Below are 144,179 nucleotides of genomic sequence, written 5' to 3'. Positions count from 1 at the left end.
ATTACATGCATTTATCAAAGTAATGCCTTGAATTACACATTACAATTGAAAATTTTATTAAGTGAATAGAAAAATTAATCATTTTGAAAAACAACTAGAAGTCACAAAAGATTCTAGCATTTGCAGTAACTGTTCCGTGAATTGAATATAAGTATACATGTAAAAAGTCTATTTAATACGATTGTTACAATTTTAATTATTTTAACTTAATGTTGACTTTACTTTTATAAATATACGTTTTGTTGTTTTTTTTAATCTTAGACAAAATATTTAATTACTGTGAATTACTTCCCTAATTATAAAATAAACATAGACCTTAATTAATGAACAATTGTCTAAATGGTGAAAGTATTGATTGTAAAACAAACTAATTAGTGTTTTATAACAAAGTTTAATTATCTTTTATTTAAGCAAGACAAGATATTCTTTGATCTTATGACAACAATACAGTTATGCTTTTTAAATATCAATCTTTTTATGCAGGGAAATGTATGAAATAAGATGAAATAAAGAATGTATTCTAATGATTTACATATTCTTAGTTAATCAAGAAATCTTAAATTTGGTTTAGTTAAAACTCCAACAATATGTTAAAGATGTAGTATGTGAAAAAAGTAATGACATGTAATGCCATGTAATGCATGAAATTACACAACTTTTTGCTAAAGTAATGCATTATATTACAATTACATGTAATGCACAAATTGCTGCATTACACATTACATGCCATTACTTGGAAAAATGTAATGCATTACCATGCATTACAATTACAAATTTGCATTACCCCATGCCTGCTCACGTCTCGAATTAAGCCGTGATACTAGAATTACGGAGAGACTTAGCAGGTGATAAAGACGAAGGGGAGGACGATAATCTACTAATTTTCGTTCCAGACTCCCTTATCATTTATTAAACCGTCACATACTCGTGTGCTTGTCCCAAATCAGGAACCTCGTCAGTAGTTGTCTTTTGTTTAATCTTTTAATCTTATTACTTTTGGTTCATTTTGGGAACTTGGTGGTAATGATTTATCTTTGAAACAGTCACTTAAACTTATTGACGATTTTCTAGACTCGTAGCTTGATGTTTGTTATTCTTATTAATCCTTGGAAATATCTTTATCAATAAAGGTCACATTATTCTGATCCGTAAATTACGACTCTGTCATTAAACTAAAACAAAAAACCATAAAGCAAGCAGTCAATAGGATAACATGGCATAGCGAAATATAAAACGAAGCAAACTTCCGAAAAAGCGGTAACGCTTCTCTGCTAAACTGTCAAATAAGTCAGCGTATCGTAGCAGAGAAAACTTAACAACTGTTCCGGAGTTTGGGGCAAAAGCCGCTCGCTACTACAGGAAGCTAGCTAGTGTAATTACAGCTGTTGGTTGGATACAGCCGCCCAAGCAAGAAAAACAGAAGCAACTAGTATTCTATCTATCATATATTTTTTTCTGAATTAGTGAGTTTATCGCTAATGTAGCACTTGATTGCTGCTAGTTCACTCGCGAGAAGCTATATATATGAAATCTATATATAATATATGTGATTTTAACTAGATTTACCGGGGAAAGTGGATTGACCACCGTTAATATATATATTTATCTGTGAATAAACAGAGATATCCGATAAACGTATATGAGACAGTTCGCCAAGAACGGAGATTGTATAAACCTTTTGAAGACAACTCTTTAAGACGTTGATTGAAAATATCTTAACTTGTTAGAGATTTTAAGAATTCAAATTGAGATAGGGATGTAGTACATGTTTGATTCATTAAAATCGTGTAAAACATAAAAATCAATAAATTCTGTTAAGATTGTGATTGAACAGCTGTAAAAAAAAAGTAAAAATGTTGGAGTAGCTTAAACTTGAGAAATTACAAATGTTCATCGATGATTGATAACTTCCAAAGAATTCAGATCACCTACATAACATAAACGAAAAGCCGCATTAAAGATTACTTCACAAGCTGTACTTAGGTATCGACAGAATCATAACACTTTAGTATACATTTCATTCAATTTTCAAGTTCTGAAATTATTCTTTTAAAAGGAAGCTTTTGACTTAGATTGTTTCTCATGAGAGATGCTATATATTTCAACTGAATCAGTAAATATTATAAACAATATTGACAAAAAGATCTTAATTTTCATTACATTTGACAAATTTCAGGTGTCCTATTTTCACAGATTCCATGATTAGAATATTAGTTTTGACTGAAAATAGTAATTTCTGGTATGGAAATTTTGTCAGTTTCCGTAAACAATCTTGTTTGTTATGTTTAAAATAGAGTTATATTTGACAAATCCGGATCCGGTTTTCTATTTTTGAGATTTTATGATAAAATTTATGTTGATGAAATTATACAGTCATGCTTGTGATATTTCAAATATGATAATATATAAAGATGTTGCTCCATCGATAACATTAATATTGAAATTTCCCAGTGTTCATTGATTTTTTTTTATTATTGAAAAAAAAACAAAAATGATTAAACACTCATCTATTTCCAACGATATCAACTTCGTATACTTTTAGTATATAAATTATGATGACATGGACACAAAAACTCTTAAGTAGTTTCTGTTGCATTTTTTTAAATGTTTAACCCCTTTTCTGACTATAAGCCTGGTATGTTTGAAGAGTCTCTATAAGCCACAAGCCACCGATTTGAAATAAATGATTTTCCAGGGATGAATATGAAAGCAAAATATTTCAACAATACACCTCACCTTTGTGGCATTTTGAAAGTATAATGCAAATGTTGAAATTAAAATTGCAATAATTTATCATGTAAACTATGCAAAACGATATTATTGACTTACCATTAGTGGCTAATCTTAAACTGACCTAATCACACACGTTTACATTTAAAGTAAGCATAAGTTTCAAAATCAATAGATTATGACTGAGGTGACAGGGCTAGATAATCTCCATGGCAGTGAAATGGGCAAATGATAAAACAAATGCATATCAAATATTATTGACTTACCATTTGTGGTTCCCTTAAACTGACCAAATCACAAATTTTAACAATCATACTTAAGACTCGTCTCAACTATTTCGTATAGGCGATACAAAAACAACTACTCGTTATTAGGTTTTGTAATTTAAAAGGATATCATAAGATATTATAGATTCTGTAGTCTCGATTGCTGCACCGTTGTACATATACCTGTGTGGTCTTCTTGATTTATTCGAATGCGGTCCGTTTTAACTTGATATAGAAAGACTTAAATTAGAAAGCATTCATCATAGTTACGGATAATTTGTGTGTTCCTGTTAAAACATTTAACACAACACACCCTATAGTCCTGCTATACTCATTGACTGCATGCCACTAATAAAACAATAACCCGACAGATTCCATATGTAACACAGGAACTGCTTCTTGTCCGAAGTACACCAGTTTGTTTATAAATTTAGATGTTTTTATTTCTCTATATATAAAGTTTCTGCATTATTTCTCCTTATCTTTGTTAATTTTTCTTAATATTCCACTTTTGAACCAGCTGGTTTTTTCCACCGGTTATTGGAACCTGCTTGCCTCCTTGATTTCATGTTTTACATTCTTTCTCTAAACAAGGAAAATGTTATTATGGTGCCAAATAAAAAAATTGTCAAATAAAACCCTCCAAGCCTTAATAAAAAATGAAAACACAACGTTATAAATTTCATACGTCAGAAGCACTTTCTGGATTTACCTTCATCAGGAACGCTCAAAACCGAATATTTGAAAGCCAAGGATGAATAAGAACCGAAACAGTTGAAGAGCTATATGATAAAAAAGGACGTAAAAAAATAGCCAATATAAAAAGAAGATGTGGCATGATTGCCAATGAGACAACTCTCCACAAGAGACCAAATGACACAGAAATTAACAACTATAGGTCACCGTACGGCCTTCAACAATGAGCAAAGCCCATACCGCATAGTCAGCTATAAAAGGCCGCGAAATAACAAATGTAAAACAATTCAAACGAGAAATCCATTGAAGATCAATTTTACCTGAGGGAGTTGAAACCTTAGTTTCCTTATAATTTCAAAATTAATTAACGGACAATTTTAGAAAGGTTTGTTATAAATCATGTCAGTATCGAGTACCGACTACTGAGCTGATGATACCCTCGGGGACTGATAGTCCACTAGCAGAGGTATCGACCAAGTGCTGTAAAAAATGAAAACAACACGTTATAAAGTTTATGCGTCAGAAGCACTTTTCTGGATTAACTTCACAAGGAACGCTCAAAGCCGAATATTTGAAAACCAAGGATGTATAAGCACCGAACCATTGTATAGCTCTATGATCGAAAAGGACCTAAAAAATAGCCAAAACCATCTAAGGTCAATTTTGCCTGAGGGAGTTGGAACCTTAGTTTCTTTATAATTTCAAAATTTATAAACGGACAATTTTAGAAAGGTTTGTTATAAATCATGTAAGTATCGGAGTACCGACTACTGAGCTGATGATACCCTCGGGGACTGATAATACACCAGCAGAGGTATCGACCACCCAAGGCCAACACTACGTGTGAAGATTGCATAAACGCACAGGTTTCGATCTTTTTGACGTGTATGCAGTTTCTTTTGATTCAACTCTCTTCTGTAATATAATTCCGTCCGTTCTCTAAATGCTATTCTACTTTAAGATTAAATTGAAGAGATTCCACGTTTCATGCGTATAAACGATTTGGCTAAGTCTATATCAAAAACTAATTAAAGTCAAATCAGTGAGAATTAGCATGTTCCACATGTTGGTGGTGTATTGATGTTCAGTTAATTGCCTATCACAACTTCCAGACAGGTGAGAAATAACTACAGCTAGTAATTAAAGTTCTTTTGTGGCATAAATTACTTTCATTAACATCTTAATTGACACAAGGAAGCATGTTTGCTTTTATATTGTCAGATGTAAGATACTATTGTTTGATTGAGTCACTTTACTGTAAGGTGAATTAAACAATACGTTATTATCCTAAGATAAATAGAACAAATACCTTATGAGAGAATAGGAAGATATCAATGACGTAATTTTTTAGAAAAAATACAAGGAAACGACCAAAAGAAAAAGGCAAAACAAACTAAATCTACTAAACATTTGAAACAGGAAACTCATAATTGAGTCACTTGAACCCTTAAAAAGGGGGGACTCGAAAAGTTAAGGAGCTCATCTCCACTGAAGAGATTTGTCCTCACAAGTTGAAATCTTATGAAAAGTAATATTCGAAGAAGAGTCTTACACTTGGAAAGTAGGATGTGATTAACCCGAATAATCCAGTCGTTATATTCCGCTCACTGCGATCCCCCCATTAACCTCGAGAAACGATGGTGGATACAAAGAACATAACTTAACAGCCAAAAACGTTAAAGTTTATGTGCCTGTCCCAAGTTAGATTAATTTTACTGACAACTTTTTAGACTTTTATTGAAATATATTATGTTGAACTCTATCTGTCATTTGATGTTTTGGTTCCTGTAATGAGAAAATATCATTGGGTTATATTTCAATGAAATCTGTCCCATATTTGTTTTTATTTACGCGGTCAGTATTGTTTAAGGGAGATGCTACCTTGGTTTTAGTACATATGTTCGGTGGAAGGTACATTTGACTACGAGTCAACCATCAGCGGTCGGTATCCAGTGATACCAAAATAAACTTACCAATTCTAGTGCAAAATATAGCATGTTTCTCGAACAACCTCCACAAAATACTTAAAACGTTTTTTTTTTCAGATTGAGACCATCGAGATCAGAGGAGTACATGTAGACATTCAGTTTGAAAATAAAAATGTTAGTGATTTAAGCTGTCTGGTTTTGTTCACATAATATATCATTGATATGTTCATTTTCTGTAAATTAACGTTTTAATAAATGTCGAATAATTCCAAGGTTTCTTTTTATTCCCAGATTGCCTTAGCTGTATTTGGCACAATTTTGAAAATATCAGGTTTTCACTGTTTTTTGACTTCGTACTTATTTGGCTTTCGAACTGTTTATCAGTTATAATCTGATGGGTCATTATTAAACATGTAATATGATTATTCCGAAGAAACTTATCATATAAATATTCTACTGATAGTCGTTCATGATTCAATAATCATTCATCAACCACGTTACATAAACGTATTCATGTTCCAAGCAAGGAACCTCGTCAGTAGTTGTCTTTTGTTCACTCTTTATTACTTTTAGACCATTTTGAGAACTTGGTGGTGATCATTCATTTCTGATACAGTCTCTCTTCAACTTATTGACGACTATTCTAGACTGGTAACTTGATGTATCGTTTTTCATATTAATACTTGCAAATACTTTTATGAATAACGGTCACAATATTCTGACTCTGTCGAAAAATTAAAACAAACAACCAAAATGCAGCAGCCAATAGGATTACATGTCACGGCGAAATATTAAACTCAGCAAACTCCGAAACAGCGGTGACGTTGCTTTGGTTAAATTTCCGATAAGTCAGCGTAGCATAGAAGAGAAGACGATACCACTGTTCCTTAGTTTGGCGCAAAAAGCGGTCGTCACTATAGGAAGCTAGCTAAGGTAGCTAGATCTTATGGTTGGATACAGGCTCTCTGGAAAACAACGAAGAAAAAAAACATAAGCAACTCTTCGATCATCACATGATTTTAATGAATTATTAAGCCTATCACGACAGTTACCAGTACATAGTAGGGGCAGGTACCAGTGATTTAGATTTGACACTGAAATCTTGAAGTTGTTTAGTTTCAACTAATGGGTTTTCTTTTGTGTCCTTTTCTGATAATTTTTTCATTACAGAAGTTTTAGAATATTGAATTTATTCCATAAGACATCGATGTTATACTTAAATCAAACATATAAAAAAAATATTAATATAATATAAAAGTGCTCTTAACTAGATTTACTAGGGGAAAGAGGACCATTTAAGGGGCATTAGCTACGAGATATTAAAAAAATCAAAATATGATTTTTATTTGGTTCAATCATTAACGAAAGTGTAATAGTGAAATATTAATTCGCTTTTCGCAGCCAGTTTGGTTCAATTTGTCAAAATAAGCTAAGAAACATCGTTGATGAATTATTCAATTGCAAGTGAATAATTCGATCTCATTGAATCCGTATTCATGTGACCTTCAATTTAACCCCTAAGCTGGAGATGGGTTACGCATGTATTCAGCTATTAAAAGGGAAATAATGTCAACATTGAAAGTGAAACAAGGATGAACCATTTGGTTATTAGATTCGATCCACAAAAAAAAATAATCCTTATACAGGTAAAAACGACGATAAACATACTTTTTACCTACAATGTGAAATCTAACTGACCTAGAAAAATCCATGCATTGTTAATTGTGTATTTTTATATGCGTTTTAGTATGTTATAAATCAAATATGAGAATTCGAGTCAAATCGGTGAACATGAATTTGACAGCTGATGCCTCTTTAACATAAATTTATCTGTGGATAAGCAGACACATGCGATAAACGTAAATGAGACATTTAGCCAAGAACGGAAATTGTATAAATCTTTTGTTCAGAATAGCAATTCGCTAATACGTTGATTGAAAATCTCTTGATTTGTTAGAGAACACAAGAATTCAAATTGAGATAGTGATGTAGTACAGGTTTGATTCATTATAATCGTGTAAAAACATAAAAATCAACAAATACTGCTAAGATTGTGATTGAACAGCTGTAACAAAAGTCAATGTTCATAGTATGAAATAGTGTAGTAGTTTAAACTTGAGAAATTACAAATGTTCATCGATGACTGATAACTTCCTAAGAATTCAGATCATCTACATAGCTCAATCGAAAGACCGCATCAAATATTACTTCTCAAATTGATGCTTGCTCATCGTTTGAAAAAAAACACCTCATCAATGATAAGAAGCTGATAAATTGATACGCTAGACGAGCGTTCTTTCTTCATAAGACTCATCCGTGGCACTAAAAACAGTTGGTCATTTTTTTGTATTCTTGTCTTTCATTTTTGCTTATGTGCTTTGTCTATAGAGTGTCTATATGCCATATTGCTTTTTTTTTGTTGACATAGTTGTCTGTTTTTACAATGATTAAGATTATAACACAATGTTGACTGCTCTACCCCAATTTTTTACATTTTTACCTATTATGTCTGTTTGTTTCGCTCACAAATTGTTGTCAATATAATGGAATTATATACGACTGTCATACAAGTGAGAGGTTTTGCTAGCTATTAAACCAGGTTTTATCCACCATTTTCTACATAAGGAAATACCTGTACCAAGTCAGGAATATGGCAGTTGTTTTCCATTCGTTTGATGTGTTTGGGCTTTTGATTTTGTCATTTGATAAGGGAGTTTCCGTTTTGAATTTTCTTTGGAGTTCGGTACTTTTATCATTTTACTTTTTGGAAAGCTTAATCAAATAGGAAATTAAAGAGCATCGAAATCCAAAAATTTCAAAAATATGGATCTATGCCTGGGGGTAGAAAAACCTTAAAGTTTCGAATATTAAGATACTGTTTGCTTCTATTATTATTATCACTGTGTTTTCTTGATTATACGAGTATGTAGAGTCAGCTAAGTATGAATTTTGCCGAAATCCCTTGTGCAACAGCTCTATTTGAGTCTTGTACTTATTAAATGTGCAAAACAATATGAAGAAACCTTACTTTAATATAACGTTCAATTTTCCTATCTTCCATGATGAAACGTACAACTGATTTTACGCATAAAGTTTATACTTGTTTGGCTTTATAACTATTTTGATCTGAGCGTCACTGATGAGTCTTATGTAGACGGAACGCGCGTCTGGCGTATTAAATTATAATCCTGGTACCTTTGATAACTAATTATACTGTTTTTTGTTTTTGTTTTTGTTTTTATTTTTTGCTTTTTTTTTCTTGTGGGTTCTTGCTTGTAGTTTTTGTTATTACGCTGATCGTGATAAAAAAAAGGGGGGAAGGATTTAGACAACCAACTTGTTGGACCGCCAAAAATAACAGTTTTAGAAAAATATCGAAACTGATAATTTTAACCAAACGGTACTCAATTTTCCAAATTTTAGCAGGTTTTTCAATGAACTCATATTTACATACAGCATAACTTGAAATCACAAAATTGACTATACAATTGAACACTGTTATGTCAGACGTTGACTATTATCTAGACGTTTTATATGTATAGTATAGACACATATTTCGGATCAACAAATGGCCTTCTTCACTGTATAGACTTATATATATATTTGTTTAAAAACACAAGTCACACAATGCGTAGGAAACACTCTTGTGACATTCCATACAAGTATGCCATAATGTTAAATTTCAATACCCTTAAATACTTAAATATGTTTTAATATTTTTAATAATAATCTTCTTTGAAATTATATGTATCCAATCAGTTCATTGTTTGGAACAAACACTTAAAATTTTAGGTTATTGTAATGTTCGTTAAATGTTATAACATAAAATATAAGTACATGTTTTAGAAGGTAGTTTATATCAGAGGCAACAATGGGCTACAGAGTGCTCAAATATCATTGATCCGTTAAGAAGATATAAATCAAGTTGAAAACAACAAAAAAACTGAGGAATCGCATGAACTCCAAAAGAAGCGAGAACGTAGCATCGACAAAGGAAATGTCCTAAGCCTGAAAAGCGCTTCTGACCAGTTTTATTGTCATTTGCTAAAATTCCCAATGTAAAATTATGCAATTATTAAGAAACCTAGTTTCCAACTCCCTCAGGTAATGTTGGCTATCCTTTTTAGTTACCTTTGATCTTTAACCTTTAAAATTTTTACGTATTTATAAATCCCTGGCTTTAAAATTTTTAGATTTGAACATTCCTGATGAAGGTAAATCCTGAGTTGAGCTTATAACGCACGAAATCCATCAGTGCTATTTCCATTCATCACCTGCCATATGAATCCACACAATTAAATCCTGATCCATCAGTAAACTTTTTCAAGATCAGAAAATATTTCTACTATATATGTCCATGTGAATCACGTGACACACCAGTCAGGAATAGTTTGCGACACCTGTAACATATAGATCTTTCGATAGCCAGACGCCATCTAAACAAGTTCACTCAACTCTACAGATAATCAAATACCAGAAACACATCATTTATAGATAATGTAAATTCTAAGTTCATCAAAATAAGTGGACTAATGAGTTTGACTATCCCTTTTATATTTCACCTCTCTTTGAAATCTATCTGCGTAATTTTGAAGTGTAATTATGTCATTTCCTAATCTTAATCAGGTAAATTTTGAATTCTAGCTGTGTATTTTAAAAGTCTAGTTGTTTTGGTTTTTTTTTTGCAATCTAGCTGTTTATTTATAAAATATAATTGCTATTGATTTGCAATATAGCTGTTTATTTTTAAACCTATGTTCCTATGGTTTTGCAATGTAGCAGTTTATTTTTATTGCAATCTTTGTATGTATTTTTTGTTTAGTGCTAATACAATATTAAAAAAAAAGCGACATGGCATAACATACATTAAAACAATAACCCGACAGATTATAATATGACACAGAAACTGCTTCGTGTCCAAAGTACACGAGTTTGTTTCGAATATCCATATTTTTTTCTATATTTCTAAGTTTCTACGTTATCTTTCCTAATCCTTGTTCATTTTTATTATTCTACTTTTGGACAATAAAATTGAGAATGGAAATGGGGAATATGTCAAAGAGACAACAACCCGACCAAAGAGCAGACAACAGCCGAAGGCCACCAATGGGTCTTCAACGCAGCGAGAAAAATCCCGCACCCGGAGGTGGTCCTCAGCTGGCCCCTAAATAAAATTGTGTTCTAGTTCAGTGAAAATGGACGTCATACTAACTCCAAAACATATAAAGGAAGCTGTTTTCTATCCTCCGGTTATTGGAACCTGCTTGCCACATTCAAGGATAAAGTTATTTCGGTACCAAACTAAAACATGTCAATGAAAAAACCCTCCAAACCTTTATCTCAACCAAGGCTGACACCACCTGTGAAGCTTGCATAGCAGGTGCTTACCCTGGAGACGCACCTGTTTAGATCTTTTGAACGTTTATGCAGTTTCATTTTATCTCTAGCTTTTTATACAGTACCTATTCAACTCTTTTCTGTAATATGATTAAGTTCCTTTTTTAAAGCTTCTGTACTTTCAAATGATATTAAAGATATCCCACGTTTCGTACGTATAAATGTTTTGGCCAAGTCTTGATCAAAAGCTAATTAAAGTCAAATTCGTAAGAATTAACATGTTACACATGTTGCCGGTATATTGATGTTCAGTAATTGCTTATCACAGCTTCCAGCCAGGTGATTAGAGAAAGAATTAATTACGGTTTATTGTTAAAGTGCTTTTATCGCATAAATTACTTTTATTAACATCTAAATTGACACAACAAAGCATGTTTGCTTTTGTATTGTCAGATGTAGGATAGTATTGTTGAGTACTTTAAGCCTGAAACCGGTATGATCGAGTCGGTTAACTGTAAGGTGCATCAAACGATACCTATTATGATCGGTTAGATATTCATTTCAACAAATACCAAAATAATCAGGATGCATTTAAGGTAAAATCAGAGGAAAAGGGACAGACATCACCACGACCAAAGGAAAATACGAAATCAAACTAAATCCACAAATCATATAAACAGGAAACTAAAGAAATATCAACATGAACCCTTCGAAACCGGGGTGAACTCGAGTGTTCCGGACAGATAAGCAATTCCTGATCCACTTATGGTACTTACTCCACAAGTAAATATCTTATGATAAGTCGTATTCGATGACGAGTCGTACACTTGGAAAGTGGGTTGTCATTGTGTGACATGAACTACGAAATGTGGCACCCGTCGTGTTGCTTATGTTATTACAAATCCGGTAAATAGTCTAATTCGGTAAGTCACGTTCGTGAAAAGGGAGGGTATTGTAGGGTATTGAAGTTACGACATAAGGAACATATCCGATATCATCTGTGAAACGGTTATTCCATAACGGTCAACCAACTCGTGATGGCGTCCGTAAAATTTACGAAGGGATGACTTCAACTTCACCATTTGGAACTCTTGGTTTAATAGCTTCCTTGTGAGCAGCAATCCTCTATCAAGGAAATCATGATAGGAAACACAAGCCCGGGAATATCGTACCAATTGGGAGATATATACTCCGTATGCAGACAAGGAGCACATATTGGTCATCGGTGACACAGGTTTTGGTACCAATTGATGATATCGCTTGCAAAACTGCTTGTAATGATTGCAACATTATCAAGATGGCTTATTTAGCGGCATTCCTGTAAACAGCAATTTTCTATGAAATAACTACTTTTAGAGATCAAAGGCTCTGGATAATAGTATCAACTGCATGGGAGATGGCGTTTCTTGAAAAGAAAGTTTCAACATGAATAAAAAAAATAGAATCATTTCGAGATTTTTTTGGCAATACTTTGTTTTCTATCTATCCTCACTATCGATGTAATGTGAAGTAGAGGTATGAAACATCCATAGCTTTCAGCAATCAATTATATCAATCGGAAATCTCAGCAACGATGAGGCATAACAATCATCGAGGAAGGTTCCTTTACACGAGAAAGAATTATTATAATTATAATAGTTGACCTCATTGATTCTATGGTTCAACCTATTTCCCATATAAAACCACATTTTCTTTATTCTGATCATTTGGTGTAAAATTATCATAAAAAGGGTTGAGATCAACAGAGTAACAATATGTATATAGGGGAAAATAAACTGTATTTAATTGAAAATGTTGGAAGAAACAGGTTCTAAAAAATAACGCTATATGAATAAAAACACATTTTTATCATTGAAACTATTCAGTTGTCAATTGAACCTTATTCGTTATGTGGATTATTTTTGTTTAAAAAACGTATGATACCAATTTCAGAACGCGTGGGCATTATAAAACAAGACCATAAAACAACAGCCAAAACCATCTTAGTTCACGTGCCTGTACCAAGTTAGGGACATCGCCAGTGGTCGTCTAGTCATATCATAGTGTGTACGGAATTTGATGTGACAGACCTTTGATAGATATAAGAAGATGTGGTATGAGTGCCAATGAGCACCTCTCCATCCAACTCACAATTTGTAAAAGTAAACCATCATAGGTCAAAGTACGGCATTCAACACGGAGCCTTGGCTCACATCGAACAGCAAGCTATAAAGGGCCCCCAAAAATGACTAGTGTAAAACCATTCAAACAGGAAAACCAACGGTCTAATCTATATAAAAAACGAGAAACTTTGATAGACTAAATCTAATTGGCAATGTTTTATACCTTTCTTGAAAACATTATGTTGAACACTATCTGTCTTTTAATGTTAAGTGTCCTGTAATAGGAAAATCTTCTGTAGCTGTGTCATTGAAATCTGCCCCACATATCATTATATTTATGAAGTCAGCTTTGTCTAAGGGGATGCTACCTTGGTTTAAGCACATATGTTATCTATTGGATGGAAGGTACATTCAGGGACAGACAGTACACCAGCAGCCATCGGTATCCAGTGGTACTAAAATAATCATACCAATTCCAGTGCGAAATATAACTATGTTTCATGAATATTCTTCACTAAGTATAATCAAGACCTAACGTATGGGAAGCGATTTCCACACAAATAAACATAAAACGTATTTCAGACTGAGACCAAGGAGATCACAGGAAGGCATGCAGCCATTCAATTTGTAAATACAAATGTTATGGATTTAAACTGTCTTGTCGATGCCACTACTGTGGACGTTTTTCCTCCGAGGGTATCACCAACTCAATTGTCAGAACTTTTTTGTTGATATGAAATATCATTTACATGTTCATTTTCTGTAAATTAACTATTTATTAAATGTCGTATAATTTCAAACACTTATAATTTTTTTATCTCCAGGAATAAATTGCCGTAGTTGTATTTGGCATAGTTTTCACACATATATAATGTTTAATGCTCTTCAATTTCGTATTTGATTTGGCCTTCCAACTACTTTAATTTGAGCGCCATTGATTTTATGTAGACGAAATGTGCGTCCTGTGTACACAAATTATGTCTGGTATCTTTGGTGAGTCTTTTTTACACTAAATGATTCTACATTTGCTGTTCGGATTATATCATTTAGAATTCCTCTGTCGACCAAGACATCGACTTATTTACATATACCAATTACTTTTACTCCTGATTACTAAAGAAACAAAATCCTATTACCTTTGTATGCACAAATGGATTTTTATTTGAACCAGTAATTGCAGTCGTGACAACAAAAATATGATTCATGATTTGTAAATATGTTTCCAGGAAGTTAGTTGTACAATATTTCAGTGGCAGACGTTTCACGGTGACAATTATGAATTACAGAGATGAAATATATTTTTCTTTCTTAGAACATAATTTTTGCAGAGATTGGAGATTAGAGGGTGAATCATTCAGAGGAAAACCATTTTCTTAACATATCCCCCGGGAAAAAGTTTTCAAACTAAATACAAACTATCAGCAAGAAATATACCGGTATCAAGTGAAAAGTAAAATAACAAAAAAACCGAACTCCAAAGAAAATTCAAAACGGAAAGTCCCTTATCAAATTTCAAAATCAAAAACACATCAAACGAAAGAAATGTCCTATTCCTGACTTGGTACAGGCATTTCCTTATGTAGAAAATGGTGGATAAAACCTGGTTTAATACCTAGCTAAACATCTCACTTGTATGACAGTCGCATATAATTCCATTATATTGAAAACAATTTGTGAGCGAAACAAACAGACATAATAGGTAAAAATAAACGAATGAAAATAACTGTCATATTCCTGACTTGGTACAGGCATTTCCTAATGTAGAAATTGGTGGATTAAACTTGGTTTTATAGCTAGCTAGGACTTCTTTTGAGCTTATATATACGCGACAAATAGATTTCAGTAGTAATACAGGGAAAGAAATTTCAAGGTATACTTTGTATAATGTATCTCCATAATGCATTGCTCTAATTCCTTGTCCGGGTTTGGCTTTAATATGGATCCTTTTTAAAACCAGGTTCAACCCACCATTTGTTCATAAAATGTCCTGTACCAAGTCAGGAATATGGCAGTTGTTATCAAATAGTTCGTTTCTATGTATGTTGGCGTTTGTTTTTATAACACTTCAGTGTTTCTGTTGTTCCGTTGTTTTCCTCTTATAGTTGATGTATTTCCCTCGGTTTAAGTTTGTAATCCGGATTTGTTTTCTCTCAATCGATTTATGACCTTTGAACAGCGGTATACTACTGTTGCCTTTATTTGGTTTATCAGCTCAGAAACGTTTGTATTAGGTTTCGGACTGTCAAATAGTTTGTTCTCAAAAGGGCACTGTCCGATCGGTAGTCAGTTTTCGACACTGTAATGATTGCCAAGTTAAATCATTAATTTTACAAGAACCATGGCTGTAATACTACCGGGCAAAGTTGAACTTAAACGATTGTGTTTATTCTTTTAGGTCCATTTTGTTTATATATATACCCGTGTATTTATGCATCTTGTGACTTCTTAACGTTTGTCACTGAGCATCAAGATAAATCAAAAAATCTAGATATACACATTCGAATGCAGCAAATTATGTAAGTTTGAAATGATTTACCACCATTGACAGAATACCATATACATTTTCGTAAATTATGTACAATTCATGAAAACGTAGGTTATAATATCGTCAGACTAAGTTTAACTTTCATAGTTTTTGTTGTGTTATATGTCTCTTTTGATTGAATATATCTCAATGTATTTACCCTTCTTTTTGGCTTCTTTTTCACACTTGGGGATCTGAATCTGTATCATGAGAGTAAACGAAAGTAAAAAGTCTATGACGTAACTTGGAATTTTGTTTGTGTCAAATTTATCTGATCAATGAAAGCTTTCAAGTCTTCAAAAACAAATCAGAGATTGAATACCGAGATTTTGTTTTGTATCTCTTCTGGAGAACACGTCTTTAACATTTTACTATATATTTTCGTATTTCTTTTATTCTTCCATTTAATCATGCTGTTACTGTTTGTATATTTCTTTTGTACATCGTGTTTTAGCTATCCTTCAATTAACATTTTTTTTATTTTCACAGTTTCTCATGGTACTTTCAACTCTTTCATTTTTTTTTTATTTCCCAATGCAAAGACGGTGTTTTATCGCCAAAAATGCTAACATAAAATCTTTCAAATAGGTAAGACGACCATCTTAGTTATTCAAAACACTGAGGTATTTATCTCCCGCAAACTTCATATAGCCTAAGCCAATTTTAGCACAACTTTGTGGAATTTTGATTTCAATTCTATATTTGTAGTTAAGTTTGTTGTCCACTTGTTTTAATTTAATTGCCACTGGTGAGACTTATGATTTGAGTACCCATCTGTAGCATCTGCGATCCCCCCATGGTGCGGTTCATGTTTGCTCAGTCTCAACATGGGGGGGGGGTCATGTTTTCTCAGTCTCGACATGGTGGGGTTCATGTTTGTTCAGTCTCAACATGGTGGGGTTCATGTTTTCTCAGTCTCAACATGGTGCGGTTCATGTTTGCTCAGTCTCAAGTTGTCTATGTAATGTTTTTCCCACTTTTTGTCTTTTCTACGTCTTTCGTTTTTCGCCAAGACATTGTCAGTTTGTCTTCGACAAATGAATTTTGAATGTCCCGCTGGTATCTTCCGCCTCTTCTTTATGTAAACGAAACACGTGTCTGGCGTATACTTAATAATAAGCTAGTATCTTTGATGAGTTTTTTTTAAACCAGCTTTTATTACAAAAGAACTAAAACCGAGATCCATTTAAGAGAGCCATTATTGGATTCCCTTTGTTGATTTACTTCCTAATCAGTAACATAAAAATGTCATTCTCGCAACTTATATGTGTTTTGCATCATACATTTAGTAAGCAAAAGTTAATAAAAAAAAAACTATATATACTTTTTATTTCGAGGAAGTGTTTGAGAATGATATGTTGCTTCTCAAGAAATAAGCGCCGGCCACTTCTGTCGTTGACTAAAGCAGTATATAAATAACGGAACTTAAATAGCAGAAAAAAATGAAAGGTCAGTTTCCATGTTTTTGTAATATAAGCAATTGAAAATTTGGCGGGAAATGATTCTCTCTAGATTTTCCATACATTTTACATTGTCACCTTTTTCATTTCAAAAACTATGAAAAAATAACAAGGATTTTATAAGATTTTCAAAAATGGCCATTTAATAATTTGTAATAAAGTTATGAAAAAAAAGTAGGGGTTTGCGTGCATTTTCTTTTTATTGGTTCTACATTGATAAAACTAGAGGATTCCAAATATCTGACAAAAAGTCTAAAACAAGAGTAGCGAACATTCTTAAAGCCTCTAGTTGCATCTAACTGAGTGTTTGTTTCAATCATATATATACTGGTGTATTTCATCGATAATCCTATTGTACTGGATTTTTTTATTGAATGAAATTAGTTAGTAAGATAATTGAGTCGCATGCCAATGTGACTGTATATGACAGTTGTTGTTCAATTCCGATGGTTGATATAGTCGAGCGTTTGGTTTTGTCATTTTGTACGAACTCCCCCTTTTTTAAATTTACCTTGGAGTTCGGTATTTATGTTTGACATTTTTTCCCCTGACTATTACTTAAATTCATGCGTCTGATGACGTAAGACGAGAAGAAATTGTTAACTTATCTTACTTACATCTTTTAGAACCCCGTACTGTTAACTGAAGATCTGGTGCATATATTGTCCTTTATGAACTATTATATGAATTACACTCTATTACTACTTTGAAATTTCGTTTTTATTTTCAACATCAAATTTAAGAAATAACACATTTCAAATAAATAAAACAACAGTAAAATCCTCAAGGGTGAATGAGGAAGCACATGTGTGTAAAATATTTGTTATCAATAACATTAACGATACAAGCACCAGATGCGCATTTCGACAATAAATGTCTTTTGAGTAACGTTCGAGGCCAAAATATTTGAAAATCCAAAACTTATTAAAAAAAATGAAGACCATATAAACCAAAAAAGACAAAAACAACAGCAAAAAAGACAGGCTAGGATGACAGAGATGTGTTCCTTAATTTAAAATAATTTCCAAAATTACTGTAACAGCAAATCTTAATAACACAATATCCGTATTTTCTTGTCAGTACCGAAGTACTGGCTACTGGACTGTTGATACCCTCGGGGACTAACAGTCCACCAGCACAGGTATCGACTCGGTGGTAATAACATTAACGGTACCAATTTTTCTGCACCAGATGCACATTTCTACAAAATTTATTTAAAGACCATCAATAATGAATTCAATAATTGCGGATTTTGTTTGTTTGTGCATAAAACTTTAGTATTTGAAGTTGTATGATAAATTTTTTAAATACTTTAAACCGACGTGAAATGAAACGCATGTAGTACAGTCAATTTAATAGCAACGAAAATGACAAGGTTCTATTCATTACATGTTCGATTATCAATATCTATTTACAAACTAGAGACCGTTAAATGTTTGTTTCATGGAAAAGTGAACTGCACCGTCTACTGTTAGCGGCTTTAGTTTATGCTTATTCTCCGATTATGCTGGTGTTTTACTTACAATTTAAACACAGGAAAAAATACAACTTGAAATGTCAAATTATGAAGAGCAAAACAATATCATAATTTTGGTATGAAGTGGAACAATCGATCACATTTTGTTAAATTAGAAAATTCAATGATAACATTTTCAAAATACATTAAATACATATAGCCTAATTCAATTTAGCTATAGTAACATATTTATACTTGAGATAAAGGATACAACAGAGACTCATATCTTGACTTACATCTAGAAATTGACAATGAGGTTGGTTGAAAACAAAACTTTACTACAAATAAAGGCAACAGTAGTATACCGCTGTTCGAAATTCATAAATCGATTGAGAAAAAACAAATCCGGGTTACAAACTAAAACTGAGGGAAACACATCAAATATAAGAGGAGAACAAAGACACAACAGAAACACTAAAATGCAACACACACAGAAACGAACTATAAGATAACAATAGCCATTTTCCTGACTTGGTGCAGGACATTTTTAGAAAAGATGGTGGGTTGAACCTGGTTTTGTGGCTAGCCAAACCTCCTGCTTTAATTGCAATGTTAAATATAACACTAAAATGACAACAATACATGACAGGACTTCAATACAAATAAATGGAAGAACATACTGGACAGAGAAACACACAAATAAACAATACAAAAGAGATGATAAAGTAGCTGTATAAACTGATAATATTAACACTGGAATTTATTGTGTATGCTGTTGTTTGCCTTGAACTTGTCTCAATGTTACTTTGTCGTTTCTTTTTTTTTTTATTGTCAACCTGATAAATGACGTGTGCTACTATTTACAAAACAATAGTTTACGCATATCAGCCATCGACATAATGAAATTGTAAACATCTGCACTATGTAGTTGACTTGAAGTACATGTGGTTATGTGGTTACTAAGCAAATCAGATTACATAATATTGAATTCAGTTAAATAAGACAAGTTCAATATTTATTCGTTTATGACATGGAACTGCACATGGAACAGACATGCTCCTTTACAACTATAGATTGAATACAATTATTAATATTGTACATGTAACATGGAGAGAACTGTTATAGGTTGTTCCTATTGCTCAATCCTATTCATATCCTAATGGATAAAATATGTTTGAAATCAAACCTCTATAGATTCTTTCTCTTTGGCTGCCCAAGCTTTTACATTTTGACTCAACAACCTGATTAAAATTGATTACAAAAAAAAAACAGAAATATACATTGGACCAGGAAAAAAACTTATGTTAAACTTTGATTGACTAAAATTCTGTCGATATCACAGCAGTAGGACTGAATCGTTCCCTAGTGTTTCATCCGCAGAGTGGTTAATATTTTAGCATAAAGCATGAATTTTTATGTACATTATTTTTTATATTCCCATCAAATATTTGTGTAAAGTTTTTAAAAGCTATGACTGTACGAAAAGTTTATATAAATGTCTTCCCAAACAGAACTTAAGAAGCTTATACCAAAAACCACATGGCGTGCACAATTTAATCTTAGTTGATAATTTTTGTAAATTTTACAAAAGATAGGCAAGCACATACATTTTATGTAATTTGTGTTCACAATTTTTGTCTGAAGTGTACCTGATGAAGTTTACATCAGAACCAAATGTTGTCCACACTGAAATTGTTTTCATATGCCTATTGTAAATTCAGAAATTAGTGCGTGCATTTATTAATGCGATTTTTAAGAATAGACAAAAATACCAGATTAATTATTGATATTTCAGAAAAATCTGCATACTTATATATGTATCAGACATCAGAATGCGAGTTCTTATTATTGCGATACTCACCCAATCATTCGCGTTTATAAAAACCTCGCAATAATTTCTGAATTTACAGTATTTGCTACAAATTGAACAGTAGCCATGTTAGTGGAATGCCATTGCCCAACAATACCGTTAACTAGTGCCATGTAAAATGTAAAACAGGAATAGTTTAAGTACAATTTTGAAATCTGTTTGGTCAAGTTGGCCTTTTCTGATCCATTTTTAATACTCAAGCGTTTTTATGGATTGGGCTTTCTGAAGCGAACTTGAAAAAAATTGAAAACAACTTCATAAATTTCTTGCGTCCGATGCGCTTTTATTCTAGAAACACATGTATTAAAAATTTAATCCTTTTTTGTGTGCATTTAGACGTGGACATGGATGTTAGACCACACTTCTCAGAGTGTTAGAAGATTGGCGTGAAGCTTTTTAAAAAAAACGGGTACATTGCAGCGGTATTAATGGATCTTTCTAAGGCTTTTGACTGCCTAACGCACAATATCTTGCTAGATAAATTATCAGCATATGGTGTATGCCCCCCATTCAGTTGCGTTTTTAAAGTCCTGTTGATCTAATCGTAAACAGCAGATAAAAGTCAACAATGTTCTGAGTGGTTGGGCTGACATCCATAAAGGCGTACCACAGGGTTCTATACTAGAACCATTGTTGGTTAATGTATTTATAAATGATATTTTTCTTTTTGTTAAAAATGTAGTTTATATAACTATTCAGATGCCAATACTCTGTTTTCTGTACTCCAGATTTTGATTTATTAATTTCAACTTTGGAATCTGAGTCAAAAATACTTATTGAGTGGTTCCGGGTGAATAAAATGCAAGCAAATCCCGACAAGTTTCAAGTTTTCGCTGTTGACAAAAAGACCTTTGAAAAAACCAAACTATACATATTCAAATTCGAACCTTATATGTGAAAAAAACAGTCAAATTATTAGGCATTGAAATTGACTATCAGTTAAATTTGGATGTTCATATCAGCTCAATCTACAGGAGAGCCTCACAGCAACTAAATGTTTGAAACGTTTGGGGTCTGTTTTGGATAGACTTAGTAGACTTACTATTTTTCATACTTTTATTCTTAGTTATTTTATCTTTGTCCTTTGTCATGGCATTTTTGCACTGACAGAAATTCCAAAAAACTAGAAAAGGTGCAGGAAAGAGCACTCCGTTTTGTATACGAGGATTTTAGCAGCCCCTACGAGGACCTCTTACATAAAGCTAAGGTGCCCTCCTTGCAGATCAGACGGATAAGAACAATGGCTCTAGAAAATTTCAAGATTATGAAAATTAAAGCTCCTGTGTGCTTACAAAATTTGGTGAGTGTCAAAAAATCTAAGTATTCTTTCAGGTATGTAAATATTCTGGATGTTCCACAGGTAAAGTCAATCCGTTACGGTAAAAAAAATCTTTCAAATTTGCTGACGCAACATTATCAGCCTTCCAAACCATTTCAGGACTGAAAATAATTTTTTCACATTTTAAAGGTCTTGTTCAGTCCTGGAACGGTTTGGAATGTCGCTGTTCTGCTTGCAGATAACTCTTGAGCTGTTTATTAGTATGTTGCTTTTTGTTGCTTTGGACTAGTATTGATGTAATTCTTCACGATTTTTTGTATATTTAAATTTAAATTTCTGACACATATTTCCAGAAATTGGGTAATCAATTCATGTTGAAAATATTCTGTTCTTTGAAATTTCTAGATCTGAAAGCATATATTATAGTTCTAAACTTGTTCATTTGATTTTTATAAGAGTAATCTATTCATTTAAATAGTTATCATATTTTTAATTTTAATTTTAAACTTTTATATAGGTAAACAATGTTTTACTTCATTCTAAATCTGTTGCTTAATTTTTATTGCATGCTATGTGTGTGAGAATCAACTTTGTATTAAAGGTTGTTTTATATCTTAGACTGTTTTATGTTATGTATATGTTTTTAATATTCGGTCAAAAGCTCCGTAGATATTTAACTTATGCCGAATCAAAATAAATTTTTCTTATCTTAGCCAAGTCATTATTACGTGTATTCATCAGAATCTTGACTTTATACGGATTTGAATATTTATCTTTGGTCTCTTTTTGATGTACTGCTCTTTATAATTCTAACCATTTTATCTGACTCAATTTTTAGTATTGGTTGTTCTTGATGAAGAATAATCCAAAAAGTAGCATTTGGCACAGCAAGAAAAAAAGACGCTTCATTCTGGCGTACAGGTATACTTCTATTAGATTACTCAAATTACTTCTTCTTTCTGTATTGTCATTTATGAGCATACAATTAGTATAGTAGTCTGTGACAAATATAAATCATAAACACTAATATAAACCAAGAAAACTAATTTGAATATATACAAGCAAAAGCAACTAAGAGTCACCTGTCCTCAGCTTGTTTGATAAGAAAAAAACTGTTCTTTTCACTTGCTACATATATGAATGATTTAGCAAGACCACTAGTTTTATCAGTATATCTAAGATTAGAAAATTTAGGACTATCTTTATCAATATCAATGAAAAGATTTATACGAAAGTTTTTGTAATTTTGACAGTATAGTGAACATGTTTTTCGTAATCTATGGTTTCAACGGTTATAAACATTCTTTGGCATCATGATAACCTAGATATTTTGACACTTTTCTATAAGTTAGTTATAATCACTTTAATACATGTATGTTGATTTTTATCCACAAAAAAATTATTTCAAAATTTGTTTTTCCTCGTTTGAATTTAATGCTTTTATAAAGATAAAGTTTGTTCATGTATTATTTTCATTTGAATTCTTGTTTTATTTTCCATTAATTCTGAAAAGAAGTTACTTAAAATATTTGTTTTTAATTGTGTTGAATCTGTGATAAATGAGAATCATGGTTAAATTCATTCGAGTACGGTTAAAGGGTTTATGTGGTCAGTATTTAATCTGCTAGATATAGGATTCCATGCTTTTATTTTTGATATATTTCTATGTATCCATGTATGGCATTTCTGTATTATATGTTAGAATTAGCTAAAAAAAAGTGGCTGAAAAATTGGTGAACCGCACTCTTTGCTTCCATTATTTTATATTAAGGTGTCAAAAAATAATAGTCTGTATCATTTAACATAACTGCCAATTGACAAATTATTACAGCTATTCTAGAAATCATATTTAATTTCAAGAAATACGGTAAGGTCATCGGCATACAAAAGACTTTTTTTCGATACCATAATTGGTTGTCCGTAGACATTTTCGGTGATCAGATTTCCATGATAAAGGCTTTCGACATTTTTTTACCTATAATTGATAACTTTTTATACATTGTGACTTGGATGGAGAGTTGTCTCATTGGCACTCATACCACATCTTCTTATTTATATTTACCGAACCAAGGATTTTTAATGATAAGTTATTTTTTTTAATTTTATAGACGCAATTTTGATTTAATTTCCCCTAATGGAATATTTGTGTCGCATATGATATCAGAGAGCAATTATGTTTGTTGCAACCATACTTATAACCTCGTTTACCGGCGAGGGCCACTGATGAGTCTTTTGTAGACGAGACGCTCGTCTGGCGTACAAAATTTCAATCCTGGTATCTATGCTGAGTTTATTATACAGTTTTACGTGTATTTATAACTTTTATAACTGTTAGCTCTGATTGTTTTTGGTGGAATTGCCGCCGCATATTCGGTACGTATCACTTTGATTGACTTCTAGGTCAAAGTTTATTTGTTTTATATAGTAAGCCGATTTATGCGTCGATTACGTAGTGATGACGGATACAAAACAGAAGTTGAAAAAAATAAATCCTACACATAAAACATCTGTCTTAAAGTACAGCATCCTTCAGCTAGATAATGAATGTCTTTACTTGATTAGTTCAATTGATAATTTTCTATATATACCGATCACCAATGTAGCTTATAAAGTATACTATATATTTAATGTTCTGTAAATATAAATAAGAAGATGTGGTATGAGTGCCAATGAGACAACTCTCCATCCAAGTCAAAATGTATAAAAAGTAACCATTATAGATCAAAGTACGGCTTTCAATACGGAGCCTTGGCTCACACCGAACAGCAAGTTATAAAGGGCCCCAAAATGACTAGTGTAAAACAATTCAAACAGGAAAACCAACGGTCTAATCTATATAAAAAACGAGAAACGAGGAACACTTATCACCCACACCAACAAACGATAACCACCGAACAAAGGGCTCCTGACTTAGGGCAGGTGCATACAAATGCAGCGGGTTTCAACGTTCTAACAGGCGCCAAATTGATTTATGCATTTTGCTTTTTTAGTGTAGCTATTTCAATTTTGATGTTGTGTGTTGTCAACTTGAATACGAATATATAGTGGCCCTTAATTGGAACAATAAATATACTAACTTGACAATGACCTGTGCTAATTTTTTATAAAACGATATATGTATACACCTTGAGGGCGTTTTAGCCTGAATGACTGTATCTAATTTACACTAAGATATTATTGTCAATGCAGAATGATAGTTTTCAATAATTTAGGAGGGGGTCTATCAGCGATTTTACCATATGTTATTGAAAGTCATGATAAATTCAGGGTATCTAATTTCATTTAACGACATCTTGGTGTAAATGGAATACTGTATGATATCTTGAACATCTACCATGTTGAGGGAACTACAAGTATCCGTGGATACAATCAAGTAATATTACATTGAATTCACTCAAATTAGAACGTTCATTCTTTTATCACATGATATTGCAAATTGAACAGGCAGATGTTTTTAATTAATAAATGCATTTCGAGCATATCTTCCAAATGTGTACTTTAATTGCATCTGGAATTTTGTTTTAACAAGTTACTGTTAATTTGGGACTGCTGAAATTACACGAACGCTCCCTTTCTATGTTTATTTGTTAAATAGTCCAAAGAATTACTTCAAAAACAAAAGAAGAAAAAGATTGCATCGCTAACATTTAAGTGGGTTTATAAATTATTGAAATCAGTTTTGGCTACGATACAAAATATTAATCCTGGTATCTATAATGATTATTTACAACCACTGGGTCGATGCCACTGGTGGTGGAAGTATCCTCCCCTAGGGTATCACCAGCTCAGTAGTCAGCACTTCTTTGTTGACATTAATAATCATTTATATGGTCAAAATTGTAAATTACCTATTCACAAAACTCTGAATTTGTCGAAATACCAAGGATTTTCCACCCAGGAATATATTACCTTAGCTGTATTTGGCATAACCTTTCTGAATTTCGGATCTGATATGCTCTTCGTCTGGCGTACAAAATTTTAAGGCTGGTATCTAAATGGTAGACTAAAGGAAATCAGAAGACAAATACATACATGATTTGTTAGAAATTTGAAACTTGTAGTTAAAAAAAATAACAGGGACAACCCTTCGAGGACAAAGACAAATCTGTGATAAAACAAATATTTGAACAAAATGCATGTCGGAGTTCTAATTTCTGTAAGGACCTTGCAGTTACCTTAAGGTTATTACGGAGCTTTCTGTATCACGCATGTAATTTATAAAGTGTTGTGTTCATTGTTTAATTTCAGGACATTCTCTGGTACTTTATTTGATATATGATCGTTACATCTACATTCCCCTTTCTAAGTCATATTACAGATTTCCATGTAAATGATTAGAATGTCTTACTACATGTTTTACAGTTTTTGTTATGTTTGAGTTTACATGATGATACTTATTACTTGACTTAATTAAAAAAAAATAGCATTATGTTTATATCTGATATAAACTCAATACAATTATCAGTTAACAGTACAATTATCAGGACAGAATGTTGTAGAGAACAGGAAAACGACTTTTTATAAATTATTTTTAAAATTTGATGCATAAATAATCAATATTATCAAAATGGAGGAGCTATCCACATTAAATGCGTATTGGATTATAGGTAAGTAATATGATATAACAGGGGTATCTATTGACATTTTCCTCCAAAAGATTAATTTCACTATGCTTTAACAATAGGCTTCGCCCTTTCAGAATACCATTTAGCAAAAACTGTTTTCAAGTTGCGTTTGAATTCATCCCTTCAAACTGATCAACCCGAGAAAAGAATAGCCCATTGCTAAAGTGAAAGGTTGTTAGTTTGAGGTAAATGCAGTGTAACAAAATTACTTACACCATCCAATTCCAGTGATTGACTTTATTTTTCAAAAGAAGGTTGGGGAAAAAATCCACTTGGTTATTTTGCGTGTAATTCTAAATGTCACAAAAAAAAAACGTCAGGAGTAGTAGAAGCCTAAAACTTCATTTGAATCGTTTGTTTATATCTTATTACCAGATTTGGCTACATAACAATCTAATTGTTCGCCTAATGTTTCCCTTCATGAAGAACCAAGTATGGAATATGGATATGTGTCAGGGGTAAGATTGTCAATAATAAAATCACCCACCAAAGACCAACAAACACTAAATTAAATGCAAAACTTATTTTCAAATCCTTTGCCAGCTGTTGTGTTTACATCCAACTTACATTTGAAGCTTCAGTAGTGCTTCGGTACTAGCATAATTTATAGCATATACTTATCTAACATTCACCGTCCATAAATTCAGAAATAAATCAGAAAATAAGGTACCAACTCTTTCAGCCAAAGTTGACCCGACATCCTTTTTGGTCACTTATCTCCCAACGATTCAGCGTATTTACGCATCCCTGGCTTTCAAATGTTTAGCTTTGAGCGTTCCTGATGACGGTTAACCAAGAACAGGGCTACGGACGAAAGAAATTTATAACGGAACTATAAACAAATGTTATACAAGTGGGGGGTTTAGCTAGCTATAACACCAGGTTTAATCCACCATTTTCTACATAAGGAAATATCTGCACCAAGTCAGGAATATGACAGCTGTTTTCCATTCTTTTGATGTGTTTGAGCTTTTGAGTTTGCCATTTGATAGGGGACTTTCCGTTTCGAATTTACTAGGGAGTTTTTTGTAATTTTTCTTTTTATTCCATTTTCTAGCACTGGGTCTATACCGCTCCTGGTGGACTGTTGATCCCCGGCGGTATCATCAGCCTAGTAGTCAGCGCTTCGGTATTGGCAAAATGTATAACATATATTTATTCAAAATTCACCGTTCATAAATTAAGAAACTATTCTACAATAAAGTTCCAACTTTCTCAGGCAAGGTTGATATTTGGCCATTCTGTTTAGGTCCTTTTTGGTGATATAGCAACTAACAATTTAGCGTTTTTACGCATGCCTGACTTTCAACTATTTAGGTTTGAGCGTTCCTGGTAAGGTAAATCCAGAAAACCTCTTCAGACGCACGAAAGTTATAAAGTGTTTATCTAATTCAACAAACTTCTCTAGTAAATATAATGGATAAAAGAATCAAGAATCTAAACACAATAAATAGCATTACTATATGAAATTATAACTCCATGAAAAATGTTTATCGTTTAAAACAAATAACAAGTTACGGCTTGGCGCTAATGCGATATTTTGACATACTAATTCAACGATATTTCTATAAGAACTTTAATATCAAATGGAGCAATTATAATAGAAGACATGTCATGTTGTCAACTCAAACTTGTATAATATCAATGATAAGCTCATCATAAATACCAAGAGTACAATTGTGTATGTCTACAAAAGAATTATCAGTGATGCTCGAATCTAAAAAGTTAAAAAGGCCAAATAAAGTACGAAGTTGAAGATCACTGTGCACCAAAAATTCCTCAAAATTTTGTCAAAGCTAAGGTAATCTTTTCCTGGGGTAGAAAATCCTTAGTTTTTCGAAAAATTCAAAGTTTTATAATCAGTTAATTTATAATTATGACCATATCAATGATAATTCATGTCAATACAGAAGTGCTGACTACCATAACACAGATGTTGTATACATTTAAGTTTCTTACAACACAAACGATAAAAATCAAAATCCTTGTATTAGATACACCTATGAGGGCGTTAGTTTAATTGAGGAGGGTATTCTTTCAGTGATTTGACCATATGTTATTGAAAAGCATGATAAATGCAGGGTATTCAATTTTATTTAACGACATCTTGGTGTAAGTCTGTAATTTCGTCTTCACATAATCTAATTAAAACGCAAATTTAAAAAAAACATACTCGTACAAATGTCATAAAGGAAACGCATTTAACTAAGGTTTCTTTTCGGAGGCATTTAAGTTAATATCCTGATTATTTCCTAAAATGATTTCGTATAAATTGATTGGAGAAAAACACCTATAATGGGCAACGTCGCGGTCAATTAAACCAGAGAGAGAATGTTCTTAAGGGCATACGATACAGTAGCAGGGGCAGATAATAACGTTTTCAAAACTTTTCGTGTTGTTTTCGCGACGTTGTTTATAAGAACGCTGTAATTTCGCGATATTTCTTATAAGAACGGTAACATTTCGCGACGTCGCTTTAGATGTAGTCACATTTGCGGAAAAATCACTGACGTCATAAATCCAGTTGTGCGAATTTCATACAAAGTACCTGCAATGAAAGCGACCATATCACGAGAGTTGTTACATTTATTCATTAATAAATAAGTCAACAGTATTATTTTGTAATATAAAAAAAAAATCAAATCAACATTTATAATTTTGTGGGTTTTTTTCAATTTCATATAGGAAATTAATAAAAAGATATGTAAATAATAATAAGTCAATGAGATAGATATACAACTAGAGAAAAAGGCCAATACGTAATTTAGATATCAACAGACTGTTTTCCTCAATATATAGTATCTATAACAGTTGGCCAACCCCTCAATCGTATGCAGAATTGTCATTGTTCGGATAAATCTAACAGAGACTACCAACAAAATAACAAAATAACATAATAAATAACGACAACGCCTCATACTGTTCCTGACTTTTAATAAGTGCAATAAAAAGTTGCGGAGTTTATAACGTTTTTTTTTTTTTTTTTTTTTTTAATTTAACCCAGTGGAATATATATATATGTGTATGAAGAAGAACTGTCAGTTAAAAAGACACAGTTATAATAAGCCCCATATGATATACCGAAACAAGAAAGCTCCCGTTGACGTGCTAAGAATATCTTCTCTTGTACATAATGAGAGAAAACAAATAGAAGTATCGGCACACAGGAATTATGAATATGACAGATGAGAAAAGTGTTCACACTATACAACTACAAATATGAAGTCATTTTGTAAGGTAGTTTCTGGGAAAAGTAACAAAAATATTTGTTGGACGACCGGACGGACTCCTAGAGTGGGGGCATAATACAGACAAGAAAGTTGATTATCATATGTACCGTAATAATAAATACCCGAAGACAATCTAAGTTAACTTATCTATTGATATAGAAATTATGCAATCTCATGCTCTAATACCGGCTGCTGTACTTCCTATGAAATGTTATACTACAACGTAATGGACTATTGAGACAAATATGACATGAATTTGCACGAAACAGCTCGAAATATTATCTTTTTAAAATTGTTCTGAGTAGTTTATAAGCTAACCCGAGAAAATATGGGTGTGGTTGCCAGTACATATTATGCCTACATGTATAGAGAAAAATTTACCATCCATGCTCTCACCTACTGATTGTTACCAGGAAAATTTGTCAACGAAATCGATATTTGTGTTGTTATTGTGCATATCTTTTATTTTGATAATTCTGCATTTAAAGTACAATGTAGTATGACTTTAAATTAATCGAAGGCTAGGAATTCAACATTATCGATTTCGTTGACTTCGTATGAAAAGGAAAACCATAGATTCGGGTTTACAACAAACTTATAACTCTGATAACATTTGAAAAAAAAGGCAGGACAGGAGTTTTGAGTTAAAAAAAAGACAGGATGAGCAACTTGGCAAAAAAAGGCAGAATGACAATTTATGTAAAAAAAGTCAGGATAAACTAATAAAAAAAAAAGGCAGGACCGAATAGAGTGAAAAATAAAAAGGCAGGACAGAGATTACAACTAAAATAAAATGCAGGACAAAATTTTTCATCCTAGCCCCCAATAAAAATCAAATGGTAGCTCCCTTACTTCATGTTTGTTTCATATTTTTCATGTCGGGGCCTTTTGAATCATTTAAACTATGCTCAAGCTGTATTGTCTACATGAAACAATTCAGGACAGAGATGCAAATTATTTCTTAGATTTATCTTTTTTGTTTCTGTACATTTCTCGAAGTTATTTACTAGAATACTTTTAAGATGCTATTTCTTGATTAAGAAGACGTTTCATGTCCAAATTTCGTACCATTTCATAAAGGTTTGGCAAATATTCTATGCTATTTAACGAGTTACCAGCTTTATAAATTTTGATGATTAATATCGTTTCTTTTGAAAAAAAACATTGGCTATACCACTGAACTTGACAGTGTTAATCGTGTACGGCGGGAATGATTGCACGACGTTGTTGCGATCGAACTTATTTCAACGTAATTTAGCGCCCTATTGTCAAACGGGACGATTGCCATTAAAAATATCAAGGTCTATGGCTTTTGTTGAAAAAACAAGCACATGGAGCAGTATTTTTTTTCTTTTGCAATCAATCAAGTACTGTTTCAAGAACGCTCCGCCAAAATTTTAAGAAAAAATCAACGATAGAATTTTTTCTGCACTTCTGTGTAGACGCAAAAATATTTTCAACTTCTTTATTTCACTAATAGTAATATAATTAAGGATATAATTATTAGTTTTAACCTTAAAATTGTTACATTGTGTTAATGTCATGGATCAAGGGAACATTTTACAAAAAACAACGAGGGATCTCTACTGTATTATATGCCCTTAATGTCCCTTTTGACGTCATTTGAATTTATAGTTAAGTTTTCTAATTTAAAAGGACTGTTGATTTCGGACTGCTGAAAACGCAACAAACGCTCCCTTTCTATGTTAATTTGTTAAATAGTTCAAATAGTTACTTCAAAAACAAAAGAAGAAAAAGATGTCATCGTTAACATTTAAGTGTGTTTTTTTTTTATTTGAACCAGTTTTTGGCAACGATAACAAAACGAAAATTTAACATAATCTGCTAATATATGGAAATATTAATAAAAAAAAAGGTTAATAGAATCAGCTTCTTAACTCAATCTCCCATTGTTTTTTTTTCAATATTAAATTTTGGTAGGGTATAACAAATGTTTGGATTTTTTTTATGCTGAAAGGTGAAAAGGAGACTAACAGACAAATTTTCAACTTTTTAAATACGTTTTTGTCTCCACCAGTAATTTTGAGATCTGACTTTCTATGGAGTTTACTGGAAAAAAGAGATCACTAGTCCGATCACTAAAAAGTACATTTTTAAAGGAGATTTGTTTTCCAAATTTAAGAACTGAATATCGCCTTACAGTGTACTACATTCTTATTTTCGATATATACATCTAGACAATATAGAAAAGTGATTTTAAACGGTTTCGTTAGATAAAGAATCCATACGTCAATGGAAATTTCTGGCGTACAAAATATTAATCCTGGTATCTATGATGATTATTTACAACCATTGGGTCGATGCTGGTGGAATTATCCTCCGAGAGGGTATCACCACCCCAGTAGTCAGCACTTCTGTGTTAACATGAATAATCATTTATATGGTCAAAATTGTAAATTACCTGTTTACAAAACTCTGAATTTGTCGAAATACCAAGGATTTTCCACCCAAGAATAAACTACCTTAGCTGTATTTGGCATAACCTTTCTGAATTTCGGGTCTGTTATGCTCTTCGTCTGGTTGGTATCTAAATGGTAGACTAAAGGAAATCAGAAGACAAATATATATATGATTTGTTAGAAATTGTAAACTTGTAGTAAAAAAATAACAGGGACAACACTTCGAGGACAAAGACAAAGCAGTGATAAAACAAATATTTGAACAAAATGCATGTTGGAGTTATATTTTCGGTGAGGACCTTGCAGTTACCTTAAGGCTATTAGGGAGCTTTTTGTATCACGTATGGGATTTATAAAGTGTTGTGTTTATTGTTTAATTTCAGGTTATTCCCTGATACTTTATTTGATATATGATCGTTACCTCTACATTCCCCTTTCTAAGTCAAACTATAGATTTCCATGTAAATAATTAGAATGACCTACTTCATTTTTTACAGTCTTTGTTATGGTTGAGTTTATTTGAAGATATTTAGTACTTGACTTAATTAAAAAAAAAATGTATAATGTTTGATATAAACTGTATCAGTTAACAATACATTTATCAGGAAAGACTGTTGTAGAGAGCAGGAAAACGACTTTTGATATAATTATGTTCAATAAGCCGTTTTCCTGTTTGGTGCATAAATAATTAATTTCAACAAAATGGAGGAGCTATCCACATTAAATGCGTATTGGATTGTAGGTAAGTAATATAAAATAACAGAGGTACTCCAAAAGATTAAGTTCACAGCTTCAACAATAGGCTTTGCCCTTCCAGAATACCATTTAGCCAAAACTGTTTTTCAAGTTGCGATTGAAGTCATCCCTTCAAACTGATCATTTGGAGAAAAGAATAGCTCATGACAAAAGTAAAAGGTTGTTAGTAAGAGGTAAATGCAGTGTAACAAAATTATTTTCACAATCCGATTCCAGTGATTGATTTTATTTTTCAAAAGAAGGTTGGGAAAAAAATCCACTTGGTCACTTTGCGTGTACTTCTAAATGTCACAGAAAAACGTCAAGAGTAGTAGCAGCCTAAAAATTCATTTGAATCATTTGTTTTCATCTTATTACCAGATGTGGCTACATAACAATCTGATTGTTGCCTACTGTTTTCCTTCCTGGAGAACCAAGTAAAGATATGTGTCAGGGGTAAGACTGTCAATAAAACAATCATCCACCAAATGTTTAACACAGAACAGTGCTTCGGACGAAAGAACTTTATAACGGAATTATAAACAAATATCATACAAGCGGGAGGTTTAGCTAGCTATAAAACCAGGTTTAATCCACCATTTTCTACATAAGGAAATGCATTTACCAAGCCAGGAATATGACAGTTGTTTTCCATTCTTTTGATGTGTTTGAGCTTTTGATTTTGCCCTTTGATAGGGGACTTTCAGTTTTGAATTTTCCTTGGAGTTCTGTATTGTTATTTTACTTTTTATTTCGTGTTTTACCTCTGGGTCTATACCGCTCCTGGTGGACTGTTGGTCCCCGGTGGTATCATCAGCCTAGTTGTAAGCACTTCGGTACTGACATAATGTATAACATATACGTATTTAAAATTCACCGTTCATAAATTAAGAAACTATTCTACAATAAAGTACCAACTTCCTCAGTCAAAGTTGATATATGGCCATTCTGTTTAGGTCCTTTTGGTGATATAGCAACTAACAATTTAGCGTTTTTACGCATCCCTGACTTTCAACTGATTAGGTTTGAGCGTTCCTGGTAAGGTAAATCCAGAAAACCACTTCGGACGCACGAAATTTATAAATTGTTTATCTAATTCAACAAACTTCTCTGATACTAGTAAATATAATGGATAAAAGAATCAAGAAACTAAACATAATTAAATAGCATTACTATATGAAATTATAACTGCATGAAAAATGTTTATCGTTTAAAACAAATAACAAGTAACAGCTAGGCGCTAATGCGATATTTTGACATACTAATTCATCTAGATGAACTTTAATATCAATTGGAGCAATTATAATAGAAGACATTTCATGATGTCACCTCAAACTTGTATAATATCAATGTTAAACTCATCATAGATACCAGGATTACAATTTTGTACGTCTACAAAAGGCTTATCAGTGATGCTCGAATATAAAAAGTTAAAAAGGCCAAATAAAGTACGAAGTTAAAGATCACTGTGCACCCCAAATTCCGAAAGGTTTTGTCAAATACAGCGAAGGTAATCTTTTTCTGGGGTAGAAAATCCTTAGTATTTCGAAAAATTTTAATTTTTATAATCAGTTAATTTATAATTATGACCATATCAATGATAATTCATGTCAATACAGAAGTGCTGACTACCATAACACAGATGTTGTATACATTTAAGTTCCTTACAACACAAACGATAAGAGTTAAAACACTTGTATAAGATACACCTATGAGGGCGTTAGTTTAATTGAGGAGGGGGTCTCTCAGTGATTTGACCATATGTTACTGAAAAGCATGATACATGCAGAGTATTCAATTTTATTTAACATCTTGGTGTACGTACAGATACATTTCAGAGCAGTAAGTCTGTAATTTCGTCTTCACATAATCTAATTAAAACGCAAATTTAAGAAAAACATACTCGTACAAATGTCATAAAGGAAAAGCATTTGACTAAAGTTTTTAGGAGGCATTTAAGGTAATATCCTGATTATTTCCCAAATTGATTTCGTTCAATTGATTGAAGAAAAACACCCATAATGGCCAACGTCGTGGTCAATAAAACCAGAGAGAGAATGTTCTCAATGTCCCTTTTGAAGTCATTTGTATTTATAGTTAAGTTTTTAATTTAAAAGGAGAAAATAAATTGTCATATGTTTTTTTTTTCATTTTTCTTCAATGGTTTTATGAATAAGTTTTATCAATGCTTGTATTCTGCTTCATACAAAAAAAAGATCTTAGACGGAAATTGCGAATAAAACAACTTTACTTGACAGTTTCACAAAAGTAGTACGTAATAAAATAACACAGAAAATTAAAGAAAAAAAGTTGCATAATTTTTTTACCAATGAGTTGAAGTTAATCGTTTTCTTATTGTTGTCTCTTTATTATTCAGTAAATTTGTTAATTTGCATAATTTCTTTTATGTTTCGTATTGACGGATATCGGTAAATTTGATCGTAATCTAAATCTCTGTTACATTTGTTGTATCTAATAATAACAATATAAGCAATATCAATTTAAAATGACACTTTGTGAAATTTAAAATTATGTCTTTTTGGTCAAATTTAGTAAACAAAAGCTATTAGTAATCACGTCAAATTGAACCATAATAGAATTCACACACATGTATATATAAATAACAGAATTTATAACGAATTCTTTCGATTGTCATTTTAATATAAATTGGCAAAATTCATATAAAGTATTCACATAAAATATTTGTCTTTAGGGTTTTGCAAGCACTCAAAATACAATTAAACAATATCCGTACTGATTTGGTAAGTTAGATTAAATACGCCATTCTCTCTTGACGCACAAATCCAGTGCAGCTTCTCTTAGTGAGAGAAATCAGTTTGGCCGAGTAGAATATATAAATACGTAGCCACGTCCGTACTAATTAGAAACATGTATGTGAATGTCACGTGCTCTCTTGACGGACAAAGCCATTGCGGCTTCTCTTAAGGTGGAATAAATCAGTATGGGCGAGTAGAATGTATAAATACGAAGTCTAGTCCGATTAGAAACATGTATGCGAATATGACATGCTCTCTTGACACACAAAGCCATTCCAGCTTATCTTAGTGAGAGACGTAGGTTTGGTTGTGTGGGATATATGCATATATATAAATACGCAGCCAATTTCAAATTGATCAGAAAAATGTATGAGGACATGCCATGATCTCTTGAAACATTGCAGCTTATCTTGGTGAGTGACGTCAGTTTTTGACGTAAAGATACGCGTCCGAAATAAATAGTTGAGTTACATTCAAATATGTAATTGAATATACCGGACTTTCTTGATGCACAAAGCCGTTGCAGCTTCTCTTGATGGGTGACAACAGTTTTGGAATTAAAAACACGCAATCACTTCCGAAATGAATATCTTAGTCACATTCAAACATGTATGTGAATATCCAGTATGCAAGACTCTCTTGGTGCACAAATCCCTTACAGCTTCTCTTGGGACATCAGTTTGGTTGTGTGGAATTTAGAAATACGCAGTCACCTGACGCAGTCATGACTATGAGATCCAATCGTCAGTTCTTCCCATGAGGATCGTTTGAAGGGATTGTTTCAAAACTAAGAAAACGCATAGAAGTTTTACATATATTATTTCCTATCCTTGTCACCCCTAGGCTGTAACTTTGTCCACTGTATTAATTTTTACATGCATTTCATTATCATCATTTACCTGTGTTTTAAATACGAACAGGTTTATAAAATCAATTTACATTGATGTTACTCTTTAAATTACCATTGTTTACACAAGCTAATAAGCTCATAAGAAGTACATTTAGTTGGAAGTTTATCTTTGTAAAATGGATCACAATTAACGCTGAAGTTAACCATCTGTTGCCTTTGTTGATAACTTACTCATCTGTGAAAAGGATGTGTGTGCCCTATAAAGTGACAAGTCCTTATAACGGATCCTGGACATTTTATTGTTTCTGTCGATGCAACAATGTTTCACTAGGAAAGCTGTTATGAATGAAGGCATGACTGAAAGTAAGTAAAAAAGTATAACATAAATACCGAACTCCAATATAAATTAAAAAAGGGGAAGTCATTAACATCTGGCAAAATCGAACGTTAAGGAACAATTGAAAGACAACTGTCATATTCCTGACTTGGTACAAGCATTTTCCGAAGAAAATAGTTGGTTAAACCTTGTTTTATAGCAAGCGAAATCCCTACTTGTATGACAGTTATTTATAATTCCGTTATATTGACAAACTTGACTTTAGTAACTTCGAACTACTAGTGGAGCAGTGTAGATTCAGGTTGGTCCGTTACATGAAATATTTCAATTTTAGAAAACTCCCAAATTTCGTGTGACACTCAGCTGTACAATGTGAATTAAACAAATAAATAGTACACTAACATCTCGCGGTTTGTTGATGACAAGTCCGTTGATCTCGTTTAAAGGCAGTTACAACTTTTTTTAGTCCGTTGATAGTTATATTATGAAGATTGTTAAAAAAGAAATAATGTTGTAAAAGAGAGACGAAAGATACCAAAGGGACATTCGAACTCATAAGTCGAAAATAAACTGACAACGCCATGGCGTACATATAAAAGTAAAGAGATGTGGTATTACGTGAATGCAAGCCACTAAAAGTCACCGTACAGCTTTACCAATTTAAACCCATACCATATAGTCAACTATAAAAGGCCCAGACATGAAAAAATGTGAAAAATATCAAACGAGAAAGCCAACAGCCTGATTTCTGTTAAAACATTAAAAGAACAAATCATAACAGACAGCAACGACAACCTCTGAATTATAGGCTCCTGACTGGGGCATGCACATAAAGAATGTGGCGGGATTTAACATTTTTGTAAGTGCTCAATCCTCTTCTTAACCTTGGACAGTGGTGTTACAACACAACATAAAAACAAACTGTAAAAATCCTCAGATTGGGGAGAAGCACAAAAACAAATAAAAAAAGACAAAAGACACAAAGTACCGACCTAAAAGTACTCGCAATTACCGACAGATAGTTCAAAGTCAATTACAACTAATATAGATAAATCTATATGTTCTCCTGGCAGACTAAAGCATGTATAACACAAACATTACCATATTGAATTGATGACCGGCATTAAAGCAAGAGGATGCCAATCTTGAATGCTTGTTTACTTTTTACTTTGAGTAAAAGTAGAACAAATATAATATCTTGGAATGTAATTACTCCATTTGATTTTGTAGAAAACCACAAATATAAAACTGGAATTCCTTTAATGCCTTAGATGTGTATTTAGTTATGATTTTTCGGGGCGACATATATTCAATTAATATATTTAACATTAATAAATGGCTAGACTAGAAATATGCTAGTAATAAACGATATTTATCTTTTAAAATCTGTTTTTCGATAAAAATGCTCTCTACGAAAATAACAATTTACTGAGTCAACGGACCAAACTCCCATGTGACCACATGTGTTTTACGTACGAACAGGTTTAAAAAATCGATTTACAGACTTCATATAGTGAATGAATGGTGTGATATAGGCAAAACTTGTGATAACAATCATTGAAGAGCTTTGCAAATGGTCACAATGTACATACAAATGACAGTGTTTGGAAGTTTTGAAATATTCAAATAAATCCAACACTCAAAGAAACTGCTTAAGTCGGGAAAAGAAAGCTGTTTGATCTACCCGATCGTGATCAATAATTTGAAGCACACAAAGAAATAAAGTTCTATTTTATACTTGACTATATTCAACGTTGTTTTTGTTTTCAAATGAAAGATCAAATATTTGTAGTTTGGATTAACAAATACATTACCTAACTGACGTGGAATGGGGTATTATAATTGAGATTTGATTATGTTAAATGTGAGAGATAAATAAACTGATTTGATAATTTAATACAAACACCCCCAATCCTACTGTCAATTTGTCAACTACACTTGTCAGATCTTCATGTCAAGATGTATTCCTCGTGTTTTTCTAAAGGAGTTTAACATCTAGAACAAGTTTTAACTAGAGATAGTACAATGCACCGGTCTTGTTCTTACTGCACCTATTAATAACGTAACAACCATGCGTACCTTATTGGCAGGTAAGTTTAATATATATATAGTTTTATTGCTTTTTTTGTTTCAAATCTAGTATTATTGTTTGGTTAACATGTGTTGTTGGTTTGCTGCCTCGCTCATATTTACCCCCACATCCCCTTGTATTTGTATTAATGAATTATTGTATTTCGGTGTTTTCTGGCACTTAAATCAAAGAAACCCTCTGTATTCGAGTGTTCGAGGAACCTAGTATAATATCATGTGTAGGCCAACCACTACGAATTGTAAAACAAATGTGGGATATACGTCACCGAAACAACAACGTCACTTAATTCAAAAGGAAATACAAAACAAAACAAAAACATCAAGAGTTCAACGTACGGTATACAACATATTATTAAGACAAAAATCTGTACAAAATGATAAGCTCTGAGTCATCCTTTGCCTAGAAAAAGTCGGGAATAAATTTAACAGAGCGAGACTATCAAAGGTTTTTCCCAAAATCAACATGGGCCGGGTTTTTTTTTCATCTCTATCCTTCCCATTTTGCATTAATCTCGTTTCATGCGATAACAGAAGACAAATAAATGTTATATAATTACTGTCTTTCGATGAGGTAAATATGCATGTGGTTTAATTAACTTTTGAAAAACTAATATTTACATGTGGCCAACGAAACAGAAGACAGTCATTGTTTAAATCCATATTACGACAGACAAATGACAATTATTTACCAAAACCAATCAGTGTACATCAAACATTTTACCACAATAATAGTACTTTTAAAAGCACGTCGATGTGAATATGCTCTTTTATTCAAAATTCAATTCATATAAAAAAAAAAAACTAAAATAATACCAACATGAAATTAAACAATTTAATATTCGTGTTTTGCCATGGCATTGTCAGTTTGTTTTCGACTCATGAGTTTGAATGTCTCTATGGTATTTTTCGCCTCTCTTTTTTGTGTTATTCGGGATCTTCACATGTGATTTGAGACCCGAATAACAATTATAGTATACTGGCGTGTTCGGATTTCAATCTTGATTACCATTTTGGTCTTCGGTTTTGTTTACATGGGATAAGGGAGATTCCTCTGAGATTTCCTGATGAGTACAAATTGGTTATGTATTTTGGGAAAATGTACATAGACTGTTGCCTTGCACTTTTTTGTTTAGCATTTTAATTCAGAATTGTTGTCTTTGTCTTTTTTTATACATAGAAATCGACATGTTCATCGCGGACCTCTTAGGGGACCCCAAAATGAACATTTTTCTGTACAAGTACACTAAATAAAAACATATGTGTATACCTGTTATTTGTACAATAATTGGCTGATTGTAGAAAAAGAACGTACATTACAAATCCGCATAGAAAAACGTACCTAGCCTCCTATGATATCGTGGTTGGCCCATTATCCAAACTTAATGGCTGATTGATTGATTGCTGTTAAACGCCACTTTCAGTCAGTTTTTATTCGTGGAGGAAGCCAGAGTACCCGGACAGAACGATCGACCTTCGGCAGGAAATATGACAATCCTTGTCAATTAAGATTGGAGTCGAGTGCTTCAAACTGTATATCATTATAACTGGACTAAACTTAAAATTGGTGCCTTGTAAATTTCGTCTGGGACTTGTACAGAAAAATGTGAGGGTGACATAAAACCAATTCAAATAAATAACGTCTTGGTTGTTTCGATATAAACGAGTTTCAAATTTCGATGATCATTCTATTTTTATCACAGAAATACGGGATTAATTGTGGTATTGAGATTCTACGCGCAGGAGTTTAATTTTTAAATCAAAGTACTGAAGTACTGAACATCGGATGACCGCAAGTTATTGTGGATGTCACAAGCACTTGTCTCAGAAAAAAAAATCACATATTTATACCTGAAAGTGAGGTTTATGTACAGATGTATTTTTTTTCTGAGACAAGTTCTTGTGTGGAAGATAAATAAATGAAAGGGAATTCAGCATCACCGTAATAACTATTTTATATATATATATATATATATATATATATATGTATTGTAGTGATACAAATCAATATACTCTGGTTTATATTAATATTAATATTTGTATATTACAGTTACATGTATATATAATTTTCATCCATTTGTATATCATTCTATTCTACTAATTATTAATAGTGCAGTGCAAGTGCATGGGGGACACTCTTCTATAATAATTCGATTTTTCTTATAGATTGGATTTGAGTAGGCATTCATATTTTCCCGCAAAACGAGAGAGCAAGGGCCAATAACTCTGCATGTATCTGTATATAATCTTCACCTCCTTTATAGGAGATTGCAATCGTTCTTGAGATATTCTTCCGCATGCGTTAACACATTTTTTTCTGTACGTCTGCATAGATATTAATAATTTTTACTTACATACATATTAAACATTTTAATATTATTAAATTATGTTCTAAAAAAAATATTTGATGAGTATTCATTGAAGAAATGAATATATAGCAAGCGATAAGGAATGTTATTTTGCACTAGATGTTGTCGGCGTATTTATCATGTTTATAGATCGGTTAAAAACCCAAAACTAATTTACATAATGGAAATTTAGGCGATAGCAATACACCGGAATGACCTCACGGTCATCCGCTGTAAAAATGGCATTTCCCATAAAACTTTTAGTAGTGAAATGAACTTAAACAATATTGAAACAACAAAAAAATGAACAAACCCTTCATTTTTCAATGATTGTGAAGGATTTTACCATGGCATCAATTGATTAATTGGAGTTTTTAATATTGTTTAATTTGAGTTGACAGTACAAATATAGATCTCATTGATAATTCGCAAGTAGCTGACTCGGCATTTTTTACTTTTGTTCTCTTCGTGTTAAGTAAGATTTTTCAAAATATACCAGAATTCCTGGAAAAAAATAGCGTTTAAATTGAAACATGTAAAGATGATTTTTCCAAAGAACAGGAGCGACAAATGCTGTTTTCTTTTACAAAAAAAAGTTATATAAGCCACCCAGTGTGATGACATTTTATGAATCCGCTACGGGCTAGTGCATTGCATTCCGCTGGATGACTCCAGTTTATATAAACTAACGGAAGAAACTGCATGCGATTTATAACATTCACTCTTTATTTATAAAAATCTGCTTCTACCAAACCAGATGCTTAATTATTTACAAAAATGTCATGTATAGAAATAGATTCTATAAACATTTATATCTTTTTCCCCCGTAGCTCCTGAAGAGTTTTTTTTTTACGTGGCTACATCGCGTTAATAGTTTTACTATAATTACAATAACACTTCAATCTAGACCCATCAAAAATACATATTAATGGGAAATTATCATTGTTGAGATTTTTTATTATATCCCATATGCATTGCACAGTTTATCAATATTCATTGCTAATAAATTCATTATAACAGATTTATAATGTTGAAACGCGGGGAGATTTTGAGTTTGAATAACTTCTTTTGTCTGTACTAGCCACAAAGCATAAAAAGCTAAAAATGTTTCTGGTAACAGCAGTTCTGTTTTGTATAAAATGTGGGTTGACATTAATGAAATACTGTTAGTTATATCATGGAAGTATTTTATTTTATTTCCATGGTTATATCATGGGAGTAAAATAGACACTTCCGTGGTTCTATTACAATGATATCATTAACTCTGTTTATTACACTGTAAACCGATGTCGATATCGTGAACGTGAAATAAATGCACTGGTACTTGCTTTATTTCTGTTATTTGTATTGAAAGCTTCCAAACATTAATCTCTTTCTTACGGGAAACAACATGCGATATTTTCATCTGTGGTTGCATCGGCGTATTGAGAAAATATTAACTGTATCTGTATCTGTCAGTCTGATTTACACGGTTACTGTCATAACTTTGTTTCTAAAGCTTGCGAAAAGTTCAGGATCAATAATGGTTAAATCGTTTATCTTTTAGTGGTTTTCTAATCAGCTGTTCAATGCTAAACTAATTTTCTCAGTTTTTGTTTTCACCTTGATTTGTATCTTCTTAATGGATTTAAGAGATTTGAACATTGGTAAACTACAGATGCCTCGAATTTGATTACTGTTTGTTCGTTACATGAGAGAAATAAATGAGGTTGTAGAAAAAAATCCCTTTGGACTTGTTTTGGTTGATATTCTAATCTAGGAAATTTTAACCTACCATTGGGCTAACCATTTACAATAATTGTAAAGATTAGTTTATATAGTATCTATATTTTCGTTGGTCTAATTATGCCAATGTAATGTGGTTGGGAAATTACGAACTTTGTCACATTTCCAAGTCAGAAAACTACAATACGGTTTATAGCTGACTATGCGGTATGGGTTTTGCTCATTGTTGAAGGCCGTACGGTGACCTATAGTTGTTAATTTCTATGTCATTTTGTCTCTTGTGGAGTGTTGTCTCATTGGCAATCATACTACATCTTCTTATTTTTGTAAATACGGTCGTCATGCATGTCATCTAAGTATTTGCTTCTTGGTGACTAATAAATGTTTACGTATTAGTTCTTTGTATGAAATTTTGGAAACCCTGAGTGAAACAGTTTAAAGTGTTTGCAAGTAAAACAGTGTAAAGATATTATTAGTCTCTGGTTGAGCGTAACATAGTTCTAGTTTGACTTGTGTCCGAATATACTGAAGGTCGCTTACTAACCTTCTTGTGTTCCTTATCTTCTTATAGGTTGCTGTCTCAAATAACACCAACTCTGAATTATCTTATTTTGATTCACATGCCACTGGGAAACGTAGACAAAGACGACAATTGATTTAATATGTTTTATAAGTAAGTAAGTAAGTAAGTAAGTAAGAAAGTAATTTTATTTAGAGTCGGCAAATATATACATAATAACAGACAAAAAACGTGAGCTCTGGTGAGCTCTTTAACCGACTATCACATAAAAGTCATGCAGCATCATGCAAATACTAATAAATAAAAATGAAACAGCATGCAAATATAATGAAAGCAAATTAATTTTGATTTCTGAGCCTCCAGAGTCAAAGCTCATGCGGCAAGCACCTCTATGTGCATTGAATGGGGGAACCAGCAAATCACTTAGGTATCTTAAAATACTAACAAACTAAAAAGCATAAAAGCAATAAATAAATAAATTATTCAGCACTGGCATTTAATAGCAGGTATATATAATAAATGCATAAAAAAGCAGAGCAAAAGGTCATAATAAAAAATTAAAAGAAAGAAAGAAATTTCAGCTTTGAGACAGCACTGGATGGAAACGGCATGAACTGCAGTTGCATTTTTGACCCCCACACCAGGAATTTATATAATTCCTAAATTGGTCAAAAGAGGTCATAATTCTAGCCTCATTGGGAAGGGAGTTCCATACTTGTGCTGCCTCAAATCTAAAGGATCTTTTACCATAACTTGAGGTTCTAGGTCTAGGTACCTCAGCAGTGTTCACATACCTGAAATTATATGAATTGTTTTTTTATAACAACTAGATCTTGAATAAATACTGGACATTTTTCATTAATTATTTTAAAGGTCTCCAAGGCAATTGAGCGCATCCTACGAGTTTTTAGTGATGGAAGGTTTGAAATTTGCAGGAGTGTTTCGTATGAATTCTGATGGTCTTCATAAAGAAAGCGAAGCGCTCGTTTTTGTATTTTTTCTATTTTTCTGGTATTTTGTTCCCCACAGAAATGCCAAGTCAAAGGGCAATAACTAAAGTTTGACATAATAAAAGAGTAATAAATTGTAGGTTTACTCAGTTTGTTTAGGTGTTTCCCAATTCTTTTCAAAACATTCAATTGCCTTGCAGCCTTTTTACAAATATTTGAAATATGTAAACTGAAGTTTAATTTAAAATCAATTGTAACTCCAAGTAGTTTTACCTCATCCTCACATGATATAGAAATACCATTCAAATCAAACACAACCTTTTTATCATGTGTTTTTTTGCCAAGAGAGATAGCTTGAAATTTCTCTGGGTTGGCCTACATTTTATTTGAAGAAAACCACTGTATTAAATAATTGCTGTCTTCCTTAAGAGCAGAAATTACATCTTGTAAGGAATTTCCAGACTTTGACAAAGTATTGTCATCAGCATAATTATATAAGAACAATTTTTTACAAAAAAGAACAAATCATTTATAAAAATATTAAATAGGATGGGTCCAAGGATGGAACCTTGTGGTACCCCTTTAAATATGTCAAGCATACCACTTATCGGATTGTGTTATGAAAATTTCGATTTTTGGGAGACTTCTACACAATTTGGCAAAACTGAGGACTTATATATCACTCACTGAGAAAGGGTAAATATCTCTCTTCTTTGAATAACCTTCATCAACTAATATCGAAACCCAATATCTTGGAACAATACCTTGGGAAATAAATATCATAAACGTTTGGAAATTCGTAGACAAAAACTCAAAAACACCAAAAGACCAAACCATTACATTTAAATCATCTAAAGGGTGACTGGGGAATAGAAATATGGTCACTACAGGTCTTCTTCCGACCGGCAGTAAAACCTTTGCCAAAGTTGGGCGTCCGTTTGGCTGTGCGGGATGTATCAAGCCACGTCTGGTCAGAATGGGGACGTTAAATCCGATGCCTCGTGTGGAGAGAATGTCGCGCTCTCTGCACGTTAAGAACCATTACAACAACTCTTTGATGGGTATGTAGGTGGCCTGTTGCAAGGCCAAATTTTTGTCTCTATCCAATATACCCTCATTTTCCAGTGGCAGTCGAAATTTTCCCGAACTTATCCCGGACGGCCTCAATTTCAACACCTACCAATTGTATTTATTGTTAATTTGTTCTCGTCCTGAACATGCATGAAATATTTGCCACTTGACATTAAGCAACCAACAATCAATCAATCATCTAAAGTGGGCACTTCCAAAAGAAGTTGCATCCTTATAGGTTTAACACATAGTTTATAAACTGCATATATTTAATATTAGTTGTATCTTTGATTTACATGATATTTCCTATCATCTCATGGAATAGTTTATAAGGTTTATATGGTTTTGGTATCAGGGTGAAATTTAAAGTTAATGCAAAATTATAGAAGGACGATGGAGCAGATTGTTATCCAGATTACAGATCATTGACAAAGAAGGCATATAGTTAAAAATCATAAGAGAAACGGATTATATCACCAAACCTCGTGCTATACGATAACTTTTCCACTCTCGACAGATAAATTTTAAATATTTAAACCGCTCGGCGAGTGTCGCGTTTTGGATTTGAAAATTTATCTGTCTTGAGCGGAGAAATATCGTATTACTCTCGTTACAGTGGTAAAATCTATATATATTCTATTTCTGCATCTATGGTCTTTAAATTATAAATGTTTTGCTTTGTCAGTTTATTTTTCAAACGGTTTATTGCTTGAGGGTAACATTAAAAAAAATACGTCCCAATGAGCCGCGGTTATAATGTTACCGTCGTCTTAATTAACCAATACAAAAATTGGAATTTCAAAAAGAAGTATTAAAAATTTCTTATTTCAAAGCCCATAACACTTACATTTAAGGTACAAAATAAAGTTACAACGACGATCGTCTGCTTAATGGCTTAGAACGGGTACAATTTCAAATTCCATCGACTTACGAGCTCTACAACCTCATTTATTCAAAGGTTTTGTATCAACAAACTATTAAACCAAATGCAGAATACTAGGTTCCAAATCATAAAGTTACTTAAAGAGATAAATAACTAGAGGCCCCAAGGAGCCTGTATTGCTCACCTGGCATTTTTATATAAAATTGATACAATTCAGCATGAATATTTATGATGCACTGAAACTATATGGACAAAGCTCTTGTCTTACTGGTCATTTTTACTGGACAGATTTTTCAAAAGCATAGGCAAACTGGACTAGAATTATGATATATGGTCCGCAACTCCTGTAAGGAGTAAATTGACTTTTTTATCATATTAACTTATTTGCAAAAGAATAAAAGAAATTGTCAGTATATACATAGATCTGGAGTTGCCGATCATTTTTGATGTTCGAAGTTTAAGTCGATGTGTTATGATATTCAAGATACATGTATTAGTTAAAAACACTAATATTGGTCATTTATCATAAGGGCATTATCTTCTATACATCTTGCTGTTCGGTGTGAGCCAATGCTCCGTGTTGAAGGCCGTACCTTGACCTATAATGATTTGCTTTTATAAATTGTTACTTGGATGGAGAGTTGTCTCATTGGCACTCATATCTGTATAATCACATCTTCCTATATCTATCTACGTAATTTGGTCTCTGATGGATAGTTGTCTCATTGACAATCATACTGAATCTTCTTTATTTCAAACTGTTGATCATTTTTACTTTTGACAGTTTGTCTGCATCGATCTGTATCAATTTTTGCTCTCAAAACTCGAAAATGGGTAAAAGTTGCCATTAAAGGCCAATAACTCATAAGGAGCCAAATAACAATTTGAAACATGTTGACTTATTTGAAGATCTTTCCTTACTTATTTTTTTGAGGTTTATACTTTCTATCTACCAATTATAGTTTTCAAGATTAAAGGTTTCAAAAAATTTGGTGAAAATCTTAATTAAAGGACATCAACTCTTATATAATGGGTCGATTGCTGATTTCGGTCAACTGGTATTATTTGTGAATCCCATTTTCAAAACATTTTTATGTTTACAGTTTTTGCTATATTTACTTATATAATAGTTTCCATCAAAAACGAAAAGTTGAGTAAAAATCGTGTTACTAATTTATAACGTGTTTCATTTTTTACAGCACTGGGTCGATACCTCTGCTGATGGACTATCAGTCCCCGAGGGTATCATCAGCTCAGTAGTAAGTACTTCGGTACTGACATGATTAATAACTAACCTTTCTAAATTTGCCCGTATATAATTTTGAAATTGTAAAGAAACTAAGGTTTAAACTCCCTCAGGCAAAGTTGGCCTTAGAAGGATTTGGCTATTATTTTAGGTCATTTTTGATTATATATAGCTCTTCAACTGTTTCGGTTTTATACGGCCTTGTCTTTCAAATATTCGGCTTTGAGCGTTCCTGATGAAGGTAAATCCAGAAAAGCGTTCGGAAGCATTAAATTTATAACGTGTTGTTTTCATTTTTTTTTAGTAAAAAGGCGACAACTCCAATAAGGCGTCGACAAACGATTTCGACCATGTGGACTTAATTGTAGATCTGCTCATGCTGATAATGATTTTACTTTTTCAAGTTTCTCTCTGTATATAATAGTTTTCACGATAAAAGCAAAAAACATACGGAATAATAAAGTTCTATAGTGGAATCATCTATTGATTTTTCACATGTTGTAGATCTTGTCTAGGTGATCATTTGTGCTTTTTTTCAAACTCAAAAATTGGTAAAAATGTTCATTTAACGGGCATGTACTCCTTTCAGGAGTCGTTTGGCGTTTTGGGCTATTTATGACGTCTTATATGTCTAAGTTTGCCGAAAATGTTTGGAGGAGACTTCTGATCAGTGATTTTGGCTTAAAAAAAAAGGATAGTAGGTAGACCTTGGTTTTCTGATTATTTTTGCTTTGTAGATTTTCTCTATCTATTTCTGTAACAGATTGGAAAAAATATTAAATAATGCTTGATTTATATCCCTATTTTTTTTTAGTTTTTAACCATAGCGGCATGTATCTTTTTGGTCGGCGGGATCATCTGACATAATTTTTGAAATTAAACATTCTTAAGATGTTTGTGGCCAATTTATATTGCATTTGGCACCGTACTTCAGAGGAGAAATTTTTGTCAAAGTTAACGACGACGACCGACGATCTACTACAAATGATGAAAAATAGCTCACACTGGCCCTTTGGGTCAGGTGATCTCAAATTGAAAGGTTAGTAGATCAAAGCATTGATTACAGTTACTGACTGAGAGCTTAGGAACTTTTTCTGATTGTCAAAAGACATTATCAATTTCTGTTATCAAGATATATTCAGACTGTATTGTTGTCCATGTTGATATCAATTCGTCATGCAATCCAAAACTGTTATGATCTTTGTGGCCGACAAATAATGTAAGATATAAAATCGATTAAAGTAAAATGAAACATATGAAAGAACAAATAAAGGGAATATTCCAATAAGTTAAGCTACCAGAATGTTAATGTTATTAGAATAAAAATCATTGATCAGTGAATTCGACATTGAAGTCTTGACACATAGTGACTTGGATGGATAGTTGTCTCATTGGCTCTAGCTCATACCACATCTTCTTATATATATTGACGTTGTCATATCACAGACACTATCAAAGCAAATCATTTGGGAAATGCATATGTCTTGACTATGTATGCAGGTGCAGACATTTTGGCATAAAAAAAGAGAATGAATCATTGGATATGAAAAGTAATCTTTCTTGTCACTTATTGAAATTTCAGGTCAAGCAAAATAATTCGCCGCTTTATTTCGTTTTTTTTTTAAAGTGTTCGTTGGTTGCGAGAATATCAGCAGGATGTTCATTTTATCTCTCACAGTACTCGTTTCAGTGTTTCTTCATAGAAACCAATGTGCTCATTGTTTTGTTTCTTCGTAAAATAGCTGTGCGCATCAATTTCTTTCTTCTTGTACAAATAGCTGTGCGCATCAATTTCTTTCTTCTTGTACAATTATCTGTGCGCATCACTTTCTTTTTGTACAAATAGCTGTGCGCATCACTTTCTTTTTGTACAAATAGATGCGTGCATCACTTTCTTTCTTCTCGTACAAAAATATGTGTGCGTCACTTTTTCTTCTTGTACAAATAGATGTGTGCATCACTTTCTTTCTTCTAGTATAAATAGCTGTGTGCATCACTTTCACTCTTCTTGTACAAATAGCTGTGCGCATCCCTTTTCTTGTGCAAAAAGCTGTGCGCATCCCTTTCTTCTTGTACAAATAGCTGTGGGCATCCCTTTCTTTTTTTACAAATAGCTGTGCCCATCACTTTCTTTCTTCTTGTACAAATAGCTGTGAGAATCACTTTCTTTCTTCTTGTACAAATAGCTGTGTGCCTCACTTTCTTTCTTCTTGTACAATTAGCTGTGCACATAACTTTCTTCTAGTACAAATAGCTGTGCGCATCACTTCTTTCTTCTTGTACAATTAGTTGTACACATAACTTTCTTCGTGTACAAATAGCTGTGCGCATCACTTTCTTCTTGTACAAATAGCTGTGTGCATCACTTTCTTTTTTCTTGTATAAATAGCTGTGAGCATCACTGTCTTTCTTCTTGTGAAAGTAGCTGTGCACATAACTTTCTTTTTGTACAAAAAGATGTGTGCACCACTTTCACTCTTCTTGTACAAATAGCTGTGCGCATCACTTTCTTTTTGTACAAATGGCTGTGTGCATCAATTTCTTTCTTCTTGTACAAAAAGATGTGTGCATCACTTTCTTTCTTCTTGAACAAATAGTTTTGTGCATCACTTTCTTTCTTCTTGTACAAATAGCTGTGCGCATCACTTTCTTTCTTCTTGTACGAATAGCTGTGAGCATCACTTTCTTTCTTCTTGTACAAATAGCTGTGAGAATCACTTTCTTTCTTCTTGTACGAATAGCTGTGAGCATCACTTTCTTTCTTCTTGTACAAATTGCTGTGAGCATCACTTTCTTTCTTCTTGTACAAATAGCTGTGTACATCTTTCTTTTTGTACAAATGGATGTGCGCATCACTTTCTTTCTTCTTGTAAAAATAGATGTGCGCACCACTTTCTTTCTTCTTCAAATCTCTGTACGCGTTTAATATGGATTACATCAAATTTAATGAGTACATAATGGATCTTATTCAAATCAATGATTTAATATAAAAAAGAGTCTTATTCAATTCAAAAATTACATAATTGATCTTATTTCATTGTTCAATGATTATATAATGCATTTTATTTCATTCAATGATTTATCATTATGTAATGCATTTCATCTAATTCAATGGGATTTATTGAAACACAAGTTATGTCAGGACAGCGATACTTCCTAGTTGAGGGGAGCCTTTAGTTTCTCGCAGTGGTTTAATTGCGACTGGTCATTTCATTACCATGAGGGGATTATTAATTTATACATTCCATCGTATACCAGCATTCGTGATTTTTTTTGGCAAATTGAGGAGTTCGGATGCGATTTGTAATCAAAGTCAAATCCCATCATAATTGATAGACAAATATAAGTTTAATTTAATCATTAATGTAAAAGAAATAAATCATATGACCTATAACAAGTTGAAAAGAGAAGTGATAGTTGTGTAGATACTTTGATAACACGGAAATTTGTGGTAAATTATAATTTATGTATTAAGTAGTCATTCAAACTAAGTGTGGAGACTTTTTCATCAAAAGCTTTTTACAGATGTTTGTATGAAAGGGAATATAAACAGAAAACTTTCGACGTGATGGAAAATCAATTTCAGTCAACATAACATCATATGGTTATCACTTGATCGTCAAAATTGATAGGCAAATAACATAACGATAAAAAGTTAATTTGTAACGGAGTTATTTTTGTTGGATTTACTCAAGCAAGGTACGTTGAAATACTTTTACTAAAACAACCATTATACGCCTTTTTTATCTGAGTTTTAATAGTAACGAAAAAATGATGACCAACGTGTGTTCTTGTGGGGTACATGGAATATAGAAAATGGGTTTTATAGTTGAAAAATTGGAGCAACCTGATAGGTACAGTAGGATCTCAAATTTTCTATTATTTTTCGTTTGTAATTGTTAATCCATTAAAATGCTACGAATATTTATTTCAAATTGCTACAGTGTATACGCTCTGTTTAAGACGGAAAACGTTTTAAATCTTTTTCGATTATTTCACGACAGTTTTAATTTTTATGTGTCAAGAGGATGTAGCATTTTTTTTTATTGAAATTAAAATAACATTGATAGATTCTTAATGATAAAAAAAACTATCTAAGTAAACAAAGATCATTCTTTAAAACTTCACTGAATAATAGCTTATGTCTGGGAAAAGGGATGTCCTTTAGTAGAGCCGGATAAGGTTTTACTGTCAATGGCTGTCGCGATCTTTTAGTTACAAATATAACGACAGCAATTGAAAAAAAACTCATCTGACTCTACTAAACGACCCCATTTGGTCTGTATCCTAGAAAAAAAGTATGACGTATTTTTTGGTAACTTACAAATAAGAACCAGGGGAGGGGTATCGTTATGATGAAAACCTTTCCCAGTTCCCATACTATAAGATCTAAGGTCAAAAAGAACCCAAATAATTTCAGTTAATTGCACATTAATTTTCGTGGGTACCGATTTAATTTTTGTGGATATTTGATTTCGTGGTTTTGCCAAAGTCTGCATACAAGCCTATAGAAAATTTGTATTTCGTTGGATCGCCTTTAACCACGAAATCCACGAAAATTAATATCCCACGAATAATAATGAATCCACAGTAGCTCTTTGTAAGTCCACTATGAATTTACCTAATTCAAATGTGTGAGCTGACTTCAAGTTTAAATTTATGACAGAGAATGTGTATGTTTAGTTTCTACTTCTTTGTGATAACTGGCGAAATTGAAACCCCCGGAGAGAAATAAGATAAAAAATATATCCCTTGGAGTTTTCAATCTTCAGAGATTTTACTTTATTATCGTATTAAAACGATAAAACTAGCTTTCAGTAATTATGTGTACTCTTAAATCGGTTCTTTATGTGTTTTGTTATTCGTTCTTGTGCCTATAGTATCGATCTAATGATCCAACTTATAATTACAGTTTTTTTTATGTCGTGTTCTGCATCACTGTCTCAGATTTAGGGGTTTAGGGGAGTGTTTAGCTCACACAAACATGTTTAACTCCGCAACATTTTTTATTTGTGCCTATCCCTATAATCCAGTGGTTGTCGTTGGTTGCTATTTGCTATAATAATAACTGTTTTCGTTTATTGTTTTAGTATACCCAAGGCTACTGGTTTTCTCTTTTGAATTGTTTCACATTTTGCTATTTGAAGCTTTGTATAGCTTACTATACTATACTATGTTTTGCTCAATGTTGATCTATAGATGTTTACATCTGTGTCCTTTTTTCTTCCCAATGCATTATGTTTCTATTTTGTCAATCAACTGCATCTCTTTATTTTTTATGTTAGGATATTTAGTTGTGCGACATATTGTTCGTCAACAAATATCCGATATTTTTGTCATACTTTTTTGTAATGTGACAAGGTTTTCCTGTAATGCAAACGAAGAACTATATTGACAAGTTCTTCAGTGCAGTGAGAGACAGTAAATAATTCACCGGATAATGTTATCATTATAGATCATCTTTATAACGAGGAGTTTCAGTTTCCATCATGAATGCATTAAGTAATGATTTTACAATTATTAAAATTGTCAGATTATGATAACCGTTAATAACGGTTTTAAGTTATTTGAGGGCATTATAACTTTGATTTAGAGAGTTAATTTCAGAATTCATGTATGAATTAAAGCAGCTACTTATGTTTTCTTCAAAATGTAAGCTGTCGAAATTGAGATTTTTAATGAACTACTTTAACGAGTAACAATAACTCAAAGACACTGAAATACTAATTAAGGTCGCGGTGACTTTCATAAAATATTTCAAATGATTTTGCCAGATGTCGCTGTTAGGGTCCATTTCTGATTGTATTGTCCTTATCTGTAAATATAAAGGAGTCATTGTTAGTCACTGGAGTGACCAGAGATTGGCTGAACAATGTTAGTAAATAAAATTTCCAATATAATACAAACTCTCTTATTTCTCCTGTCAAGTGTTTGATAATTTTGATTAATGACAAATCGTGTTATAATAATGTTTGAATTGCCGTTAGGTTTGAAGAGGAATGGTGTACTACACAATGTTATTTTACTCTTCTGTAACATTTCTGACGTCAATCATGACAAATATTGCAGTTTATTGTCCTTTTTCATATGAAAAAAATGTGTTGGTGTGATTGTTCAATCGTTGTTATATACTGAAATGGATTATTTTGATATAATTAGAAAGTTAAGCATCAGTTTCAGTTTATGTATTCCCGCCTAACCATTTGAACATGGTAAGCACATAAAGTTTAACATAGATAATGTAAGCATATTTTGTATGAAAATATATGTATACTTTCTGAGCTTTAAAATAGCATGGAATCTTAATTTAAGATAAAACGGCATCCTCTTCATCTAATGGAACATATTATTAGGTTAAATTTGTAAACAATGTTAAACAAAGTGTTCTACTTTAATATAAGCCAGAGAAAACGACCGAGAAAACGGACGAAGTTCAGTTCAGTGTAAAAGTTCTTTCATATTCATGACTAAAAGATATGACCTTCGAATGTCTTGCAAGGCCTTGAATATCTATGTGTAATTTATATCTGTATTTATGTGTTTATATTTTTTGTTTCTTTTTATCTGTATGAAGTATGATTCATTCCATATATTCGTCTGAAAATTACAAAAAATAGATATATGACTTTCCTTTTAACGTTTTCAATTTGAACAGTTGGTCTTTATACTAAATAAATAGGCCCAAATAGTATATTCTGAATTAAAATAATCGCTAGATCAGTATTTTTATTACTCTAATGCGGCGAGAAAAAGCATTCTAGTGCATGTTTTTGTTATATTTTTTTCCTTCGTTTTTTAAATCTTGTTGATATTATTGATAAAGGTATTTAACGTTTACGTGATCTGTCAGTCATTTTCGTTAAACCTAAAACATGAAATCGAATTTATTTTTACATTTTGAATTTTAGGTCCAGTCATCAAAGACGATTTGAAAGATGGCGCTAAATTTGACAACAATTAACATGACAGATCGAACAGACTTAGGAACCTTATGTGCAAACTGTACCACCTCTAAGGATCTGTCTATTCTCACCCCTACCCTTATGATGACAACAGGAATTGTGGGAAATATACTAGCACTTGTTGTCTTATACACGTCATCTAATGAAGCTAAGAAGACAGTGTTTTATACTCTTTTGGCAGGACTAGCATGTACTGATTTGCTTGGCATATGTTTAACTAGTCCGATAGCAATCTTAGTATATGCTAATAATTTAAAATGGGTAGGAGGCAAGCCATTATGCTTCTACCATGCTTTTGTGATGATATTTTTCGGAGTTGTGACACCATTGTTAGTTTGTACCATGTCCTTAGAACGTGTACTGGCTTTGCGATTCACATATTTCTACAAAAGAACAGTGACAAAGAAGAAAGCTGCATTCGTGGTTGGTGGACTGTGGTTGTTTGTTATTTGTTTTTGTTCGTTGCCATTGTTAGGCTTCGGGAGTTACGAGAAACAATTTCCAGGATCTTGGTGTTTTCTGAATTACCACAGGGAGAGTAATACCGATATTGGATATGCTTACACTTTTGCAATTTTTAATATTCTTGTGATTATTGTAAACCTGTGTTGTAATATTGTTGTGGTAGTGACTCTGCTTCAAATGAGACAAAAAAGACTAGTACAAAATTCGCCATCCATTGACAGACGACACGGAGCCAGACGATCTAAAACTTCCATTAAAAGAGAGATAGAAAGAAGCTTGGTGATCTTCCTGTGTGCTATAACACTCGTGTTTACTGTCTGTTGGCTTCCTATTAATGTAAGTATACACACTTGTATGCACGATAAAACAGTGGCGTAGGTGTAGACTGAAAAGGGGGCAAACTTCTGAAAGTGTGAAAGAAGCAAGCAAAAAAGAAAAAAAAACTTTTAATGACTGATATATTTAGAGTTAGTCAGTGTCCTCTGTCATATTTTTTTCATTTGCAAAAAAAATGTTGTAAAAAAATGGGAGGGGGGTTAAAATTGCCCCAGGCCTCTACTCCAGTGTGAAAGGATTGATAGATTGATTGTTGGTGTTTAACGCCACTTTCAGTACACATAACTATATCATGGCACCTATTCGTTTGGTTTTTTTTTGGTGGAGGATGCTGGAATACCTCGACCTTCGACAGGAAAACAAGCAGTCAAATAAGATCGGAGTCAAACTACCTTGACACGAGTGGGGTTCTAACTCTCAACCTATGTGTTGACAGCATAGTCAAAGTCAAAGATTTTATAGATATAAGATCCAAATCTGGATTGACAACATGATAAAAGGAAATTTGATTTGACGCCAATACAGTAGAAGTTGATCGAAAGAGACGTCTCTCTAGAGATCTGCATTATATTTTTTATAGACAAGCGTCCACAGCTCATGAAAGTGTTACGGCTACTTTTACATTTTGTATGTTTGCTTCTCTTGGTTGAACTGTGCATATCCTTACGATCAACTGTGTATATACATATTCTTAGCTGTATTTTGGGCTTATCTGGTGAGCCAGTGTTGCAATTATACCTGAAATTCAATAATTAGTAAAACTGAGATGTTCCCAGTGAAGTACCAGCCGGATATATACCCACCATCAGAAATAAACGGTTCAAATCATAATATTTTTTTGTGAAGATTATAAAAAGCAAATTTAAGACAGAGCTTTAAATTGTTTTTTGCATTGATTAAATTAAGTAACCCATGTCAATTCCATATATTTTTGGAAACGGAGGTGTAGGTTTACGTATGGTTAAATTCTGCAGCATGGGTTGTCTTTTTTAGATTATAAGTACTCATTAGTGTGGTGTTTCACATTTACGAAATTACATCACTAGAGAAAACTTATCAGTGCTGGAAAATATATTTGGGTGTCACTTTAGTCATTTTCATAAGAATGCATTTGGTTTCAATTTAGAAGTATAAATGCGCATTCCTGACATAATTTCTATGATAACCACCACTCCAAAATCCAGCTTGTACCAAGGATTTTTTAATTTTCAGTTTAATTTCACCTTTATTTGAGAAATACGAATCGATTTAACATTTATCGTATGATAACCAATCTCGAATTCATACGCAACACGAGAATCAATTAATATTAATGAAATTAATCGAATTTGATGTCCAGATATTCATTACATTTTTTTCTGAGCTGACGGTGCGAAACCATAAAATTTGATACTATAGGAAACATTTTGTAAACCATAGTCAATAAACAAAATTAAATACCTGTGTAACACAAAACTTACAAGTACACTGATAAATAATAAACATCGTATTCCAAATAAAAAAGAGATGTAGTTGATAAAAGAGATGTTATGCCGATAGGTATACAAAAAAACAACATAACAGTTATTTTCAACTAATTAAACAAATAGTGTTTGTTAAGGGTGATATTATTGAATGCTACTTAAAAGTTGTCGGGTTGATCTAGTTACTCATACATGCATGTATTAAACTCGAAGGACATTTGAATAGCAATTAGCGCAAAATATACAGGTGCGAGCTCAAGATTTTGCAATTAATAATTACCCAATAAAAAAGGTGGTTTTTATAACGACAAAAGTAAGAAAACAAATATGATATATTTGTATTTTTTGTATTTATAATGTACTCAATGTACTTGCTTCATCGTCATCGTCATCGTCAGAGTCGTCAACTGAATTCCCACATTTTCAATTCATTGATTGATTATTGCTTGTTTTGTGTCCAGTGACAAATATGTCATGCATATTCGAAACGAGATCAAATTAACAAATCTACAATAAGTAGGTTCTGACAGGTAGGACGATCGGGATGTGGGATGGAAAATTTGGACTGCCACTGGAAAAATTAGGGTTCGTTGATTAGAGATTGATATTCTGCCTGAGAGTTTCTGCAAGGGTTCTTTATAAACGTTCAAGAGAGTTTGACACTCAACCGATACGAGAAATCATATGTCTAACGTTCTCATCTGATCGGACATAGTTGGAAAAAAAAAGGAAAAATAACTTTGTATCAAAGAATGATATAGTTTACATAAAGCAAACAAATTCCTCTATGTGCATATGTCGCCTAAATATCTGCATGTATTCTAAAAATTACCTTCGAGTGGTGTTTTGTTAGGTCATCATCGGAGTGCAAGTCACTTGGTGGCATACGTTATCTCCCTAACGATCATATATATTTTTAAACAAAAAAATAAATGGCTTTTCGGCATTTATCCTTGAGTGTTTACAAAAAAACTAAATTATTATTTTTGTTTTTGTTGCTATGTTAATCATAAAATCAATACTTGACTTTTAGACATGAAGTACGCACTCAAAAAGTTCAGATATAACATTTTTCTACCTTGAGCTGAATGCAAAACAGATCCAATCTGATTTAAATGTCTTACTTGAATTTCATCCTATGTTGTATGGACTTCAGCTAGGCTGGTAAGAACGGATAATTCCAAAATGACTATACTTATTCAAACAGGAATCTCATTGCAATTCACATATAATAACAATAATCACAATAAATAACAGATCTTACGTCCAATCTGATTTGATAATAGATCCTATATCATAACTTTGCTTACAAATGGAAGTTCAACAACTGGAAAAAATATATAACTCCAACTTAAATGAAAGACCAGTTATAAGTTAGAAAAAAATGCATGGTTAGTCAATCATAAGATTATGTGGTATAGTCGTATACAGAGTAGAAAAATCATAACTGTCAAAGAAGAGAAACTGATCCTCTGAGAAACGAAGCTCATTCAAGACCTCCATGTCATTTTTAATACTCAAGAAACAGCTAATAGGACTATTTACATAATATGAACAGTTGTAAGAACCTTACACGTAGAACAACAATATTTGTAGTTGAAAAGGAGTAGGCGGTAAGATCCATTTTTGGCCCCAAAATCTTGCGTTTTAAAAATTTGTTAAAAATGTTAACTTTTAGCTATTTATTGGAAAGTAAAATAATTTTGTTACATAAACATGGGCTGTTTCTGACAATACAATGCACATGCATCAGGAACTTCATGCAAAATTACTGAAATCTTCACAATTTTATCAATTGTGCTAATTTTTAAACGGTTTTTGTCTAAAATGGAAGTGGCCGCACTTGTGTTCAGTCTTGATATTTAAATATATGTTGTATTTGATGATAATACATAACATATATAAAGGTTGAGACTGAACACGAATGCGGCCATTTTAGACAAAAAAAACCTGAAAAGTGATGTTTTGGGCATATTTGATATATTAATGACCAAACCAATTCAAATCTTTAACATAAACTAATTGAATCGACTGAAGTAGACACTTAAGTGTTTAAAAAAATGTTAAAAATCTTTCATCAGATGTACTTCAAATTTTAGGCCAAAATTAGCCCATACCGGACCTTCTCCTTAAACAGGATGCTGACCTCTCTGTGATGTTAGGTGTAACATAGAATAAGTACACCAATATCCAAGTACAGATGCAAAGTTTTTAACAATGCGATTACTTAATATGTACAGTAAAATGTGATAAAATTTAGTCCCAGAATAGGATATTGAAATTTGTGATATGGAAAAAAAAAGCGAAAAGCTAAAATATGCGATGAATTTATAATAGCTTGGAATCCTTTGAAAAGGGGACTATAACAGCAATTTAATAACATGGAACTTAGCAATTTGTATACAATGAATGTATTCATTTTGTAAAAAAAAACAAACTAGATATATTTGTCATTAGATATATTACTGTAATATGTTCTTATTTTGAAAAAGAGTCATGCTATTTGACAATATTCCCATCCGAGAGAGTAAAAAGATGAGAAACCGTCAATGTCAATTGTCTAATTTGCAGTAATGGTTTAAGATTTTGAAAAATCATTTCAAAGTATCTTATTATATATATATAAAATGCATCACCGCGTGGGTTGAGCAATATTTCGTTTCCGTTACTGATATATATATATATAGAGTTTGTATTTTACCTCAAGCTTCCTGTATTCTTTTCCTGAATAAAAAAAATATCGATCACTTTTTATTAATTGTATATTTTTTTTAATTTTCAGATCAACGTTTTAGTAAACCAGATAGTCCCGCGAAGAAATAACGCCATTGACTTGCTTGGTGTGCTGATGGCAGGTATAAATCAGATTTTGGATCCTTGGTTATATATTCTGCTCCGACATTCAAGTTTAATAAAAATTTCAAAACATATAAAACGATTTCTGTGCAAAGAAAATATCAAGGAACAAATTCCACCATACGTTATTAGCAAGAAAAATGACTGTAATACGTCACAATTTGATGCCTCTTTAGAAATCCGAGTCGTTTGTGATCATCCTGTCAATGACAATGTTAGTGAAAGCGATGACAGTATGACAAGTACATCAAAATTAATTCAGGATAATCTTGAACCTCATCCACCGTTTTTGAGATCATTATCCGTAGGTAATGAAACTCCTGAAGAAACTCATAATGAACAACATTCCAACGTTAAAGAAGTAAGTGATCGTAATATGAATGGCATCATTCAATCAGATATATGTCAAAATGGAAAGAATATTCAGTTGAGGAGGATGAAGCGATTAAACAGTTCCCCAGCCGTCTTCTCTCAGACGTTTTTATGAATCAGTCTTGTAGGCAGCACTTGACAATCTACTTCTCATATGAATCAATCAAAATAAAATTATGTTATGTTTTCATTACAAGTCTTTTCGTAAGCTCTATTTTATGTTTGAAATTTTATGTGTTTGGTAAAAATGGTAATACATGTAGAAAACGGTCTGTAGGAACACCTCCTGGTCACCTAGCTGGAAGTTGTGGTGTTATTTTTTGCCATGAATTTAAATGTTATATACAGTTAACATCTGGTCCATAAGTATACATATTTAAAAGAGGATGTGGAGTATTCTTCAATTAGACAACAACCCAGCGACATAAATTCCTCTTTCACTTGCCAACATTGATTTAATGGTTAATTCATATACATAAATAATAAAACCAAAATTTCTTTCATTATTTGTAAAAGTAATACCAAGTAAATTTAGATCTTGCGAACAGTTTTTTTTTAATTTCTATTTTTCAGTCCATAAAGCTTAAAAGGAGCGGATTGCGAAAAATTATGCCGGGTATATACTTTATTTTCATTGTATTTCTTTTCTAAAGCCAAAAAAAAAAACATGTGTGCGGAAAGGAAATTGGTCTGCGAGAGACTGCATGCAGTTAAATTACCTTTTAACGTTATTAAAAACTTAATCTGTCGAAACTGAAGCGAGCCAGCGAGTCCAAAGACCCAACAGTTGATTTGTGGTGAAAAAATCGCAGTACTGCATAAACTGGAGTGACCAACAAGCAACAGCCTTCATAACAACATAAACCCTACATAAACCGACATCCTGCATACACAAACAACATACTGAAACCGAGAGTCTACAAAAAAAACTTAACCTGAACTTTACAGAAACCGACAACCTGCATGCAAAAACCAACATACAACCAAATGAAACCAACAGTCTGCACAAAACATCCAACACGAACCCTTCAGAACCCGACATCCTTCATACAAAATCAACATTGAACCTTATCGAGACCGAGAGCTTGGACAAAAACCCCAAAAAAATTAACCTAGCTGAAACCGACTGAAGGCGTAAGACAAAACACGGCCTCTTCTGATTAAAAACCGTCAACCTGCATATAGAAAATGACATGAACCCTACTGCGACCGAACGCTTGCACGAAAAACCAACATCAACCAAACTGAAATCGGCAACCTGCTCAAACTCAATGATGAATCCCATGAATTTCCCAGTATCACTAATTTGCAAATATCCCCACATGTTAGATCGTCATTAAGTATTTCGTGAAGCCAAGGACGTATTTTATAAATACTTGGTGAAGCAAACGTATAATAAATGGAGCAAATTCAACACGCATGTCATGATGGCTACGATACAGGGTCATTATCAAGTCAGTTGTGTTTTAAGGTGGTTGATTTACTGCAATACTTCTCTACCTAAATAATGGGATCAAAGGATTTTCTGTTTGTAATATACGGCTTTTAATAAAAGTAGTATATTGGAAACGGATTAGGGTAGCTTAAAGCGGAAATTTATCTTTTGATAAATGCAACTTCTGATTAAAAAAAATCTAGATAACCATGTGAATTCCCAACAGACAGGATAGGAGCCAGGAAGGATCACTGTCACATTCAAAATCATTCCTTTATTAATATGATAAAACCACTTTTACTTGAAGTATATGTCCGTATAAACAGATTTGATTCATGATTTACACTAACTGTCAATCAATTACGTATAAAGTGCAAGTAACTGGGTGGGGAACTAATATACACAACAAAATAGTGGGTGGAATCGAATTATAAATATGTTAAATGTTTTCATTTTAGTTCTATTTATAATTTTATCTTTTATGTTTTAAATCGTTTAACTAGTCATTTATAGTTTATTTCATTTTTCTTCCCACTTAAAAAAAAAATATCACATAATCATGTTCATCATCGTTGGTGTTGTTCGTTTCTGGTTAAGTTTCGACGAATGCATGTTAATCAATAAAGTGTTTATTTTCTGTCTTCTTACTGAAATAGTAAGTCCTACACAATGCATCATTGGCATGATGATCTTATGTGTTGTACATGTATAGTATGTTACGACGATTTGATTTCACAAAAAATATATAACCTAGCTTTTTTATACATGTATATAGTGTAAAGAATCACAAGAGATCTTGCCGGTTATGTACATTTGTATCAAGCAAAAGTCTAAATGTATACAGTGACTCCCTCCCTTCCCTTTAAGACTCGACATCAAACATATGGAATACAATTGAGTAAAAATTTTAAGTAGGGTAAACGTCAATATGACATCAACCCAAACGACATAAAACAAAAGTCATTTAGAGGTCAACAATATAGTCTACAATATGTCATGCTCGAAATCGCCCCCTAGTATAAAAAATTGTGAATAAATTTAAAGGGGCATTAGCTACGAGATATAAAAAAAAAAAAAATATGATTGTTTTTGTTCAATCATTAATGAAAGTGAAATAGTGAAATAATAATTCGCTTTTAGAAGCCAGTTTGGTTCAATTTTGTCAAAATAAGCTAAGAAACATCGCTGATGAATTATTCACTTGCAAGACAATAATTCGACCTCATTTAATCTGTATTCATGTGACCTTCAACTTAACCCTATAGCTATAGACGGGTTACGCATGAATTAGGCGTGTTCAGTTATTAAAAGGAAAAGAATGTCAACAATGAAAGTGAAACAAGGGTAAACCATTTGATTGACTGATCCACAAAAACTCATTCTTATACAGGTAAAAACGATGATTAACATATATTTTTAACCTACAATATGAAATCAAACAGACCTAGAAAAATCCAATTGACCGAGTTCGCTATCTATTTATATCTATACTTATGTTTATATCGGGTTATATGACCGTCGGCAGTCTTCGGAGGTCACCTCGATGGTTATTTAGATGGTGTTTGGACTAAAATACACACAAAATGCTGATACATATTATTGATCCCATGCATTGTAAATTGTTTAGTTTAGACTTTTTAAAAATTGGATATACGTTTAAGTGTGTTATAAATCAAATATGAGAATTTGAGTCAAATCGATGAACATGAATTCCACAGCTAATGGCCCTTTAATAGACTGGAAAATAATCTCCCATCAACACCAAAGTACTCACATGACATAAACATAAAGATACATAAAGATTTATATAAAAAAAATCAACCACTGACACGTTTCCTGACCTTGGCATTTGAACATGTGGCAGAGGTAAACTAGTTATTTTATATCTCAATCGTCCAATTTTTTTTTTTATATCTATCAGTGGGACATTAAAGATCTTACACTAAATATTTACATGAAAAGTAACTTCGTCTATAATATACTTGTATTATAATTCATAAACCACAAAAATGCTTGCAGTTATTGAAAGCTTTGTGTCGATCCGATGAGTTAAGCCCTTTTCAACTGATTTTTATAGTTTGTTCTTATGTTGTGCTGCAACACCAATGTCCCAGGTTAGGGGAGGGTTGAGTGCTCATAAACATGTTTAACCCCGCCACATTCTTTATGTGCCTGTCCCAAGTTAGGAGCCTGTAGTTCAGTGGTTGTCGTTGGTTCATATCTGTCATATTTGTTTTTCGTAATTTTTTTTGGTTATAAATTAGGTCGTTAGTTTTCCCAATTGAATTGTTTCATAATTTTCATGTCGGGGCCTTTTACAGCCGACTATACTGTATAGGTTTTCCTCATCGTTGAAGACCGTACAGTTGCCTATAATTGCTGACATCCACTTCATTTGAACTTTTATGGATAATTGTCTCATTGGCAATCATACCACATCTTCTTATTTTTATAGCATTGTACCTAACCTGATTGATGATATGAAATTATGCCACTCTACACTCTACTATCCTGGCTGTAGATGAGTAGATTTCATACAGCAACGTCATAAACAAAACAAAGGGACACGATCTTGTATAAATATATTATTAATAAATCAATTAAAGTATTTAAACTTCTTTTAATTAACAAAATAGTGTAATGACAAGATTTTTTCAAATTCAGCAGATCTTCGACAGTCATCATCTGGAGCATCCATTGGAATATAAGTTTAAGTTTGTGTATTTTATTTGTGTGTATGTATGTGTGTGTTGTTTTTTTTTTTTTGGAGGGAGGCAAAACATGACACAGCAGTTTGTCATGGTAATTCTTTTCAAATGTAATACAACATCTGATACAAAAATATTGATAGATAATGTTGATTATGTAGTGATAATTATGGTAGTCCATCAAATTGCTGCATGTTTTGCTGCAAAGTAGGCGAAATATATAGGTGTTCATAGTTTAATTTCTTCAACTTCAAGTTCTTTTTAAAAAATGCAGTACTTAAAGGTGTCATTCATGTTTCAATTCCCATGTATCTCAATTTTGAAATGGAAGTCCTGTTTTAATCCTGACTTATTTACTGTAATCCTTGCTTGTGCATTACACTCTGACTTGATAATTCTGTTGGAATTTCCATGCTATAACTTATATTTCAAATTGAAAGCAATTTTGATTCCAATTTATTTACTGTAATCCTTGCTTGTGTATTTCACTCTGATTTGATGAATCTGTTGGAATTTCCATGTTATAACTTAATTTAGGATTTTAATTTGAAAGCAAAACCTTCCAGTGTACAAAAATCTGTATTCTTCATTCAGTTTTGATAGACATTTTCCCGTAGACATTTAAAGCCATGTGAAGCTGGATTGTGCATAGCTACTTATTGACAAAGAATCTGAAATATGTTGAAAAATTCACATTTATCCTCTAAAATTAATGTGCATTTATTTTTCATTCTATGAATTTTTTGTCATAAATGTCATTGCAACTCTCGGTACAATAAATACTTTAATAAATGTGTCTATCCATTTTATCTACAGCTCACAAGATGTACACAAATTCCATACTGACAATCCTATCCCTCAAGCCTATCATACAATTGTGATATTTTGTGCATCATTATCTATAAGTGTCTACACCAAGAAATGACTAGGAGGAGTCCACCATTCATTCAAAATATGACTTTTTCCCTAATGGCAAATAATAACAAAAGTATACAAGCAAAACAATAACAAACAATACCACATCAAGGAATGTTCACAATTACTGAAAGTAAGTTCAAAAGTACTCAACTTACTGATGCAATCCTATACTCTCTACTATCAGTGGCTGTAATTAGGAGTAAATTTCATACAGCAATGCCATAAACAGAACAAGAGCTGGTACAAAGCCAACAATAAATAATTACAGAGTAAAATAAAACAAATGGGAAATGTGTCCATGGGACACAAATGATGCCCCCACTTGCATATAAAGTTATAAAGAGACATAACTGAAGAATGGTAAAAGTGACGTAACCCAAATTTGTACTTGATCTGAGTTTTGTGGTAATAAGCATTGTGTTTAAGTTTCATAACATTTAATTGAGGCAAACTTAAGTAAGGGAACGGAAACGAAAAATTCTGCAATTTTTCCATTTGTAAAGGGGCATGACTCTAGAACGGTTAAAGTGATACCACAAAAATTCAAAGTTGATCTGTATTTTGTGGTAATAAGCATTGTGTATAAGTTTCATAACATTTGGTTGAGGCAAACTAAAGTTAGAGAACGGAAATGAAAAATTCAGCAATTTTTCCATTTGTAAAGGGGCATAATTCTAGAACGGTTAAAGTGACGCCACCAAAATTCAAACTTGATCTGTGTTTTGTTGTAATAAGCATTGTGTATAAGTTTCATAACATTTGGTAGAGGCAAACTAAAGTAAGAGAACGGAAACCAACTGTGGGACGTACAGACAAGGGTATGGTGGCATTGTTACTGCATAGTTTCCTTTGCAACCCATTTAGAAATTACATTTTCATCATGTTTGGGATTTGAATGGCAAATAAAAAACACTAATATTCCTCTCTGAAACTACAAGGCCAGTTGTTTTGATATTTTATAGGAATGATGACTGGGAAACTGTCTACAAGCTTTTCTTATTTCAAGTTGATCTAATGGCAAACATAGATTTATCCTGCCGAACTGACTTTAAATAAAGCTAATACTAACAATGAACACTGCCCTTTCCTGGATCTTGATATCTTTATCTTTAACGGGAAGCTTAATACCAAAATTTATGATAAAAGAGATGATTTTTCATTTCCTATTGTTAATTATCCATTTTTAGATGGTGACATTCCCTTGTCGCCATCTTATGGTGTTTATATATCTTAACTTGTTCGATTCACTCGTGTATGTAACAACGTATTTGATTTCAACGAAAGAAATCTCTGTATTACTGAAAAATTATTACACCAGGGTTTTTCGATATCACAAACTAGTCAAAACATTTACTAAATTTTATCATCGGTACAAGGACATCATTCGTAAATATAAATCAACATGCAGGCATCTTATACGTTCAGGTATTTCAAATCCAATATTTTATGGTAATATTCTTTACAAAAATGTTGGCATTCACCTCAAAAGCTAACAAAACCTTTAAACAGACTTATTCGGAAAGGATATAGTTACGATACTATTGTCAAGTCATTAAGGATTGCATATTTTGGTATTAATATTGATTCACTCATAGGGTCTTTTCATCGGAAATAAACACATTTATTCTAAAACCAGCTGTTGGAATGATACGGGTTATGTTCTTCTCATATATTTTATGATGGTATGATACTAAACCCTAACGGGAGGGATTGTACTTGATTTTCATATGATGAAGACATAATCTTTCAATCAGTTTAATTGAGGTCTGGAGCTGGCATGTCAGTAACTGCTAGTAGTCCTTTGTTCATTTATGTATCATTGTCATTTTGCTTAGTTTCTTTTGTTACCTTTTCTGACAACGGACTCAGACTTCTTTTAAACTGAGTTTTACTGTGTGTTTTGCTATGTGTTTCTTTATTCTACATTGGCTAGAGGTATAGGGGGAGGGTTGAGATCTCACAAAACATGTTTAACCCCGCTTCATTTTTGCACCTGTCCCAAGTCAGGAGACTCTGGCCTTTGTTAGTCTTGTATGTTTTTTAATTTTAGTTCATTTACTGTGGATTCATTATTATTCGTTGGATACCAATTTTCGTGGGTTTCGTGGGTACAGGTGAACCACGAATTCAAATGTTCAACGAATTACAAATGTTAATTTGGCTTTGTATGCAGAGATTGGCAAAACCACGAAATCAAATATCCACGAAAATGCAAGTGTTCCTCAATCCACGAAAATTGATACCCACGAAAATAAATGAATCCACAGTATATGTTTTGGAGTTTAGTGTGACGTCCATTTTCACTGAACTAGTACACACTTTTATTTAGGGCCAGCTGAGGACCACCTCCCTGTGCGGGATTTTCTCGCTGCGTTGAAGACCCATTAGTGGCCTTCGGCTGTTGTCTGCTCTTTGGTCGGGTTGTTGTCTCTTTGACATATTCCCCATTTCCATTCTCAATTTTATAGAAGTATTGGTGACACATAGTTCCCAATTAAACTCCAGGAAAGAAACTTTGTAGAAAGGTTGCTGACCGAATTCTCAAATTGTATCAAGTTTACCAAAGATTGCAACATTCTGTATGTGCTTGTCCTAAACTATTTTTGTTTTCAAATTTATGGCCCATGAAATTTAGAAATTTTTCTTAGATTTTTTGTTTTAAAGTGGCAAGTATCATTTAATGGCAAACCAATGCCCTACTTTGACTTATTGTTAAAGTACTAAGCATCTTGTGTTGTGTTTTTTCAACCAAAGTAATCCTGATGAGTGATTCAGGTTTCTTGGAACATTTTCATAAACAGCTAGACAAAACTCCTATTTAGTAGCACCATTTTTTCCTATGAAATATTTCATAAATGATAAACAAAGTTTTTTTTTCCCATTCAGGAAGAAAAAAAAAAGATTTTGGGGTAGGTTCACAAAAACAATTCTGCAATCTTTGATATTAATTTTTTCTCAAATATGTTCCTAAATAGATTCCCAAGCTTAGTTGCTTTAAAATTTCTTGCAGTCATCAGAGTCTGTAAAACAACAAAGTAAGCGAAACAAAACAGAACTATGAATAGATACCATTATCACTATACATACCACATCTCCTTATTTTAATATTCACTCAGTATGGGTATAAAAACTAAACCATGATCAATGAACCATGACATTTGTGTTACACTATTCTTTGGACCTATATAAAGAACAGTTCATATTTGAAGTAAAAAGTAATGGTAAGTGCTGAAACAACTAAATAAACCCCACCACATTTTTATGTCTACCCTAATTAGTGGTAAGTCTTTTATAATGTCAGTATGATTTTTTTCCTCTAAGGAATTTGACATTGATGTCATTTCTTTATTTAATATTTTTTAACACTTGAATGATTTAAAGGTTTTAACATATTCCATACTTATAGATTATTTATGGTTTTGAAAAGGAGAGGGAAATTCTTGGCAACAATCTCATCCAAGGGTGATAGGCCTGAGATGAGATGTAGATAAAAACTATCTAAAGTTGAAAGACCATCGATAATCTGCTTATCGCTATTTTCCTAGGCAAGATGACATATGACGTCATCATTTTTTTACTCTACTCAACTGAGAAAAACTATTATCAGTCAAGTCGCTCAAGATGGAAAATTATCACACAAAAAGTCAAGATCAAAGCAAAATTTAAGAAAACAGCGATAAACACTGGTATATTGTTGAAGATCAAATGTCTTAATTGTGTCTTTTGGGTGCTGTCTCTTTGGCATATATCCCTTTTTTGTCTTTATAAATAGAAAGAACTAAATTCAAATTGGTTTTGCCTTATCGACTTCAAACTAAAGTGGGCATTACACAGTGAAAATTCAAGATAATATTATTTTGTACTTGTTTATTTCTAATGTTTTCTTTATAACATATAAAATGCTGTTCACAGAAAAAGCTTAACAATCAGAATCCACTACATTAATAGCTTAAGGCACCTGAAACATTTAAAAAAATGACTATGTTCTGCAGCAGGTTTGTGAAAGGGAGGTGTAGATGTCTGTAATGGCTGGTAAAAAGAGATTTTATGGTAAATTTGATTATTTTTTCGATCAAAAGGGGAGTATATGACCTCTATGCTCAAACCTTAATCCACAACTGTGCAGTTCTCTTTACATAAAACCAGATCCTAGTTAAATAAATAATCTAGGTGATTTTCCTCTAACTCTGAAATTTGAATTGAGTGGTTAGTGTTTACATAGGAGATATTTTTAGTGTTATTAAACCATTGCATAGATTCGATTTCTTTTTTATTAGTAATTTATAACACAGTGGGTTTTTACTTTTACTTTGAAGAAATTTTGTATTAACCATAATGAATTTTCAAAACTTCCACCAATAGCAACAAACAGAAAATGGCATAATGCATTACCAAAGCTCCATAAAATCTATAACTATTGCATGAAAATCCCTTCCATATGATCATTAGAACAATCCAATCAGATGTTTTAAGAAATACAACATATGTAAGGGTCTTTCAGTCAAAATTACATTAGTTGAACAACAAATATATAAAATATTGAAACATATTTTACATGTTTATCTGCACAATTTAAAACTTTAATTGTATCTTACAGAATCAATATGAAGCAAATGTGAGGCATGATATGACAGATATGAAATCAAAAATCAACTTGTCAATCACTCATATCCATGTCAACTGATTGCAGATTAATATCGTCTGGAGGGAGGGATGTTTCTGCCGGCCGAAGTGAATCATTTTCACTGTTATAATCTTCTTGTAATTTTTCTTCTTCATCATAATTTCTTATAACTTTTGTTTCTTTTGTTTTCTCTTCTCTTTCTCTGCTGGATCGGTCTCGATGTTTCTTCTTCTTTTCACGATCTCTATCCCTACTTCTATCCCTTTTTTTGTCTCTCTCTCTTTTACCCCTAAAAAATAAAAAAAATAAATGACAATAACAGAAATTGTAAGGTGTAGGTTTATTTTAGACATAGCAAACTTTTATAACTGAAGAAATGTTGCTGTCATAAATGATAACTAATCCCCTGGTCCTCTTGACGGCTAATCAAACTAAAAAAAGATCTCATAACTGTTTACAATGTATTTACACTAAATCCATTGGATGTGTTGGAGTTGGCTTTGAAATAGCTTTCAGTAACTGAGAAGAATCTAAGATTGGTTAATTTTTTTTTCTGTCTTTTTGTAAGTTTTTTTTTTGTGTGCTTAATGCTGATCTGATGGGTGAAGTCCTTTCCAAGTGATTTTTATAGTTTGTTCTGATGTTGTGGTGCTACACCACTGTTCCAGTTCAGGGGGAGAGTTGATCTGCCAAAAACATATTTAAGATTGCAACATTCTGTGTGTGCTTGTCCTAAGTCAGGAGCCCATAATTCAGTGGTGGTCACTAGTTGCTGTCTGCCATATTTGTTTTTAACATATATCAAGCAATCGGTTTTCTCTTTTGTACTGTTTTGCATTTTTTCATGCCTGGGCTTTATATGGTATGGGTTTTGCTCATTGTTGGAGGCTGTACAGTGCCCTATAATATATCCCCTTACAAACTTCATTAGTTAAGACTACAGATCTATTTTTGGCTTCTGTGTATTAACTTCTTTGCCTTTTTCAACTAGATAATGTATTTTTTTCTTTAGAATTTTGTGTGGAAAGTTCAACATCTTTTCAACCAGAGATCTGTATTGCTTATACATAATTGGTTATGGATTTAAAATGTACCTGCTACGTGATCGTGACCTCTTCCTTGACCTGCTTCTGCTCCTTCTCGATTTTTTGTAACTCCGTCTACTGAAAACACAGAAAAACTCACTTTGAACTTAGAAATCATCATGATTTTTTACAAAACTTTCAAGTTATAAGTTAAATTTTTGTCTTATGAAAAAGCCACTGATGCCTTTACATGACCTTGTGTAAATTGTTGCAACTACCAAGATAGACATATTTTGACAAAATACTGACTATACAGTTGTTATATTTAAGATTTGATATGCTTTCCTCTTGTTTTTTATAGATTAAATTTCATCAATATTTCTTTTTTTGCAAAGTTCATGTAAATTCCTTGTTATGTGTTTTGCCTTGGTGTTGCTAAGTGCAATAGTCTGCAATAGACTAGCTTTTGATATGCTTTATTTGTGTTACACAGATTATTGCCAAGAAACCTCCACTCCATTGAAGAACCATCAATAAATTATAATTCATTAAAAATTAATCATAAAACATATCATATCAATCTTCATGTACATCTTGACATGGTAAACTACCAAGGTGTAAAGTTTCATTGAAATTCATCTAACCATGGAGGAGTAATTATCCTTGCAATTTATACCCCCTACTCAGTTTGAGAATGGCAAGGTAAATTTAAAACACTAAAAGTTTCAAGACAAGCATGTTTCCTTACTAATTTACTAAATTACTTTGTGTTTGTGAAAGGATTCAATGAAAACCAAATTCAAATGAAGTACGAGTTGTGTGGTAAGGTTATGTATACAGAAAAAGCTGTTGGAAGCTGACAGTACTCCATTGTTACTCTTAAAATTCGTCAGGCAAAACATAAACATGAAACAAAAGCTAATACATGTAACTGTTGCTGAAACATGGATAAAACTGTAAACCCATCAGTGTCGACATCAAACTTCCTTTCTTTTCAAATCTTAAAACTAACGAGGGGTAAAGGTGAAGGAAACTATCACCAACCATAAAACTGTAAGCAGGGTAACAGAACTTAAAGTTCTAAGTAAGTTACCTTTCTGCAGACTTATCACTTTTGTGTTTGTCTTTTGGTACACTACAGTAAAAAATAGCAGTTCATAGAACCATGTCATAAAATATGATTATTACGAATGAGCCAAACCAGGTTGATTTATGAAATAGTAAAAATCTGCCGGGACACAGAAAAAGCTTGCTCTTTATCAAAACTAATCAGAGTATATTTTAGTTTTAGTTTGTAAATTTGGTGTATTTTTTTTTCAATTTGGTTTATGTTTAAAAATCTTAAATAAAAAAGTCCAACACAGAATATTTTATAAAATAAGAATGACAAAATTAATCACTGTCTTTCTTATTTAAAAGTAATACCTTTCTGTTACTTTAAACATACATGTCATAATTTGGAATATATCAAAGTATAATGTTAAAAGAGAAAAGGGTTGAGTTTCAAAAGATCTTTCCGACCCCAAAATGAAAAGAGAATAAGGGGATGATTTAGATCTGACAAAGTTCCCTCAAACATTTATAATAAAAGTATATCAACATTATTAGAAGAATTTCTGAAAGATAAGGGCTATAACTCTTGCACTATAAAAATAAATTACAGATCAGCTAAAACCAAACTCAAGACCAAAAGATCTTTCCAAATTCAAACCCAAAAATAAACTAGTATTTGAGGATCAGTCAAAAAATGCAAATCTTCAAATTCATCACGCCAAAAAAAATCCTGAAATGAAACAAAATGTGTATATGCTGCTTAAACATGGATATAATTCAGTGACCTTTCCTTGGTGGAAAACATTTTCCTTTCTTTTCATATCAATAAACTGATGTGGGGTATAACTGAAGAAAGCCACCACCAATGAAAAACTGTAAGCAGGGTAACAGAACTTAAAGTTCTAAGTATGTTACCTTTCTGCTGACTTATCACTTTTGTGTTTGTCTTTTGGTACACTACAGTAAAAAGTAAAAACAATAGCATTTCAATAGAAACATGAAATAACATATGTAAATATGAGCCAAACCAGGTAGTAAAATGAGATTACAAATTAGATTTGATTTGAAGAAAGTAAAAATCTGTTGGAATTCAGAAAATGATTTCTCATTATCAACACAACAGATCTGAGTATTTTTTAGTATCATTTTGTTAACATGGTGTATTTCTATTTGATTTGGCTCATGTGTTGAAAATCTGTAATAAACAAAACAAACAAACATTGCGCTAAAATAGAAAGACCAAATTAATAAGCTTCTCTTCCACATTCTAAAGGGAGTTAGACAAGACTATCACATAAAAACAAAATATATGATAGTACAGGGTCATAACTCTTGAATGATAAATAAATAAAAGAAAAATGTGTCTGAGGACACAAATGCCCCTGCTCCAGCTTGCTTATAACAAGTGAAAATACTTTTTAAGAGCATTTGATGTCAGTCACGAAAAATCTGAGCATTGTGCTTAGCATTGTGTATGAGTTTCATAAACTTTAAATGAGGCAAACTTAAGTATGGAAACAATAAAAATAGCAATTTTCCAAGTTATAAAGGGCATAACTATAGAACAGTAAGTGACTCACTGCCCAAATTTTGATCTCTGACTGCAAGTTTTGGTTCTTAGCATTGTGTATGAGCTTCATAAAACTTGCATGAGGCAAACTTTAGAGTGCGGAAATGAAAAATTTGCAATTTTCCAAGTTATAATGAGGCATAACACTAGAACAGCAATTCTAATGCAATTATTTTGTATCAATGGTTTTGATTGGATGACAATAAGTGTAAAATTCTCTATCTCCCTGTCTGTAACTAAGGAAGCCGACATTTTGAATTATGGAATGTATTGACATGTAGTTTCTCCAATAAAACGCAAAAAAAACCTCACATTTTGCACCTAGAAATCTTCTTTTTATCAAGTTTGATTACATTTGGAGGCGGACAAGAAGCCAGAAAACGCCCGGTGTTTACGTTTGATGCCTGAAGCATACCTGTGACGTTACCTAGTTTAGGCGCCAAAGAAGATAACACCATTTTGCAGAATTTTCGTTTGATGAAAATTTTACAATGAAATAATGACTAAAATTGAATGATTTGTTCATTTTGCATTAGAATGGAGATAACTGTATTGTATTTGAAGCTTTGCGGACGTCCATCGGTAGTTTTACTGTTGCAAATTGAGTTTACCTGGCGACGCCTAATCTCTTCAAGTGACTCACTGCCATAATTCTAACTCTGATTTTGTTCTTAGCATTGTGTATGAGTTTCATAAAATTTGGATCCAGAAAACTTAAGTTAGAGTGCGGAAATGAAAATGGTACGAACGGTCAAGGGTAACACTTAATTCCCCCTTTGCCAAGTGGCAGGGGCATAAAACAAACTCAAGATCAAAAGATCTTTCCAACTCAGAAATAATCATCTCTAAGGTTTGTTCTTGTGCCAAGTCAGGCTATCTGGACCATGTGTTGTTCATTGCTGTTTGTATTTGTTTGAACATCTATTTTTTCAGAGTAGTAAGGTGTTGATGGTTGGTGTGGTCTGTTCTGTCAAATATTTTTGGTAAATCCTGGTATGCTTTTGTAATAAAACTTGACGCTCTAAAGAGCCATTGTCGGTCACCTGCATCTTCAACAATAGCCATTTTTGGTAAAAATCATCATGAAAGGGCAATAACTCTATTATGAGTTAACTGACAATTTCAGTCATGTTGACATATTTGTACATCTTGTTCTGCTGATCATTTTTGCTTTTTTTAGTATCTATCTACACTTTTCAAGATAATAGGGAAAACTCCAATAATGGTAAAAACAGCTTTAAAGGGAAATAACTTCAATAACATGTCGACTGAAAAAAGAATTCAGGCATGATGGCTTATTTGTAGATCTTGTCTTGCTGATCATTTTTGCTATATATATTATCTATCTATCTATTATAGTTTTCAAAATAAATGTCAATAAAATGCTTCGCTGGGCGCAGCTTGATACGACCGCAGAGGTCGAACCCTGAACAGTTGGGGCAAGTATGGACACAACATTCAAGCTTGATACAGCTCTGAATTTGGATTGTGATTAAATATTTGACACAGCATAGGTTTCTGACACAGAAAGAATGTGGTCTAAGAACTTCAATTTTTTTAATTTACCTATTATGGTCCAATGTCCAATCAAAATACATGGTTAGATTCAGCATATCAAAGAACCCCATATATTCAATTTTTGTTGAAATCGAACAAAGTTTAATTTTGGACCCCAACTTGGACAAACTTGAAAACTGGTCCCATAATCAAAAATCTAAACACATGTTTAGATTCAGCATATCAAAGTACCCCAAGAATTCAATTTTTGTTAAAATCAAACTAAGTTTAATTTTGGACCCTTTGGACCTTAATGTAGACCAATTTAAAAAACGGGACCCAAAATTAAAAATCTAAAAACACGGTTAGATTTGGCATATCAAAGAACCCCAATAATTCAATTTTTGATGAAATCAAACAAAGTTTAATTTTGGACCCTTTTGACCTCAATATGAACCAATTTGATAGCGGGCCCACAAAATAAAAAATCTAAATACATGGTAAGATTCAGCATATCAAAGAACCCCATATATTCAATTTTTGTTGAAATCAAACAAAGTTTAATTTTGGACCCCAATTTGGACCAACTTGAAAACTGGGCCAAAAATCTAAAATCTAAATACATGTTTAGATTCAGCATATCAAAGAACCCCATATATTCAATTTTTGTTGAAATCAAACAAAGTTTAATTTTGGACCCCAACTTGGACCAACTTCAAAACTGGTCCCATAATCAAAAATCTAAACACATGTTTAAATTCAGCATATCAAAGAACCCCAAAAATTCAATTTTTGTTAAAATCAAACTAAGTTTAATTTTGGACCCTTTGGACCTTAATGTAGACCAATTTAAAAAACGGGACCCAAAATTAAAAATCTAAAAACACGGTTAGATTTGGCATATCAAAGAACCCCAATAATTCAATTTTTGATGAAATCAAACAAAGTTTAATTTTGGACCCTTTTGACCTCAATATGAACCAATTTGATAGCGGGCCCACAAATAAAAAATCTAAATACATGGTAAGATTCAGCATATCAAAGAACCCCATATATTCAATTTTTGTTGAAATCAAACAAAGTTTAATTTTGGACCCCAATTTGGACCAACTTGAAAACTGGGCCAAAAATCTAAAATCTAAATACATGTTTAGATTCAGCATATCAAAGAACCCCATATATTCAATTTTTGTTGAAATCAAACAAAGTTTAATTTTGGACCCCAACTTGGACCAACTTGAAAACTGGGCCCATAATCAAAAATCTAAACACATGTTTAGATTCAGCATATCAAAGAACCCCAAGAATTCAATTTTTGTTAAAATCAAACTAAGTTTAATTTTGGACCCTTTGGACCTTAATGTAGACCAATTTAAAAACGGGACCCAAAATTAAAAATCTAAATACACGGTTAGACTTGGCATATCGAAGAACCCCAATAATTCAATTTTTGATGAAATCAAACAAAGTTTAATTTTGGACCCTTTTGACCTCAATATGAACCAATTTGATAGCGGGTCCACAAATAAAAAATCTAAATACATGATTAGATTCAGCATATCAAAGAACCCCAAGAATTCAATTTTTGATGAAATCAAACAAAGTTTAATTTTGGACCCTTTTGACCTCAATGTGGACAAAGTTGATAACGGGGCCCAAAAATCAAAAATCTAAATACATGGTTAGATTCAGCATATCAAAGAACCCCATATATTCAATTTTTGTTGAAATCAAACAAAGTTTAATTTTGGACCCCGATTTGGACCAACTTGAAAACTGGGCCCATAATCAATAAAATGCTTCGCTGGGGCGCAGCTTTATACGACCGCAGAGGTCGAACCCTGAACAGTTGGGGCAAGTATGGACACAACATTCAAGCTTGATACAGCTCTGAATTTTGATTGTTATTAAATATTTGACACAGCATAGGTTTCTGACACAGAAAGAATGTGGTCTAAGAACTTGAATTTTTTTAATTTACCTATTATGGTCCAATGTCCAAAATCAAAATACATGGTTAGATTCAGCATATCAAAGAACCCCATATATTCAATTTTTGTTAAAATCAAACAAAGTTTAATTTTGGACCCCAACTTGGACAAACTTGAAAACTGGGCCCATAATCAAAAATCTAAACATATGTTTAGATTCAGCATATCAAAGAACCCAAGAAATCAATTTTTGCTAAAATCAAACTAAGTTTAATTTTGGACCCTTTGGACCTTAATGTAGACCAATTTAAAAAACAGGACTTAAAATTAAAAATCTAAATACACGGTTAGATTTGGAATATCAAAGAACCCCAATAATTCAATTTTTGATGAAATCAAACAAAGTTTAATTTTGGACCCTTTTGACCTCAATATGAACCAATTTGATAGCGGGGCCCACAAATAAAAAATCTTAATTCATGGTTAGATTCAGCATATCAAAGAACCCCATATATTCAATTTTTGTTGAAATCAAAAAAAGTTTAATTTTGGACCCCAACTTGGACCAACTTGAAAACTGGGCCCATAATCAAAAATCTAAACACATGTTTAGATTCAGCATATCAAAGAACCCCAAGAATTCAATTTTTGTTCAAATCAAACTAAGTTTAATTTTGGACCCTTTGGACCTCAATGAAGACAAATTTAAAAAACGGGACCCAAATTAAACATCTAAAAACACGGTTAGATTTGGCATATCAAAGAACCCCAATAATTCAATTTTTGTTGAAATCAAACAAAGTTTAATTTTGGACCCCAATTTGGACCAACTTGAAAACTGGGCCCATAATCAAAAATCTAAATACATGTTTAGATTCAGCATATCAAAGAACCTCATATATTCAATTTTTGCTAAAATCAAACAAAGTTTAATTTTGGACCCTTTGGACCTTAATGTAGACTATTTTGAAAACTGGACCCAAAATTAAAAATCTAAATACACTGTTAGATTCGGCATAACAAATAAATAAATGTGATCAAAGATTTTACAAATCTAATGTGCCATACTGTGCAATTAAAGATAACTTCTTGAAATTTTTCAATATTTGAAATTTGAAAAAAAAATAATATTTGAAGAATAATTCTTTTTAATTTCTGAAATCTAAAATGAGAAAAAATTGACCCCCCACAATTTCTTTTTATCCCCCCCCCCCTTTTTTCCCCCAAAAAATTCTTTCCCTCAAGATATGGTCATAATCTCAATTCAAATTTCCAATGGAGTTGGCAACCATAATTACCCATTTAATTTTACCATAGTGCTAACTTAATCTATTTTATAAAAGAATTAAAAATATAGTGTCAAATCTTTCATATAGATTTTTTTGTAAAATAAAATGATGCAACATTTGCAGATATTTTTACTGGTCTTCCTTTATAAATATGCATTTCTTTAAACATAATTTAAAAGCAGTGTAAGGGAAGTAACCAAAACGTTGTATTTGGATTACCTCCCTTACACTGTTTTAAATTATCTTTATTGTTCATTAACCATTACTTTATACATAATTTAAAAGCAGTGTAAGGGAGATAATTTCAATGATGTATTTGATTTATCTCCCTTACACTGCTTTAAATTAAGTTTTGTACTAAAGTATTTGTCCATTAACCAGGACAACCTTGTTTTTCCCCCTTTTTTGCCCCTAATTCCTAAACGGTTTGAGCCATAACCCCCCAAAGCAAATCCTAACAATCCCTTTGTGGTATGGAAACTTGTAGTATAATTTCAGAGAGATCCATACACTGTTCCACAGTTATTGTCTGGAAACTAGAAAATGCTTATTTTTGGCCCCTTTTTGGCCCCTAATTCCTTAACTGTTGGTACCATAACCCCCAAAATCAATCCCAACCTTCCTTTTGTGGTATTTAACCTTATGGTAAAATTTCAAAAAGATCCATTCACTTAAACTAAAGTTAGAGTGCGAAAACCAATGTGTATTCGGACGACGACGACGACGACGCCAACGTCATACCAATATACGACCACAAAAATTTTTTTGCGGTCGTATAAAAATCTAAATACATGTTTAGATTCAGCATATCAAAGAACCCTAAAAATTCAATTTTTGTTAAAATCAAACTAAGTTTAATTTTGGACCCTTTTGACCTTAATGTAGACCAATTTGAAAACGGAACCAAAAATTAAGAATCTAAATACACGGTTAGATTCGGCATATCAAAGAACCCCAATAATTCAATTTTTGATGAAATCAAACGAAGTTAAATTTTGGACCCTTTGGACCTCAATGTGGACCAATTTAAAAACGGGGCCAAAATCCAAAAACTTAATACACGGTTAGATTCAGCATATTAAAGAACCCCAAGAATTCAAGAATAAAACCCCATTGAAATTGATCAAGAAATTAGCAATTTATACGAAGTATCTTCTTTTGCACAATACTGTGCAATTGAATATTTCTTGCTATTGTGCAATACTGTACAATTGACAATTTCTTGCTATTGCGCAATATTGTGCTATTGGATATTTCTTGCTATTGCGCAATACTGTGCAATTGAAGATTTCTTGCTATTGCGCAATACTGTGCAATTGAAGATTTCTTGCAATTGTGCAATACTGTGCAATTGAAAATTTCTTGCTATTGCACAATACTTATTATATAATAATTTACACATCCTGTTTGTGTGTATCTCCTACCATATCATTATTATTTGCTTTTAAATATTAATCAGAAATAACCAACTTAAAATGGAAAATTTTAAAAGAAAAAAAAAGGAAAAAAAGAAAAAAAAAGAAAAAAAAAAAATCCCCCCCCCCCAAATCTTTTGAACCCCCTTATGATTCATCACCCCCAAACTCAATCCCAGCCTTCCCTTTGTGGTATGGTACCTTGCAGTACAATTTCAGAGAGATCCATACACTTGAACACAAGTTATTGTCTGGAAACTAGAAAAATGCTTATATTTGGCCCCTTTTTGGCCCCCAATTCCTAAACGTTTCGGGCAATTACCCCCAAACTCAATTCCAGCTTTCCCTTTGTGATATGGAACCTTGTAGTACAATTTCAGAAATATCCAAACACTTACACACAAGTTATTGTCATGAAATTAGAAAAATGCTCGTTTTTTGCCCCTTTTTTGGCCCCTAATTCCTAAAATTTTGAGGCAATTACCCCCAAAATCAATTACAGCCTTCCCTTTGTGATATGGAACCTTGTGGTACAATGTCAGAGAGATCCATACACTTACACACAAGTTATTGTCTGGAAGTTACAAAAATGCTTATTTTTGGCCCCTTTTTGGCCCCTAATTCCTTAACTGTTGGTACCATAACCCCCAAAATCAATCCCAACCTTCCTTTCGTGGTATTGAACCTTATGGTAAAATTTCATGGAGATCCATTCACTTAAACTAAAGTTAGAGTGCGAAAACCAATGTGTCTTCGGACGACGCCAGACGACGACGACGACGACGCCAACGCCATACCAATATACGACCAAAAAATTTTCAATTTTTGCGGTTGTATAAAAATGCAAAAAAATTGGAGAAAATCGTCATTAAAGGGCAATAACTTCAATAAGGAGTCAACTGAAGATTTCAGTCATGTTTGATTTATTTGTAGATTTTGACTTGTTGATCATTTATCCTAACTTAAATTTCTCTGTATCTATTATGAATTTCAAAATAATAAATAAAAATGAACAAGCATTCTGTGAGTATTGCATGGCAATACATATATGCATAGTCCCCTACCGGTTAACAATTTATTGTATTTGAACAAAATTTTAACTTGATCTATAACTTGTCATGGTGTAAACTATATAACAAATATCAAGTCAAAATCTTCAAGCATGACGAAAAAAAGTGTTGAAAACTGATTATTTAAGTGACCAAGGACCATAACTCTGCACAAAATCATCAGACCGGAAGAAAATTCGAACTTGATCTGTAACTTGTCATGATAAAACTATATACCAATTCTTAAATCAATATCATCAAAGCATGACAAAAGTGCGGAAAACTGATTATTTGAGTGAATTTTCTAAGTCAAAGGACCATAACTCTGCACAAAACCATCAGACCGGAACAAAATTCGAACTTGATCTGTAACGTGTCTAGATAAAACAATACACCAAATATCAAATCAACATCTTCAAGCATGAAGAAAAAAAGTGTGGAAAACTGATTTGCCAGACTGACGGACGGACAGACAGACAGACAGACGGAGTGCAAACCTAAAGTCTCCTTCAACTTCGTCAGTAGGGGACTAAAAACATTGATCAATTTGACATTTCAGGGCAATAACTTCTATAAGAAGTCATCTGACAGTTTGGACATAAATATACAGGTGGTAGATCTCATCATTCTCAACATTTTGACACCGGTCAGATTTTCTCTATTCATAGCTGTTTTCAAGATATTAGACAAAACTTGCATTTTACCCCTATGTTCTATTTTAAGCCAAATCAGCCATCTTGGTTGACAGGCAGGGTCATTGGATACATTTTTAAAATAAGATACCCCTCTAATGATTGTGGCCAAGTTTGGTTAAATTTGGCCCAGTAGTTTCAGAGAAGATTTTTGTAAAATTTAAAGGACAATGACAACGAAGAGAAATGCAAAATGATGAGAAAAGCTCACTTGGCAATTCGGCCAGGTGAGCCAAAAAGTGTCTCTCCATCATTAAACACATAGGAAAGAAAACAGAATTTCTGATAGAAAAGCACCATAACTCATAAACAGTAAATGTCAATCTACCAAAACTAATTCTTTTTTAAGCGGAAAATAAAATAGAATTAGGTGATCAAAACCTCATTTCAAATCTTCAAATTGATCAGGTTAAACAATATAAATGAAACACAAACAATTGTATTTGGTGCTAAATTAAGGATAACACTCTTAACCTATCTCTGATGACATCAAACTTCCTATTTAATAAAATCAATAAACTGATGTGGGACAAAACTGAAGAAAGCCATCACCAACCAAAAACTGTAAGCAGGGTAACAGAACTTAAAGTTCTAAGTATGTTACCTTTCTGCTGACTTATCACTTTTGTGTTTGTCTTTTGGTACACTACAGTAAAAAATAGCAGTACATAGAAAAATGTCATGAAATATCTTTTTTATGAGCTAAACCAGATAGAAATAACCTCACAAAATACATGAAGTTTTATTTTCAGGAAGAAAAATCTTTTGGAATACAGTAAATGCTTACTCACTATAAACTCTTATATGAGTATATTTTAGGTATCATTTTTTTGAATTTCGTGTATTTCTATTAGATGTAGCTCATGTTTTTAAAATTCTGTAATAAATCAAAACAAACCATTAAAGAAGTAATAAATGAAAAATGACAAAATAATCATTTTTTTTTTTTTTAATTTTAATTGCACCCGTCTGTTTTCTAAACATACATGTGATGATTTTGAATATATCAAATTGGAATTTTTGAAGAGAAAAAAATCAAGTTTGAAAGACCATTCCAAGCCCAAAATAGAAATAGTAATAAAATATTTTCCTTCACATTTATCATAAAAGACAACATCAAAATAGAAGAATTCATGAAAATAAAGGGCATGACTCTTGATACTTTTCAAATTTGTCAAAACAAATCCAAACTTGTACTCCATGGTCTATAACAATGTGTATGATGGAAATGATTTTTGTTTGTTTTTTAGCCCAAATTATTTATTTTAGATTAAGATGAAACATTCACCGATGAGCCATCACATGTAAGTTTTATTATTATGTTAATCATTTTCAAAGTCACATAAAAACACCATGTTAAACTTAGAACTATTCTATTAAAATGAGTATTTAAGGGCTGGAAGGATGCTTTTTTAACATCAGTCTTTAATCAATTAAGAGAATTTTTCCATTTGATATATGCATATACTCAAAGTATGTTGGTTATGTGGAGATTTTAGAGTCCCTTCCACATCCATTTTAATGGAATAATCCTTACATTGACAGTAAGTTCACTATGGGATTTTTTTTTTTTTTTAAATCAAACATAAGTTGAAACCGTATAAAAGCAACAAACAACCTAAAATTTCTTTTGTCCATAGTAAACTTACTCATTTATAATTCAAATGACATTATACTGTGGATTCAGTTTTTAGGTAACATTTTTCGTGGATTGATGAAAAATAGTCTTTTTCGAGGAAACTGTATTTCTTGGTTTTAACAAATTCTGCATTATAAACCTTCTGAAATTTTTTATTTCATTAAATTTTTTTACAAATTTGTGGTTTTAATTTATTGACCACATCCACGAAATGATTAATAATGATTCCACAGTATTACATGGTCGAAATTTTTAGGACATATTATAAAAATAAATATACTAACTCTCTACTCCTACTTCTGGATCTCCTGCTGGAAGTTCTTTTTGGAGATCTACTTCTTGACTTTCTTCTCCTTGGAGGACTGGAGCGTTTCTTTGGTGGAGTTTTGCTACGACTTCTGCTTACAGACCTGAAATATAAAAACTTTTCAATTAAAGGGTTGAAGTCAAATTTTAGCAATTTAAAAGTTTCCTATGCAATCCTATGCAATGATAACCCTGCAAAATTCTTAAGAACAACTTTTCAACTTATGTTTGAATAATTTGCTGTTTTTCTTCTGTTGGAAAGTTTATTCGTGGTTGATGTAAGATATCTAAAACCTTGGGTAGTTCAAATAATTGTATGTGGTTCTTATCGATCAGTTTGATGAGGTTGTTGATAATAACAATTAGTTTAGATAAAAGACTCTGACAGACAATATTGAAGAGATGAAAATAATCTTTTAAACAATATTTTTTTACGATAACTATTTAGTAAATCTTACAGAAATTTTTCTTGGTTTGATTTCTTAGTTTCAAATTATGTAATAAACTGTACAAATCATATTTATTTTTTGTCTTTCACAATTTTTCAACTCTACAAAAAAGAAATATTTCAGATATGCTGTTTAGAAAGAATCCTCAATTCAATAATTTACAGCATTAAATTATTTTTAATAATTAATTTTTATTTCTAAGGTAAAAAGAATATATTCAAGGCTTTTTTGTTCTGTTCAAAAGAGCTGTTGTTTAATTTTTGTTTTGTTTCTTTAATCAGACATCTCTTAAACACAATTGAAGGTATTTGTTATTTTTCTGATTGTTTTTTAATTGTGTAATGCAAGTTTTATCTACTTGAAGTTTATTTGTTTTTCATCACATAATCTATATGTAAATACATCTTTTTTTCTTGAGTCCAATGATGGAGATAAGAGATTCTAAAACATTATTATTCTACATAATTTCAGAAATAAAGTTGCCTATCTTTATAATTCAATATATGTGTTTTACCAATGTCCAAATTTTAAAATCATCAATGCAGATGAAATTATTAATCTTTCTTTTCCATATGTATACATTTAGTTTTCTAGCATATTGTCTTAATGAACAACAGTAGTTATAAAGGGAGATAAATACAGATGATAAGTGTGTTTTGATCATGCGTTACCTTTTTCTGGGTGCAGTGGTTTCTACAGGTTCTTTGTGTTGACTATATTATAAATAGAACAAAGAAAAAACATTGGTAGTAACTTTAGGGAATATGTGATCATGCGTCATAATGTTTGGAGATTTGATCTGCTAACCTTTCTGGAGCTCCCCAGATCACCCCCCGTTTTTGGCAGGGTTGCTGTTGCTCAGTCTTAAGTTTTTTATGTTGCGTTTTGTAGACTGCTGTTTGTCTTTTCATTGTTTTTCGGTATTTTTGGCATAGTGTTGTCAGTTCGTTTAAGTTTGGTAATGTCTGCCTCCCTTTTTTATTACTTTTTTTTTTTAATATATTCAAATGAGTATGAAAATGAAACCATTTCTAGAAATAAATAAGAATCTCAAACGATGTGACAAGAAAAAATTTGGGTGATTCATAAATATAAATAAAGGTTCAAAAATATGACTTCTTCTTCTCTCCATAAAACTTAATTCATTCTTGACATCAAATTGACCAGTATATCTGCATATTAATATCTGTAATGTGACTATCCAAAGTAACTACTACTGGAAGTGCACAAGTATTGTACCAGTCCATTACTTCAACAGTCAACAGTATTTAAAATAAATGTGGATTATGTCCACATGTGGCCACAGATGATGCCCCGCTTGCATATCATATAGCTATAAAGGGACATAACTGAAGAATGGTAAAAGTGATGCTACCCAAATTTGAACTTGATCTGAGTTTTGTGGTAATAAGCATTGTGTGTAAGTCTCATAACATTTGATTGAGGCTAACTTAAGAAGAGACAGAAACGAAAAATTCAGCAATTTTTCTATTTGTAAACACGCATAACTCTAGAACGGTTGTGTATAAGTTTTATAACATTTGGTTGGGACAAACTAAAGTTAAAGAACAGAAACGAAAAATTTGGCAATTTTTATGTTTATAAAGGGACATAACTCAAGAATAGTAAAAGTGAAGCCATCGAATTTCGTACTTAATCTGTATTATGCAGTAATAAGCATTGTGTATAAGTTTCATAACATTTGGTTGAGGTAAACTAAAGTTAGAGAACGGAAACAATATTTGTACTTGATCTTAGTTTTGTGGTAATGAGTATTGTGTATAGGTTTCATAATGTTTGGTTGGGGCAAACTTAAGTTACAGAATGGAAACTAAAAATTTAGCAATTTTTCGATTTATAAAGGGGCATAACTCAATAATGGTTAAAGTGACACTACCCAAATTCAACTTGATCTGTGTTTTATCAGTGAAAGGCAAAATTAAACATTGCATTGTATAAAGCATTGATTGTAGTTGATTATACTATAATCATGGACAAAGGAAGATAACTCCAATTTTAACAAGAGTGCACACGCTGAAATGTCTCGCCTTCTTTACTAATCATTGATATTATGTTGATAGTCCTAAATATAAACTTAATTACAACTGTCACATAAACTTAACATTAACCAAGAAAACTAAACATTGACCAATGAGACATGAAAATGAGGTCAAGGTCAGATGAACCATGCCAGGCAGACATGTACAGTAAACAATTCTTCTATATAACAAATATAGTTGACCTATTGCTTATAGTTTAAGAAAAACAGACCAAAACACAAAAACTTAACACTGAGCAATGAACCGTGAAAATGAGGTCAAGGTCATATAAAACCTGCGCGACTGACATATAGATCATAAAATATTTCCATACACCAAATATAGTTGACCTATTGCATATAGGGTTAGAAAAAAAGACCAAAACTCAAAAACTTAACTTTGACCAATGAACAATGAAAACAAGGTCAAGGTCAGATGACACACAGCCAGCTAGACATGTACACCTTACAATCATTCCATACACCAAATATAGTAGACCTATTGCATACAGTATAAGAAAAACAGACCAAAACACAAAAACTTAACTATAACCACTGAACCATGAAAATGAGGTCAAGGTCAGATGACACCTGCCAGTTGGACATGTACACCTTACAGTCCTTCCATACACCGAATATACTAGACCTATTGCTATCTGAGATATGGACTTGACCACCAAAACTTAACCTTGTTCACTGATCCATGAAATGAGGTCAAGGTCAAGTGAAAACTGTCTGACGGGCATGAGGATCTTGCAAGGTACGCACATACCAAATATAGTTATCCTACTACTTATAATAAGAGAGAATTTAACATTACAAAAAATGTTAACTTTTTTTTCAAGTAGTCACTGAACCATGAAAATGAGGTCAAGGACATTGGACATGTGACTGACGGAAACTTCGTAACATGAGGCATCCATATACAAAGTATGAAGCATCCAGATCTTCCACCTTCTAAAATAAAAAGCTTTTAAGAAGTTAGCTAACACCGCCGCCACCGCAGGATCACTATCCCTATGTCGAGCTTTCTGTGACAAAAGTCGCAGGCTTGACAAAAATTACTTGAATAATGACTTGATATTTTTGGAAAAAAAATGAAAAATTTAGCAATTTTTCCATTTGTAAAGGGGCATAACTCTAGAACAGTAAAAGTGACGCCCCCATAATTCAAACTTGATCTGTGTATTGTTGTCGAGCCTGCGACTTTTGTCGCAGAAAGCTCGACATAGGGATAGTGATCCGGTGGCGGCAGCGGCGTTAGCTAAGTTCTTAAAAGCTTTATATTTTAGAAGGTGGAAGACCTTGATGCTTCATACTTTGTATATGGATGCCTCATGTTAAGAAGTTTCTGTCAGTCACATGTCCAATGTCCTTGACCTCATTTTCATGGTTCGTATATTCGATGTATGGAAGGACTGTAAGGTGTACATGTCCAACTGGCAGGTGTCATCTGACCTTGACCTCATTTTCATGGTTCAGTGGTTATAGTTAAGTTTTTGTGTTTTGGTCTATTTTTTTTATACTGTATGCAATAGGTCTACTATATTTGGTGTATGGAATGATTGTAAGGTGTACATGTCTAGCTGGCAGGTGTCATCTGACCTTGACCTCATTTTCATGGTTCAGTGGTCAAAATTAAGTTTTTGAGTTTTGGTCTTTTTTTCTAATACTGTATGCAATTGGTCTACTATATTTGGTGTATGGAATGATTGTAAGGTGTACATGTCTAGCTGGCAGGTGTCATCTGACCTTGACCTCATTTTCATGGTTCAGTGGTCAAAGTTAAGTGTTTGAGTTTTGGTCTTTTTTTCTAATACTGTATGCAATAGGTCTACTATATTTGGTGTATGGAATGATTGTAAGGTGTACATGTCTAGCTGGCAGGTGTCATCTGACCTTGACCTCATTTTCATGGTTCAGTGGTCAAAGTTAAGTGTTTGAGTTTTGGTCTTTTTTTCTAATACTATATGCAATAGGTCAACTATATTTGTTGTATGGAAGAATTGTTAGCTGTACATGCCTGCCTAGCATGGTTCATCTGACCTTGACCTCATTTTCATGGTTCATTGGTCAATGTTTAGTTTACTTGGTTAATGTTAAGTTTATGTGACAGTTGTAATAAAGCTTTATATTTAGGACTATCAACATAATATCAATGATTAGTAAAGAAGGCGAGACATTTCAGCGTGTGCACTCTTGTGGTAATAAGCATTGTGTATAAGTTTCATAACATTTGGATGAGGCAAACTTAAGTTAGAGAACGGAAATGAAAATTTTTCAAATTTTTCCATTTATAAATGGGCATAACTCTAGAATGGTCAAAGTGACGCCACCAAAATTCAAACTTGATCTGTGTTTTGTGGTAATAAACATTGTGTATTAGTTTGATAACATTTGGTTGAGGCAAACTTAATTTAGAGAACGGAAACCAATTTTGGGACGTACGGATGGACGGACGGACGGATGGATGTACGGACGGACAAGGGTAAAACTTAATGCCCCCTCCACTTCGGCGGGGGCATAAAAGTCCATCAAATTGGGCAAGAGTAACAGTAAGATAAAGATAAATCTGGATCATCCAAAAATAGGTCACTGTACTTCATATTTAATTCCAGATACTTTTAACCAAGAGTTAAAGATCCGCCATTTTATCAGACCTTTTTTAAAGTCGCACAAGTGATCTCTTTATGAAATTTGACTTTAATGCGTACACAAATGACAAATTTAGAAACCAAGAACACTATGCACAATGAAACTTTTTCCACTGATATTAGAACTTTTATGTTGCATTCCTGTTTCAGAACAATGTTGTATAATCAAAAGAAATATACATTTGTATGTGAAAATTTGTTAGTGTATAAAGGTGACAAATGTATGAAAAGAGAAAATAAATAAAAAAATAAAACAGAAAGCAGAAGTCACAAGCATATATTCTATTACCTTTCATATTCCTGTTTTATCATTGCAGGAGGACCATCACTAGTAAAACAGAAAACTTATTGTAAAACAATTGTACATAAGGTTTCAAAATAAAATGTTTCTTCTATCAAAGTTCAAAAATGCATGAAATATCTACAGGAGAGGGAAAAATCATGAGAAAAAAATGAAAAATGGATATTACTACTTACTTTCGGATCAAAATATTTCTTTTGATAATTAATTAGTACATCAAGATAAAAAGATCATTAATAATTCAAAGATAGCTGTCTTGTGACTGTCTTAGAAAATTATCAAATATTGTACTATTACTTAGCATATTGAGAACTATTTAGAAATTGTTAATTTCACCATGATGACTCCAAATAAAAGTCACAAGACAATTGACTAAAGTTGCATCACAACTGTACAATCATCACTTCAGAAGAAAAACTGTTCTCAGATAAATAATACTTTGAAAATTCAGAAAAATTTAATCAACTACAAAATTTACTACAGGATTAAGCATTCTTTTTTTGTTGAAATAATAGATCTATGTGTGCACTGGGTCATCTTATTGACACCAAAGTAAAAACTATCATAATAAGTTTGTGAGCAGTCTGTCCATTTCAGGCATTATTTAATTCATCAATACTTGTAATGTTCAATTCTTGTAATTTCAATTGAACAAAACTTTTTTTGTTTTTTTTTCTTTTCATATTCTCCTCATAAGAAAAAATGCTGCACATTGCCACAAGTTACTTGTTTATTTTGCTATCGAAATGATGTTTTCTATGGAAATTTATAGAGTAAGTTTTCACATGAATATGGATTAAAATTGTGGAATTTAATTAAATATAAGAACATGCCATTAAGATTCAAACTACATCTAAAAATACAGAGGGAAAAAGTTTAAAATGAATTATAATAATTATGATAAATTTATTGATGATGATAAAATGAAGTTGCCTAAACTACTGAAAAATGTAAAAAAAGAGGTTTTAAGGATGTTTGCTACTCTTGTTTTTGACTTTTTGTCAGATATTCGGAATCCTCTAGTTTTATTCATGTAGTGCACAAAAAAAGTTTGCCTACTAACCCTACTTTTCTTTTCATAATTTTTACATATAGTTTAAAAGGCCATTTTTGAAAATCTTATAAAATCATTTTCATTTTTTCACAGTTTTTGAAAGAAAAAAAATGCCAATGTTAAATGTATGAAAAATCTTAGAGAGAGAATTATTGCCCGCCAAGTTTTCAATTGATTATATTTCAAAAATAAGCACACAGACCTATCATTTTTTTTCTACTTCTAAAGTTCTACTATTTATATACTATCAATTTATAACAGTATTTTAAAAAGCTTGTTATTTTAAAACCGAGGAGTGAACATTCTTAAAAAATATATGTCACTTGTGATAACGAACTGTTACTATATAGATAATAAAACAATTGACACAGATTCTAAATAAACAAAAGTAAACATTGTTGCAAGGAGTTACACAAAGTTTTGTTCCAAATTGAATTAAACTGCAGTCGAATTTGTGTCTAACACTAACTATACAGTTATTTAGTATAGTCATATTTGATTTATTCAGGAATTCAGATGAAAGAGCAAAGTATAAGCACATCAAAATTATATGTAGATAAATGTAAGTTTTTGATTATCAATAATAATTATAATAAAACAGTTAAAATTGGTGCATATATAATAATTCATATCAAAGGGAAAAAAGTAATTACACTAATTATATGATTAAAAGAGTTAGTTCATCAAATGATATCAAATTCTAAAATTACAAGATCGATTGATTATTGCAACAAAACATAAATCATTTACCCTCAGTTCTACCATCAAACTATTGCAATTTTTTTTTAAGAATAATCTTTCCTCTTTGAATCCTAATTACGTTTGTCTTTGATGTTTTGTATTCGCTGTCATTTTAATTTTTGTTTTGCATATAAACTAGTCACACACAACACTCATTAAACAATCTTTAAAACTAAAATCGTTTTTTGGGGGTGGGAAAGGGGGGGGGGGGGGGGGGGAATATGCATAAATATCCCTACAACAAAATATCCTGATTTGCCATTGTACATAGGAACTTTTCAAAATAATGAAGGATTGTAATAAAAAATGAAACCGTCAACAAATTAATTTAATATATTCCACTAGTCAAGTTGACAAAGAAGTGTCAATGTTAGAGATTTGTTTACATACTATGTATTGAGATTTTCTTAGTTATCATCATGATCATAGGTCAGGACTAAAGTAAAAGTAGGTCCATTGGAAAAAAAATCAGTATTCAGAATAGAGTTTGGTGTCACGTTTTGTTCCCATCAAATATAAACCATTGAAGATTTGGTCTTAGCAACTCACTCTGACAGATTTACAAAGACCCCCCTCCTAAAAACAAGTGACCTGGTGAAGACATAAAAATACCCTGACATAATTTTCTTAAAAGATTATCTAAAGTCAGAATGTAAAATATATTTTTACAACAAAATTTTGTTAAATATAAATAATATCAAAAATATCAAAAATTAAGATATGCTATTGATTACACTCAAAATTTTATAAAACTTATAACGTAAAAATTTATACTTTTCAAAATGTAATCAATTTAAGATCATAACCATAATACACCACCATGATAATAAATGAGTTACAAGCAATTACATGGAGATCATATGTTTCTAATTCTAATATACAAAAAAGATCATTAGATTATCTGGATGATTTATTATAATGAAAATGATAAAACAAAGAAAAACCTCTCCCATTAAAAAGCTGTATTATACTGTTTACCTTGAAATAGATGCTGGATCTGGTTGGTTAACTTCTCTATAACAATAGAAATGGACCAGAGATAGAAACACAGCAAACTGTGTACAGGCAAGCAGTGAGTGTTAGTGCTTAAATTTGAGTTGTAAAATCTGAATATATTGGTATTTGAGGCTGTTCAAAAGTATTTTATTTTGTTAACAATTTTTTATAGCCAGTTATAAATATATAATTCTTTTGTTAAACAAGTCACAGTGACCCCACTTTTTTTTAATCTAGTACATATTATCATAAATCCAATCTTCAGTTTTTTAGTTTAAGAAGCTATTAATATAAATCTCATATATCTACATAAATCATTAGCTATAAAGGTAAAACACAACACACAAACACACTCTCAAAACATAAACAACAACCATAATGTATGTGTGTATAAATATTATACCTGCTTGGTGATCCTCCTTCTTTTTCTGATGGTGACACTTCCCTCTCTAACTTGGGTGGTGATAGAGACTTATGATGAGACTTGCTTCTAGAACGTTTCTTTTCTGGAGTCTTAGATCTTTTTTTAGGAGGGGACTTGCTTTTCCTTTTAGCAGTAGGACTCCTGTAAACAGAATTTGCTATTTCTTATATAAATATTCTTGATTCCACTAATGTAAAGGCCAGAGAAAATGTGGAAATGGTACAAGGTACTATGATATGGCCTTAAACAACTAACAGGTTCTTACATGAATCAACAATGGATCAAAAAATATTGTCTGTCCCAACTGTTACCAACTGAAACTAATACTAACAATAAATATGACATTCATTTAACTTTGAGATTCACAATCTATTAGTCGGCCAGGATTTACTACTTACACAAGTGATTTCAGAATCAAATCTTTAAGTGATTTTGGCTTTGAAAAATCAAAAAATTTCACAAAAATAAACACAGACTTTTTAAAATCACTGAAACAAGTAATTTGAGAAGTAATAAAATGCTCCGCTGGGGCACAGCTTGATACGACCGCAGAGGTCGAACCCTGAACAGTTGGGGCAAGTATGGACACAACATTCAAGCTTGATACAGCACTGGATTTGGATTGTAATTAAATATTTGACACAGCATAGGTTTCTGACACAGAATGAAAGTGGTCTAAGAACTTTAAAAAATTTAATTTACCTATTCAAACCATATCATTATTATTTGCTTTTATATATAAATCAGAAATAACCAATTTAAAATGGTAAATTTTAAAGAAAAAAAAGGAAAAAAAAATCCACCCCCCAAATTTTTTGAACCCCCTTATCATTCATCACCCCCAAACTCAATCCCAGCCTTCCCTTTGTGGTATGGTACCTTGCAGCACAATTTCAGAGAGATCCATACACTTGAACACAAGTTATTGTTTGGAAACTAGAAAAATGCTTGTTTTTTTGCCCCTTTTTGGCCCCAAATTCCTAAACGTTTAGGGCAATTACCCCCAAACTCAAACCCAGCTTTCCCTTTGTGATATGGAACCTTGCAGTACAATTTCATAAAGATCCATACACTTACACACAAGTTATTGTCCTGAAACTAGAAAAATGCTTGTTTTTTTGCCCTTTTATGGCCCCTAATTACTAAAATTTTGAGGGAATTACCCCCAAACTCAATCCCAGCCTTCCCTTTGTGGTATGGTACCTTGCAGTACAATTTCAGAGAGATCCATACACTTGAACACAAGTTATTGTTTGGAAACTAGAAAAATGCTTGTTTTTTGGCCCCAAATTCCTAAACATTTAAGGCAATTACCCCAAACTCAAACCCAGCTTTCCCTTTGTGATATGGAACCTTGCAGTACAGTTTCATAAAGATCCATACACTTACACACAAGTTATTGTCCTGAAACTAAAAAAATGCTTGTTTTTTTGCCCTTTTATGGCCCCTAATTACTAAAATTTTGAAGTAATTACCCCCAAAATCAATCCCAGCCTTCCCTCTGTGGTATGGTACCTTGCAGTACAATTTCAGAGAGATCCATAAACTTGAACACAAGTTATTGTCTGGAAACTAGAAAAAAATGCTTATTTTTGGCCCCTTTTTGGCCCCTAATTCCAAAACTTTTTGGGCAATTATCCCGAAACTCAATTCAAGCTTTCCCTGTGTGATATGGAACCTTGTAGTACAATTTCATAAAGATCCATACACTTACACACAAGTTATTGTCATGAAACTAGAAAAATGCTTGTTTTTTGCCCCTTTTTGGCCCCTAATTCCTAAAATTTGGAGGCAATTACCCCCAAAATCAATCCCAGCATTCCCTTTGTGATATGGAACCTTATGATACAATTTCATAAAGATCCATACACTTACACACAAGTTATTGTCATGTAACTAGAAAAATGCTTGTTTTTTGCCCCTTTTTTGCCCCTAATTCCTAAAATTTGGAGGCAATTACCCCCAAAATCAATCCCAGCATTCCCTTTGTGATATGGAACCTTGTGATACAATTTCAGAGAGATCCATAGGCTTACACACAAGTTATTGTCATGAAACTAGAAAAATGCTTGTTTTTTGCCCCTTTTTGGCCCCTAATTCCTAAAATTTGGAGACAATTACCCCCAAAATCAATCCCAGCATTCCCTTTGTGATATGGAACCTTGTGGTACAATGTCAGAGAGATCCATACACTTACACACAAGTTATGTCTGGAAGTTACAAAAATGCTTATTTTTGGCCCCTAATTCCTTAACTGTTGGTACCATAACCCCCAAAATCAATCCCAACCTTCCTTTTGTGGTATTGAACTTTATGGTAAAATTTCATTGAGATCCATTCACTTAAACTAAAGTTAGAGTGCGAAAACTAATGTGTCTTCGGATGACGACAACGACGACGACGAAGACGCCAACGTCATACCAATATACGACCACAAAAATTTGTTTGCGGTCGTATAAAAATGTAATCACTTCAATAAGTGTTTAAAACATTTTCTTGAAATTTTTCCCACAAGCTTGAATTTTTTATTTGGTAAAAACACAAGGATTCCATTGAAAAAACAACTATATTCATGCAGAAATTATCTTTTGCTTGATGAACCTGTCAGTTTTTACAGTTTATTCAAAATATGCATAAACTGGAATAATTTGTAGATCAGGACATAACCTTGAAGTAGATCATTCTAACTCTAAAGAAAACTAATCAGGTTACTTAAAATTGTTGATCTTTGTCTGATTGTTAGAGTAGTAAATGAATGACTATTTGAATACAGAAAAATTCCCATGGGTACTTTTATAAGCTTTAGCACATTAACTTTCTGCCCAAGCGCACTGGTGAAATTAATATAAAAGAGAAAGGGACAATTGATCTATGTAGGAAAATTACAGAAAAATTTGTCAAAATATTAAAAATTAATGAAATTAGCATAAAAGTTTGAAGATCAAAGGAAACACCGAATTCACTTAAATAGGTGATAACTGAATTTATTAAATCACTGAAATAGGTGATAATGAAATCACTTGTATAAGTAGTACCCCTGACTGTTAGTTACTGTAAAAAATATTGAGTCCTTTCCAATGTTGACCTTTATCTCGCATATTGATTTACAGAACAGCCTTTGACAGTTCCATAGGCAGACTTCATGTTCGCAGTATGCCCATCACTGACAGTGAATGCAAAAGTTTCAAAAGACTGATAATGTCTAAATGACTGCAACACATAGGGACTGCTATTTTTTGTTCATAGTGGGTGGTGCATGCAAATTGCATATTAAACATTTACATCTTCAATGTGTGGAGAAATTTTTCTTTTCAAAAGACTAGGGAAATGGAACAAAGGCTTAAGTCATGCAACTTCTCACAAGAGTCAAAAACACCCAGATCTGTAATTCTTGATGAATATAAGAAACTCTTTCTTCCTTATAAAAGAATATCAATCTTCATAAACCTATTTAAAAGGGTTGAACATACTCTAAATTCAGAAATAATTGCAGTTTTTTATTAATGCAAAAAATGCGAAAGTATCAAGTTCACAATGATAAAAATTTGCATTCATAATCTCAGTATTAACTTTCCTTCAAAAAATTTTTGCAATTGCATTAATTAGATTTCACATTATTGCCAGTGGTCTAGGATTCTCAATAATAAATGCATGCATTAATTTATGAATTTACAGCATCACTTCTTAAAGATTATGTCAAATCATTATCATAATCATAACAGTTACACCGATCTGTGATATCTGCTTTCTTACCTTGACCTTGATCGTCGACTGTAAGCTCTTGGTGTCCTTGACCTTCTCCTGAAAGAAGATAGGTAAAATGCTTATCAATTACATTTTTGTTTACAATATTTCTCTTAAAACTATACCTAAATTTACAGATCTATATATTATAAATTATGATAACAAATGCTGCACATGCATATGCTAGTGGCATGTCAATCATGATGCAGTTCAGTTCAATGAGGTCTATTGCATTTCAGAACACAACTGATATCAAAACCATTTCTATTTTTAATATCAATTTCTATTTTTAATATCAACAATTAATAGTTACAATTCGAAGACCCAATCAAATATCTATGCTGAAGTTGTTAAAATCACAATAACCTGCAACACAAACAATATATTTCTGAGATTTCAGTATCAGACAAGACTAATATATATATTATTTTTGTAAATATTCAAATAAAACTGGATTCTTTGCATTTTAGAAGTTCAAATTATAATGTAGATGAACTACATAACCCAATCAATTTCATGTATAGTGAAACTTTATAAACCAAACCCTGAGTAAACAGGAGACATGTGTAAATTAAACAATGTTTTGGGGACAATCAGACATTTAGACAGTTCAAACTGAACTGTATCTTTAAAAACTATTCAGTATCAAAGGGGTTTGATTAAGGAGATTTTCACTGTAGCATAACTGTTTTCCTTTATCAATATATATTTAGAAAAGTACAAATACAGCTCACTAACCATAAGATCACGCCATAACAATATTTTTACATATAGTATACACAAGTAAAAGTTTTATGAAAAAATAACATGAACAGGAATCTTTTTTGCAACATTATAAAGGCACAAATTGAATAAGGACTACTATATATATTTATTCATATTATTAATTGGAAGCATCCAAAAAAATATGACATTTCTCCAATAAAGAAAGTTGCCTATTCTAATTTTCAAAAGTAATTTGTTTTCTCATGATGTTTTGTCAGATCCAGCCATTCTTTTCTGGATTTCATAAAATTGTGGATTTTTTTTGGGTATGATGTCATTAATTCAAGCCATCATGCTAGAAAAATCAATGAAATGAGAAATACATGTATAACATCATAACTGAATTTAAACTAAATGAAGCAGAAACAACTACATCAAAATGTTTATAGATATAACTTATAACTTAGTAGGTATATATCAAAGGTGGTTTCAATTTACTTATTTGGATTATTGCTACAGGCAAAATTTCAGATTGACAAAATTAAAACCAAACAAAAGAAAAGAAAACATTTTTTTTAATCTAATATCTAATTAATACAATATATTTCAGGCAAAATGTCTTTTCTTAAATTCAAAATTAAATTGATTGACTGAACTTTGCTTAGCATTGTTTATACTTCCATCAATAAATATATTTGCATATGAAGTTTGTGCAATAAATATGAATTATTCATAAAAAATAATAAGACAACAAACTTGTAAGAAGTAAATCATTTCAGTCTAAGAAATAAATGACATGTTAGATATTCTTCATACAACTGATTGTAATAAACAATTCAAAGCACATCAAAATTATTTTTTTAAAAGATCTTGTTTGTATCCATTCATACTGAAATACATATCTAAAGATTTGCTTTCAAATTACTTCTCTGTAGAGAATCAAATCTATAAAGATTTACTATACATTCCTTAATATATTTTGACATAGAAAGCAAATCTTTTCTGACACATGAAAAACTCATGGTCCAGAGGTGTCTACTTAAGTAAAACAATTATTACCTGACTGGGAAGATGATTTGGCCCCTCAGCGGCCCCCTTCAATAGGAAACAAACCAATTATTAGATTATTGGATACTCATTATGCTAGTGTCTGGTTCTAACAGAATATTTAAGAAAAAATTGAAATGCTTAATCTACATATTTTATCCTTTATAAAGGAGAAGATTCACTTTAGATCAAATATGGCCTTGAATTTCAACTTTATCATAAAAAATTTTAATGGCCATAATTTGGTTCTTCAATGGACCTATTTCCAAGCCTTTTTTACTAAGTTAAACAAATCTCTTCCTGAGAAACAATCTGAGCTTCAAAATCAGCTCATTTTGGATGTATTGTCAAAATATGATGGTTTTGTGCACATTTTTTAGGACCTATAAGCTTGTGCTAAAAACTGTTAATAATTATTGAAAATTTGCCCAAAACTGAAATAACAACACAAATAATGTTACTTAAGGGGTCATAACTTCGTCATTTTAATGTAATGTGTCAAATATAAGTTATTTTGTATTAATAGTTATATCACAACTATTTCTATATGAAATTTGCAGTATTTTGGCCTGATTACAAAAACATCAAAATCTTAAGGCCAATCTTATTATGCCTTTGTGAACTTACTCCTTTGTCACTGTGCAAACCAAATAAGCAAACACAAATTGTCCTGTACATTGGCAACTCTATTTAAATCAAATTAGGAACTTTATGTTAAATTGATAGGTGAACGAAATCAAAATTTCTTAAAGTGAACTAAGGTTTCTTAATAGTGAGCCATTAAAGTTCAGCTTTTCCAGCTGAGAAGTTTCATAAAGAAATACTTATGTCTACATGTATTTGAATTCAAAATCATTCCATCTCAGATCAAAGTTTAGAGAATATTGCATGAATACACTGGTTTTTTATTCAATTTCCTGTCGATATAAAATTCCAATCCATGCTGCGCCAAGTAAATTCTTTCTATATCATCTCAAACATGTTTTTATTTTAGTATTATGATTTCTATATGAAATCAAATTTAAAAAAGATAAAAAATCATTTAATAAAATATCCCTAGGAAATTCAGTAGATTTTGCTTATTTCAATTTTCCCTTAAATGAGTGTAAATCTATAAAGGGGATTCAAAATCAAAGTAACATTATTGATCAATCCGTTAGAACCAGAAATATTAATAGAAATTTACTGAACACAAGATTAATTTTCTAGATTTTATTTATATTGTAATCTTTAAAGAATAAATTTTCAAAATTCAAATGGAAACTAAAAGAAGGGGGAAATATGTTTACCTTGTAGGGAAATGGTTTGATCCCTGTGTTGGTCTCTCTTCCCTACACAGCAACAGAAAGAATCATTCAAAATATCATCTATATCCTAACTAATATTCTGATAATGTGTTTTGAAAACATACTAAAATATGTGTTTTTATCAACTCTTATAAACTGAGTATACAATAGTACAAAAACAAATCTGCTGAAATTATGTATGAAGAACTTGGATTCTCATCTAAATATTTTTATGGAGTAAATTTTTTTTTTAAAACACCAAATTTTCTGTATTTGATCATGTCTTACCATTTTACCATGGATATAAAATACATTAGAACTGACTGGATTTTTAACCCTTTCATATCATGTCAACATACTGAAGAAATATTTCAATCATTGAATTTTGTCACACAATAAATTTATATATTAGTAACTGCATTTCAAATATGTAAGATTTCAAAAAATGATTTATAGTTGCAGTTCAAAATAGTAAGGCATGGTCTGTTTAATATATAAGAAATATATAACTATATATATTCTTTAAATAATACAAACTTTGGTGCTCTGCCCTTTGATTTTGACCTTGATCTGTGCTTTGACCTTGACCTCTTTCTTGACCTAAATGTACAAATAAATACAGTATTTTCCTTTAGAACTTAGTAAAACAAGACAGTTCTAAGAATATGGTGGTATGTATCACTGCAGATATACAGATCTCCACTAGAATTCCTGTGATAAAACTGAATAATTTAAGTGTTAGACCTTGAACCATTTAGTAAATTATTCATTTCTATTGAAGAGATACAATTTATACACAATGACATCTTTAATAGAATACTAAATGTTATAAAATTTGTAGAAACTTTTATTCTGCCATAATACAATTTTCTATCTGAATCCCTGCAGAGGCATATTCCTTAAAAATCACAATAAACTGTTCAGGCAAGAAAAATATAGAGTTGGGTTTAAGGTAGATCATAAGTATATACTTTTTGAGATAGAATTTTCTTATACTTTGCCAAAAGGAAGATTTTACTATGACTTTTTCAAAAATATAATAAAAAGTATGGGTCACCGTGCTATTTTCCAAGCTATGAGTCGTTGAAAATTGCCTAAATTTGGTTAGATTGTTCATGAAAAAACACATTTGTGTGCATAAAAAAAATTCTATGAGATAGAATATTGAAATAAATTGTAAGAAGATAGGTTTTATAATATGTTTTAAGAAAATAAAAAGAAAAAATGGTGTCACCGAACTTGTTTTCTTGCTACATGTAAAAATTAAAAATTTCCCTATCAGTCCAGTATATATTTTTTACTAAAAGAGTTATCTCCCCTTAAATGGCTTATTTGAAAGAAATGATTCTAAAAACACAAAATTTGATATTTATTTAAATATTTTGAATAATACAATAAATCACCAAGTTTTCTTTATATAAATAAACAATCTAACCGTTAAATTGCAAATCTGTCTCCAAATTTGCAGATTTGGGCAAATAACTAGAACATTTTTGTACTGAGATTGTACAATCCAAGATGGCGGTATACCATGTATCTACCTTAATGTCCCCATATCTACCCTAACACATTTAATTGACAATTAAGCAAAACAAAGTCCTATTCTTTCCTACAAGGAGACAGGACACAATTAAATACTATGTTGGCCTAACCCAGATATATATATCTTGCCTGTGTACCCTTATCCCAAACTTTAACAATTGTTGACGCCACTGACACAGGAAACATTGTACCCAAGTCTCCCTTCATTTCATTGCAGGTGAATTAAAAACTAATTTTAAATTTAGAAAGCTACTTAATTATAAATTTGGATTCTTTCAAACCCTTATATGTTATAAATCAAGTCACTGAAGCGATCTAAATTCTTTCAATAGATAGCATGTCTATATCTATGTCGGAAATTTAAATGAAACATTGCAATTACACATTCGTTTCATCTGAAAAAAGTTAACATCTTAACTATCAACCAAGAGTTATAATTTGTACCATGGGTCAGTATCATAAAATTTGTTAAGGACAGAAATTATTGTATAGAATTCAAAATCTCTTGATCCTAAGTAATTGTTTAAACTAAACAACATTTACTTTAAAAGTAAATGACTACCTTATCTTTGAATTATACAAATACTGTCTAACATACCTAGACCTTTTCCTACGTGAACGAGACCCTGAACGTTTTCTGGACCTTGACCTTTTTCTTGATCTAGATCTTTTTCTAGACCTTGATCGTCTGGAGGATCTTCTTCGAGATCTTGAGCGTTTTCTTGACCTTGATCTGGAACCTCTTCGTGACCTAGATCTTCGTCTGGATCTAGATCTGCTACGGGATCTATCATCTGTAACATAAATTTTCATCAAATCCAGTATTATTACCATTAATTCAGTGGATGTCTATAACCTAACCCGATCTCACAGCATATTACATTATTAAATTTACAACATTGTTTCTTTAAATCCAAAGTTATACATTGAAATAATCTTACCATTACAAGGCTTCTGACTATAAGTGAAGGTTTCAAATGGTTTTTTTCCCTATGAACTATTGGTTCAAAAGAGCTAAAATCACACAGATGGTATCTCTGCTAAATGCAAAGAAAAGCCATCTGAAATGCACTAAATTCTATTGAGCTTCATTAACTCAGAATACACTGGGATGATTTTACAACAAAAGGAAAATAAACATGTAAATTTTAAATTGTGATTCTCTTCTTTTCAATTTTGGCATACAGAATAACACTGCATACATTTCTTAACTGGCAGTATTTACTTACATGGATCATCTACTGCAGCTGATATCAGGGACTGGGCTTCTTTGACTTTCTTCATTGCTTCTTCTATGTCCCTTTGTTGAGCTTCTTGAGACTTTGTTAAGGGTTTGATGATACATGTATTAGAATGTGTTACACTGGAAATCAAAGGGAAATATAAACTCTGTTTAATACATTTTTTACTGTCTTTCATTCTATTAAATATAAAATAGTCATGCTACTTCATCTACATACTTTGATTTCTCTTCTGCTATCTTAATGATATAACAATCTAGAGATATAGACTCAGATGATTTTGTTCATCTAAAATAAACACAGATATGGCTGTATTGGAAGCACATGACTATGTAGGATAAAGATATCTCAATGGAAAAATTCAGTTTACCAAAATCTGAAATCTGCTAAAATACAGAAGGGAATCAAATCTGAGGAAATATGTTTTAAATGATTGTGAATTGTCCTGTGTATTTGAACATTTGAAATATGAGGTGATAATGTTATCTGTAGTATGAGAGTGGCAACAATTTCTATTGCTTTCTTTAAAAAAAAATGTTTGTCCTAATACTTCTTTTCAAATGTATGTTTGCCAATCTTAAATCCACAAGCTACTAAATATCATTTGCATACAAACTGATACAAAGGTCTAAAACTAACATGAATTCAAGCTGAATATTAAATAGAAAATTGTGAGAATAAGTCTAGATGAGCTGCAACGGTACCTCATAGTAAATGAAAGAAGTAGGTGAAATGCAAAGATAACTCAGTCCTCACAATATAATAGACATAATAAGGCAGCAATAATACCCCATAGTTTGAGAGAAGAAGGTAAGCTGCAATGATACCTCTTAGAATTAAAGAAGAAGGTGAGTTGCAATGATACATTTTAGTACGAGTATTAAGTGGGTTATAATTACATCATAGTAGGAGGAAAATAGTTGAGGTTAAACTATACCTCATAGCAAGAAAGAAATACTCACGTGATAGGTTTACTCTGGAACATTACACCATTGTAAGTAAGAGCAGTGGCCACAGATCTTTGATCAGTAAATTCTACATAACCAGATACAATAGAACTACTAGGGTCTCCTGCCATCCGCACATACTTCACTTCTCCTACTTGGGAAAAAAAATTCAGCAGCTGATCTGTAGAAGTCTACAATATAAAATTATATCTTGAACTATAAATTACTGTTACTACTTTTCTTGATTTATAAATTTTATCACTTGTTTGCAATTTATACATTTTTTTCTGTATTCCATTTTTCAAAATTTCATTTCTTTTAGTTATACTGATTTTATAAAAGTAATACAACTAAATGTTTATATTGATGTGATTGAAATGAAAACATCCCTCTTTTATTCTCAAACTCAAAAATAGAATTACATCAGCATTTGGAACTCATAGGATATTAAAACTAGAGAACTTATATTCTCTTCCTATGCCCTTAGGCAGGAAATTTTATTTTAAATAACTACAGTCCTCACATCAGTTTTTCTTTTCTTTGACAAGGCAGTATTGAAGAACAAAATATATCTCCAATGTACAGTATATGTACTGATTATCAGGTTGTCTGCACATACACATTGTAAAATATCAACCTTGAGTCACAATATGAAGCTTTTTGTCGAGTGAGCGCAGCATACAAATTCAAAAAGCTTCATATTGTGTCCAGCAGCTGATATTTTACAATATAAATATGATGAAAATCTGATAAATCAATTTATCGGATTGTATTTGTGTATTTTGCATGATAGAAACAAGTGTTTTTCTTTATTTCACCAGCAATCCAAAAAAGATGACTTGATAAGTTCAGATCAAACTTATCAACATTGGTTCATTCATTAAGATGTCTGTGATATGTCCGGGTCAAAGTTATTTAGGCAGGGTTAACATATTTGACGTCACAAAGCTGTGATATGCAATTTTATGAAGAGCAGAGTGATACAGACAGTGGGAACACTGATAATTCCTAATATGGAGCTTGGAACATAAAATCAATTCAAACTATCAACTTACTGTAGGATCCATATTAGATACATAAACTGTTCTTCTTATTTCTTCTATCTTTGATCCATCTGTTGTCCCAGGTAAAGCAGGATATTGTGGCAGACCTAAGGCTGTCAGACGTGGGTCATGTGTTGTAATTACTTGGGCTGAACCAACACCACTCATCTAAATAAATATAGAAGTAAGTCAATTTTATTTAGTAAGTAAATGTTATTTAAAGTCGGTATATATGTACACAAATAACATAGAAAACATGAGGTCTGATGCATTAATTTTGTTTGCACTTGTCCTAAGTCAGGAACCTGATGTTCTGTGGTTGTCGTTTGTTGATGTGGTTCATAAGTGTTTCTCGTTTCTCGTTTTTTATATAGATTAGACCGTTGGTTTTCCTGTTTGAATGGTTTTACACTAGTCATTTTTGGGGCCCTTTATAGCTTGCTGTTCAGTGTGAGCCTAGGCTCCGTGTTGAAGGCCATACTTTGACCTATAATGGTTTACTTTTACAAATTGTGACTTGGATGGAGAGTTGTCTTATTGGCACTCATACCACATCTGCTTTTAATTAAAAGATTAAATTGTTTTCAATTCAGTGTTCTTGCCATTGTAACATGTTCTGGTAACCATGTCACAATTATTTCACTTGTTTTATTGTTAAATTATTACATGGCAATTTAGCTTGTCCATCTAACAATTTTATTACAAAGCAGTCACACATGATGTTGTTTGTCAATATAACTCTCCTATCCATATTGAAGAACATTAAAATTGGTTCCTGATACATTTATTTTGTTGGTAATCAGGTATAACTAGCTTACAAGTCTCACAGCAAAGTATTCAAATTTTTAAACCTCAAAAGGTTATTTCATAATAATTGAAAATATTTTTAATTATGTTAGATTTTCATTAAAATTAGCAATTTCTATGTGCTTTACCCTAATACACTTATACAAATGGTGTTTATGTTTCAATATAAAATCGAAAAATGAGAAATTTCTTACGTAATCAACTATTCTTCCACAGAAAATTTACCTGACTTATAACATTACTAGGCCATGTAGGTTGGCCAGGCATCAATCCAGCCATGGCTGAAGGGGCTAGCTGCAATGCTGTCTGTTCATCTGGAATTTTACCTGAAGAGGAAATAATATTACATAAGTTAGAGAACGGAAATGAAAAATTAAGCAATTTTTCCATTTGTAAAGGGACATAACTCTAGAAAGGTAAATGTGACGCCACCCAAACTTGATCTGTGTTTTTTGGTAAAAACATTCAGGGGTCGACAATAACGCTTGTCCGATACCAGAGGAAAAAAAGGTCAGACAAGTAAAAGCTATATCAAGCTTGTCCGACAGGACAAGTTAAAATATTATGCAGAAAATAAATTTAATCCAACTTTGATGAACAAAGTAATTATAAACAAAAAACAAGAAAAGAAGATAAACACAAGTATTAATTTGACATGTTTACTTGCAATCAATAATTTAAAACTGGTTCTTTGTCAGGTACTTTTTAACAGGTAAAAGGCATACTATTCTTGGAAACCAGTCTTACTGATCCGAATCAGCGATGCTCGTCACCAGCTCGGAAAGATTAAGCTCCAAGTTTAATAGACAGTTTGGCACCGTAGGAGACATATTTAATAGACATGATTAATAGACAGTTTGGCAACGCAGGAGACAGGAGACATTTCGGTACCAAGACAAATCAGTACCTCGTTTTCCTACCTTATTCTGTTGCTTTATAATAAATACCATACCCTAATTTTTTTAACAAAAATATTTTTTAAATACAAATGAAGAAATTATTTACCATAAAATTCCCAAATCATATTTGATCATATATAGAAGAAAAAACAATACTTGCAATACGGTGACCTATAGTTATTAATTTCTGTGTCATTTGGTCTCTTGCAGAGAGTCCTCTCATTGGCCTTCATACCTCATCTTCTTTTTTTTAATTGATTGAATTTGAATAAACTATTTTCAACTTAAAAAACCAGGATACAAATCCAATGAGTGGAAATTGACAGGCCTATCAGACGGTGCCTCATGTGTAGAGTCTGATGAGACTTTGACATTGATGAAAACTAGAACCTAAGTCCTGTGACATGACTAGATTCAGTTGTTCTCGACTCATATTTTTAAAAGGTATTTCAAAAGATATAAATCAAATTCTGATCTATTGTTTTAATTCATTTTATTCCTTGGATCAACTTAAAATGCAAAAAAGGTTATTATTAAGATTTTTGTTGGACAAGTTACAATTTCATTCGGACAAGTAAGTTTTGGTATGTACTTGTCCTACCTACTGGACAAGTTGGAAAAAAAGTTATTGTAGAGGCCTGTCACTTTTGTATAAGTTTCATAACATTTGGTTGAGGCAAACTAAATTTAGAGAATGGAAACCAATTTCGGGACATACAGACGTACGGTATACAGACTGACAAGGGTAAAACTTAATGCCCCCTCCGCTACGACAGGGGCATAAAAAAGTAGTTCATGTGTGAGGGTCTGGATGGTGGTCTTTCAAATGGCTTCAATTCTATATATTTTTTTAAAATTTTAAGCCATTCTTCTCTATTCTTAATATAAATTTTCCCCATTATTCTCTGTTCTTTATTCTCTTTTCTTTTTATTAACCTATTATTCTCTATTTCAGTCTATTTTTGTTAACCCCGACCAGACCCTCATATGTCTGTCCTAAGTCCAGAACCTCATCAGTGGTTGTCTTATGTTAATATATCTTTTTATATTTTTTTTTATTTCGTGAATTTAACACTGATTGCAGATCTTTAATACTTGGTTAATTTATTCACACCTTTTTGGACTCATTTAGAGCTTGTAGACTGGGGTCTTTTGTTGGAAACTATTTTGACCTCTAGATATTGTTTGGTTTTTGTTATTATTATCATTTATTCATAATAATTATTCATAAAGAGAAATGGTTGGCAAGTTTGTATCCCATTGACAGTAACCCAACATTTCGTTTTATCCTATACCTAAATTAAATTATGTCTATAATGAAGTTTTCTACCATTTTTTGTATATCTAAACACAAAGAATTCATGTTTTGTAATCTATAAACTTACCATCCATGACAGGCACAATTATCATGGCTTTATCAATAAAGACTGTGTTGTTAAGATGTAATGCAACACCTGTGCTCTGAGAATCCTCAAACTTGACATAAACAATCTTTGTAACAGGTGCTGAGACTGCTCCCTCGGGAGAGCTGAAATACAAAGTCAATGAATTATTATAAAATAAAGTTTTTATGATCATAAACGTAAACAAAAGGCTCACCTGAGCCTAGTCTTTATGCTAAGCCTACAGGCCCAACATCCAAGGCTTGTTAAATAATTATCTGGCATGTAAGACTTCATACTTCAGGCCATTTGAATCTATACAAAATTATCCAAAATTTAAGCGTTGGGCCTGTAGCTATAAAACTTTATCACCAAAACTCTGGCTGTATCACCATCTGTTGAAAAGATGCAAGTCTTTAATTGCACATACTAGATGTTTACCTTGATGATCATTTTTACAATTTAGTCACCAGCTGGGTCAGCAGAACGATAAACTAAATCAGCCCAGCCTAAAATCTGCATCGCCTTGGGCTACCATTAAGTTTAGTCTCTGTTTTGGCCTAAACAAATTACAAATGTAATATTGTTCATATCACACAACTTTTTTTAAAGTCTTGCAGTCAGTATAACAAATTGAATTTGGATGATTTATGAAGAAATTTAAGCACGTTGGCCTCCAATATGGAGAAAGGGAAATAAATCTTGCTTAAATTGTGTCAATCTGAAACTTTTTATAATTTACCAGAAGATTATTACCAAATAAATTAGGGCTTTGGAATATCCATCATATTCAAACCAGTGCTGACAAGTCTCACACAATGTGTGTGAAACTCACTCATTTTCATGCTTATTTGGGGGCATTTTCCTTTGATCTGTTGTTCTTGCTCTTTGACCTTTAAAATTTTTGTCAAATCTCATGCATTTGCTTCATGAAAACTTGACAATGACAGCCCTGAGGGGGTGGACAGCTTTTGAGTGAGGTGGGGGCGGGAGGTGGGAGGGCGGGAGGTGGGAGACAAAAATAAGTGGGAGAGAAAAAAAGATTCTAAAAGTGGGAGGTGGGAGATAGGGGCAGGAGAATTATAGTTATCTTGTACCATTGTAAACTCGTACCAATGTCAACTCGTAACACTAAAAAAAAATTCGTACCAATGCAAACTCGTACTACTGCTAACTCGTACCACAGTAAATTCATACCATTGTCAACTCGTACCAACTTATTTAAATGCATCCAAATTATCCAAAATTTAAGCGTTGGGCCTGTAGCTATAAAACTTTATCACCAAAACTCTGGCTGTATCACCATCTGTTACAAGCCAACAGAATCTAACTAAAAATTTTCAAAAATTGAGCTACGGGCCTGTAGATTTAGCAGTTCATCGTGAAGACTGATTTTAGCAGAATATGACCATGCTAATATGATTAAACAAGTTGATTAGTTCATAATCAATAAATAATCACACAATCAAAGGAATTTTATATAATTATTAGCATGGTAATTAAGAAATTACATTCGTATTTTTGTCTAAGTTTTCATTAAAATCTGGTATAAAATTCAAAGATATTTTAATTTTTTGTATAAAGCTTAAAAAAAAATAATCTTAAAACATTCGTATTTTTGTCTAAGTTTTCATTAAAATCTACATGTAGTATAAAATTCAAGTAATTCAACTTTTTTTATTTAGTTTACCAAAAAAAAAAATCATAAAACATTCGTATTTTTGAATGGTACGAGTTTGCAGTGGTATGAGTTCTGATTGGTACGACTTCCCAGTGGTACGAGTTTACGTTGGTACGAGTTAACTTTTTTGGTACGAGTTTACGTGGTACGAGTTTACAATGGTACGAGTTAACTTGCTTCCGGGGCAGGAGGTGGGAGAAGGGTACTCCCTGTCCTACCCCTCAGCCCTGTCAAACCCATTTTGCCCAAAAGTTTTCCCCCTTAGAACATAAATTAATTTTGCTTACACTGCTTGATGACAGTGATAAATGTAAATATATATTTATTCTTACTCAATGGTGGGGTACATTTTAAGATCGTCAATTCGTCCGATGTATGCAAACAATGTCTTCATTTGATCTTTAGATGCGTTCTGGGCAATGTTAGCGACCTGGATAACCTTTGTGGTTATCCGGTCGTCTTTCCCCGCCATCTTCACAGTTTTTTCAGCAGAATAAACCAGGTATATATCTGTAGAACGTTTCCAAAATTTATAAAAATGGCCGTCTAATCTGGCCTAGTATGTTTAATTATAATTTTGTATTGCGAGCTACGAAAAACAGTAACGGGAAACAGATCTTCTTTCAATGTCGTATTTGGTATTTTGACGCGTTTATGCGTTATCTGGTTTTTATATATCTGTTATAGAAATTAAAATTATGAGTGAACAAAATCCTTAAACACTGACACAAATTCGTCATTTTTGAAGTTTTATGATGGAAGGTAGTTTTAACGTTTCATTTTACGGCATTTGTAATAAATTGCTTCCGGCGACGTTGAAAGGCAAGGAACAGCGAACATTTTTCAATCTTTGCATTTCACACGAACAGGAAAAGGGTAATGTCAATTTCTTAGCTGTTTTTTTGGAAGTATTTTTTGTTGTAATTGTTTAAAATTTTCGTTGATTGGCGTCCATCTGCAAGAAAACATAAAAAAATGGTTTGTCCTAACATAGTGGAAATAAAACTGAAGCTGATCAAAATTTCTGTACTCGTGTAAGCTTCAATTTCAGTAAACTACTAGTTTGTTCAGTAAAAGATCACAATAGTTTGATTGTAAGTAAATTTGAACATCAATGAATTCATTGGAACTGAAGTTGAAAATGAAACTCAAATCTGCAACACTGTCACTGAGGGTCTGAGTGACGGTATCGGGTCTGTTCACTCCCAAAACATTTTCACACCCTACACGTTCGCACCCCACACATTAACCCCCCTGGGTTCATTTGTACCCTATTTGTATACACCTTATCACTATTTGTCCGCCGTTACTGGAATTCAAGGTTCCCGTAAAAATTTTTACATTAAAAAATGTCTGATGCCACAAAGGAAAAGTGATTGTTATAAGATATATATTGTTATATAATGTCAATAGTTCAAGTGTCGAATGTCAATAGTTCAAGTGTCGCTGATTCCCAAATAGCGATTAGGTCTTTTCAAATATTAACATGTAATTATTAATTAATTGGTATCTGCAAAGCTAATTTGGTATTATTGTTATGTGTTTGAAAGTCATGCATTCATGATTGATGTTATAACTAGCTTTGTTGTCAAGTAAAATACAAGTAGTTACCTCATGGTAATGCACCCACTAAACATATGCTTTGTGGCCAGGTTTTATACAACATAAAAGTATTCTGTATTAGTTACGCCTAAAAGATGAATGAATAATTACGGAGTAATAAGATGTATTTCTTTTAAAATATAGCCTTTTGGTATCTTCAGCCTTTCTTTTACAAGTCTTAGAGATGAATGACTTGGCCTTTGATCATCATGAATGTCACTTTTTGAAAAACAAAGGGGGGGGGGGGGGGGGGCAAACATGATTTTGAGCAAACAGACCAGTATTAAGGGCTTTCCAGACGAATAAGCCATGAACCAGTTCTATCATGAATCCAGGTAAGTTCGCCTAAGTACCTGTTGACCCTGGGTCCATTCACCTTGTTTTTATACAGCCGCTAAAAAATTTTGCTGTCGTATATTGGTATGACGTTGGCGTCGTCGTCCGAAGACACATTGGTTTTCGCACTCTAACTTTAGTTTAAGTGAATGGATCTCTATGAAATTTAATCATAAGGTTCAATACCACAAAAGGAAGGTTGGGATTGATTTTGGGGGTTATGGTACGTACCAACAGTTAAGGAATTAGGGGTCAAAAATAAGCATTTGTCTAGTTTCCAGAGAATAATTTGTGTTCAAGCGTATGGATCTCTCTGAAATTTTACTGCAAGGTACTATACCACAAAGGGAAGGCTGGGATTGATTTTGGGGGTAATTGCCTCAAAAGCTTAGGAATTAGGGGCCAAAAAGGTGCAAAAAACAAGCATTTTTCTAGTTTCGTGACAATAACTTGTGTGTAAGTGTATGGATCTTTCTGAAATTGTACTACAAGGTTCCATATCTTAAAGGGAAAGCTGGAATTGAGTTTTGGGGTAATTGGCTTAAAGGTTTAGGAATTTGAGGCCAAAAAGGGGCCAAAAAACAAAGCATTTTTCTAGTTTCTAGACAATAACTTGTGTTCAAGTGTATGGATCTCTCTGAAATTGTACTGCAAGGTACCATACCACAAAGGGAAGGCTGGGATTGAGTTTGGGGATGATGAATCATAAGGGGTTCAAAAAATTGGGGGTGGGGGGGATTGTTTTTTCCCTTTTTTTTCTTTAAAATTTTCCATTTTAAATTTGTTATTTCTGATTTATATATAAAAGCAAATAATAATGATATGGTTTGAATAGGTATATCAAAATTATTTAAGTTCTTAGACCACATTCATTCTGTGTCAGAAACCTATGCTGTGTCAAATATTTAATCACAATCCAAATTCAGGTGCTGTTTCAAGCTTGAATGTTGTGTCCATACTTGCCCCAGCTGTTCAGGGTTCGACCTCTGTGGTCGTATCAAGCTGTGCCCAGCGGAGCATTTTATTTATTCTATTTTGCTGAATATTTATGTTGTAAAGCTGCTACCAGAAAATTATTTTATTGATTTGCACTGAAGAGTACAGGAATACAAGACATTTAATATATTAAAACAATTGAATTGAAATATTCTATAAAAAAACAAAATACTACAAAGACAAAATCACACAGCCATCCACTCTACATATCTACACCATGATTTACTAAAAACAAATTTGAGATCAAAGAAGTAAAGCTACGGACCCAGGGCAAACATGTTATTAGGGCGAACGGTCCATAAAATATTTGTTCTTAATATATACTTTACTCTAAATGTTTTGAATAAATAAATGTTGAGCATTGGTATTGTATACTGAATACACATTATTGCTGTTTAGTCCAATCTGGAAAAACAGTCAGACAACTTCCTGACTGGGTCAAGTGTTGCAAAAACAAAGGTCATCTATAATGAGCTGGGGGAGGAAAATGTTTAGAAAGTGAACATTGTGAAATTTTGATAGATTATGATCCAATTTTTTTGAAACACTAATTAAAGTAATAAAATGTGTTGTTTGTAGTGTTTATGATTGTTTAAATATGTCCCTTTGAATAATTTTATGCACAAAGTCAATACATCGTTTAAACAGGGCCCCAGATAGCTTCAACTGGTTTGTGACATCATGAAAAAGATGTGTTATTTAAGAACTTATCCAGATTGGAAGAAATAGCTATAAGGTGTATAGGGAGAAATATCAAAATTTTACAAGTCATATGAAACGAGTATCTTGTAATTATAATGTTATTGAAATATTGAACCAATGCATCCATATAATGTATTAGTTTGTGATTAGGTCAGTTTTGTGGGGAACCACTAGTGGAAGGTCAATGATATTTGGTATGCTGTGTATTAGAATTGGCACATCTCATTCCCATAGAGATTATTTGGCCCTGCCCCCTCAGTCTTGGTCTATTGACTTTGAAACTTTTGCATAGTTTACATGTATTATTATGTGATTAGGTCAGTTTATGGGAAACCACTAGTGGTAGGTCAATGATATTTGGTATGCATTTGTAGTAGCATTGACACATCCCATTACCACAGAGATTATTTGACCCTGCCCCCTCAGTTGTGGTCTATTGACTTTGAAACTTTTGCATAGTTTACATGTATTAGTTTGTGATTAGGTTAGTTTATGGGGAACCACTAATGGTAGATCAATGATAGTAGATCAATGATATTTGGTATGCATATACATGTATGTATTAGCATCGGCACATCTCATTTCCATGGAGATTGTTTGGACCTGTATTTTCAGTCATGGTTCATTCTTCATTGACTTTGAATATTTTGCATCACTTGTTGAAGTATTGCTATTTTAAATTCAACATTTGCATTTTACTATCAAAATAACAAAAAGGCGAGACATATCTCTGTGTTAACAGTTTATTAAGTCTCCCAAACGAAGTTTGGGAAGACTTATTGTTTTTGCTCAGTTCTTATTATTATTATTATTATTCTTCTTCTTCTTCTTCTTCTTCTTCTTCTTCCGCCGCTTTTAAATTTGAACTTGTCCGCACCCGTTCTCAAAAACCGCTTGTCAGATTAACTTAGGGTTTCACAATATGTTAGATTAACATGTCTAGTGGTGCAATCAGGGTTTTGTTTGTGCAATGGGGTTTATAAAAGGGTACTTTGAGGGGCATAAAGAAAAGAGGGTTTTACTATAGAACCCTATGGGATTTTATTTTTAAAAATTTTCAAATGAGTATAAATTGAAAACCGTTTGTGATAGACACAATCTTTTTAATTGAAAATGTTCTAAATGATAAAGCCCATTTAATGAAATACAGGGTTAGTCCAAGGGGTCACCCCCACCCCCTGCCATTTAAAAAAGTTCTAATACCTTGTAAGTGGTCAAGATTCCCACCCCTAAACCATATATATTTTGGTTTGTCATGCTAAGATGGTTTGAATGATATACAGGGTTAGTCCCCAGGGGTCATCCCAACCCCCTGCCATTTGAGAAAGTTCTAATATCTTGTAAATGGTCCAGATCCCCACCCCTAAACCATATATATTCTGGTTTGTCATGATAAATCACATCAAATGTAATACAGGGTTAGTCCCCAGGGGTCACCCCCACCCCATGCCATTTAAGAAAGTTCTAATATCTTGTAAGTGGTCAAGATCCCCACCCCTAAACCATATATATTCTGGTTTGTCATGCTAAGATGTTTTGAATGATATACAGGGTTAGTCCCCAGGGGTCATCCTGACCCCCTGCCATTTGAGAAAGTTCTAATATCTTGTAAATATTCGAGATCCCCACCCTTAAACCATATATATTCTGGTTTGTCATGATAAAGCACATCAAATGTAATACAGGGTTAGTCCCCAGGGGTCATCCCGACCCCCTGCCATTTGAGAAAGTTCTAATATCTTGTAAATAGTCAAGATCCCCACCCCTAACCCATATATATTCTGGTTTGTCATGATAAATCACATCAAATGTAATACAGGGTTAGTTCCCAGGGGTCACCCCCACCCCCTGCCATTTAAGAAAGTTCTAATATCTTGTAAGTGGTCAAGATCCCCACCCCTATACCATATATATTCTGGTTTGTCATGCTAAGATGGTTTGAATGATATACAGGGTTAGTCCCCAGGGGTCATCCCGACCCCCTGCCATTTGAGAAAGTTCTAATATCTTGTAAATGGTCGAGATCCCCACCCCTAAACCATATATATTCTGGTTTGTCATGATAGAGCACATCAAATGTAATACAGGGTTAGTCCCCAGGGGTCACCCCCACCCCATGTCATTTAAGATGGTTCTAATATCTTGTAAGTGGTCAAGATCCCCATCCCTAAACCATATATATTCTGGTGTGTCATGCTAAGATGGTTTGAATGATATACAGGGTTAGTCCCCAGGGGTCATCCGGAACCCCTGCCATTTGAGAAAGTTCTAATATCTTGTAAATGGTCGAGATCCCCACCCCTAAACCATATATATTCTGGTTTGTCATGATAAAGCACATCAAATGTAATACAGGGTTAGTCCCCAGGGGTCACCCCCAACCAATGCCATTTAAGAAAGTTCTAATATCTTGTAAGTGGTCAAGATCCCCACCCCTAAACCATATATATTCTGGTTTGTCATGCTAAGATGGTTTGAATGATATACAGGGTTAGTCCCCAGGGGTCATCCGACCCCCTGCCATTTGAGAAAGTTCTAATATCTTGTAAATGGTCGAGATCCCCACCCCTAAACCATATATAATCTGGTTTGTCATGATAAAGCACATCAAATGAAATACAGGGTTAGTCCCCAGGGGTCACCCCCACCCCCTGCCATTAAAGAAAGTTCTTATATCTTGTAAGTGGTCAAGATCCCCACCCCTAAACCATATATATTCTGGTTTGTCATGCTAAGATGGTTTGAATGATATACAGGGTTAGTCCCCAGGGGTCATCCCGACCCCCTGCCATTTGAGAAAGTTCTAATATCTTGTAAATGGTTGAGATCCCCACCCCTAAACCATATATATTCTGGTTTGTCATGCCAAGATGATTTGAATGATATACAGGGTAAGTCCCCAGGCATCACTAATGCATATAACTTTACTGGACCAAACCAATTTTCACTGGACTTTTCCCAATGTCAGGCGACACTAGGAATTACGAATTATGGGAGCTTCGTTTGGGAGACTTCGTAACAGCATCCTGTTACAATCATTTCTTGTTATTATTATTCTTCTTCTTCTTCTTCTTCTTCTTCCGCCGCTTTTAAATTTGAACTTGTCCGCACCCGTTCTCCAAAACCGCTTGTCAGATTAACTTAGGGTTTCACAATATGCTAGACTAACATGTCTAGTGGTGCAATCAGGGTTTTGTTTGTGCATCGGGGTTTATAAAGGGGTACTTTGAGGGGCAAAAAGAAAGGAGGGTTTTACTATAGAACCCTATGGGATTTTATTTTTTTAAATTTTCAAATGATTATATATTGAAAACCGTTTGTGATAGACACAATCTTTTTAATTGAAAATGTTCTAAATGATAAAGCACATTAAATGAAATACAGGGTTAGTCCCCAGGGGTCACCCCCACCCCCTGCCATTTAAGAAAGTTCTAATATCTTGTAAATGGTCGAGATCCCCACCCCTAAACCATATATATTCTGGTTTGTCATGATAAAGCACATCAAATGAAATACAGGGTTAGTCCCCAAGGGTCATCCCGACCGCCTGCCATTGGAGAAAGTTCTAATATCTTGTAAATGGTTGAGATCCCCACCCCTAAACCATATATAATCTGGTTTGTCATGATAAAGCACATCAAATGAAATACAGGGTTAGTCCCCAGGGATCACCCCCACCCCCTGCCATTTAAGAAAGTTCTAATATTTTGTAAGTGGTCAAGATCCCCACCCCTAAACCATATATATTCTGGTTTGTCATGCTAAGATGGTTTGAATGATATACAGGGTTAGTCCCCAGGGGTCATCTGACCCTCTGCCATTTGAGAAAGTTCTAATATCTTGTAAATGGTCGAGATCCCCACCCCTAAACCATATATTTTCTGGTTTGTCATGATAAAGCACATCAAATGAAATACAGGGTTAGTCCCCAGGGGTCATCCCGACCGCCTGCCATTGGAGAAAGTTCTAATATCTTGTAAATGGTCGAGATCCCCACCCCTAAACCATATATAATCTGGTTTGTCATGATAAAGCACATCAAATGAAATACAGGGTTAGTCCCCAGGGATCACCCCCACCCCCTGCCATTTAAGAAAGTTCTAATATTTTGTAAGTGGTCGAGATCCCCACCCCTAAACCATATATATTCTGGTTTGTCATGATAAAGCACATCAAATGTAATACAGGGTTAGTCCCCAGGGGTCACCCCCAACCAATGCCATTTAAGAAAGTTCTAATATCTTGTAAGTGGTCAAGATCCCCACCCCTAAACCATATATATTCTGGTTTGTCATGCTAAGATGGTTTGAATGATATACAGGGTTAGTCCCCAGGGGTCATCCGACCCCCTGCCATTTGAGAAAGTTCTAATATCTTGTAAATGGTCGAGATCCCCACCCCTAAACCATATATAATCTGGTTTGTCATGATAAAGCACATCAAATGAAATACAGGGTTAGTCCCCAGGGGTCACCCCCACCCCCTGCCATTAAAGAAAGTTCTTATATCTTGTAAGTGGTCAAGATCCCCACCCCTAAACCATATATATTCTGGTTTGTCATGCTAAGATGGTTTGAATGATATACAGGGTTAGTCCCCAGGGGTCATCCCGACCCCCTGCCATTTGAGAAAGTTCTAATATCTTGTAAATGGTTGAGATCCCCACCCCTAAACCATATATATTCTGGTTTGTCATGCCAAGATGATTTGAATGATATACAGGGTAAGTCCCCAGGCATCACTAATGCATATAACTTTACTGGACCAAACCAATTTTCACTGGACTTTTCCCAATGTCAGGCGACACTAGGAATTACGAATTATGGGAGCTTCGTTTGGGAGACTTCGTAACAGCATCCTGTTACAATCATTTCTTGTTATTATTATTCTTCTTCTTCTTCTTCTTCCTCTTCCGCCGCTTTTAAATTTGAACTTGTCCGCACCCGTTCTCCAAAACCGCTTGTCAGATTAACTTAGGGTTTCACAATATGCTAGACTAACATGTCTAGTGGTGCAATCAGGGTTTTGTTTGTGCATCAGGGTTTATAAAGGGGTACTTTGAGGGGCAAAAAGAAAGGAGGGTTTTACTATAGAACCCTATGGGATTTTTTTTTTTTAAATTTTCAAATGATTATATATTGAAAACCGTTTGTGATAGACACAATCTTTTTAATTGAAAATGTTCTGAATGATAAAGCACATTAAATGAAATACAGGGTTAGTCCCCAGGGGTCACCCCCACCCCCTGCCATTTAAGAAAGTTCTAATATCTTGTAAATGGTCGAGATCCCCACCCCTAAACCATATATATTCTGGTTTGTCATGATAAAGCACATCAAATGAAATACAGGGTTAGTCCCCAGGGGTCATCCCGACCGCCTGCCATTGGAGAAAGTTCTAATATCTTGTAAATGGTCGAGATCCCCACCCCTAAACCATATATAATCTGGTTTGTCATGATAAAGCACATCAAATGAAATACAGGGTTAGTCCCCAGGGATCACCCCCACCCCCTGCCATTTAAGTTCTAATATCTTGTAAGTGGTCAAGATCCCCACCCCTAAACCATATATATTCTGGTTTGTCATGTGAAGATGGTTTGAATAATATACAGGGTTAGTCCCCAGGGGTCACCCCACCCCCTGCTATTTAAGAAAGTTATAATATCTTGTAAGTGGTCAAGATCCCCACCCCTAAACCATATATATTCTGGTTTGTCATACCAAGATGGTTTGAATATATACAGGGTTAGTCCCCAGCGGTCATCCCGACCCCCTGCCATTTGAGAAAGTTCTAATATCTTGTAAGTGGTTGAGATCCCCACCCCTAAACCATATATATTCCTGTTCATCGTGTCTGGAACATTTGAATGATGTATAGGAAGTCCCCAGGGGTTCCCCCCACCCTCAATGTTCTATTTTCTTGTAAATGGTCAAGATCCCCACCCCTAAACCATATATATTCTGGTTTGTCATGCCAAGATGATTTGAATGATATACAGGGTTAGTCCCCAGGCGTCACTAATGCTTATAACTTTACTGGACCAAACCAATTTTCACTGGGCTTTGTCCAATGTCAGGCGACACTGGGAATTACGAATTATGGGAGCTTCGTTTGGGAGACTTTGTAACAGCATCCTGTTACAATCATTTCTTGTTAACTTTTGTGTTTGTTGCCAAAGTTTACCGAAACCGTGACATAAATATACAATCAACACAGAGCATGTGGAACAAGTGAGAATTAAGTGAATTATTAGAGCCATGATTTTATTTTTTTATAATTTCCATGCGTTCCCATTTTTATACGACCGCAAAAAAATTTTTGTGGTCGTATATTGGTATGTCGTTGGCGGCGTCGTCTTCATCGTCCGGCGTTGTCGTCCGAAGACACATTGGTTTTCGCACTCTAACTTTAGTTTAAGTGAATGGATCTCTATGAAATTTTACCACAAGGTTCAATACCACAAAAGGAAGGTTGAGATTGATTTTGGGGGTTATGGTATCAACAGTGGGCCAAAAATAAGCATTTTTGTAACTTCCAGACATAACTTGTGTGTTAGTGTATGGATCTCTCTGACATTGTACCACAAGGTTCCATATCACAAAGGGAATGCTGGGATTGATTTTGGGGGTAATTGCCTCAAAATTTTAGGAATAATAGGCCAAAAAAGGGTAAAAAAACAAGCATTTTTCTAGTTTCATGACAATAACTTGTGTGTAAGTGTATGGATCTTTCTGAAATTGTACTACAATGTTCCATATCACAAAGGGAAAGCTGGAATTGATTTTGGGGGTAATTGCCCAAAACATTTAGGAAAAAGGGGCCAAAAATAAGCATTTTTCTAGTTTCCAGACAATAACTTGTGTTCAAGTGTATGGATCTCTCTGAAATTGTACTGCAAGGTACCATACCACAAAGGGAAGGCTGGGATTGATTTTGGGGGTAATTGCCTCAAAAGTTTAGGAATTAGGGTCCAAAAAGGGGCAAAAAACAAGCATTTTTCTGATTTCAGGACAATAACTTGTGTGTTAGTGTATGGATCTTTCTGAAATTGTACTACAAGGTTCCATATCACAAAGGGAAAGCTGGGTTTGAGTTTGGGGGTAATTGCTTTAATTGTTTAGGAATTTGGGCAAAAAAGGGGCCTAAAAACAAGCATTTTTTATACGACCGCAAAAAAATTTTGTGGTCGTATATTGGTATGACGTTGGCGTCGTCGTCGTCGTCGTCGTCCGGCGTCGTCGTCCGGCGTCGTCGTCGTCGTCGTCCGAATACATATTGGTTTTCGCACTATAACTTTAGTTTTAGTGAATGGATCTTTTTGAAATTTGACCATAAGGTTAAATACCACAAAAGGAAGGTTGGGATTGATTTTGGGGGTTATGGTACCAACAGTTAAGGAATTAGGGGCCAAAAAGGGGCCAAAAATGAGCATTTTCTAGTTTCCAGACAATAACTGTGGAACGGTGTATGGATCTCTCTGAAATTATACTACAAGTTTCCATACCACAAAGGGATGGTTAGGATTTGCTTTGGGGGGTTATGGCTCAAACCGTTTAGGAATTAGGGGCAAAAAAGGGGGAAAAACAAGGTTGTCCTGGTTAATGGACAAATACTTTAGTACAAAACATAATTTAAAGCAGTGTAAGGGAGATAAATCAAATACATCATTGAAATTATCTCCCTTACACTGCTTTTAAATTATGTATAAAGTAATGGTTAATGAACAATAAAGATAATCTAAAACAGTGTAAGGGAGGTAATCTAAATACAACGTTTTGGTTACTTCCCTTACACTGCTTTTAAATTATGTTTAAAGAAATGCATATTTATAAAGGAAGACCAGTAAAAATATCTGCAAATGTTTTCATCTTTTTTTTTTACAAAAAAATCCATATGAAAGATTTGACACTATATTTTTATTAATTCTATTATAAAATAGATTAAGTTAGCACTATGGTAAATTATGGTTGCCAACTCCATTGGAAATTTGAATTGAGATTATGACCATATCTTGAGGGAAAGAATTTTTTGGGGGGAAAAAGGGGGGGGGGGGAATAAAAAGAAATTGTGGGGGGCCAATTTTTTCTCATTTCAGATTTCAGAAATTAAAAAGAATTATTCTTCAAATATTATTTTTTTTTCAAATTTCAAATATTGAAAAATTTCAAGAAGTAATCTTTAATTGCACAGTATGGCGCATTAGATTTGTAAAATCTTTGATCACATTTATTTATTTGTTATGCCGAATCTAACAGTGTATTTAGATTTTTAATTTTGGGTCCAGTTTTCAAATTGGTCTACATTAATGTCCAAAGGGTCCAAAATTAAACTTTGTTTGATTTTAGCAAAAATTGAATATATGAGGTTCTTTGATATGCTGAATCTAAACATGTATTTAGATTTTTGATTTTTGGCCCAGTTTTCAAGTTGGTCCAAATTGGGGTCCAAAATTAAACTTTGTTTGATTTCAACAAAAATTGAATATATGGGGTTCTTTGATATGCTGAATCTAACCATGTATTTAGATTTTTTATTTGTGGACCCCGTTATCTAATTGGTTCATATTGAGGTCAAAAGGGTCCAAAATTAAACTTTGTTTGATTTCATCTAAAATTGAATTATTGGGGTTCTTTGATATTCCAAATCTAACCGTGTATTTAGGTTTTTAATTTTGGGTCCTGTTTTTTAAATTGGTCTACATTGAGGTCCAAAGGGTCCAAAATTAAACTTAGTTTGATTTTAACAAAAATTGAATATATGGGGTTCTTTGATATGCTGAATCTAAACATGTATTTAGATTTTTGATTATGGGCCCAGTTTTCAAGTTGGTCCAAATTGGGGTCCAAAATTAAACTTTGTTTGATTTCAACAAAAATTGAATATATGAGGTTCTTTGATATGCTGAATCTAACCATGTATTTAGATTTTTTATTTGTAGGCCCCGCTATCAAATTGGTTCATATTGAGGTCAAAAGGGTCCAAAATTAAACTTTGTTTGATTTCATCGAAAATTGAATTATTGGGGTTCTTTGATATGCCAAATCTAACCGTGTTTTTAGATTTTTAATTTGGGTCCTGTTTTTTAAATTGGTCTTCATTGAGGTCCAAAGGGTCCAAAATTAAACTTAGTTTGATTTTAACAAAAATTGAATTCTTGGGGTTCTTTGATATGCTGAATCTAAACATGTGTTTAGATTTTTGATTATGGGCCCAGTTTTCAAGTTGGTCCAAGTTGGGGTCCAAAATTAAACTTTTTTTGATTTCAACAAAAATTGAATATATGGGGTTCTTTGATATGCTGAATCTAACCATGCATTTAGAATTTTTATTTGTGGGCCCCCCTATCAAATTTGTTCATATTGAGGTCAAAAGGGTCCAAAATTAAACTTTGTTTGATTTCATCAAAAATTGAATTATTGGGGTTCTTTGATATTCCAAATCTAACCGTGTATTTAGATTTTTAATTTTAAGTCCCGTTTTTTAAATTGGTCTACATTAAGGTCCAAAGGGTCCAAAATTAAACTTAGTTTGATTTTTAGCAAAAATTGAATTCTTGGGGTTCTTTGATATGCTGAATCTAAAGATGTGTTTAGATTTTTGATTATGGGCCCAGTTTTCAAGTTTGTCCAAGTTGGGGTCCAAAATTAAACTTTGTTTGATTTTAACAAAAATTGAATATATGGGGTTCTTTGATATGCTGAATCTAACCATGTATTTTGATTTTGGACATTGGACCATAATAGGTAAATTAAAAAAATTCAAGTTCTTAGACCACATTCTTTCTGTGTCAGAAACCTATGCTGTGTCAAATATTTAATAACAATCCAAATTCAGAGCTGTATCAAGCTTGAATGTTGTGTCCATACTTGCCCCAACTGTTCAGGGTTCGACCTCTGCGGTCGTATCAAGCTGCGCCCCAGCGAAGCATTTTATTTAGTTTCCAGACAATAACTTGTGTTAAAGTGTGTGGATCTCTCTGAAATTGTACTGCAAGGTACCATACCACAAAGGGAAGGCTGGGATTGAGTTTGGGGGTGATGAATTATAAGGAGGTTCAAAAAAAATTGGGGGGGGGGGGGGGGGGTTTCCTTTTTTTCTTTAAAATTTTCCATTTTAAATTGGTTATTTCTGATTTATATATAAAAGCAAATAATAATGATATGGTTTGAATTAAAAAAATTTAAGTTCTTAGACCACATTCATTCTGTGTCAGAAACCTATGCTGTGTCAAATATTTAATCACAATCCAAATTCAGTGCTGTATCAAGCTTGAATGTTGTGGCCATACTTGCCCCAACTGTTCAGAGTTCGACCTCTGTGGTTGTATCAAGCTGCGCCAAGCGGAGCATTTTATTTAATTAAACTTTCCCTTAAGTTGACTGTTATTAATGTTATACGATTTGGTGTATTTAATTTGTTCTTAAGAATCAGTTATTACTTTTTACCTTCATGTCCACCTTTGTTTACATTCTTTCTTCACGTTTTTCCCTCGCACTTGTGCTGTGCGGTGGCCAAAGTTCTTATGACAGGTCTTGTATTTAAGGTCACTGCATACTGGAAAATATCAACGAACTAGTGAACGGGGAGACAATTATTCAAAAGTAGTACATTAATGAAGACTTTGATAAGATAAAGGATTTTCTTTTTATACAAGAAAGTTCACGTACACTTGTTCCATGGTAAAACTTAGCCATTCAAGTACGTGTATATAAAACATATTCAATTTTTTTTTTAATTTGAAGTTTCATCTGACTTTAACATCATTGAAATTTTCTTGTGTTTTCAATATATATTGTTGTACATTTAAGAAATAATTCATGGGGGCTTGAATTTATACTGATTTTACCACGTGTTGGCCCTTTATGCTAAATATTTTACCACGAGCGACAGCGAGGGGTAAAATATCGGCATAAAGGGCAAACCTGTGGTAAAATCAGTATAAATTCAACCCCCATGAATTATTTCTATTCTAATAGGACAAATACAGCAATTCTTTTGATCAAAGCGCTCTAGGTAAATGCAAATATTTGCCGTTCTCATAAATAAACGCACTATTAAATTGACGTAAAAGAACGGAGCAAACTGAATTAGTGACATACCTAAACTATTTACAATAACATATTTAGATAGGTTTGGATGAAGTTAAATGATACTTTTATTTATATGTCTTATATGTATAAAAAAAATGGCTTTTAACACGTTTTAGCATTGTTTGTTTACGTTTCCTAGTTGTGATGTTTTTAGGTTTCACAAGCGTGTATTTTCCCTTAAAATGCTTATATTCTTACGTCATTGCTCTATGACGTCAGGTAGCTCATTCATAAAAAAGCATTTGAAGTGGGAGTACGATCTGAACAGCCCAAACAATATATTCATATTTTACCACGGGTGTGTACTCAAAGCGTTTGAAGAACGTCATGTTAGAATTGTAAATATTTCAATATTTTCATCTATATTGAGATCTGGGTTCCCATAGAGCAGGACATCATGATTTATATTTATGAACTTCCTGCTCAGACTCTTCCTGGGTACATTTATCCCAAATAATGTCCACAAACTCTAAAATTGGTTTTATAAAGCCAATACAGAGTTTTTCTAATGAAACCATGTCAATCTTATTTTTTTTTATATTTCATGATATTAATGCATGCATGTTAATTTTTTTCCACGATTGATTCCTGTATATTGTATTGCAGGATATTTATTTTCATCCTGTCTTATGCAAGGTTATTTATTTCCAGCTTTAGCATGGACAGGATATTTATTTTCAAAATCGTCCTGCCCCCCAAAAAAATCAAATGATCGTCCCCTAAGCATGCTAAGACAAATGCCCAAATTGATCTGTTAAAAAAAACTGTAACAATCTTTAATTTATTGTTCTAATACAATACACCAGTGAATATTACACATTGCAATCCAGTTATTAACATATAAATTTATGATTTTGCACACTGTCAAAACTTAAATTTCAGCATTGCACAAGGTCATGCTTTTACCTGAATGCTTTTAAAGTCTTAAATCTAAATCTGTCAGGGATGAACTAAGTGATAGAAATCTTGGTCTTGGGAAACGAGGTCAATTTTTTTTTTTAATAAATTTTTTCTTTCAAATACTACTTACCAGAGTCTCCCTACTGACAAAGAGGACTATTCGAATAAAACATCATTACTAAAGGTTAAAAAAAGGTTATTTTTTAATTATAAAAGGTATATAAATGAAAGTATATAAAACATTTACAACAAAATCTCTTTTTGATATGATATGAAAATAAGGCCAAAACGACTTTTATTACATGGCAAAAGTAGTACATGGCCGAAACGATCAAGGCCTTACTGCATAATGCATGTTTGTTTTAATCGTCATCATGCTTTTCGTAAATCACATATAAATTTGCAGGAAATCAGATGCTCCTTTTTGGTGTAAATCAGATCCAAATTTGCATGAAATCATAAGCTGCTTTATGATATTTTATAAAAAAAAATCCTGAAAAAAACTAAAACCTAAAACAGGAAAAAAGTTTTCTTCCTTTTGATAGAAACCGAAAAGAGATAAAAAGTCTTCCTTCTTTTGTTCAGCATCACAGTGGTATAAACCCAATTCAACCCATTTATGCTTCCTTGAGCATATTAATTGTATGATGGTTTTTTTACATGTTTCTGAATGAAGTTGTTTCGTTAATGTAAGGAAAAAGATGAAATTGTGGTAAAAACTTAATGTAGTTGTTTCATTAATGTATGGAAAAAGATAAAATTGTGGAAAAACATGAATATAATTTTTAAAATTAATTAATTAGTCTCAAGCTGTTTGGCTTCATTTATAGACTGGATTTTATAAGAATTAGTTTCATTAGCTATTGATTGTAATTCACAGTTTATAAGCATTAGATTCAATACAATGTAGCTGTTGATGCTGTTGATAGTAATTTTCAGTATAGGTATTACTATTACGTCTCTCACCTCTATGATTGTTTTAATGTTTAGCATTGAACAGTTATATAATTAAAGTTTAAGAATGAAAATAACAACGTAGATAATTTAGAGAATGGTGAGATCTACAGCAACTATTTTCAAATTCAGCCAGTATCAAAGCAGAGTAAAAGTTACATATCTGCCGTGTTATGGGAATGTATAACAAACATAAAGAAATCTGAAGTGCACATAATACTTTGTCTATCAGGAATCCTAAGGACTAGAGGTGTGGTTTAATTTAATGCTCTAAATTGGATTTAGACGTGTGTGTAACAAAGAAGCCACTCCTATAGGAAGCACAATTTGTTTTAACTGTAGTATATGTATAAGCAAATATAAATCTTACGTAATTAAAAGATGTTTTGCGTAAAAAGATTCTTATAACTGAGCTTAATTAGCAATTTTTAGATGTCACAGAGGTGAGTTTATAAGATCGTCATTGACCAGCGGAGGAGGTTTTGGAAATTGAAAATGCTCATTCACAGTATGAAACTGGTGAACGTAATGAAAAATCACATTCTGATAGTAGATCTGTTTAAAAGAGAAATTTAGTGATGAATGGGGCTTCCCAAATTTCTGTGGTTAGAAAAGTTGGAAAAAAACAATTAAATTCAAGTTTGCTTTAAAATGGTGCAGAGACTCTTAAAAGAAAACACATTTGCTTATTTGGGATTACTTGAATATTCAGTATATTGTTTTACCAGGCATGAAACCAACCCTGAACATTTGCCAGCAGCAGAAGGCATACATGCAAAACCAAAAAGCAACATGATCAAAGATGTTGAAGAAAAAGTATTTGATTCAAACAAGGACAAGACAGTCTAGGAGCACACAAATTATGACATTTTATTACAATGTCAAGTGTTGTCAGCCACTGAGTCTGTACAATCATATGATTGACACGCTTTATCTAACCTAAGGTTTTCATCAATAAGTACAAAAATTTTATTGTGAATACCATAATAACAAAGTACTGTAAATTCAGGAATTATTATCAGGTTTTTATTAATGCGAATAATTCGACTGTGTGAGTATCGCAATAATAAGAACTCACATTCTGATAACTGAAACATAGACCTAAATGCAGATTTTTCAAAATCGCAAAAATTGCAATAATTAAACTAGAATTTTTGTCCATTATTGAAAATCGCAATAATAAATGCACGCAATAATTTCTGAATTTTCAGTATTCATTAGCAAGTTACAAAAAAAAAGTTATATAGTAAATATGTGTATGTTATTTCATGCAGACTCCCATATTTAGACATGGTTTTTGTGACTCCTATTTTTTTTTCTACCAGGACTTTCAATTGTTTTTACATTTATGGTCAGATTCATATTTCATTATCAAAGAAATAAACAAAAATTAGACTGTTCAGTATTTGAATATAATAATGCATTGTTTGAAATTTTTTAGATAAGGTGAAATGGCAGATGTTAACAAATTGGTGTTCTCAATAATACGTTTTCTGGAGGATCAGAAAACGGCTGCAAATCTTAGTGATGAAGGAGTAGAAGGATTAGAAGGTCAGTTTTGTTTTCATAGACTAACTTTCAGGGTTGGCAAAGTAGTGTTTAAGTGAATTGTAAATTTTAATTGTTATACAATCATATTGCTAAATAAACACCCTAAGGGGACAGGCCAAGAACACTTATAGAAATCAAAAGGCTGATTATTGTTATATAAACAAATCTGTATAATAATCTGAATAATTACTTATTGATTAGTGATGTACATAAACATTTGCTAAAACTTAGTAAATTTTCCTTACATAGAATTGTTAATTCTTAATATTAGTTATATTTATTAAAAAAAAACAAATTGAATTCTTCGATTTTAATGTATTGCGTTTGTGATTAATCACTGAATCCTCTTTGAAATTCAGGCCAGTATTTCATATTATCCAGTATTGCCCAGTATTACCCGGTAAAACCCAGTAAAACCCGGGTTTTCCCAGTATTTCCCACTGGGCAATACTCATAAAACCCGGGTTTTTGCCAACCCTGAACTGTATCTTTTAATTTAAAGTGAGGTTTACATCAATTATACAGCAACCAGAACCAAACAATACAAAAAAAAGAGATTAAGATGTCAATAGACACTCATTGTTTTCCCTAAAGCATTTATGAAAGGTGGACAGTTGAAACAGTAAATGAAGAAATGGTGAAGGACACCAGTTTCAAGGTCAAAACCAGATAAAAACTCTGGACCATATATATATTCAAAAAAGAGAATATTTTTTTTGTGTAAAATTTTGTGCAGACCAGTAATTAATCATTGTCCACTAAACAGACAAGCACATTTGAGACCTCTGTAAATGCCAGCAACATCTCTGAATTTATAGAATTTTTTTAGCACTCAACTTTCAAGCAAAATGTACATAAAATATCATCATAAATCATTACAGAAAAAGCAGTTATCTATATCCTTGTATAATTTAATTTTTGATGTAACACGTCTTCTGATTGGCTGACGTTGTTTTGTTTATCTGCTCATAGACATAATTTTGTCATGTGACCGTGACGTCATCAACGTTTTTTCATGGTTTACTCCGGTTTAAAATGGAATTTAGAATTAAATTATAAGAAATGACTGTAATATTTTTTCTGTCTATGAAGAAATAACATCAAAAATGTGGTGCACACTTTAAAATAACCCGCTACGCGGATTATTCAGTGTGCACCACATTTTTGATGTTATTTCTTCATAGACAGAAAAAATATTACAGTCATTCCTTGAATAATAGACAACAAAATGCTGTCTCAGGTACAAATAAAACAGTACCAAATATGGTATCAAAGAATGCTCATTGTTACTAAAAGCAAGTTCAGATTTAACCATGCCATCCTACAGTTCACTCTGATAGCTTAAGCTGTACTTCAAAGTAGATTCATAAAGCAAGGTTACTATAAGAGATGTTAAATGTTTCTCAATTTTGAAATGGATAAAACTGAAGATTTTTTTTCCTCCAAACTATTCAAAACCATTTTTTTAATGCATTGATTATTTCAGATTTTTTACATATATTTATGCAGAACATTGTCATGTAAACTGATATGAAATTAAATCACACTTTACTGATATATATAATTTAGTATATTTTTTTTAATTAATTCTTTCAGTTGCAATACAGTGTTTAGAGTCCACATATGCTGTAAGCACACAAGATCCAGCACAAGTGAAGAAGCTGTCTGTGCCAAAAAATTTACTGGACATCTTTAATTCTCAGATATCTAGTGAGGTAAGAATTTTGAAAAATTAAACTGTGGTTATTGTGCATCTTTTGGTTCATCATTTGTCCTAAATGTGCCTGTAACATTTAAACTTGAAAATTTTCTCAGAAACCATTCAACAGAATGACCCCATATTTCATTAATAACTCAATAGTGATGAGTTGTAATGTGTGTGCACTTTTCAGATCTGTCATGCACCCATGAGTGATAAGTCCTCTTGTCAATACAAAATGAAAAAATTTAACATTTCCATTTTCAAATTTTGTAATGAAATAAGATAATGACTTGACACAATAGATAGAGTGTGGAAGCATGTTGGTATGAATTTACACATTAAATGTATTTCATTAAAGATTTTTTTTTGCAGCCAGAAGCAGAATTTGATTCTTTGTCAATACATGAACCAACACCAGAAGAAAAAGAAGAGGCAGAAATATTAAAAAACAAAGGTATTAAATTGCAATCCAAAATTTTTGTTTAACATTGCTTACATGTTTTCATTACATAAAGTTGAAGAAGAATTATATAAGAACTCTTTGTGTCTTTGTGCAAGCTAATTTATGTCTGCAGGCAGATATCAGTACCTATAAGGCCACTTATCTTAGAACTTTGTATGCAGGTACATTTAAACTTTGTATTGCAAGGAAAGAACATTGTACTCATATTCATAATTCAATGATTTTGGTCAAGGTTTATGTCCAAGCTGATGTTGGTTTGATTTTGAGCTCGATTCCATATCTTGGTAGCTAGAAGAAAAAGGATCATCCAAACTTGTGTAAATATGTTTCAGTGATTAGATCAGCTTCCAGGCTAAAGTAGGTCACTGTGACCTATAGCTAACTCTTTGTTGACTTTTGTTAAGTTTTACATTAAAGTTAATATTTTCATAACTATAAGTATTAGGATCATCTTAACCTGGGAAGAGATTTATTTGTGGGAGTAGGTCAGCATCAAAGTAAATGTATGTCACTGTGAACTACATTTCAAGCTTTATTGATATAAGAATAAGAAGATGTGGTATGTATGCCAATGAGACAAATCTCCACAAGAGACCAAAATTACACAGAAATTAACAACTATAGGTCACCGTCATTGACTTTTTTTCTAGATTTAAGTCAGGGTTAATGTCTTGATTATTATAAGTAATATGATCGTCTAAACCTACATAGAGTTATATCTTGAAGAATATGACAGTATCAGGGTAAAAGTAGGGTACTGTTACTAAGTTTTTATGCTTTATTGACTTTGGTTAAGTTTTACATCCAAGTTATAATATTGCAGTACGTATATGTAGTAGGATCATTTATACTTGTGTAGAATTTACTCTGATGTAATGTAAAGTTGTATTTATTTTCAGGAAATGAGTTCATGAAGGCAGAGAAATTTTCAGATGCTTTGGAATGTTATACACAAGCTTTGAAACTAGATAGTCATAATTCAGTATTTTTCTGTAATAGGTAAAACATTACAATTAGGATGTCAAAGATAAAGGATTTTAGTTAGAAATTTTGGTTTGGAGAACAAGCTATATATTCGTATGAAGGAAGTTAGAATTTGTTCGAAAAATACCTATATGGTCTAAATACTCATATGGTCTGGCCCGTTGATAACCAAACAAGTATATACTCATATGCTCAAACCATACGTGTATGGTCCAAATACTCATATGGTCCTGAACATAAACAATGTGAAATTATCTCCCTTTGAACAGACCATTGAAAATTACAGAAATGTTTCTTAAATGAAACTTCTTTATGTTTCACTTGAAATTTGTTATAACATGTAAAATTGAAGTACATTTGATCAAAAGTACCATTTACTATTTGCAGGGCAGCAGCATATAGTAAATTGAACAAACATGTAAAAGCTATAGAAGATTGTGAAAAGGCATTAACAATAGATCCACAGTATAGCAAGGCATATGGTAGGATGGGGTATGTATTAAAATCATAGATATCAGTTATTTCAACGATTTGAGAAATACTTATTTGGTTTAGTCCAGTGGTTCAAACAAATTAACATAAAGTTGCTTAATAGTGAAGCTCTGGAAAATTAAGAGACAGTTAATGTATAGATATGGTATGAACACATAATGATATTTATTTTTGAAGATTATTTGTTGGCCTCTTGATGTCTTTTCTGGTTTTATTGGGGTGTTTGATTGCTGTCTAGTTGAGGTACTCCACATCTCCTTTTATTAGTATACAGTATAATATATATATGATGTAACGGATAAATAATAATTAATGGTACTTTTCCTAATTTCAAATACATCATGTTCATGGCCTGGGTTTTTTCTATTTTTAAGATGCTGGCAAGGTTAAGAATGGTACACAGCACTAGGATGTCAATCAGGTCAATAATCTGATACAATTCAGATTGATCAATGATAAATATAGAATATCATATGGCTTTTTCAATATCACATCCGTATCAACCCGAGACACCAATATAATCCCAAGAGCTCTGCTCGAGGGATTATATTGGTTGAGGGTTGATACAGTGTGTGATATTGAAAAAGCCGTATCATATACACTTTATTATATACATATACACCTCATGTTGAATTTTGTATGTGACATGACGTCATACAGATAAGGAGGTTTGAAATGACGTCATACATATTACAGGTTTGACGAGACGTCATACAGATTAGGGGTTTGATAAAGACTTTACAACAGTGACTGCAATCGATGACGTGATGTCATACAGATTAAAGGTGTGATAAAGCCTTTGCAACCGTACGCGTGCTGATATCGATATCATCACGGGTGGCTGATACAGCACGCTTGCCAATGATTGTATTACACATACAATTTATCTACTAAGTATATAATAAATGAATATAGCATTCAAACAATACATACAACACATAATTTATGATGGGAACATTTAATCTTTATCTTTATATGTAGTTAATACCATATCATTTTTAATTAAATTATATTTATGTAACTGTTAAGGCTGTATTAGTTTAGGTGATATTCATTCAGTAATTTTAACAAAAATGTGTGATTTATATTTTTACAGTATAGCATACACAGCATTAAATGACCATGAAAGTGCACTGGAATGTTACAGAAAAGCTTTAGAATTAGATCCTACTAACCAGTCATATCAAAATAATCTAGAAATAGCCGAACAAAAATTAAAAGAAGAAGCTGCTAAGGTATATTTTCCTGATACTTGTCACAAATATTTAATAGTGACATTTGATATTGATGTTATCCATTTATAACTATAAATAAAGATATAAAACAATACATCCCATTATTTCACACTGTCTACTACTAGATTACATGAAGTAAAAAAGTTTTATGAGAAAAAGGTCATGGCCAGGCAATATAATAGAAAAACAAAGGATATGGGGTATCCATCCGTGACACAAAATCAGTACATGCACAGCAAACAAAACACACAAAAAGCAAAGGAACAGCGCTTTTATTGCTGTTCTTCATCTCAAAGTCACAGTGAGGCCTTCAATATGACTGCTTTGAAACCCTGGAGATGACATTATTTGTTTCCACTAAGATAACAAATTTTTACGAAGAGAAGGAAGGCAAAATTCTGTTTGAAAATGATTGCAGACGGTTTTGGGCAACCAAATAGGACAGATATTTACAATGTTGATAAAAAAAATGACTTTTCAGAGATTGGCAGGTACACAGTAGGTCAGTTTGACATGAATCCGTTTATTTGATATGCTATTGGCATCAATTCAATATATTTTTTAGCCCTAGTCCCTTGGTTACTTTTCAATGACTGAATTATTTTCATGTTTTATATGTTAAGCATTTTGGTAAGGTTAGTTTAGCCGACACGTCTTCAGGTAGTAAGAATTGTTAAACATCCCTGTGGTAAGTCAGTTTAACAGGAACCACTTATGTCAAACCAATGGTAAGTGAATGAGAATCAGTACATCTCATTTCCATGAGGATTATATTTTTAGACCAACTCCCTCACTTATGGTCCTTCTCTATTTTTGTATATTTTACATAAATTAGATATGTCGATAGAACTAGCTTGACCTTGGAAGTAGTCCAGTTTAAGGAGTACTTTGTAAATGATATTACTGTGGATTCATTTGTTTTTGTGGATATCAATTTTTATACGAACGCAAACAATTTTTTGGGATCGTATAATGGTATGATGTCTTCGTCTACGTCTGCGTCCGTAGACACATTGGTTTTCGGACAATAACTTTAGTTAAAGTGAATGGATCTCTATGAAATTTTTTAAGAAGGTTCAATACCACAAAAGGAAGGTTGGGATTTATTTCGGGGATGATGGTCCCAACCGTTTAGGAATTAGGGGCCCAAAAAGGGACCCAAAACAAGCATTTTTCTAGTTTCAGGATAATAACTTGTGTATAAGTATTTCGATTGCACTGAAATTGTACCACAATGTTTAATACTACAAGTAGAAGGTTGGGATTCATTTTAGGGGTTATGGAGCCAACAGTATAGGAATTAAGGGCCAAAAAGGGGCCAAAAACAAGCATTTTTCTAGTTTCCAGACAATAACTAGTGTGTAAGTGTATGGATCTCTCTGACATTGTACCACAAGGTTCCATATAACAAAGGAAAGGCTTGGATTGAGTTTGGGTTAATTGCCCCAAACATGTAGGAATTAGGGGCCAAAAAAAGGCCAAAAACAAGCATTTTTCTAGTTTCCAGACAATAACTTGTGTGTAAGTGTATGGATATCTCAGAAATTGTACTACAAGGTTCGATACTACAAAGGAAAGGGGCTGGGATTGAGTTTTGGGGTTATTGCTCCAAGGGGGGGGGGGGTTCAAAAAGTTGGGGGGGGGAATTTTTTTCCCAATTGTTTTAAGAAATTCAAAAAACATTTTTTTTTTTCAAAATTTTTAAAATTTCGAATTTTTGAAAAGTTTCAAGAAGAAATCTTCAATTGCACAGTATTGCGCAATGGATTTATAAGATCTTTGACCACATTTATTTTGTGTCAGAAACCTATATTATGTAAAAAATTTGATCACAATCCAAATTCAGACAGTATCAAGCTTGAATATTGTGTCCAAATTTGCCCCAACTGTTCTGGGTTCGACCTCTGCGGTTGTATCAGGCTGCGCTCAGCGAAGCATTTTATTATGGATTGGAGAAATATATTTTCGTGGAAATTTATGCTTGATTGAACTTTTAAATTCATGGTTTGCCTCTACTAATGAATCCATGAAAATTGGTATCCAATGAATAATAATGAATCCACAGTATCCCTTATATGGTATAATCCATCAGATTCATTTTTGTCTCGCCTTGACGTAGTCAAAAAGCAAGTCTAAGGTATGCTGTTTCCGGCATTGGCGACAGCAGGGGTGTCATCAACAATTATTAACAATGCTTAGTTAACATGCATTATTTTGTGATTAGGTCAGTTTAAGGGGAACCACAAGTAGTTAATAAATGATGCTTAGTATGCAGTTGTATTAGCATTGGTACATTTCATTTACCTGGAGATTATTTGGTCCATCCCCCTCAGTCATGGTCTATGACTTTGAATGTTTTTCATAGTTAAAATGTTAAAGTTTGTGATTAGATCAGTTGAAGATGAACCACTTATGTAAAGTCAATGATATTTAGTATGCAGTTGTATTAGCATTTGCATGTCTCATTTCCATGAAGATTATATGCGCCCTGCCTCCTCATCATGGTGGTCACCGCGATATAGCCTTTTTGTGCAGATGCAGCATAAAGCAATCACCAATCAATTAATCTTCATCATGGTTCATAGACTTTTGATCTTTTGCATAGTTTACAAGTTAAAGTTTATGTTTAAGTCAGTTTAAAGGGAACAACTTATGATAAGTCAATGGTATTTGGTACGTAAATTGATAAGATTTGGCATTTCTCGTTTCCATGGAAGTTATTTGGCCCTGTGCCTTCAGTCATGGTTTATTGACTGAATGTTTTGCATAGTTATTGCCATTTTAATTTGAACATTGGCATTATACTATCAAAATTACAAAAAGACGAGACATATCTCTGTGTCAACAGTTCATTTTTTATACGACCGCAAAAAAATTTTGTGGTCGTATATTGGTATGACGTTGGCGTCGTCGTCGTCGTCGTCGTCGTCGTCATCCGGCGTCGTCGTCCGAATACATATTGGTTTTCGCACTCTAACTTTAGTTTAAGTGAATGGATCTTTCTGAAATTTGACCATAAGGTTAAATACCACAAAAGGAAGGTTGGGATTGATTTTGGGGGTTATGGTACCAACAGTTAAGGAATTAGGGGCCAAAAAGGGGCCAAAAATGAGCATTTTCTAGTTTCCAGACAATAACTGTGGAACGGTGTATGGATCTCTCTGAAATTATACTACAAGTTTCCATACCACAAAGGGATGGTTAGGATTTGCTTTGGGGGGTTATGGCTCAAACCGTTTAGGAATTAGGGGCAAAAAAGGGGGAAAAACAAGGTTGTCCTGGTTAATGGACAAATACTTTAGTACAAAACATAATTTAAAGCAGTGTAAGGGAGATAAATCAAATACATCATTGAAATTATCTCCCTTACACTGCTTTTAAATTATGTATAAAGTAATGGTTAATGAACAATAAAGATAATCTAAAACAGTGTAAGGGAGGTAATCAAAATACAACGTTTTGGTTACTTCCCTTACACTGCTTTTAAATTATGTTTAAAGAAATGCATATTTATAAAGGAAGACCAGTAAAAATATCTGCAAATGTTTTCATCTTTTTTTTTTACAAAAAAATCCATATGAAAGATTTGACACTATATTTTTATTAATTCTATTATAAAATAGATTAAGTTAGCACTATGGTAAATTTAAATGGGTAATTATGGTTGCCAACTCCATTGGAAATTTGAATTGAGATTATGACCATATCTTGAGGGAAAGAATTTTTTTGGGGGAAAAAGGGGGGGGGGGGGGATAAAAAGAAATTGTGGGGGGGGCCAATTTTTTCTCATTTCAGATTTCAGAAATTAAAAAGAATTATTCTTCAAATATTATTTTTTTTTCAAATTTCAAATATTGAAAAATTTCAAGAAGTAATCTTTAATTGCACAGTATGGCGCATTAGATTTGTAAAATCTTTGATCACATTTATTTATTTGTTATGCCGAATCTAACAGTGTATTTAGATTTTTAATTTTGGGTCCAGTTTTCAAATTGGTCTACATTAATGTCCAAAGGGTCCAAAATTAAACTTTGTTTGATTTTAGCAAAAATTGAATATATGAGGTTCTTTGATATGCTGAATCTAAACATGTATTTAGATTTTTGATTTTTGGCCCAGTTTTCAAGTTGGTCCAAATTGGGGTCCAAAATTAAACTTTGTTTGATTTCAACAAAAATTGAATATATGGGGTTCTTTGATATGCTGAATCTAACCATGTATTTAGATTTTTTATTTGTGGACCCCATCATCTAATTGGTTCATATTGAGGTCAAAAGGGTCCAAAATTAAACTTTGTTTGATTTCATCTAAAATTGAATTATTGGGGTTCTTTGATATTCCAAATCTAACTGTGTATTTAGGTTTTTAATTTTGGGTCCTGTTTTTTAAATTGGTCTACATTGAGGTCCAAAGGGTCCAAATTAAACTTAGTTTGATTTTAACAAAAATTGAATTCTTGGGGTTCTTTGATTTGCTGAATCTAAACATGTGTTTAGATTTTTGATTATGGGCCCAGTTTTCAAGTTGGTCCAAGATAGGGTCCAGTATTTAAACTTTGTTTGATTTCAACAAAAATTGAATATATGGGGTTCTTTGATATGCTGAATCTAAACATGTATTTAGATTTTTGATTATGGGCCCAGTTTTCAAGTTGGTCCAAATTGGGGTCCAAAATTAAACTTTGTTTGATTTCAACAAAAATTGAATATATGAGGTTCTTTGATATGCTGAATCTAACCATGTATTTAGATTTTTTATTTGTAGGCCCCGCTATCAAATTGGTTCATATTGAGGTCAAAAGGGTCCAAAATTAAACTTTGTTTGATTTCATAGAAAATTGAATTCTTGGGGTTCTTTGATATGCCAAATCTAACCGTGTTTTTAGATTTTTAATTTGGGTCCCGTTTTTTAAATTGGTCTTCATTGAGGTCCAAAGGGTCCAAAATTAAACTTAGTTTGATTTTAACAAAAATTGAATTCTTGGGGTTCTTTGATATGCTGAATCTAAACATGTGTTTAGATTTTTGATTATGGGCCCAGTTTTCAAGTTGGTCCAAGTTGGGGTCCAAAATTATACTTTTTTTGATTTCAACAAAAATTGAATATATGGGGTTCTTTGATATGCTGAATCTAACCATGAATTTAGATTTTTTATTTGTGGGCCCCGCTATCAAATTGGTTCATATTGAGGTCAAAAGGGTCCAAAATTAAACTTTGTTTGATTTCATCAAAAATTGAATTATTGGGGTTCTTTGATATTCCAAATCTAACCGTGTATTTAGATTTTTAATTTTAAGTCCCGTTTTTTAAATTGGTCTACATTAAGGTCCAAAGGGTCCAAAATTAAACTTAGTTTGATTTTAGCAAAAATTGAATTCTTTGGGTTCTTTGATATGCTGAATCTAAACATGTGTTTAGATTTTTGATTATGGGCCCAGTTTTCAAGTTTGTCCAAGTTGGGGTCCAAAATTAAACTTTGTTTGATTTTAACAAAAATTGAATATATGGGTTTCTTTGATATGCTGAATCTAACCATGTATTTTGATTTTGGACATTGGACCATAATAGGTAAATTAAAAAAATTCAAGTTCTTAGACCACATTCTTTCTGTGTCAGAAACCTATGCTGTGTCAAATATTTAATAACAATCCAAATTCAGAGCTGTATCAAGCTTGAATGTTGTGTCCATACTTGCCCCAACTGTTCAGGGTTCGACCTCTGCGGTCGTATCAAGCTGCGCCCCAGCGAAGCATTTTATTTTTATATCATCTCAAAATAGTTTATTATTATTATACTTAGTGTTTGTACATGTATTTGTATGATGGTCTCCATTTCTTATCATTTTATAAAGTAACATTTTATGTTTTTTGAATTGCAGGCAGGCTTTGGTTTAGGATCAGGTGGTGGTGGTATACCCATGGATTTTAGTCAGATATTAAATAACCCACATGTAATGGAAATGGTAAGATTTTGTCTTTCAGATTTTAAGATTTTGCGAAAAGCTGTAAAAATATAACTTGTGTTTTTGTATTTTTAATGTAAGTTCAGAAATTATTGCATAATTTGTTATGCCACAGACCAAAACTTAAGATTATTTGTGCAGTTTAAAGAATTAGAATTTAATGAAACTTTCTCAGAAATTTTCACTCTGCTCTTCCTATTTTGTTTTTTATCCAAATTAATTTTGAAGTTTCAATTAGCTAATTTTGTATCCCCTACTTCTAAATTCCTGATTAGAATTCATTGATACTTTCTCAGAATCTACACCATATAATGCCATTGTGAACCTCTCATTTTGTTTTATGATCCAAATGATTTTTTTGTGTTTCCCTTTGCAAATCATGAAATTTGTAAGGGGCAGGTACCATTTTTCTGAGCTTGGCTCGCAGTACTTTTATTTATCAGTAATATATATAAAAGCTTCTTTTTTTCAAATTTACTATTGCATATAAATAAAAGGAGATGTGGGGTATATTTTCAAGGAGACAGCAACTTAAAGACTATAAAGGTCTATACATTAGGTTGAACTCTAAATTGCCTATGAAAGTTGTAAATGAATTAAACAGTAACTGTCAATGATCTACCATCAACATCATATTCCCTAAATGACAGAAAATATAGATGACTTTAGTTATCAATAGACAACATCTTATAAGATTAGGTTAACTACACAAATTGTGAAAGAAACACATTTAAGAATAACAAATAACATACTGAATTAATTTTTTACAGGCAACACAAATGATGGGTAATCCACAAATGCAGCAAATGTAAGACTATGTATATATATATATATAAGCATTGTTCATTTCATCATTTGGAACTTTTGAATTACTAGATAAAAAACTGTTTTCTTAAAAAAAAAATGGAACTTGAGGAATTTGTTCGGTAATTAACCATGCGATCACACAAAAAGTAGAAGTAACGATTTAAGGAAAAATTTACCATAAACTCAAATGTATTCCTAATTATCTTGGATTGCAAAATCAAATGTTTAATCTAAGTACTTTAATAAAACTAAACAGTAGTTAACCCCTTCGCCCCCAATCCCGCCTGTAGTCGTGATGGCGACCACCATTCTTTGATGGCCCATATGACTCTCCATACTTTTTTAGAACTGCCCCAGCTGAACTGTCTTGACAGCAGGGACTTCAACCATGCACTTCATGGTCCATAAACTCTTCTCAGATGTGTGTTTATGAAAATATGGCAACTTTAATGGCCTTTTAAAGTTCAAAATCGGAAAAACATGAAAAGTAGCCAAAATCAGGTAGGAGTGGGAGTCTTTTGATGGCCACTGCGTAACTGGTATGGGCTGTAGGTATTAACTATTATCATATATACATGCATAGGTGGTACAGGAACACAAGGAGGTAGAATATGGCCAAAAGAAATCTGGTCTGTAAAATCTAGGTCAGAAATCTGTAAAATGGACATTTAGGCAGACCTGGCTTGCCAATAATAATTCCCCAGCAAGACACTCGAGTCACATTTACTTCCAGTCAGTATGGATGGATTACTGTAACTATCAGGTAATACTTGAATGACAAAGAAACACAGTTTGGTCAATGTTCACTTCTCAAGGTTGTATTAAAATCGAAAAATAGACTGAAAATGACAATTTTTCAGTAGGGGTGGGTTTAAACCCACCAGAAAATATACCAGCTCCCACCCCACCACCCACCCATGCCATCTGTCCCCAATTCTCAATACATAGTTTAATAGATCAGCATCAGCTACAGCATCAAGAGTGAAATAATTTGCATATGTTTGCAAATTTTCGAAAATGCCTGATTTTCGAGAAATCTCTTGGGGTCGAATGAGTTAAATATAAATCTATTTTTACGAGTATTTAAGCCATAAAGTGACAAAAATTTGGAAAGATCTTGACTATTTGCCTAGCACATGTATATAAATAATGTAAAGCACAACTATCACCAAAAAAAAGATAATCCCACAGGATGTGTATTTTGTGTTTATCTATTAACTGGCAAAAAGTTATTTTGGGTGAAGATTGTTCTCTTTGTTAATTAGGTCAAAATGTATCAAAAATTAGCATGTTTTTGCCTAAAAGGTCAAATAGTACCTTCTCCTTTGGAAGTTCAGATTTTGATGACCAACTTTGAAAATAGCATGCAATTGGTATATATTGGTAGCTGTGAATTTGATTATTGATATTTTGGGTGATTGCATATTATTCAATTACACTCTAGTGCGTTAGAAGAAGTTTTACTTTGATTCAAGATTCCACAGTTGATGTTAAGATGCAACTGCAGTCATTTTCAAATAATAAAAGAAAGTGCATGTAATAACATTGTGATGATTATGGACTTTCTGGGCATTTCATTAAAGATGGTGCCTGGTATATTTAGCCTTCTTGAGAATAGTTTGAATCTACCTAAATTAAGGAAATCTAATGATATATTTAAAAAATTTTAAATTAGCGCAAAAGCAAGTAACATATACCGTAGTAACCATACCAGGCATTTATTTCATTGAAATGTGTCTGTTAAATTCATTTGTCAGCACCAACCTGACTTTTCTAAGTATCACCTTAGAAAAGTGCCTCATCTTAGAAAAAAAAGTTATATAAGATATTCATATCTGACAGAGAAAACCAGTTGCCAAAAAAATATAAACACAAAAAGTGGAGGATTACAATTACAGTCTGATAAAGGAAATAAAATATTGAATCTTATTTTTCAAACCAAAACCTGAATAAAATTTTCATAACAAGATCAATATTACCTAGAAACTAATTCCATTTTGTATTATCTGTGATGTCGACAGAATTAGGTCTTGGTACCTTTGTATGAATTTCTTGTAGGTAGTCATACTATTATGATTTGTGAATGGTAAATAATATACTTGATAATTGCAGGATGTCAAACATGATGTCAGGGTTTGGTGCTCCTGGGGCAGGAGGTAATCCAGAGGAAGCACCAGAAGGGGGAGCCCCAGGAGTACCGGGAGTACCGGGAGGAATCGGTAACATATTACAAATGTAAGTTTAAATGGAACTCTGTTTATGTGAAACCTCTGCACTTCATACTGATGGGTCTTTATTTCACATAAACTAGTTTGTTAATACTAAATGTTGACCTGTAAGTCTGACAGTAGAGAAAAATATCACTAGTATTAATGTTAATAGAAATTGGAAGAAATATAAGTGATTATAAAGAATACTGAGGATAAATTCTCAGACCATAATCTACCACTTCAGGACTATAATTTGTGTTCAAACTGACAATAATATCAAGTTTTTAAGTTGTAATATTTCAGGTTACGAGGGTAATGATAAGAATAAAAAACAGGTGTGCAGTATACTTCAGTGAGGCAGCAATCCAATGACACCAAAAAATCAAAAGATATCTAAAGGGCAACATACAGTGAGATTAAGTTAGATTGTTTAAATAAGTGAAAGTAGTACTGGTTTATACAGACATATTAGACCAACAAAATAGATCTAGAGTATTAGAACTAGGATCTTGAGTGGTAATTTTTCAACTTTTTAGATAATTTTTCTGATATTCATTATGCAAAGAATTCCTCATGATTCATTAACACTTTACGTTTCAATAATGGTTGTTTCAGTGGTCAGCAAATGGCCTCACAGATGCAAGAAAGTAATCCTGAGCTTGTAGCACAATTACGACAACAAATGGGTAGACCACCTAATAATCCAGATGGAAGTAATGGTAAGCATTCAGCTTCATACTTTGTTTGGCCTTTTTAACTTTTTTGATTCGTATGTCACTATTGAGTCTTTTGTATACAAAACTTGCATCTGGTGTCCAAAATTCTATCCTGGTATCTATGATGAGTTTATTTACATCAGTTTTATATACTGCAACTAGCAGATGAAATATTATGCAAACATGATAATAAGATAGAATAATTAGTTATTTTTCCTCACCATTAGATGAAATGATTGATTGGTTAAAATTGGACTGATACCCTAATAATATTTGATATGAGATCATGAAGTTTTGAATACAATTAGGCCTGCATTAGATAATTTCAATATTTTAAAAACAATAACGGAAACAGCTTTTCATTCTTCATTTTTTTTGCAAGCCCCCCCCCAAAAAAAATAATAAATTAGAAAAAACAATCTCGGTATTCTATTTAAACATAACACTCATCTCAGAAAGGTACACAGGAATCATTTCTTTGTCTGTCTACTTTTAAAACTCGGCTTCACACCAGATTCTTATATAAAGTTGAACATCAATTTTAATGTTGGTTTACTTTGAAAATTATTTAACCTCTATAGGTAAAGATATCTTTATTTGTAAAAGTCCTGATTGAGAAAACAACATATTCATATTTCACTACAATGCAGAAGAACCAGTTCTATCCGTATTTATGTCACTAGATGGTAAACTTTCAAAGAGTCATTGAATGTTAACTAAAATTCATTGTATTCCTGATTCATGTCTTATAAGTATAATTTAGATTTTTATGACAAAATAAGATAATATTCATATTAATTTTATCTAATTTCATTGACTTTACTATATTGACTCTGTATAGGTGACACAAATACATGGGAAATAGACATACCTCTTTTGAATTTTTTGACATGAATTTTCTTAGCATTTGATGTATGGATTGTGTGATAAATGTAATTATTACATTGATAGCATTGAATTACATTGATTTCCCAGTCAAATAAAAACCGATAATTTCACATGTGAAATAAACGTGGTTATTTCACTCTCTGACGTCATACAACAATAGGCGTTGTCAAGACGTCGATAACGTCGGATCAAAACAAATAGTGAATGCGTAGAAAAAAGATATAGTTCCTTACATTTTCTACATTAATTTCATTAAAAAAAGCCATTTGCCAATGTAATAAAAAGAATAACTAATCAAAGAATTCAAATATCGAAAAATATTCAACTCGTGACCGAACAACACTGATAATTAACTCATGCGCTAAGCGCATTATTGAATTAATGTGTTGTTAGGTCACTCGTTGAATATTTTTCTCTATTTGAATTCTTCGATTAGTTATTCTATAATTCATGACATCATCATTGTTAATTTTTACGAGTAAGGTTTCAACTTTTCTTCCCTTCAAAACTCATGAAGTGGAAGAATAACTGACAACACTATGGCAAAAAAGAAAAAAAAAAAGAAAAAAAAACAATGAAAAGATGAACAATTCCACAGAACCCTACATAGAAAACTAAACACTGAGAAAAACAAACCCCTCCAAAAACTGGAGTAAGATTTAATAATGAATCATTATTTATTTGAGGAATATATTTGTTGATTATTTTTTATCTTCCTTTGTTGTAGATGCTGATAGCAATCCTGATCCCCAACAACAATGATGTGATTAACTGTACTGTAAATTGATGTTTATTTTGTCGTGATGGAATCTGTAAACTGATAAAAGATATGGAAGAAGAAATTTGTATAAGGATTGATCACTCAACTCTGGAAACCAGAAATTTGTCTTTGTATACTAAAGAGATATCCGCCTACTATGAAAGATATTTTTTTAAATATTACCATGTATGTTTATTTTTTTTTAATTTCAAATAATTTGTCAATCAATTATTTATGGAAATCTAAGATATTAAAACTAATTTTATAATACATGATGGCTATATTTTAGGCATTTTTTAAAATAATCAGATCAGCTGAGATTCATAATGAAAAGAGGTAAGAAAGGTAAATGGAGGCTGTGACTGCAGCCTGCCTCATTTAAAAAAATGGTTACCTACTGTCATTTGTATCATCTTGAGTCATTTGAATATTACAAATAAATTGCAGTAGTATGTGGGAAGTTCAATGAATTTAAATTTGCCTGTTTGATAATTTATCCAAGATTAACTGATATTTAAACTTTTTTGGAATAACTAGCAGTTGGTTTTAAAAAGAGGGCTGCAGAGCCAGTTTTGATAAGTAGCCGTTATTTTTACCTTAGCATTTAATGAATAAATGGTTCACTTTAAAAACAGAATATTTATTGAGTCTTCTACACACTGAAGTAGTTTAGCTGTAAAATTGTATAATGATCAAGATTAATACATGAATTGGTACGTGGTACATGAAGATTCATTGATGAATATTTGTTTTCAGTGTTAAATATATTTATTAATGAGTTGTTTATTTTATTAGTATATTTAATAAATGCATATTTATCATTTATAGTTCTTTTCATTACTTTAGGTAAAGTTGATCTGTTCTGCATAAAGTCATAGATTCAGATACTCAGAGCTTTTAATGACTATCATTACAGAAGAATAATGTCTGTGTTATAATAAAAATAGTTTGAGAATTTTTGAAGTAACAAGAGGGTGAACATTTATGTTGGTATATTATCTTGGAACTAAGTTTTCGTTAAATTTTCTCTTTCACCTTTTAATCTAAAGATGACAAAATGGTTAGTTTTAAATGATTTTAGTTCACTGTTTTTAAGATAAAAGTTCTGTTTGCCATGAAAAAAATCAATGTTTAAAATCTACAGTATGCCAAGATTTCATCTTTCATTACATTGTAATCATAGACTCATTGAGAATTAAACCAATATACATTTATGCCATCTATGTCATTTATCGTATCTTAATGGTATTAAAAAGAGTTATTTTCATAAAATCAATGCTTTCTTGTTGCAACAGAATGGCAAAGTTATTTCATTGGTAAACAGTTTTGTTCTGCTAAAAGTTTCCATTTTTTCTTCATTCAGATTCAAATCATTGCAATGCTGAGATATTGCCAGATTTTTATAAATACTTCATTTGAAATTAATCCCAACAAAGTTAGATGTGCAAATTTGAGATAGCAACTGTTAGTCCTTCTCTTGGTGGGATTATAACCCATGCTTCTCTGTAATTGTGGCAATCTGCCTGCACTATGTCCAGCACCCTTGACCACTTGCCCAACTTGGCTAAATCATATGTATAGCTTTGGTTAGTGTATATATGGTATACATAAAAATAAATATCGAAAAAAATTTAACTACATTGTTGAAAGGATTCAAAATTTACTTATCAATTGTTCTCTCATATTTTATATATGAATGTAGGCAATAAACAAAATTTTGGAAATAAAAGTGGGCATTTATTTATTAAATAGATATTATTTTTAACTGGCTGTTTCTGTTGTAACAC

At 32.4% G+C, this 144,179-nt stretch overlaps 3 protein-coding genes and 1 long non-coding RNA gene across 28 annotated transcripts; 2 read left to right on the top strand and 2 right to left on the bottom strand.

The window, feature by feature from the left end:
* The first annotated feature begins 26,228 nt into the window (after positions 1 to 26,228).
* On the top strand, positions 26,229 to 60,097 carry LOC127708427 (prostaglandin E2 receptor EP4 subtype-like). Of its 5 annotated transcripts, none has more exons than XM_052213328.1 (3): positions 26,229 to 26,255; positions 54,362 to 55,216; positions 59,462 to 60,097. In XM_052213328.1, exons 2-3 carry the CDS (start codon positions 54,389 to 54,391, stop codon positions 60,020 to 60,022), a joined length of 1,389 nt encoding a protein of 462 aa, XP_052069288.1. In that variant the 5' UTR covers positions 26,229 to 26,255; positions 54,362 to 54,388; the 3' UTR covers positions 60,023 to 60,097. The 5 variants fall into 5 exon arrangements, with proteins under 5 accessions (XP_052069288.1, XP_052069266.1, XP_052069274.1 ...); XM_052213306.1 differs by lacking the exon at positions 26,229 to 26,255 and adding an exon at positions 32,621 to 32,665; XM_052213314.1 differs by lacking the exon at positions 26,229 to 26,255 and adding an exon at positions 36,406 to 36,648.
* An 8,723-nt stretch (positions 60,098 to 68,820) lies between these two features.
* On the bottom strand, positions 68,821 to 108,617 carry LOC127708199 (probable splicing factor, arginine/serine-rich 7). 21 transcript variants are annotated; one of them, XM_052213052.1, is made up of 21 exons: positions 108,372 to 108,615; positions 106,362 to 106,504; positions 104,303 to 104,403; positions 103,283 to 103,438; positions 102,243 to 102,418; positions 101,269 to 101,402; positions 100,638 to 100,833; positions 99,035 to 99,097; positions 98,501 to 98,542; positions 97,224 to 97,259; positions 95,469 to 95,516; positions 91,695 to 91,856; positions 91,274 to 91,309; positions 88,489 to 88,527; positions 84,179 to 84,220; positions 83,037 to 83,162; positions 81,718 to 81,759; positions 72,586 to 72,627; positions 71,711 to 71,752; positions 70,687 to 70,755; positions 68,821 to 69,881 (listed from the first exon to the last, which is right to left on the bottom strand). In XM_052213052.1, the coding sequence occupies exons 1-21, from the start codon at positions 108,509 to 108,511 to the stop codon at positions 69,626 to 69,628; spliced, it is 2,091 nt and encodes a 696-aa protein (XP_052069012.1). In that variant the 5' UTR covers positions 108,512 to 108,615; the 3' UTR covers positions 68,821 to 69,625. The 21 variants fall into 21 exon arrangements, with proteins under 21 accessions (XP_052069012.1, XP_052069037.1, XP_052069029.1 ...); XM_052213077.1 differs by lacking the exon at positions 72,586 to 72,627; XM_052213069.1 differs by lacking the exon at positions 81,718 to 81,759.
* On the bottom strand, positions 92,223 to 94,289 carry LOC127708876 (uncharacterized). Its single transcript, XR_007985417.1, has 2 exons — positions 93,394 to 94,289; positions 92,223 to 93,068 (listed from the first exon to the last, which is right to left on the bottom strand). It is a non-coding gene; the product is annotated as an uncharacterized LOC127708876 (long non-coding RNA).
* Positions 108,618 to 108,834: 217 nt separating the features above from the next.
* Positions 108,835 to 143,215, top strand: LOC127708663 (small glutamine-rich tetratricopeptide repeat-containing protein alpha-like). Its single transcript, XM_052213749.1, has 12 exons — positions 108,835 to 108,915; positions 126,064 to 126,173; positions 127,770 to 127,888; positions 128,248 to 128,329; positions 129,238 to 129,337; positions 129,710 to 129,814; positions 130,911 to 131,049; positions 136,928 to 137,011; positions 137,782 to 137,819; positions 139,931 to 140,053; positions 140,644 to 140,747; positions 142,360 to 143,215. The coding sequence occupies exons 2-12, from the start codon at positions 126,074 to 126,076 to the stop codon at positions 142,392 to 142,394; spliced, it is 1,029 nt and encodes a 342-aa protein (XP_052069709.1). The 5' UTR covers positions 108,835 to 108,915; positions 126,064 to 126,073; the 3' UTR covers positions 142,395 to 143,215.
* Positions 143,216 to 144,179: the final 964 nt, after the last annotated feature.

This window comes from Mytilus californianus, unplaced genomic scaffold (genome assembly GCF_021869535.1).
Source record: "Mytilus californianus isolate M0D057914Y unplaced genomic scaffold, xbMytCali1.0.p SCAF_1, whole genome shotgun sequence".
Taxonomy (NCBI): domain Eukaryota; kingdom Metazoa; phylum Mollusca; class Bivalvia; order Mytilida; family Mytilidae; genus Mytilus; species Mytilus californianus.
Note: the sequence above shows the minus strand (reverse complement) of the source record. Positions and strands in the feature narration are given on the sequence as shown.

Excerpts from the sequence above, each read along its gene's own strand:
- LOC127708427 (XM_052213328.1), top strand. The coding sequence starts at position 54,389 with ATGGCGCTAAATTTGACAACAATTAACATGACAGATCGAACAGACTTA. Across the intron at positions 55,217-59,461 it reads TCTGTTGGCTTCCTATTAAT|ATCAACGTTTTAGTAAACCA; the intron begins GTAAGTATACAC and ends TTTAATTTTCAG.
- LOC127708199 (XM_052213052.1), bottom strand. The coding sequence starts at position 108,511 with ATGGCGGGGAAAGACGACCGGATAACCACAAAGGTTATCCAGGTCGCT. Across the intron at positions 103,439-104,302 it reads CTAGTAATGTTATAAGTCAG|ATGAGTGGTGTTGGTTCAGC; the intron begins GTAAATTTTCTG and ends ATATTTATTTAG. Across the intron at positions 81,760-83,036 it reads TCCAGAAGTAGGAGTAGAGA|TGTACCAAAAGACAAACACA; the intron begins GTTAGTATATTT and ends TTTTTACTGTAG.
- LOC127708663 (XM_052213749.1), top strand. The coding sequence starts at position 126,074 with ATGGCAGATGTTAACAAATTGGTGTTCTCAATAATACGTTTTCTGGAG. Across the intron at positions 128,330-129,237 it reads AGAAATATTAAAAAACAAAG|GAAATGAGTTCATGAAGGCA; the intron begins GTATTAAATTGC and ends ATTTATTTTCAG. Across the intron at positions 137,012-137,781 it reads ACCCACATGTAATGGAAATG|GCAACACAAATGATGGGTAA; the intron begins GTAAGATTTTGT and ends AATTTTTTACAG.